The sequence below is a fragment of the Oryx dammah genome, unplaced genomic scaffold (genome assembly GCF_014754425.2).
Source record: "Oryx dammah isolate SB20612 unplaced genomic scaffold, SCBI_Odam_1.1 HiC_scaffold_25, whole genome shotgun sequence".
Taxonomy (NCBI): Eukaryota; Metazoa; Chordata; class Mammalia; order Artiodactyla; family Bovidae; genus Oryx; species Oryx dammah.
The window spans coordinates 28,542,919-28,687,097 of record NW_024070209.1 but is presented as its reverse complement, the minus strand read 5'-3'; the positions used below and the strand labels follow the sequence as shown (position 1 = coordinate 28,687,097).

At 41.8% G+C, this 144,179-nt stretch overlaps 1 protein-coding gene across 2 annotated transcripts; it reads right to left on the bottom strand.

Moving 5' to 3' along the window:
* Positions 1-69,344: 69,344 nt before the first annotated feature.
* Positions 69,345-142,621, bottom strand: SOCS5 (suppressor of cytokine signaling 5). Of its 2 annotated transcripts, none has more exons than XM_040224746.1 (2): positions 142,418-142,621; positions 69,345-73,562 (listed from the first exon to the last, which is right to left on the bottom strand). In XM_040224746.1, exon 2 carries the CDS (start codon positions 73,548-73,550, stop codon positions 71,940-71,942), a length of 1,611 nt encoding a protein of 536 aa, XP_040080680.1. In that variant the 5' UTR covers positions 73,551-73,562; positions 142,418-142,621; the 3' UTR covers positions 69,345-71,939. The 2 variants fall into 2 exon arrangements, with proteins under 2 accessions (XP_040080680.1, XP_040080679.1); XM_040224745.1 differs by lacking the exon at positions 142,418-142,621 and adding an exon at positions 142,082-142,360.
* Between the last annotated feature and the right edge of the window lie 1,558 nt (positions 142,622-144,179).

The window sequence follows — 144,179 nt, the reverse complement described above, 5'->3', positions numbered from 1 at the left end:
GTCCAGCACTGTGCAGCTCATCGGGCATCAGGGCCCCTCCCTCCCTGGTGGGACAGTCCCACCAGGCTGTCCTCTCTGCTCTGGTCCAAGCCCTCTCCTCCAAAGGAGGAGGTCAGGCTTAAAGGGGGAGGTTTGAGGACCCTGCCGCCCTAGGGGGGCTGGTCTGATGGATACAGTGTGGCTAGGCCTAGAGGCTGGGGGTGGGGCTGTGGCCTGGGAAACTCCCTTAGCCCCAGGGCCCACGGGACAACCCTGGGGCATCACCAGCACTTTACTCCTTTACCAGTCACTGCGTTGCTCTTGGGAGCCAGAAGAAATCAGGGGCTGGAAGGGGAGATGAAGAGGAAAAAGTCACACATTCGCGTCATCGGCTATGAGTTGTCGTCCCTTCCAGAGAGTGTGGTCTTCCTGGACCAGATGGCCGTGAGTCATGCCCGTTCCCAGAGCAGCTCCACGGCCAGACCCTTCCCTGACAGCACATCCCAGCAGACGAGGATTCTGTCTGACCCGGGTCAGGGGGTGAGGAGGGAGCTTTCCTAGAATCGCACTTCTAGTAACTTCTCCCAGAAACCACTGGGGAGCCCCAGACTATAGAAGTTTCATTCAGATCCCAAGACCAGGCTTGGCCAGAAGTGACCTGCAGGGCAGGGAGCAGCCTCTGTGTGTGGGGGGTGCGGGCGAGAGCCGGCAGTCAGGGAATGAGAGAGACCAGGCGGGGAAACCAACCCTGGAGCCAGAGCATGTGGAGGGAAGGCAAGTGACTGATCATGCCCAAGCACCAGGGGCAGGAGGAGGGCAGGGCCCACCTGCCCCACTCTGATGTCCAGAGTGCAGAGTGCAGAGCAAGGGCCTTGGTAGTGGCTCTGAGTTGTCATTATAGACAATGTAGAAACTGCTGGCAGTACCTCAGAAAAGAGCCCTTAAGAAAGGTGAAGATAACGGTGTTGTTCTCCGTAACTGAAAATGGCAATGAGAGGGAAAGAAAGTGAAGTCGCTCAGTTGTGTCCGACTTTTTGCAACCCCATGGACTGTAGCCTACGAGGTTCCTCCATCCATGGGATTTTGCAGGCAAGAGTACTGGTGTGGGTTGCCATTTCCTTCTCCAATGAGAGGGGCCTAACTGCATTTGAGATTGGACAGTCAGCCCTCTCAGTGCACAGAGAGGGTCAGCAACTTGCCCAAGGCCACACAGCCAGACACCTTTAGACACCCCGATCGCTGTTCTCCCAGCTCCTCACAGCGTCCCATGTCTAACTTGCCTGTGTCTTTTAGGTCTTTTATCTCCGTGGAGCACACAACAACCCTGAGATATAGGTAGGATTATTCCCAGTTTACCATGAGGGAAACTGAGGCCCAGTGGGTAACTTGCCCAGGGTCCCAAGGCTCATTCAGGGACCAGAACTAAGAGCACCTTGGACTCTTGGCACAGGGCTCTTTCCCCCTCTGCTGTGAGAAGACAGTTTATATTCCAAGGCGGTATCGGGGGGCAGCCTGTGTCCCACTGACCACTCATCTTCCCTTCCAAGCTTCTACTTCAAGCAAGCCCTTCCTGTTTTGGTAGAGAAAGCAAGCCCACGCCCCACATCCCAGGCTAAGTCATTTCTTTGATGGAGCCTTGTTTCCCGGGGGCTACTCTTTTTAATCCACCCATCTTCCTCACCCTCTGTCCCGCCCACCCCAGTGCCTCGGTGTGGGTGAGTGTGTCAGCCACTAATCCAGGCAGGAGGCTTGGGGGCAGCCGTAGCACAGTGACACACCCTCTGATGTGGGACGAGGATATTTTAAATCTGAGTTATCCTTCAGAGTCAGGAACATGTGGTTTCCAGAACCAGGAGGACACTGGTTTCCCAAAGAGGGGAGGGGAAGCAAGGAAAAAGTGTTGAAAGGGTGGGGGAGGTGGGTGGGGCGGAGACAAGACCTACTGAGGGCTGGCCTGGGAAGAATGCTGCCTGCAGATGAGAGGGTCAGTCCTCCTTGATCCTGGAAGCCTCTCCTTCTTGTCCTCTGGGGCCCCTTGCTCCCAGCACACTTCCTGCAGCCTCAGCAACATGTTTCTATTTTTTCCCCATCTCCCTGGTGCAGCTTATTCCACCGCACCAGCGTGAGCCTGTGTGCCAAATGCCTCCCCTCGCTCTGGTGAAGAGAGTGTGTGAGGGAGGGAGGAGTGGCCACATTTGCCTTGGCCCCTGTGCCCCTGGGCAGGGGGGAGGCTGGGGGAAAGGATGGCAGGGCCCCGAACTCATCAACCAACTGTGAACATGCCAGTCTGGGTTTGATCCAGCATGCGTGCCAGCCATTCCCTGCACGTGGCCAGCTGGGCCAGGTCCCTGGCACAGGGTGCAACCCCCGCACCCTGCCTGGAGAAGCAGGGTGCCCAGAGGAGGGGCCACAGGGTGGCTCGTGAGCAGCTAGAGAGTGACAGCATGGCTGGCCACCCTCTCCTGTGACACAGGCTCTAGTTTTCATGGAAAAGACAGAAGGAGATGCCTTCTGTTCGGAGGTATGGGAAGATGAAGAGGGCTCTGCCTTTGGGGGGTTCCAGACCAGGCTGGAGACTGAAGGAAAGTCAGTGGCTTTGAGGGAAAGATTTCCGTGCCAACGACTCTCTTCCCAGGAAGATGTCTGACTGGCCAGCTAGCCACCATTCCGTATAGAGTTACCTAGTGGGTGAACCATGTGAGGAAAGGCCAGACCCCCACCCGGCTCCAGCCTTTCTGGTTGCCTCTGGCTGGGGCCCCAACCCCTAGTCTTATCCAGTGCAGCAGGGCAGGGAGGTAGTTTTGTTGAGCATATGGCATGAACCATAACACCTTTATGCAGAAAGAACTATCTGGGGGTCACTTTCTTCCAAGGGAGAAATACACTCTGGGAGAGGCAGGTCACAACAATCCTGGGGATAAAGGTCAGTGGGAAAGCACAGAAGTAAGCCGTGATGACAGTCCAAAGTGACACATCTGTTGCTGGACAGGATGTTCGTTCTGGCGCTTGTGAGGGCCTCTCTCAGTGCTGGGGTCAGGGAAGTCCTTTGGCGAACAAGGACACCTAAGGTGATGCCTGCAGAAAGGTGGTTAAAAGATGTGGTGGCTATTGGGAAGAGCCTTCCAGGTTGTGGGGACAGCAAGGGCCAAGTCTTTGAGGCAAGAGTAATGATGGTGCTTTCTAGAGAAGACTCCTCAAGCAGGTGGTAAAGAGGGAGGGGGCCACAGAGATAAGCAGAAGGCACTCGCAAAAGGCCTGCATGTTTTGTATTTTTATACCTGTCTTCAGTCAGAATTTTCCTCAGCCTCCAACTCCAGCAGGAAGCCCAGTGGGAAATAGTCACTTCCTGCCCTTAGATAGGAGAAAACAAAACCCCAGCAATTTCTGCTTCACCCCCAATGTCAAAGTTGACTCCTGCAGTTGGAGGGGTATACAGGATACATGACTTTCTCTTTTACAAATAGTGCTTATTGCTTTTCCATTTTTAAAGGTATATGTATTCAACACAGAAAACTAAAAAGAAGAAAACAAAGTCACGTATAATCCCCTCATCTGGAGCTTATTGACATCAACCTTTTGCATTTTTCCTTCTGTCTTCTTTTTTGTTGTTACATAGTTGAGTTAAAACTATATATACAATTTTATTACCTGTCTTGTTCCCTTAACATAAGTATGTTCCCATGTTGTTAAAAAAGGCTTCATTTTTAACCTCCCTGGTAATTTTGTGTGTGAATGACTTCCTTAATTTACTGTATGTTTGAGCTTTTTATTTTGTAATTTTCTTGCTTCTAATTGTGGCCTTTTCTTTCATGCCTAAAGAAATTCCTTTAGCATGTGTTGTAAAGCTGGTTTGGTGGTACTGAATTCTTTCAGCTTTTGCTTGTCTGTAAAGTTTATGATTTCTCCATGAAATCAGAACAAGAGACTTGATGGGTAGAGTAGTCTTGGTCTTAGGTTTTTTCCCCTTTTCATCCCTTTAAATATATCAGGCCACTCCCTTCTGGTCTGCAGAGTTTCTGCTGAAAAAAATCAGCTAATGACCTTATGGAGATTCCCTTGTATGTTATTTATTGCTTTTCCCTTGCTGCTTTTGATATTCTCTCTTTATCTTTAGTTTCTGTCATTTTGATCACAGTGTGTGTTGATATGTTCCTCGTTAGCTTTATTCTGTACGGGACTCTCTGCACTTCCTGTTTCCTTTCCCAGGTTAGGAAAGTTTTCAACCATTAGGTCTTCAAATATGTTCTCATGCTCTTTCTGTCTGCTCTCCTCCTTCTGGGACCCCTATAAGGTGAACATCAGTGTGCTTGATGTTGTCCCAAAGGTCTCTTGAACTGTCCTCATTTCTTTTCATTCTTTTTCTGTTCGGTGGCAGTGATTTCCATTATTCTGTCTTTCAGCTCACTGATCCATTCTTCTATATCATTTAATCTACCATTGATTCCTCCTAGAGGCGGCTGTGGGCTCAGGAACTTTTATGTTTTTTGTTTTAATATTGGATTTGGGCTTCCCTGGTGGCTCAGACGGTAAAGAATCTGCCTGCAATACGGGAGACCTTGGTTTGATCCCTGGGTCAGGAAGATTCCCTGGAGAAGGGAATGATTACCCATTCCAGTATTCTTGCCTGGAGAATTCCATGGGACAGAGGAGTCCAGTGGGCTACAGCCCATGGTGCTGCAAAGAGTCAGACACGACTGAGAGACTAACACTGTTTTCACTATTATAGTTGATTTATACACTTCGCAGGTGGCTCAGTGGTAAGGGATCCACCTGCCAATGCCGGAGACGCGGGAGACTGGGGTTCGATCCCTGGGTCTGGAAGATCCCCAGGAGGAGGAAACGGCAGCCCACTCCAGTATTCTTGCCTGGAGAATCCCATGGACAGAGGAGCCTGGTGGGCTGCAGTCCACGGGGTCACAAAGAGTCAGGCTCGACAGAGCACGCACCCATATTTGATTTACAATACTGTGTCAGTTTCAGGTATACGGCAAAATGATTCAGTTATACATACACTTCTGTCCATTCTTTTTCAGATTCTTCCCCAAACTCCTAATTTATCCCTCTTCCCCAAACCCTTTGGTAAGTATAAGTTTCTTTTCTATGTCTATGAGTGTGTATTGTAAATAAATTCATTTGTATCATTTTTAGGTTCTACATATAAGTGATATCATATGATATTTGTCTGTCTCTGACTGAATTACTTCACTTAGTGTAAGTCTTTAGGCAGCCTGGTGCTGATGGGTGGGGCTGTGTGCCCACCAGTTAGTTGTTTGGCCTGAGGTCCCCATCACTGGCACTGCAGGCGGCTGGCGGGGGCAGGTCCGGGCATTAACGAGGAGAGAGGAGCCTCCGCAATGGCGCCTGCCAGCATTGGCTTCACGCGGTAGAAGCAGCTTCCCGGGACGCACTGCTGCCGTCGCCACCTCTCCAGGAGACTCTCCAAGACCAGGAGGTAGGTCTGGCCCAAGCACCTATCAAATGACTGCTTTTGTCCTGGGACGTGTGGCATTTGGTGTGCATTTCCCCCAGACACCTGGGCTCCTGAAATCAAGCTCTGCCAGCCTTCAAAGCCTAATGCCCTGGGGGCTCGTCTTCCCCGTGCTGGGGAGCCCCATGGGTTCAGAACTGTAATTCCTGTGGGGAACCGCTGCAAAAGTGGGGAATGTCCTGTCCTGGGACCTTCAGGAGTCCTTAGGAGAGACCACCAAGTGAGGGTCCTTGGCTTCGCACATGAAAGAAGTCAAGAGAGAGCCAGAGACAAGCAAAAGCAAGTTTATTTAGAAGGATGCCTGCTGCATAGGCAGAATTGGGACTGGCTCAGAAAGTGAGGGGCCCCAGAGCACGGGTCCTTCTGTTTTAGGGACTGTGTAACTTCATATGCTAAAAGAGCGGGAGGAATATTCTTGTTCTTTCAGGGAAAGGTGGAGATTTCCCAGGACTTGGGCCACTGCTCACTTTTTGACCATTTATGGTTCCTCTCGGAACTGTTGTGGCATAAAGGGGAGTGATTTTAGTATTACAATAAAGGTATGATGAGCTAAAAGTCAGTGACCCAACTATTCTCAAAGCCACCTTGGTTTCAGCTGGTTCCAGCCAGTCTTTATTGAATCCCAACACTGGACCTCCTCTTCATTTATCTGGCACCTGTGTCCTGCTGCCTCCCCTCCTGTCTCATTCCCCCCGCAGAGATTTTACTCCCATATTCTTATGGGAAGTGGAAGGGCAATGGGCCGTCGTCTGTACCCATTTCAGGGCTGAGCAGGGCGGTTGACTCTGCCTGTCAGGGAGTAAAACCCTCTGGATACCTAGCCTAGGGAGTCCCAGGGGCAGGACAGCTCCTCGTTTCGAGTTGGAGCGTGATATGTGCTGGAATCCTTGCAGAGCCATCATTTTGACATGAAACTGCTGTTAACCTGGAAGACATCAAATTCACCAGGGGGTTAAAGAGGCAGGGGGAAGAGGAGGAGTAGGAACATGACCATGACTGGGCCCAGGAGGGGCAGGAACCACATAAAGCTAGGGAGGCACTCTCAGTGTGGACCTGATGGTGCTAGGGTCTGACCCCTGGTTGTAGCCGTGTAACTGTGATGTTTGTTCATAAATCTTTTTGATGTCCATCTCCATCTGGGGTGAATTATTGACATAGGTATAGGAGGTTTTGTTTATGACTGCCCACACACCACCCTGGCCAGCCAGCAAGTAATCCAACCAATCTATTGTCTATAACCACACTGGCCAGTGAGTTTAAAGAAGGCGAAAGTCTATTTCGGGCATTTCTGGTGGTCAGGCTAGGCTCTCTAAAGTGTTGGTTATATTTCCTAGGGTTACCTCACAATAGGTAAAGCCTCTCCATGGAGCTGCCAATCCCCTCTGCCAGTCCTCTTCCTGCCAGTATTAATCCAGCGACCCTCCTGGGCTGGTACTATCACTATGTACGGTGACTGTGAATGGGACCGACTGTCTTAGTGTGCCGGCTCCCTTGTGCCTTACATTATTGATAAAAGGATAAGCAGTTACACAGGGGCAAATTTCCTCTGGGAGGCCCTTGTCTTTGGGCCCTCGTTCTGGGGAGTGCCACATATGCAGGCATATCCTGAAGGTGCAGTAAGAGATCTGGGAACAGAAGACTTTAATAAGCAAGCAGCCATCCAGATCAGAAGGGACAGGTCATGAACTCAATCAGGGGACAAGGGCCCAATAGTATATTGAAAAGAGTTAAGTCTGGGAGTATTCCACACCCTTTGGCTTGGATGAGATGGTGGGTACAAAAGGGCTTTACCCACCCCTTCCATAAAGTCCAACAATTTTTTGTCCAATCCATCCCTGTCCTGTAGGCACCTTGGGCCTGGGCTTCACTGTGAGCACACAGAAAGGAGGCATTCATGAGAATGCAGCTTGGGTCTGGGTTCCAAAACATTGTGGTCATCTTACCATCCGGCAACCAGGCATTGTTCCAAAGAGGCTCACCGCAGCCTAGAAAGCCATAAGTGTAGTGACATCAGAAGCATGACTGGTTTTCTGGATGACAAAAGTAGCCGTGATTAATGGAAAAGTTATGTCATATTTTTTAAAAGAGTTAAATGTGGCAAGATATCAGGCCTGATGGAAATATCACCCATTGAGCTCATATTGGTATATGTGTGTGTGTGTGAGGGGGGAGGGTTGTTTCCATGTGTTTGAACTGGTAAAGCTCTTCTATAAAATTTTTTTTGGTGGGTAGTACAATGTTATATTAGTTTCAGTGTACAGCAAAGTGATTCAGTTCTATGTATACATATATTCATTCTTTTTCTGATTCTTTACCCATCTCAGTTATCAAAGAATAATGAATTCCCTATGCTATATAGTAGGTCCTTGTTTGTTTTCTGTTTTATATATAGCAATGAGTATATGCTATTATCAAGCTCCTAATTTATCCCTCCCCGGTCCTGACGTTCCCCCTTTGGCACCCACAGATTTGTTTTTGAAATCTGTGAGTCTGTGGTAAAGCTCTTGTGGTATGTACCTATTTGTATCTGTAATGACGATTGTAAGCCAGGGTTTTCATGGCAGACCCAACAATTAACTAGTTTTTCTCTCCGGTGACTATTTTAGATATGTTTAATAAAGCATTTTTTTCTCACTCCTCCTGGGTGAGGCCATTGTCAGAAGCTCTACTAGGAGTATTACGGCTTTTGACATGGTATTACTATGTTTTTTCTTTCAGACCCAGCAAAGAAGATGTTTATTAGGGTGAGGGGATTCTGAAAAGTGGCAGAATAAGAGCATGATGGTCAGAAATGCCAGGTTGCCTAGACCAAGCCACCTTGGCCACATGAAGCCACTTACTGGTTCTCTTGAATAGGTATCGTCTTCCACAGGCACACAGCAGTAGAGCTCCTCTGGTTGCTATTGGGACTTACACAGATTTTATTCTAGACAGACGTACCCAACTAGTGACTCTCATAGCTTGACCGCAGTTGGATTGCTTAGTTACCATTGACACAGTCCCTTCCATTGTGGCTGTAGCTGGTCCTCAGGGGGCCCTTCCTTCCAAATTTTTAGTAGTCCTACTGGATGGCGACCTCGACCTTTTTGTTTCGTAGGGGTGGGAGGAGCACTTTGTTTCTGTACTCTTGGAGGGCCCTTTGAGCTTGGCTCAAGCTGAGCAATATGGGCATCCAATTTGGGGGCTTCCTCATCAAACAAGAGATCTGAAGTAAAAAAGGGCCTCCCATCGGTCATGTCTAACAGGCTAAGTTTCAAAATTTCCTCTGGGCCCATCCTAGTCCATAGGACTATAGGGAGGAGAGATACCCAGGTTTCTAAAGCCTTTTGACATAGTTTAGCGAGTGTTCTTTTTAGAACGTGACTTGCTGTTGCAACCTTGCCACCTCCAGGAAGAGCAGAGGCAGTAGTAGTTAACACCCAGAACTGAGGCAGCTTGTTGGGTCACCTTGGCAGTGAAGGGATGTCCGTCATCACTCTGCAGAATTTTTGGTAACCTGAATTTTGAAATTATCTCTTTAAACAGAAATTTGGATACTTTTATTGCCTTTTCAGCTCTAGCAGGGAAAGCTTCTAACTATCCTATAAAGGTGTCTATGAATACCAGTAGGTATTCCCATTTGGGAATACCATTCTCGTTCCCATTTGAAGGCATCAGGGTCAAGTCTGTTCACCAGCCTTCCCTTGGATAGGTTCCTTGATGTTGAATGGGCTGAGTTACAGGTGGAGGTATGGGGTGGCTTTCTAGGTTATTTTGGCACAAAGCTTGCAAGCCCATGACATTTTTAACAGTTTGGGACAGTCCCTCACCCAGGAACACAGTTCAAATAGGAAGTCCCACCCTAAGTGGGAGAATTCTTGGACGTGCTTATTTTCCATTGCTCAGCCCCAGGAATGAGAAGCTTGTTATCTTTTGTCAGCCACCCTGAGGGGTTTCTTTCCAGTCCCCTATATTTAGCCCCCTCAGTTTCTTCAGGTGTATAAGATGGCATCTCTGCGAAGGCTGGACTGTCAGTTCTGAGAGCTGCAGTTTGTAGGACCGGGTGTTCTTGGCTGCAGCCTTAGCGGCCTTGTTGGCCAGGGCATTTCTCCTTCGAAGGAGGTGTGGCCCCTTTGGGGATGCCTGCCATGCATGACTGCAACCTCCTCTGGAGGCAGACCTCTTTTAGGAGTTCTAGAATTTGTGCCTGGTGTTTAATAGAGACACATATTCTTTGGCTGTCAGCAGTCCCCTTTCTTTCCATATGGCAGCATGGGTGTGTAGCACTAGGAAACCATACTTGAAATCAGTATTTATATTGATTCTTAATCCTGTTCCTAGTTGGAGTGCTCTGGTCAAGGTAATTGACTCAGCCGTTTGAGCAGAAATGTAAGAGGGTAGAGCTCAAAAATTGTCTGCAGGCTGACTATGACATACCTAGCCAGCCTTTCTAACCCTTTTATGTATGAAACTGCTTCCATCAGTAAACCATTTGGCACAGGGACTGGTCAGGGGCTCACTATTGAGATCAGGCCTACTGAGTAAACTTGTTCAATAGTCTCCATGCAGGAGTGAACAAGGAATACTTGGGGTGGGGCTCTGGCATTAGAGTTGCTGGGTTCAGGACTTGGCGAACCTTAAGTGTTTGATGCCTGTGGGACTAAGTGGGAGGGCTTGCTTTATGTGTTTATTTATGAAGTAAAGTTGTTTTACAATGTTGTGTTAGTTTCTGGTATATAGCAAAGTGATTTGGCTATACATATATATTCTTTTTCATTTTCTTTTCCATTATGTAGTTCCTTGTGCTATTCAGTAGAACCCTGTTGTTCTCCTATTTTATATATCACAGTTTGCATCTGCTAATCCCAAACTTCTGGTTTATTCCCACCCCTACCACCCCGCCCCCACCCCCAGCCCCTGCCTTTCCCCTTAGGTAACTGTGAGTGAGTCTATTGTGAATCTGTTTCTGTTTTATAACTAAGTTCATTTGTATCATATTTTAGATTCCACATATAAGCCATATTATATGATATTTATCTTTCTCTGACTTACTTAGTATGACAATTTCTAGGTCCATCCATGTTGTTGCAAATGGCATTATTTCATCCTTTGGTATGACCAAGTATTATTCCATTACACACACACACACACACACACACACACACATCTTCTTTATCTATTCATCTGTCAATGGACATTTAGGTTGCTTCCATGTCTTAACTATTGTAAATAGTGCTGCTATGAACATTGGGATGCATGTATGCTTTCAAAATAGAGTATTCCAGGAGTGGAACTGCTGGATCATACAGCAACACTACGCTTAGTTTTTTAAAGGAACCATCATACTGTTTTCGTAGTGATTGCACCAACTTACATTTCCACCAACAGTGCAGAAGAGTTCTCTTCCCTCCACACCCTCTCCAGCATTGATTACTGTAGACTTTTTAATGATGGTTATTCTGATTCATGTGAGGTGATAACCTCATTGTAGTTTTGATTTGCAAGAGGACTTGGTATGTAGCCCCTGTGTTGGGTTTCCCAAACTTAGTAAAAACCCTTTACCCTCTCTATGAGAGACAGGAGTAGGGGGTTCACTGGTGGCTCAGATGGTAGAGAGTCTACCTGCAATGCGGGAGATCTGAGTTCAATCCCTGGGTTGGGAGGATTCCCTGGAGAAGGAAATGGCAACCCACTCTAGTATTCTTACCTTTAAAGAACCCATAAATGAAAGAGCCTGGTGGGCTACAGTCCATAGAGTTGCCAAGAGCTAGACATGACTGAGTGACTTCACTTGGTATTTAAGCAGTTGCCACCGGTGCCTTTTTGCTTCTAGGACTCCTGTGCCTGGTGAGGGGTTAGGACTTCAGTGATTGTTCCAGGGAGAATTTACTGACTGACTTCTACTAGCAGAGCAGCAGCAGTCACTGCTCTAAGACACCCTAGCCATCCAGTGGCCATCTGATCAAGCTGTTTTGAGAAATAAGCTACTGGTCTAGGGAGGTCCCCCAGTTTTTGGGTGAGGACACCAGTCTCTCATAGAGTAAGTTTGGGAAATCCAACACAGGGGCTAGGAATACCTGTTGGCAGTTTTCATCCCAGTTGAGGGGGTTTGTGGTCACCTCCTTTTAGAGCGTCATAGAGAGGCTTTGCTATAAGCCCGAATCCAGGTATCCAGATCCTGCAAAATCCCGCCATCCACACAGAGGCCCTCAGTTGCCTCTTTGTCTGGGTCCAGGGGTCGGGGAGAGTTGAGTGGTTATAATGGCTTCCTTTTGGTCCTTGGTTACAGTCTCCTTTTCCCAGTGCAAAGTGAAAGTGTTAGTTGCTCAGATGTGTCTGACTTTTTGCAACCCTATGGACTGTAGCCCACCAGGCTCCTCTGTCCATGGGATTCTCCAGGCAAGAATACTTGAGTGGGGAGCCATTTCCTTCTCCAGGGAATTTTCCTGATATAGGGATTGAACCTGGGTCTCCTGCATTGCAGGCAGATTCTTTACTGTCTGAGCCACGAAGGAAGCCCAGAGTTGAGCACATATCCTGGGTACTTAACTTGTTGGGAGGAATCTGAGCCTTGTGAGGAGATGCTCAATACTTTTGTTCCCCTAGGAAGCTAAGGATCTGAATGATGATTTTATCTGTCTTCCTTAGTAGGGTTAGAAATTAGGAGGTCATCCACATACTGTAGCAGAGACCCATTTTACCAGTTGTAATTCTCTTAATTTGTTTGCTAATATATTTCCAAACAGGAGGGAAACCCTGAAACCCTGGGGCAGGTGAAGTGTTATGAGGGTCTGCACCTGTCCACTCAAAAAGAGATACTGGGAGTCTGGCTGCAGGGGAGTGCAAAAGAGGCATCCTTTAGGTTGAGCACTGTAAACCTCTGCATTTTCTGGAACCAGGGTCAGCATGGCATGTGAATTAGGGACTACAGAGTGAACTAGGACCACCGCCTCATTCCTGCCCTCAGGTCTTGAACAAACCCGTATTTTCCACTTTGCTTTTTTATGGGCAGAACAGGGTATTACACAGAGATCGGCAGGGTCATAACAGCCCATGTTTTTAAAACTTGGTTTATTAAAGGCTGGATACCTCATTGGCCCTTGGGCTTCAAGGGGTACTGGTTATCCACCAGTGATCAGCATTGGTCTTAATGAAATCTGAGCTAAGGGCAGATTGCTGGGTTTGCCAGGAACCTCCGTATCCTAGACAGAGGGGTTTATTTGAGAAATGTGGGGTGGAGAGGAGACCTCCTCTGATTTGTGACTGAGGCACGCTCCCATGGTCACGGGAATTGTTGCCTTCTCTGAGAGGGTCTCTGAATTGAACTACTGTCTGGAATTTAGTGAGCAAATCCCTTCTCAGCAAGGGGGCGGGACACTCAGGCAGGAGAGTAACTGTGTGCGAAGGTAAAACTTCCTGGCAAGCAGCTGGGGGTCGGGGATGAATTGCTTGGTCTCGGGCCATCCCTCCATCCCCATTACTTTCAGGATGGGGAGGACAAGGGTCCAGGGAGATCAGTCAGCACAGAGTAGGTGGGCCCCATATCTAGTGGAAAAAAAAAGTAGCTTTTCTACCTGCCACATCAAGGGTCACCTGAGGCTCCTTCAGGGAAATGACCTGGTGTCCTTTGGGAGCCAAGGGGGTCCTGGGCCCCCTAACTCTTCAGTCCTCTTGGTCATCATCGGCTTGGGGAGCCCCAAGTCCCTATCCAGACTGGGGCCCTCTTGCTTCTAGGAGTCCTCTAGTTTACATACCAGGCAGGATTTGGGTGGACATTTCCCATACAGACAGCATTTGAGCTTCCAGGGGCCCTTCTGGCTGTGTTTAGAACAGGTTCCTTCTCGGTGGGAGAGTGGCTCTGATCCAGATTTTTCAGATCCTGCCCCTACTGTTGGCTTTTACAAGGGGTTGGGTATAACCCTGGTGGTGCAGTGGCTAGGGCTGCCACCAATAATTGCGCCTTTTGTGGTTTTCCCTGAATCTTTTCCGCTTCCTCAACCCTCTCTCTATTGTTAAATGCTCCAGAGGCCAAGTCCATGAGCTGATTCATGGAGGTCTGGGGTCCCCTAGCTGCTTTCTGTAATTTTCTTCTAATGTCTGGGGCAGCTTGAGTGATAAAATGAGTGTTAACTAGGACTTGCCCTTTGTGAGTGTCAGGATTAATACCGGTATACTTTCTAAAGGCTGGCCCTGTAAGAGGGCCGGATCCTCATCTTTCCCATGTTACTTCTCTGATTTCATCATAATTAACAGGCTTAACAACACAACTTTTCATCCCTTCTATGAGGCGAGTCGCCATGTGATTCTTGCGTGTAAGCCCTCTGCCTCTTTGCTGGTAGCCCCAGTGGAGGTCTTGGTCAAGGACTGCATTCTCTCTTGTAAGGTAGACTGTATGTCCTTGACTGGGGGCTGCCAGTTTACTGGCATGTGCCCAGGCTGCAGCAAGGATCCAGATTTTCTCTTCAAAGGTGTGAAGCAAGTAGAAAGGAGGTCCCCCAGGTAAGTTCTCAAGACATTGTCAGCTTGGTGAATTCTTCCACGAACTGACTGGGGTCCTCAGAAAAATGTCCAAATTTCTCTTCGCAAGTAGTTAGGTCAACCATAGGAAAAGGGATGTGGACTCACTGTTCCTCCATCACCCGCCGGGCACTTTCCGTAAGGGACAGAATTTGGTAGAAGGAGGCTGGTAGGCAGCCCGGCTTTGTGTAGTATTGGCACCGGTACCGGAGGATACAGGACAGGACTGGAGGAATAAGACAGTGGGATTTCCAGCAGATCAGATGGGGCGCTAGGGGTAGATGATCCGAAAGACTGTCTTTCCTCAGAATTAGGGGGGCATAGGAGTTCCAGTGGCTTCCATAGGAGCCACTACTTACCTGGTGGCTCAGACGGTAAAGCGTCTGCCTACAATGCGGGAGACCTGGGTTTGATCCCTGGGTTGGGAAGATCCTCTGGAGAAGGCAGTGGCAACCCACTCCAGTACTCTTGCCTGGAAAATCCTATGGACGGAGGATCCTGGTAGGCTACACTTCATGAGGTCTCAAAGAGTCGGGCACGACTGAGTGACTTCACTTTCAGGAGTTCCTAGTTTTGGACATTGAGGAGGGGGCCCTGTAAAGGACCATGGGAAACAGTGGGCCCCTGTGGGAGAAGAAGTCACTTTGGAGGGTATGAGCCAGGCACACCCATCAGGAGTCTTTTAGATCTGGATCTTGAGACAGGGTCATGAACATCTGAGCATACGGGACTCCCCTTATTCTCCTTCCTTTTACAAAACACATCCAGCTGCAAGATGGCATTGTAGTTCAGTAATCCATTTTCTGGCCAGATCTCTTGATCCCCTATCTGGGGCCATGTACTGCACCCCACTCCAGTACTCTTGCCTGGAAAATCCCATGGATGGGGGAGCCTGGTGGGCTGCAGTCCATGGGGTCCCTGAGAGTCGGACATGACTGAGCGACTTCACTTTCACTTTCCTGCACTGGAGAAGGAAATGGCAACCCATTCCAGTGTTCTTGCCTGGAGAATCCCAGGGATGGGGGAGCCTGGTGGGCTGCTATCTATGGGGTTGCACAGAGTCGGACACGACTGAAGCGACTTAGCAGTAGCAGTGTTCAAAATAAGATTAACTTATTTTTTCTTAAGCCATCCTGTCTGAATCTGCCACAGTTAGCTAACATGCGTCCTAACAGAGAGTTTTTCGTAGTGCTTATAATCACTCCCATTTTGGGTTAGGATGTCATGAGAGAGGGGTCTGAATTACAGGGATTCTGTAGGAAATGGGCCACTGCCCACTCTTTGGCATTTTATGGTCCATTTCAGAACCATCATGGCATTAGGGGCAGTGACTTTTAATATGACCATAAAGGTATGATGGGCTAAAGTCAATGACTGAACTATTCTCGAAGCCAGCTTGGTTTCAGCTGGTTCCAGTCAGTCTTGATTATCTTCCAAACAGCCACACCCCCTCTTCATTTATCTAGCCGTGTTCTGCCCCTTCCCCTCCTGTCTCAGAATCTCTGTAATATAATTATTGTCTAGTTTGTGGGTCACCCATCTGGGGTGAAGGGTGTGTATGGGATTTGATTATATCTCAAGTCCACCCCTTCTGCCCATCTCATTGCAGCTCCTTCCTTATGTCTTTAGCTGTAGATCTTTTCTGATAGGTACCGGTCTTTTCCACTGATGACTGTTCTGCAGCTTAGTTGAGATTTTGGTGTGCTTGTGAGAGGATGTGAGTGAGTGCAGTGTCTTTCTACTCCACCATCTTGGCCCCAAGAGACTTCACTTTTGAGTTCTGTATCAGATGGGCTCTCTTGGGTTGCCTCCAGGTCTGAGCATCAGTGAGTATAGTAATGCCAGACTGGCCCATCATCAGAATCACTTTGTTACCACTCAGGCTTTGAGCATCAGAATCTAGGGTGTGGAGCTGGAGAAGGTGCATTTTTAAGAACCCCTTTCAGGATCAGCATTTGGGAGGGGCTGTTTTGAAACCCTCTGGGCTGCCATGTAGCACTTACACAGCTCCTTCTAGGAACTCACAGAGTTGAGATGTCTCCTGTTAAATCGGACGAAACATTTTCTACCTTGTAAAATCAGTGGGCAAACAGATTACGGGCGCTCAGGGTCTGGCATAGTTTATGTGCTCAAAAAATAGTAGCTGCTGTTCATCTAGTTCCCAGGGGAAGCCTTTGCTTTATATCCAGATAGGCAGACACTCTGCTCCTATACTCACCCCTGGGAAGGGCTTGCTGCCTTGGCACCCAGTTCTCCACACATTTCTTGGCATAAATATAGAATTCATGTTCATCCTTTCAGAAACATGTCTATTGTATGGCAGACACTACATTTTAAAAAGTCAAAATACATTTCCAGGAGACAGAATATGTATAATCAGGACTGTCCCCAAAAACAGAGGCTATAGGACTATAGATGAGAACCATAGATAATGATTTCTAAACACATGGATTGTGCATGCATGCTAAATCGCTTCAGTCATGTCTGACTCTTTGCAACGCCATGGACTGTAGCCCACAGACTCCTCTGTCAATGGGATTCTCCAGGCAAGAATACTGGAGGGGTATTGCCATGGGGTTGCCATGCCCTCTGAGGTGTTCTTAGAACCCCTTCGCCACCCAGTCAAGGAGGTGGTAAGTTTGTCACTGGTTGCTCTTAAGTCCAGAAACAGAATAAACACAAATTTTTAGAGCCATTTGATAATGCCACAGTATTCAAATGTGTGATCATCTTTTTTTCTAGTATTTCAAGTTTGTTGTGTCTTACAAAAGCACTGGTCTGTGACTGATTAGATAGTTTCAAAATTAGTCCTTTACAGAAAGCTTCAGAAGCTATGGTCTAAAGACTGATAGATGCCACCTTACTTAATCCTCACGGTCTTGGGTTCCTTTCTCTTTCCCTTGTCCCCCTCTCCCAGGAAGCCAGCACCCCCATGTTTGCCTGCTAAGGTTCAGCCAGAGGAGGGCAGCTCAATCCCTCAGTCTCCTCTCTCGCTCCAACCACAAGGCAGGAGCCAACATTCCCCAGGAAGACCCCAGGGAGAGTCTAGGGGCTCCTGATCTGCCCTCAGTATGGGGGTGTGAGACCCTCAGGGCAGATTAACCTGGGGACTGCCATGTTCCTGAGGCCTCAAAGGAGGGAAATTCCTGAGACAACCTCTGCCTTTCATTTGAAATCACGGGTCCATGTCATAGAGCTTTCACTTGCACCCGACCCCAGGACTCTGTGCTGCAGCAGTCAGCTGTCACGTTGTATACTGCTAAACATTGAGCCTGTGCTAGCTGCTCTGGGGTGCACCAGATGAAGGTATTTTTGGTAAGCATGTACTCTGATTAACTCATTCAATTTTCACTATGACCTTATGAGATAGGTCCTATTTTTACCTTCATTGCACAAGAGACTGTCAAGGAGGTTAAGGGACAGGCTTAAAATCATGCAGCTAATAAGTGTGAGGCCTGGAGGCCTTCCCTGCACCCGCCCCTAAGCTGCTGCTCTATGCCGGGTCCTGAGCTCTTAACACATGTGAGGCTGTGCACATGCCACTGAGGGGCTTGCAGTCTAGTTGGGTCTGTGAGACCCTTGAGAATCCTAGAAGGGTCACCCAGACCTGACTTATGGAACCTGGAGGAGAGAAGGAGGCTGGGATGGAGGGGTGGGGGGAGGGGTGGATGGGGAGAGGGGAAAACTTTCAGGGAGAGAGGCAGCTGGCTCCCCTGGGTGCTCGCTCACATCCTGTGTCCCTGCCCCTGCCTCCCCAGACATGATCTCACTCCTCAGCCTCATCCCTGGGGCTTCAGAGGAGAGGCTATCATTTCCTCCCACACACCAGAACTTGGGGCCTGAAAGACCCCTCTCCCCTGTCAGGGCAGCTTAGGCTCCCACAGTGACAAGGATGGCTGGCTGTCACCACCCCATGCTCCCCAGCCCCTCACACAACAACCCCCCACCCCCACCCCCCAACACACACTTCTCACATTATCTCAGCACTTTTTGTGCTTTTTCTTTCTTTGGGAAGGATACGCATTAGGAATCCCAGAGGGAAGAACCCTGCTGGAAATCTTCCCATCTTCCCACTCCCCTGGTTTCCTCTCTCCCATCTCTGATGTTCTCTGCTCTGCAAGTGGGGCAGAGTACACCAGGCAACTGGCATCAGAAACTCCAAGCCATATCTGGCTGCCTGAATCTCTCAGGGGCCAGTTATTTAAACTGGGTGTGATCATGAAGATTAAATGAGAAACAGCCATGGACATTGTTCACCAGCTCTCAGCAGCTCTACCTAGTTTAGCCTCCCTGCCACACTCGGCTTTTTCCAGTAAAACTTGGCTCAAGCCCACTTCCTCCCAGAAGACCTCCTTGACTACACCAGTCTGGACCGAGTCCTCAGCCCAAAGGGGTCGTCATCTGCACTAGGTGATTTGTTGTGTTTCTGTAGCCCCAGAGTGCCTTATGAACACCAAGTGTCACTCTTCTGACCACGTATTGGGATCACCATGCTGTCCTCATAGCACCAGACCTAAAGCAAGATCATGTTTGCCAAGAGGGTCAGATGTCAGGGATCTCTTAGCCACACAGGGAGATGGACTGGGAGAGATTTTTTAAATTCCCATTATACTGATGGGGACGGTGATGCTGAGAAAGCCCATGAGACCTGGCCAAGGTAACAGGACTGGGTAGTCAATTGCCAAGTCTGGGTTCAAATCCAGGTTCCCACATTCTCATCACTCCCTGGGGGGTGGGGGCACATTTGCTCAGGGCCCAAATAAAACCAACAATGGACCAAAAGTGTGTACCCTTGGGGCTTCTATGACCTCTTAAGTGGGCTCCTGCCTTTCTTTGCTACCCCTGCTCCCTCCCCCTGGCATCTCCAACCCCTCCCAGAAGCGCCCCTAAGCCCTGGCAGACAGCCAGTCCAGGCCTGGGCTGGCAGAGATAGTCCCAACAGAAGGGTATGGCGCACATGGCTGCAGGGGCCCCGGTGGCTGGAACAGGCCCTAGCCACTGCATGCGTCCAGATCTGGGTCTGGGTGCAGATCCAGAAGGAGACAGGCAGAGTTTGTTCTTGGCAGGACAGAGAGTCCCAGTTCTGAAGGTTCCCAGGGGCCTGGAGAGGGTTTTAAATAGCCAGGGACAGGCCAATTGTGAGGCCTGCTTTAAATTGATTGAATCATCTTTAATTGTTGGTTGGTGCTGAAATGAAGAATGAGGTATGGCTTTAAATAGGAACCATAAGTGTTTCAGTCACACCCTTAGTGGGAACTGCAAGCTCAGATCTGCTCTCCTATTCAGAGCCGGGAGGCAGTAGAGACGGTGGCCCGCAGCTCTCAGAAGGTGAGGTCTCACTGATTCTATCAAATGAATCTGTCAACCCATCCATCCATCCATCCCTTTGCCGAGCTTACTTATTCCCATCTGCGCCTTCGTGGCTGTGCCCAGACCCATCCTCCTGGAGTTGACAGATGAAAAGGAGCCCAGAATACTGCATTCAGGGCTGTGTGTTCTTGGAAAGCCATCTGAGTTCCCTGGGCCTCCATTGCCACATCTGTAAACCAAAATGAAGCTTGCCCTGCCTGCCTCCTTCAACGAGCTCTGAAAGCTATCATCCGGGCCATCATTGCTGGTGCATCAGCACCTCCCCTACCTGGCCCTGGGCCAAGCTGGGGTGTGTGGGGTGTGGGGAGCATGTGTCCTCTAGGGCCCAAGGGCTCTCCCCTGGCCACAGGTCACAGTCCACTCAGTGGTGTGTCCTCGGTGTTCTCTGGGCCTGGGCTGGAGTCCCCATCCATCCCTTTCACCTGGGGCCTGCCTGGCGGGCTCACCTGGTTGCACCTTGAACCTCCAGATTTCCCTAACTCCCACCGGGAGCCACGTGGAGCAGTCAGAGAGCCTGAGAAGGCCCACAGAGACAGGGTTCTGACGGTCAGTCTCCTTGGGAGGGTGCAGACACTACCCCCCACCCCCAGCCAGTCCTGGGACAGAATCAGAGACCATCTGGGGCTTTCCCCATCTCTGAAGAACAGATACGGCCAAGGGCAGGTTCCTGGATTTCCCTTTTTGCTTGAGGTTAGATTTAGGACTTTGAAGGGGCTGAGAGAGAAAGTGACAGGGAGGCAGATTTTAGCTCACCTGGGAAACCTTTGAAATGAGGCTTTCTCAGGGAACACCAGAGGAGCTCAGACCAAGCCTGGATGAAGCTTCCACGGAGAGCATTGCAGAAGGCCGCCTCTCAGGCTGGGACAGATGGGGCTGGTATCAGTGCTGGAAGACCACATCCTGGTCCATCTCTGACCTACTGTCTCCACAATCTTATGTCAGCTGCTTCATCTCCCTGAGCCACGGGCTCCACTTTTGTGAAAATGTGGAAATAAGGTTTTTCTGAAAAAGTAGTATGAGGATTCTGAAATATGAACATGCAAAAAAGTACTCTTGGCTTGGCCCAGGATCATGAGTGGATAAATGCTGGTTGAGTGTGAATAGAAGCCAGGTGGGGGCTTGTACCAGGTGATCCCCTGCAACTCTGAGGGTCCATGACTTTAATCAGCCTCGGTAGCCAAAGGCCCAGGTGAGGACACTGCCAGACCAAGTGTCCACAGGGTTTATAGGGGCTGGGATAAGAGTGGGTAGTTAAATGTTGCACCATGCCTTCAGCGTGACTTCTTTTTGGAGAGGGAGCCCGGAAGGGATGGATAAATCTTAGGATCTATAGGAAGTTGAAAGAAAGCTCTTATCTCATTTCCTTCTCCAAGCTGCATGGGATGGCTACTTGCAGAGTAATGGGAACTGAGGGGGTCTGGGCCACATTCTCTGGGTCCTCTTCCCACATAGCCATCCAGAGTGGGAGAGTTGGGCTCTCTTTGTGGTGCCAAAATAAACTTGCGTTGTTTCCAGCAATACAAGAGGCCTTGAGTGAAGCTGCTTTTGCCAAACCCTATAAGGAAGCGGGGTGGGGGAATTGGGGGTGAGGGGAGGGGAGCCTGGTATGAGAGATTCCCCTCCACCCCTCATCCTCCATCTCCAGCTTTCTCCCGACTTCCAGAGAAGTCTGCGTAGGCAAGCCCAAAAGCAGGTCCCAGAGGGCACTGTGGAAATCTGGGCTTTTAGGGGAAAAAAGAAGGGACAGGAATTCCCATTTGAGTGTCTTCTTTGTGCTCGGTACTTTGCTTACAGTCATCTAGTGGGCTGGGAGTGCACACAGACCTTGGTGCAAGTGCTGATCCTATCACTTGCTAACTCTGTGGTCTGGGCAAGTATTACTGCCTTCTCTGTGCTTGTTTCCTCATAGGAGCTAACAATAATACACTTCAGAGGGTTGTATCAAAGGTTAACTCAGGTAATGTAGTAAAATGCTCAGCCTAGCATACAGCACAAAAATTACCCTCAATGCATATTAGTTGTCATTACTATCCAATAGTTGCTGTTAATAATAACTTTTATTATTATTATTTTCAGCTCAATACCCAGAGGTAGGTATTGTTACATACTTATTACAGGTATGGGAACTTCAGCTCTGGAGGGTTGAGGCACTTTTTCAGGGTCTGACAGTTAATGAGTAGCAGGCTTAGGATTCAGACTCGGTTCTGACTGGCTCCAAGGCTCATACTTTTACCTGCATCTGAGATGGGGCCCTGGCTGGGTTTCTTGATGCAGATGCCAAGCTGCTCCGAGAATGAGGATTTGCAAAGTGGTAAAGTCAGAGCCTCTTGGGCAACAACTTTATGGCCCCACTGTCCCCGAGACTTCAGGGACTCAGTCACTGTCCAGCTGGGCCTGGCTGAACACTAAAGCCCATGGGTCCCCTTGCCAGGACTCAGGGCCCCTTTATCTCTGCAGCATCCATCCGGAGTAAGTGGCTGCAGCTCAGGCCCTGCTCTGAGCAACATCTACACAATCAGACCCCAGGCCTCCCATTCCTACACGGAGAGCTTGTTGAAGCCGAGCCAAAGCCTCTTGGGATGTAAATTCTAGTTGTCACTTCCTAGCTGGGTGACTTAGGGCTTGTTACTTGTTCTCTCTGAGCCTCACTTTTCTCCTAATACTGGAGTGATATTCCCTAGCTTTCTATGTCTCTATGAGTGTTATAAGAGATAATGAATCTGACAGTCAGTGTTTGTGTTTTGAGACAAGTGGTCCAGGGGACCATGGGATGGTGGGGCTCCAGGCGGGGACCTACTTTTCATCTTTAGATATGGACTCTCTGCAGGTCATCCTTAATGAAAAATGAATAACTCATGTGTTCATTTCATTAAATGCTACCCCCACAAAAAGTGTGGACTTATGCAATCCTCCGGACTGTCAACTGGAAGATATCTCAGAATTCCTTGTAAATCAAAAGGTTTCATTCTGCTGCCAAGAGAGTCAGCTTCCTTTGCTTTGAGTCAGGCAGGGGAGCGGGGGTGCTGCTGCTGGGCTGGGATTAGAGTTGGGAGACCCGCCTGCTAGTCTGGACTCTGCCAATTATTGATGCGGGACAGGATGGAAGCAGACCGCTTCTGGTCCCTGAGGCCTCAGTTTCCTCCTCTGCAGAATGGGTGGTGTGCGTGTGTTGGGACCACCCTACTAGATGACCATCCTTCTCCTCCTCCAGTTTTAAAATTCTGGAATTTGATCTTTCTTTCTCTCTACTTCTCTGTACTCTCTCCGACCTCCTCCTTACCCTCCTCCTCCCCCTCATCCCATGATCTCTGTCTCTCCTGTCAATCAGGCCAAATCAGCCCAGGGCAGAGACTGTGGAGAAAAAACATCTCTGCGTTCCTGGCAGATGACAATTTTCTAATGCCCCTTATTGCAAAAGCAGCCCTTCTTTAGGGTGAAGAGAAGGGCAGCCAAGATCTGTGTTTCTATTATGGGGTCTAGAAAGGAGGGGCATTTGCTCATAGCGCTGGGGATGGAGACATTTAGAAGTAACAAATGGCCCTTTCTCTGGCTGTGGGTTGGGAAGGGGTCCCAGGCAAGCCCAAGGGGGGCTTTGTGGTCACTTGGCGGAGCAGGTTCCAGGCCACCCAGAGGAGTCCAGGGACTGTGTGGGTGGATGGAAAGTGCTTGGGGTGAAGGACCCGAAGGGAATTCAGTCTCCTAAAAACCACAGGCAGAGCTGTCTCTTGGGGAGCGAAGGGAAGGATAGTTAAAATGTTTGGGTTTCTTTATATTGGGTCCAGCTGACTGATGATGGGAGATATAAATAGGGGACTGGGAAGAGCACAGGGGTGGGGAAGGAAAGGGGGAGTTAAAGAGAGGGGCAAGGACAAGGACGGGGAGAGGCAGAGGGACAAGGAGAATCAAGGGAGGGAAAGCGGAGGAGAGAGAGAGAGGAAGAGAGATGGACAGGAGGGGCGGGAGGAGGCAAGCAGGCAGCAAGAAGGGGAAGAGGAAGGGGAGGCGTGGGGAAGGAACCTGTCTCCCTGCACACTGTCCTCTTGAGTGCGGCCTCCAAGACTGAGGTGCACCGAGGATCCAGTCTGCACGTGGGAACTTTCCAACAACCTCCTTCCTGGGTCGTCCCTGAGCCCCTTGCTCTGTGGTCCTCCCGACAAAGGTGGGTTTCAACCCTTCTTGTTGCACAACTCAGGGAGTGCTATTTACTTAAATATGAAGTGAGTAGTTGCCCTGCAGCTGTGCGAGGAAGTAGCGGGCCCTATGTGGCTGGCAAGTCCTAGCAGCATAATTAGACGGGACATCACTGAATATTCAAAGCACAGCGTGTGTTGTCCCAGCTACTAAATCATTAAGTATGGTTTATACTATACTCCATTTATACTATACTGTACTAGCACTTGTACACGTATAAAGCCACTCTATTCATCATGTTTGGCTGTAAAACTCTTCGCTAGTTCTCAAAATAAAATCCCCTATTCAGTAAAGACCTGCAGCCAGTAAGCTCTCTGTCCATCCATCTATCTGTCCAACCAGACATTCCTCTGGAGTGTATCCTTTCAATTATTCAAGGATCTACAGTGTGTTAGGCACTAGGCTTCACTGGGTCAACCATGGAAAATTCTCAGTCCTTGCCCTCAAGGGGCTTACCCTTCATTGGGAAAAGACACATAACTAATCTAGTATAATGTATCATTATAAGTGGGGGAATAAAAGTATCACCAGTTGTTATCTGGGAGAAACAAAACAAGACAAACCAACGGTGCCAGGGCAACTGTTATAGTTAATCTGCAATGAGGGCCCCTGGCATCTAGCGGCAGGTGCCCTGCTCTCTATGCCACTCAAGCGTAGAAGACTTGTTCGGCTAGGGTGCCCTGAGTTCAGAACTGGCATCCACATTTTTCTTATTCCCTTTTTAAAAAATGCATAAAATTATTTATAGTTTAAAGAACTGTAAAGCAAATATCTTTGTAACCACTCATGAGGGCAAGAAACAGACTAGAACATCTCCAGTACCTGTGAAGTACCCCTTCCACCTCCTCCTCTTTCAATCACATCTCCTTCCCTCCTCCCCAGAGGGGTAACACAATCCTGACCTTTCAGTTCATGACCACCTTGCTTACTTTTATGGTTTTACCATCTGTGTATGCACCCTAAAAATACTAGGGATTTCGATGGCCATGTTGGAATGATCCATAAAGACCCCACAAAGGACTTACTCTCCCTCCTTACAACACATTTCCCCATAACTTTTTTCAGCATCACTTCTAATAGTTCTTTCCCACTGCTTTACTCTATCTAGGGTAAACTGTAGGAAATTGCCATTTTGCCTCACAAAAATGGTTAAATACCAGCAATTTCACATACAGTCATCCCTTGGTATTGACAGGGGATTGGTTCTAGGACCTCCACAGATACCAAAATCCTAAGATGCTCTCTTATATAAAATAGTGCAGTATTTGCAAATAACCTATGCAATCCTTCTATATATTTTAAATCATCTCTAGATTGTGTATAATACCTAATACAATGTAAATGCTATGTAAATAGTTGTAAATACAAGGTAAGCACTATAAGTAGTTGCTGAAGGATGGCCAATTCAAGTTTTGCTTTTTAGAATTTTCTGGAATTTTTTCCCCTGAATAGTTTTAATACCCAATTGGTTGAATCCACTGATGTACAACATACAAGTACATAAGGCAAACTGTAGTTTAAGCTAGTAGTTGAGTCTATTTTTAGGCTTGGTAAATAAGTAACATACTGTATGCATTTTTTTTTTTAAATTGAGATATAAATGACCCTGTGTAGGCTGCCATGCCTTTCTCCTCTTGGACCCATGAATATAATAAATCCTTTCATTTCATATGCCTCTCTGAGTGTAATTTCTATGACCCTGTTGGAGTGATCCTTAAAGGCCCTACAAAGGAATTAATCCCCACTTAGAATGCATTTCTCCATAACTCTTTTTTCAGCATCATTTTTTAATAGTTTGTTCTTTCCAGTGCTCTGTAATGCTACCTCTATCATATATCAAGCATCCCTATATGTGTGGTCTGTTCATGGGTTCTTTATTCTGCTTCACTGATCTATTTCTCTATGTCTGTGCCAATATCACACTGTCTTAATTACTACGGCTTTGTATTTAGTCATAATACCTGGTAGGACAATCCCTTCACCTTGTTTTTCTTCTCATTGTTGCACTTTCAAATGAGTTTTATAATAAACTTGCCAGATTCTACATGTACATATGTATTGGGATTTTAATTGAGATGTATCAAATCTATATATAAACTTGTGAAAATGACTTCTTCATAATACCAACTCATCCATCTATGAATGCAGAATACCTCTGCATTTCTTAGCACATCCTTTAAAATATCTCTTGCTGCTGCTGCTAAGTCGCTTCAGTCATGTCCAACTCTGTGCGACCCCATTGACGCCAGCCCATCTGGTTCCCCCGTCCCTGGGATTCTCCAAGCAAGAACACTGGAGTGGGTTGCCATTTCCTTCTCCAATGCATGAAACTGAAAAGTGAAAGTGAAGTCGCTTAGTCATGTCCAATTCTTTGTGAACCCCTGGACTGCAGCCTACCAGGCTCCTCCGTCCATGGGATTTTCCAGGCAAGAGTACTGGAGTGGGGTGCCATTGCCTTTTCCAGAAATATCTCTTAATAAAGCTTAATTGAAGCCCAGCACAAACTCTCAAACTATTTCTGGCCCAAATTTTGAATCACAATGAATCTTAAAAAAAAAAAAAAACACACAACCTATCATTGTTTTCTTACATTCTCCCTGATCTCCTTCAAGGTGGGAGAGGAGGACAGTGACTTTCTTCCCCCATCTAAACATTGCTTGAAACACCTAGGTGGACAGTGCTGTGCTATCTTCTTTGGGGTGTCTAACCTGTATTCAGCTGTTAGGAACACCAGGTATAGCATAACTGAACTCACCTAATGATCCCCCTTTCATACAGAAATACCTAATATTCCAGTCTACTTTTGTTGAAGCGTTGTTTAGTCACTCAGTTGCGTCCAACTCTTTGGGACCCTTTGGACAGTAGCCCACTAGGCTCCTCTGCCTATGAGACTTCCCAGACAAGAATACTGGAGTGGGTTGCCATTTCCTCCTTTAGGGGATCTTCCCAACCCAGGGATCCAACCTGTGTCTCCTGCATTGCAGGCAGGTTTTTTAGCCACTGCACCATCAGGGAAGCCCGTGTAGCAACAGGTATTGGAAGAAGTTTTGCAAAGTAAGCAGTGAAGTTCCCACTCCTGTCCTCTGTGGAGGAGAAGGGCTAGATGTTGAATCAGTTGCTTATGACCAGTGATTTAACTGATCATGTCTAAGTGATGAAACCTCTATTAAAAACTCAAAAGGCCAGGGTTCAGAGAGCTTCTGCTTGAGTGAGCACATGCACATGGGGGACAGGTGGTGCATCTGGAAAGGGCATGGAAGCTCTGTGTCCTTTCCCCAGACCTTACCCTACACATCTCTTCCACCCAGCTGTTCCCAAGTTATATTCTTTTATAATAAACCTGTGATCCGGTAGGTTCAAGAAAGCATTAAAAATGGTGTTCATCATGTTCAATATTCTTCGTAAAAGGACCCACAGAATACATTTTTGGGGGGATTTAATACACCATAGTTGGTTTCTCCTGTTGAACTAACACGTTTCTGCAACAGGGTTGACACTCCGAAATTATTTTTCGATGAATTTTCACATCCTATAAATCTTGTTCTGGGGTTACTTGCCCACTGAAGCAATGTTTGGTGTAGGAGGTAAGAGAAAGATAGAATACTAGCTCAGTATATTCCAATTAGATTTTTGTCTGAGTCATAGCAAAATTCTTGGATGGAATGCAGTCATTGTTCAAAGAAAAAGTTTTCTGAATTCCTTCATCTCTCATTTAACACATCAAGAATTAGGCCTGCCTGACTAGTTTTTAGAAAATGAAGAGAGGAAATCTTGTTTCTCCTCTTTTGATAGACTGTGGGAAGGAGGGTGGGGAGATAACAGTTCAGGCCCCAGGGTTTTCTCTGCCACTTTGCTCATTGCCTCTTCCAATGTCCCTACAATATGTCAGGGTACAACCTGTTGGAGTTTTTAAGGCGTCCAGAAGAGTATGAAGGAGACAGCGAGTGTCTGGGCTAGTATTCTATCTGCATCCAGGAGTGTGGGGGCCATGACAAGTCCAGAGGTACCCACACGATGCCGTGAATGTGTGGCAGGAGTGGTTGGTAGGGAAGCCTGAGGCAGCACACAAGGAGATACTGGGAGAGCCAGCAGGATGGTGGAGGACAGGCCTGGCCACAGGTCCAAGTGGTCGCTTCGGCAGCTGGTGGGGACCACAGGCTTCGCTGATGCATCCAGGCACAGCACCCTGTAAAGCAAGATGCAGCCCATCCCACCTCAGTGGTCCATCAGCGCAGGTAGCAGGCTGGTCCATACCCTGGCAGCAGAGGGCAGTGAGGATCCAGGCGTGCTCCAGGGACCTTCTCCCGGGATGCCACAATGATCTCGCCAGAACCGTTTGCCACACTGGATTCAGGAGGCAGACAAAACAGTCTCCCAAAGGTCGAGATTCCGTGGAGTCATCCATTACTTAGACAATTTTAGTTACTGAATCAGACTGGAAATTTATCAAATTGGACAACTTTTAGCCATCCCCCTAGCCAAGGAGGGGTTGGCTCCCTGGTGGAACTGATAAGAAAGGGTTGACTAGTTACAAAGGAAATAAAAAACTACGATCACATTGTAAAGTAAGTACATGTACCCCACCACACATCCTTTTTATGAAACTGAAAATTATTTATCTCATCATACTCTCTCTTTAGTTTCAGAGTTGACTTGCACATGATACTCAATAACAACAAATACTCTTACATACAGTTTTGGAGTTAGACATGCTGAGGTTTGGGGCTGCAGGATGACTTTTGGGGCACTTTTCCATTTGTGAGTCCCCTCCTCCATTAAAAATAGTAAAAATTATATTTTATGATTGTATAGAAAGTACAGAGGTATAAAGAAGAATATATTAAGATTGTATATTAAAACATTTTCTTCAGCCTAAATTTTTCTTCTGACTCTGATTTTAAAAGAATGTTTTAAACATTTTCACAGGCTCCTAAATATCCCAAGCCCACTGTGCTTGCACCTGCGTTGGGTCTGGGCCTGCCTCTTTGCTCTTGCCTTTCTGATCTGTAAAATGGGGTTGCTGGATTAAACGATGATGGCCCTCAAGAAGTTGACGCATGGTGATCGTCAAGTTGGTTTCTTTTCTTCATTTCCATGGATTTGATTTTCTATTTTACTGATCATGCCGCATATGTGGTTTTCATTTTGAGTCACCTTCAAATTCTCTTGGGAAGTAGGTGGAGTATAACTTATAAATAAAAATTCCTTTTCACTGCCTCAGCACTTAGCACAATGCCTGGCTTTATAGTCTCGATCCTTATTTGTTGACTGTGCCGGTAAACAGCTCGCTCCCTTCCCAGCCTCCACCCACCACCCCATCCCACCCCAGGCCTGACAGACACTAAAATCATCCTTCCTTCCTTCCCCCTCGAAATTCTTCTTTCCTTAGTAGCCTGTACTCGGTGGGCTGTTAAGAGTGAGGAAGCCACCCACTAAACGGCTGACCTTTGAACTGGGTCATCTTCCCATGGCCGCTCAGGGTAGCCCACACCCTCGCTCCATCACTGAGGAAGCTGTGGCTCAGAGGATGTCAGGAATTTGCTCAAAAAATAACAGGAGAGGATGTGAACCCAAGCCTATCTGACCGTGACTTGGTGTGATGTGTTACGCCGTCATGATTTGCCGTTTCCAGACAGCTACTTGGAAAAGTAACTAGAATGTCTTACCAGTGCTGAGGGAGAGGTTTTAGACGGTTTGATGCTGCTCAAGTCATGCCCTGTAGGGAAGCACCTAAGCGGCTTTAGGTGTGTGCTCACTTTCGTCATCGTCACCTGGGCCGCTCATCACGTTGACAGTTTGCACTGAAACCCCCTTCCTAAATATTAGAGAGGGGTGAGGCCATAAGTAAGAGGGGATGGTCATGAGTCACCAAGACTGAGATGGGGGTTTTAAATGGTGTAGAGGGTACAGACTGAACACCATTCCTTGCTAGCCAGACATCGGAGTGCTTACTATCTGCTGAGCGTGGGGACATTAAGATGATATCAGAGCATCAGTGAGTGAGTGTGTGAGGCCCTGAGAGCAAACAGCACCTGGCATAAACATCGGCTCTCACAGAACCAAGCACGTGGCACACTGGGCGCCTCCTGCACTGCGTGCTGGGGAGATGGGCATGAATAAAACACACTCCCACTGATTCCAGAGAAGACAAAGCAAAGATTGCCCTGTGATGGGATAAAAATCTGCAAGTAAAAACCAAGACGCATGTGCAAATTTATTTATGTCCTATTACACAAGCTCCTCCATTCTCCACCCCCACCCCACCCCCTCAATCTGTCACAGTCAGGGATCTGGGGCTCCGAGCATTAGAATGAATTAAACAGATGCCAGGCAAGTTGGGAGTGGAAGGAGGAGAAAAGGAGAAGGTGGAAGAATGAGCTGGAGGGAGATTTTAAAAGGACAGTGGATATGGGAGGTCATTTCATGGACCCCATGGAGAAGGGACTGTAGATCAGACAAGGACTTAGAAATTTCCACTGGAACACTCATGTTATCCATAATAGTGACAAGGCTCATTATTTGTTGAGTGTGTCTGGTATCAGGCAGTGTTCTAAGCCTGTTACACATATTAGCACATTTTCCCTCCAATCACCCTGTGAGATGGCTTTTCTCGCAAACACTGTATTATTGTACTAATGAGAAACCGAGTGCTCAGGGAGAGGCAAGGACTTGACCAGGGGCACTAGCAGCGGAGCCTGCACAGTCCTGCAGCCTGTGTACAGGTGCCAGTGACTGAGGGACAGTGCAGTCAGGGAGGCTGTGCGGCACGGCCGCGGCTTCCCTGGGGTTTGGAGCACACACTGTGGGGCAGGGCTGCGGGGTCCGCATCCTGCTTACTGTGACCACAGACCAGTTCCGTGCCCTCTCTGCATCTCAGGCTCCTCTTCTGTTAAATGCAGATGACAATGATGGGGGTGATGCTGGCGCATCTCTTAGGGTGTTGTAAGGATTTAAAGCGATTCTGCATGTAAAGCTTTCAGCACAGTGGCCAGCCCAACAAGTGCTTAATGATGGCAGGTGACCCTGAGACGAGATGAGGGTTTGCTTCCTAGGATAGCTCCCTGCCAGTCCCTCAAGGGACACCCTGTGGACCCAGTGCTGACTCAGCATCAGCATCCAACCTTCATTGCTAACACACCCAGGGGCTAGAGGATGTGGGGAGGAGGCCTGCCCATGACCCTCAGTGGCGGCTGCAGGAAGGAGTCTGACCCCAAACTGATGGCTCTGCAGGGAAATGAAGGTGGCTGCACCTGAGCCCTTTGGACACTAGGCCTGTGACTGGCCCTGGGAATACTGGAGGACAAGGACTGGTCTCCACCTCCTAGTGGGCCACAGTCTAGCTAGGGGCCCATGACTCTCCTCCGTGAACCAGTTAGAGGGCCAGGTGGGGTCTTTTAAAGGGCCCCACAGTCCTGGCTGTCAGAGAGCAGGTGTGGGCAGAGCAGATGTGAAGAGGCCCAAGGACTGCAAGAGGCAGCATGTGTGTGTGTGAGTGTGTGTGAGTGAGACGCTGACTCAGACACCCCAAGGGCTAGTGTCGAGTCTTTCCTCCCCACCTCTGGTTGGATGGTGCCTTTGCCTAGACTTGCAGGATTTCTCTCTCCTTGCCCCCCTTTTGGTGAGGGGGCCTCCATCTAGTCAAGGCTATGGTTTTTCCAGTGGTCATGTATGGATGTGAGAGTTGGACTGTGAAGAAGGCTGAGCGCCGAAGAATTGATGCTTTTGAACTGTGGTGTTGGAGAAGACTCCTGAGAGTCCCCTGGACTGCAGGGAGATCCAACCAGTCCATTCTGAAGGAGATCAGCCCTGGGTGTTCTTTGGAGGGAATGATGCTGAAGCTGAAGCTCCAGTACTTTGGCCACCTCATGCGAAGAGCTGACTCATTGGAAAAGACTCTGATGCTGGGAGGGATTGGGGGCAGGAGGAGAAGGGGACGACCGAGGATGAGATGGCTGGATGGCATCACTGACTCGATGGACGTGAGTCTGAGTGAACTCCGGGAGTTGGTGATGGACAGGGAGGCCTGGCGTGCTGCGATTCACGGGGTTGCAAAGAGTCAGACACAACTGAGCGACTGAACTGAAGTGAACTGAACTCTGTGGCCACAGGTGAGGCCCAGCCAAGGCCAAGGTCCTCTCCAGAGCTGCTCTGGGCTGGGCTGAATGGGCAGGGCTCATTCTGTGGGATGCCAATAAACACTCCACTAAGAGAGAAGACCTTTCGGGATGTGTTGGTGTAGATGTTCTGTCCCACCTGTCAGAGAGGGAGGCCCGGCAACCATCTGCTAGAGTCTTTACTCCCACCCCTCCTCTTTCATTTTTAACCATAGATTTTCACAGTTTGCATTACTTATTTAAATCTGTTATTTAAAAAGACACGTGTGTTGCCAAGTAAGGCAATGGCAGCTTTTGCCCATTGAAGCCCGTTCTTTGCATTCTCTGTAGCTGGCCCAGGCCCTACAGGAGACCTTCCTGTGGCAGCTGGGTTTCCTTGACCAGGCTGGATGTAGGACTGTGTCCACCTTGGGCTTCCCACTCTGGCTGGATTTGGGATTCAGGATTTAGGACATAATGCTCGGGGAGTGAGGAGAGGCAGGTGCAGAGCCAGATTTCAGCCTCGGGGCTTTGTGGTCAATTCTCTTTGTCACCTACTATGAAATCCCCCCCGCTCCCCAAGAAGGGGATCCCGATTTCTTGATTTCTACTATGGGGGATGCTGATCCCCACCATAACCTGAAGAGCCTAAGCTACTCTATCTTGTAAAAGAGCTCCATTTTGCAAAGGTACCGGGCAAACAGACTTAGACTTTGGATATTGCCTAAACTTGCCAATCAGCCCTTAGGTTAAACCTCCTGACTTTAAGTTCAAGAATTTGTGATTTACCTTGGAAGTAATGAGTTACATTTGTGATTTACCTTGGAAGTAATGATTTACCGTGGGAAAAAAAAAAAAAAACAATTAGAACCCGTGGCCAGCCCGGGAAACGGGAACCAATCAGAACCCAACACCTAACCCTTCCACAGAAGGTAACCAATTAGACGTCTCCCAACCCGGAAACTCCCGTTTTTCAAATTTTTCAGCGTGAGAATACCCTATATAAGCAATGTAACCCAGAGCTCGGAGCTGCTGCGTCGGTAACGGTGGGAGCCCCAGCTCTAGCTTGGTAATAAAAAACTTTTGCTTTTGCATCGGATATCGGCTCCCTGGTGGTCATTGGGAGATTTCGCGACTTGGGCATAACAAACCCATGGATGATGCTGCAGGTTTAAGTGCAGCACCCTTCAAGTCACGCTTTACAGCCCGGCCATTGATTCAGCTATTCAGCACCTACTGTGTGCCAGCAACAACTCGGGATGAGAGACAAAGCTCCCAGCCTCACAGAACTGACACGTTAGAGGGGAGACACAGGAAAGACAAGGACCACTTGTGTTACGAACGATGAGGGCGCCATGGGCCAAGGAGGCCCCCGGGGTGGGGAGTGACATGGAAGCAGGGACTTGGAGGGTGAGGGCTATTAACAACAGTCCATGCAGAGGGAGAGTTGTGCAGAGGCACAGAGGTGAGAGTTTTACACATTTGAGTAGCAGGAGAGTAATCTGACCTGGCTGCCCTTGGAACTCTTAAGGAAGGACCAGGTGAAGGAGGAAACAGACAGAACAGGCCCTGTCTTGAAAGCAGGACTCCATCTTGGGCCCGACTGTGGACTTTGAGCTATATGCCCAGTACCTATGGAAATGACACACCAACTGGAAAACCAGGCCCCAGAAGGAAGAGCCCTAGGGCTCATACCTAGACTCTCCAGTTGCCTAAAAGAATACCCTAATTATCTGTGTAACAGAATAGAATCATACATTCTATTATGCTTATTGGGGTATGACCACAGGCCTATTGATAATTGTCCACTGTTAAATACCTAGGCGTAAGGCACAGGAATCACAAGTTAACTTTGATTGTATCTTTCTTTTCCTTTGTTCAGACTAGTTTCTTGGACTTTGGGGAGGTGGGTTTGGCGTACACTTAGGGTATATAAGGTTTTCACAAAAACTGGTCAGGGTCCTTGGCTAAGAGGAGACTCTGCCTTGGGCCCGCTGGTGTAATAAACTGTACTCCACTACCTGCACTGTCCTTCTGAGTGAGTCTGTTTCCCAGAACATGAGGCTACGACACAGGCGGTCTGCTTCTGCCCATCTGTGCTGAGCAACCTGGAGGGCCTGGCCTCCCTGCTCACCCAGGGACGCCAGGCCCTGCCTGTGGCTTCACCAGCTGGAGTCCCAGAAGCGCTCTGACACTTCCTCCCCCGGCACTCCCACCCCACCCTGGCCTACCCCACCAGGGTGGCAGAGCTCCCCAGCTCAGCCACCTACCTTCCCCGCATCTGTGCTGAGCTCCCTGGCAGCCTTGCCACCCTGCTTTTCTCCACTGGAGCCACGAGGCACCACTCACAGCTCCCGTCCCTGCCTTCAGATTTCACTTCTGTCTGGTTCCTGCCTCTCCACGCTCCTTCCTGGAGACATCTGATGATTCCCAGAGGTCTCTTCAAGGTACTCCAGTCTGCCCTCCAGACATTTTCCTCCCCCATTCCTAAATCCCATTGTTAGTATTTGAGTCTCTCTCCCCAGCTTCCCAGGGGCAAGGTTTGAGGCACCTTTGTGTTTGTATTCCTAGTATCTGAAGCAGAGTAATCACTAAGGATGTTTTGAATGAATCCGTCATGAACCCCTGAGAATAATAATCTCCTTCATTTATTCAGCATTACCAAACTGCTTTCAAAACTGCCCCATTTTCTGCTCTCAATACTTTATACAAGTGGGTGGTGACCCACTGAACAGGTAAGGACGTGGAGAAATGTTACATGACTTATTCTCCATCACACATAAATTGGTGGCAGGGCTGCGACATTTGCTTGATGCCATTAGCCCCGCTCCCGCCATCCTCACCAGCCTCAGAGGACTCACAGCTAGAGCCCTAGAAACCCCAAGTTCCTCAGTAATAATCCTTAAGGTATGAGTTGGAGTGTATACACCTGTTATGACCCAAGCTTTTAATTTTTTTTTTATTTTTTAATTTTTTGGCTGCACTGGGTCTTCACTGCTACTCAAGGGCTTTCTCTGTGGCGAGTGGGGGCTTCTCTTCATTACGGCATGTAGGCGCTCACTGCAGTGGCTTCTCTCGTTGCAGAGCATGAGCTCTAGCTGCACGGGCTTCAGGAGTTGAGTTGTGGCACATGGGCCTAATGGCCCTGAGGCATGTGGGGTCTTCCAAGACCAGGGATTAAACCCATGTCCTCTGTATTGGCAGGTGGATTCCTAACCATTAGACCACCGAGAGAAGTCCTCGGAGAAGGCCATGGCACCCCACTCCAGTATTCTTGCCTGGAGAATCCCATGGACAGAGGAGCCTGGTAGGCTGCAGTCCATGGGGTTTCGAAGAGTCGGACACGACTGAGCGACTTCACTTTCACTTTTCCGTTTCATGCACTGGAGGAGGAAATGGCAACCCACTCCAGTGTTCTTGCCTGGAGAATCCCAGGGATGGGGCCGCCTGTTGGGCTGCTGTCCATGGGGTTGCACAGAGTCGGACACGACTGAAGTGACTTAGCAGCAGCAGCAGCAGCAGCAGCAGACAGGTCCTAGAATTGCATTTTAAGATCTGAGGTAATACAGCCTTTCAGTCATTCATTCAGGAAGCATTTATTCTATTCCAAGTTCTGTATTCTAGGAGACACCAAAGAATTACGTGTCTCGCCTCTACGGCAGTCAGTTATTCAGGGGAAAGGACCCAGAGAAAACAAATGGAGAATGGGGACCAGGATATGGTAAAAGGCAGCCAGATAAGTGCGGAAGTCTGGAAGGCCCTTGGGGAAGAATGCATGAAATCATTCCCCTGGGGGAAGAGTGGGAGTGAGGAGCAGGGAAGAGCAGGGGCGGTGGAAGTGGAGGCAGCCCAGGAGCTTTGCTAGGGCACCTTCAGGACACTCGCTTCTGGGGACTGGAGATGGTCTCCCTGAGGGTCTTGTCCATAGGTCAAGCATTTCTCTTCAGTTGCCAGAGACAATTTTAGGAAAACAAACTCAATCTCTGCCTAGAACGGATGCCTCGGCCCAAGGGATTCTAAGAGAGCAGGATCTGTCTTTCCAACTCCACTTAGCTCAGCTCAGCCCAGTATAACCTGCTCTTCTCACACTACCTACCTGTCCTAGGTCAGCCCTCCCTATCTTCAGCTGACTGAGCTAGTGAAGTAGTTGAGAAACAAGCAGAATTTTTCTCTCTCTTCTCTGCACCACTCACAACTCACAACATCCCTTCCCCTTTACTTCACTGACCCCCATCCCAGTCCCTCCCAACAGGAACCAAAGGCCCAGCTCCTTTAGTGAACTAGCCCTGGGGGTGGTTGGCGGTCCCCAGCACTGGTGGGAGAGCCTCTGGAGGACACAGCTCAGCCTAGAATGTGACTCCTCTTCTCCCCTCACAAACAACCCACAGTGAAATGGGCAGGAGGACAGAAGGGGTCATTGTAGGTACATGCGCCCACCAGACCGGGCCATTGGGGCTGTGCTGGCATGCCAGCGAGGCTGTCAAGTGCCCTAGGCTGGCTTTAAAGGTGCCAGGAGGTTCTACAAAGACCCAGTGCATAAGTCTCATGAGAGAGCAGGTCTAGCAGGCCCGTTCTCTATTACCTCTTTCAGACTCAGGCCTCAGGGCTGGCTGGGTTGCCAGGCAGGGATCTACTTCTTTCATTGTATCCTTGGGTAGCACTAATACATCTCAGCAGCTCTGTAATTTCAAAGACCCGTGGGTCTCTGTGGGGCAGATCACACACAGAGCATCTCTGACTGAGCCCACTGGCCTCAGCACAGTTTCCTTGAGCTATTCATGGCCCGTAGAGGCCATTAAGTAAAAGCTCATATGGACCCATATGGGTTACCATAGGAGCCAGTCACTGATGAAAACATCTATATATTCCAACAGATTTCCTGGGGAAAGTTCCCCATCTCTTTTCATAACTTCTTTCTTTGTTCAGCTTGAACTCGAATCTAATCTACTACAACACAAGCCTGTTCTTTTGGTTTAATCTTTAGAGACAGCCCATTGAGTGAGAAAATCCATACACTGCCGTTATACTGGGAGGGAGAGTGGGGAAAAAAGAGACAAGAGAGGAAATTCCTACAGCCATTTCAAAAAACCAACAAGCAGAATTGTGGTAGATATAACAATAACCATGATCACTGTCATTTAGTGAGCAATCTCTCTGTATTAGGTACCCTTTATGGAGTTAACGGACATCTCCTTTAACCATTTCTACCTTAAAAATAAGACAGCCAGTTATTTTTACTAGCAAAATTGGTTTATTTGGGAATAGCAGAAGAATTGCAATACAGGACATGCACACTATGGCAAACCATGCGCAAGTCTGGAGAAAAAAGGAAGGAGTGTAACTTTTTAGAGATAAAGGAGGAAGTTGAGGGGGGCTTCTTTGAATGAAAGTCCATCCAAGGAAAGTGAGCGGTCAGGATGGTGACAGTTTCTCGTTGGCTGAGTTATCGGACTTTTTCATTGGCTGGGCTGTTACTGGGTGAAGAGAAAATCTTACTTCCTTCTAATGGAGTGGTAAGGTAAGCTTCTTCCTGCCCAGAATTGTAAAATAAAATGCAGCTGGTGGTTTGCATGTGAAAGATCCCGCTTCAGGACTTCTCAAGTCCATTTGAAATGAGGGTTTCCTGTTTTAATTTTCACAGTCATCATGTGTAGACCTCATTATCTGTTCTACAAATGAGGAAACTGGAGCCCAGAGATGAAGTTGCTTGATGTCACAGTAATTGAGGGCAAAGTGCATATCTAAATAGAGGCTTATAATTTCAGCCTTATAACATTCATCTGTTTAAAAAACACATGTGAAGTATCTGCTACATGCCAAGCACATAATTGGCATTAAGAACATGGACAGATACAAACATATAGACAAATACCTCTGTCTCATTTCAGAGACATTCACAAAATCACAGCTGCAGTAGAGACATAAGTGATTACGCACAGATGGGTAGCAGAGACCCGCAGACACTGAGCGACATGCTCTTGGTCACTCGGGAAATCTAAAGGCAGAACCAGGTGTCCTGTCTCTTGACTTCTCCTTGCTACTCCTCCCATCTTTGGAAGTAAACCTTTACTAGATGGTCAAAAGAACTTCTTGTTTTCTGGATTCCTTGCCCTAGAAGTCCTCCTCACTGCTTTGGAGGGGTTTTCCTAGCCGAAGACGACTAGATTGGAGAAGGAAATGGCAATCCACTCCAGTATTCTTGTCTGCAGAATCCCATGGACAGAGGAGCCCAGTGGGCTACAGTCCATGTGGTCGCAGTCGGATACGACTGAGTGACTAACATCACCACCACCAGCAAGACCACTAGATTCAAGTCCCAGGGATGCTGGTGTGTCAGCCCCTGGTGTGCAGAGCTGTCCATGTGCCTGCTGCTTACAGAGGGCTATGCTTCTTGTCCTAGACCTTCCTTTTTTGGAAGGATGTAAATGCATGGCATTAATTTTTCTAATGCATGGTATTTACGAGTTTTTCCCCCTTGGGGCTGCACCATGTTCAGAAATGTGAACATGGCAAGAAGGATGGATACATTTTTAGATCAGTAAGTGCAACCAGATGTGTGGATGGGACTAAAGAAACACAATAAGCTTTTGTGAGGGATGCAGAGCTCTTAGACACAGCCTGGGGAAATGAGTTCATGACACAGGCTGGGGAAATGAGTTCATAGCTGGCACAAAAATTCACAAGTCTAGGTGTTCTCTGAATGACTACCAGCTTCATGTACCCCATGAAAGACTGGAACCCTGTGCTACATTCATGAATCCAGCCCTCATGACAGCAGGTAATAGCCAGGGGCTTGACACAAGTCTCTGTTTTACTCCATCACATCCATGAAACTGATAAGGAAACTGGGACTCAGTCTGGCTAAGTAACTTGGCCACAGTTATATAGAAGGAAGCAGGCAGGGCTGAGATTTCCACCAGGATGGTTGGTCTCCAGAGTCCTTTTTCCTTCAGAACACCACAGTGTCACCTGGGAGCAATTTCTTTCCCCAGGGAGCTGGCTGGCCAGGGGCAAGAGGTCTTTGGTGCTCCAGGATGCTTGGGAGGCTCTGTCCCAAGTGATTCTCGATGAGAACACCTCGTGGCACTGTTGGCGCAGGCGGTGATGATGTTGCAGGAGGAAAAAGTATTATGGTACTCATTCCTGAGGAATTCAAAATCAAAGGCGAGGCAAGACACAGAAGCACCCTTGCACTGTGAAAGACGCGTGTCAATGTACAATAATGCTTAATTCTGGGGAGGCAAAAGGTGAATGCTTAGACCTGAACTGTGACCTAAAGTAACCTGGAAAATGTTCAGGGTGGAGGGATTCAAACTGTGCCTTGAAGGATGGGAGGACTTTGGAGAGGCAGAGGGGTGTGAGAAGCGAAGGAGGCTGAAGTGTGTAAACTGGATAAAAAGAGCAGGAGCACAGAGAGAAATTAAAGAGGTGAGGTTGGGGAGATGAAAAACAGTATTTATTAATCACCTATTGTGTGCCATGAACGGTGCAGGGTCTTGTATATAGTCTCATTGATTTAAATCAACTATATTTGGTTTTAATTTACATATAAAAAATGCATACATTTAAAAAGTACAGAGCACAGTTCCAATCACCTGTGCAATAATATCAAGCAGTCTGGTGTCCATGGAATTGGACTTCCAGAAAGATGGAAAAGAGGAGTAAACAGAAAAAGTATTTGAAGAAATTATTGCCAAAAAATTTCCCCAAATTTGTTGAGAACTATAAATCTACAGATAGAAATGTCTTACACCATGACACAATATGATCAAGTTTCTGAAAAATAGTGACAAAAGGACATCTTTAAAGCATCCAGAGAAAAAGACACATTTTGTACAGAGGAACAAAGATAAAACTTGTCACAGACTTATTATAAGAAACAATGCAACCCAGAAGACAGTGGAATGCATCTTAAAGTGTTGAAAAATAAAAGTCAACCCAGAATTTTAAATCTAGCGAAGATGTAATTTAAAAATGAAGGTGAAATGATGACTTTTTCAGACAGACAAAAGATGCAAGCATTTGTTGCCAATAAGCCTGAACTTAAAAAATATTAAAGTTCTTCAGGCAGTAGGAAAATAATGCCAGATGGAAAGTTGGATCAACACAAAGGCCTGGAGAGATTGGGAAATGGTAAATAATGTGGGTAAAAATAAGAGACCTTTTTTACCCTTACTAAAAAAATTTAAAAGACTAATGACTTAAAGCAAAAGAATGTATTGTGGTGTTAATAGCATATACAGCAGTAAAATATATGACAACATAAGCACAAAGTACAGGAGGGGAGCACAGGAGCATACTGTCGAAAAGTTTTATATGGGAAGTAGTATAATGTTTGAAGATACCCTGTGATACATTAATTATGCATATTTTAAATCCCAGAGCAACTATTGAAAAAATAAGGTGATATAGTTAGCAAACCAATAGTGGAGGTAAATGGAATACTAAAAAATGCAAAATTAATGCAAAACAAGACTAAAAGATTAAAAAGAGAACAGAATAAAAGGAGCAAGTAGAAAATAAGCAGCAAGATAGTATAGAAACCTGACTCTATCAATAATTACATTAAGTGTAAATGATCTAAACACTTTTTCTGGTTTCAGAGAGAGACCCCCCCCCCCACCTTGAGCTGGCTCAGGGAAGAGGAATTTAGTGCAAGGATCTGTGAGGAAGGGATGGTGACCCCTGGAAAAGAAGCCTTGACCCAGCTGGCTCCCACGGAGCAGGAACTGAGATGGGAAAGCCGTCCCAAGCTAAGGCCACGCTCCCCGTCTTTCCAGGAACCCAGGGCCTCTAGTTGCTGCTGTTGTCTGCTCCAATCTCTCGTCTCTGCCCCTGGCTCCTTTATGCCCTCATCTGGTGTGTGACCATCTCGGCGATCACCTCCTTCTCTCCCCTTTCTGCACCACAACCATCTGCTTTGGTTTCCATTTCCAAAATGTCAGCAGCCTCTCTGATTCCCCTACTTAAAGCCTGAAGAAGGCATCTTAGCGGATCTTTTTTTTTTTAACCAAGCCACAAGTCAGTGGCCTTGGGAATGGTGACCTGAGGTCAAAGGCCCCCCTGGTCTAGGCAGCTGTACCTGAGATGGGCAGAAGGGCAGGTTCTCATAGGTTGGGGGTGAAGGGTGAAACTAGATTGGCCTCCCAGCTTACAACGTTTTCCTTAGTGGAAATGCAAGAGACAAAAGCTATTCTTTTGACCATTCAGGGTTGCCCTTCTCATAGTATTCTCCAAAGAGAAGAAAAATGTCATCTCTAAACTCTAGATTAATCCCATGTCAATTGGGATGTTAGAAAATTCACAGAGAAAAAAATTTCTGTGTGTTAATATGATGAAAGCAATCATAATAAAGTGTGGTCAGTTAGCTAGACTCGGATCTTGAAGGTTTGAAAAGGACCTGAGAGAACAAGACCGGGAGCTGACTGTGGCTCAGATCATGAGCTCCTTATTGCCAAATTCAGACTTAAATTGAAGAAAGTAGGGAAAACCACTAGACCATTCAGATATGACCTGAATCAAATCCCTTACAATTGTACAGTGGAAGTGACAAGTAGAATCAAGGGACTAGATCTGATAGACGGAGTGCCTGAAGAACTATGGATGGAGGTTCATGACATTGTACAGGAGGCAGTGATCAAGACCATCCCCAAGAAAAAGAAATGCAAAAAGGCAAAATGGTTGTCTGAGGAGGACTTACAAATAGCTGAGAAAAGAAGGGAAGCTAAAGGCAAAGGAGAAAAGGAAAGATATATCCATTTGAATGCGGAGTTCCAAAGAATAGCAAGGAGAGATAAGAAAGCCTTTCTCAGTGATCAATGCAAAGAAATAGAAGCAAACAATAAATGGGAAAGACTAGAGATCTCTTCAAGAAAATTAGAGATAATAAGGGAACATTTCGTGCAAAAATGGGCACAATAAAGGACAGAAATGGTATGGACCTAACAGAAGCAGAAGATATTAAGAGGCGGCAAGAATACACAGAAGACCTATACAAGACCTATACAAAGATCTTCATAACTCAGATAACCATGATGGTGTGATCACTCACCTAGAGCCAGACATCCTGGAATGCATAGTCAAGTGGGCCTTAGGAAGCATCACAATGAACAAACCTGGAGGAGGTGATGGAATTCCAGTTGAGCTATTTCAAATCCTGAAAGATGATGCTGTGAAAGTGCTGCACTCAATATGCCAGCAAATTTGGAAAACTCAGCAGTGGCCACAGGACTGGAAAAGATCAGTTTTCATTCCAATCCCAAAGAAGGGCAATGCCAAAGAATGTTCAGACTACTGCACAATTGTACTCATCTCACAGGCTGGCAAAGTAATGCTCAAAATTCTCCAAGCCAGGCTTCAACAGTACGTGAACTGTGAACTTCCAGATGTTCAAGCTGGACTTAGAAAAGGCAGAGGAACCAAAGATCCAATTGCCAACATCTGCTGGATTATCAAAAAAGCAAGAGAGTTCCAGAAAAGCATCTATTTCTGCTTTATTGACTATGCCAAAGCCTTTGACTGTGTGGATCACAACAAACTGGAAAATTCTGAAAGAGATGGGAATACAGACCACCTGACCTGCCTCCTGAGAAATCTGTATGCAGGTCAAGAAGCAACAGAACTAGACATGGAACAACAGACTGGTTCCAAACTGGGAAAGGAGTGTGTCAAGGCTGTATATTGTCACCCTGCTTATTTAACTTATATGCAGAGTATATCATGAGAAACGCTAGGATGGAGGAAGCACAAGCTGGAATCAAGATTGCCGGGGGAAATATCAATAATCTCAGATATGCAGATGACACCACCCTTATGGCAGAAAGTGAAAAAGAACTAGAGAGCCTCTTGATGAAAGTGAAAGAGGAGAGTGAAAAAGGTGGCTTAAAGCTCAGCATTCAGAAAACTAAGGTTATGGCATCCACTGGTCCCATCACTTCATGGGAAATAGATGGGGAAACAATGGAAACAGTGACAGATTTTATTTTCTTGCGCTCCAAAATCACATGGTGACTGCAGCCATGAAATTAAAAGACACTTGCTCCTTGGAAGGAAAGATATATCCAACCTAGACATCATATTAAAAAGCAGAGACATTACTTTGTCAACAAAGGTCCGTCTAGTCAAAGCTGTGGTTTTTCCAGTAGTCACCTATGGATGTGAGAGTTGGACTATAAAGAAAGCTGAGCACTGAAGAATTGATGTTTTTGAACTGTGGTGTTGGAGAAGACTCTTGAGAGTCCTTTGGACTGCAAGGAGATCCAACCAGTCCATCCTAAAGGAAATCAGTCCTGAGTGTTCATTGGAAGGAGTGATGCTGAAGCTGAAACTCCAATACCTTGGCCATCTGATGTGAAGAACTGACTCACTGGAAAAGACCCTGATGCTGGGAAACATTGAAGGTGGGAGGAGAAGGGGATGACAGAGGATGAGATGGTTGGATGGCATCACTGACTCGATGGACATGAGTTTGAGCAAGCTCTGAGAGTTGGTGAAGGAAAGGGAAACTTGGCGTGTTGCAGTCCACGGGGTCACAAAGAGTCAGACACAACTGAGCGACTGAACTGAACTGAGAGAACAGTAGTTCTCATGTCATCTGTGCCCTGATGGAAAATTAGGCTTAATGGTGTAACATCCATTATTCTTTTTATTCTTTAATATTCTTTTATTAAAGATCTCCCTTTTTGTCTGATTCCAGCAAAGGAGTTTCATAGTTTCCTTTGTTAAATCCTCACTTTTCTAGGAAGAAATTGAGAAGGTTACAGGAAAATATTGATCAAGACAGACTGTAATTCCCTGAAGGTTTCAGCAGAAAGGATATCGATCAATTCCCACCCCTGGCCCTCAGTCCCCAAAGCAGGAGACCTCAGGCCACCTCTGGGGTTCTTAGTTCTCCTATCCAGGAGGCAGGCCCCACGCCACGTGGCCAGACCTGGAAGGATTTGGAGTCAGCAGGGATGGAGCAGGGTCCCTGCTTCTGGCTCCACTGCCAGTCCTGCCAGGAAGGCTTGGAGCTGCTCCTTGACCTGGGACTACCCCTGGGAGGAGCACAGAATTCTGCCAGAGTTTTACATGGCCACAGTGCAGCCTATCTCACCGAGGTCAGGAGGGCAGGAAGCCCAGCCCTGTTCACAGAGCCTCTGATAGACTGACCCTGCTTTATTATTATTACTTTCATCATATTAACACAAAGAATAACAAGTGTTTTCAATATCCTAAACACATACTTGGAAGCTGCAATGCGCCATAAAAATACAAAACCTACAAAGAGTTGGCTACTTGTCTGTGCTCTGGGAGGCTCAGATGGACTTGAGACTGGTCACCCTTGATCTTGAGCTGGCCACTGAGTCACCAGGTTGCCCACCCTTGGCAAGGACTGACAGTGGTCAGGTGCTAGCGTTCTAGACAAAGGTTGCCATCTGCAGAACCGCTTGCAAGAACTAGGACTTGGAAAGCTTGGTAAAGAGAACTTTCTGTTAGAAAGTCTAGCCAGTTTGCAGTGGGAGCCTGAAAGGACAGATGTTATATAAGCAGGGTGGCCAGCACTGTCCAGACCTCTGATGTCTGCATTCAGGCACTGGTTCTCCATTCCCAGGGGGACTGCCCTGCCCACGATTGTCATAGTGCTGACTGGGCCCAGTGGAGAGGCCACACTCACAGGGTCCTGCTGAGCTCCCCACTCTGTCTTGCAGGAGTGAAGCCAGGCTCTAGGAGCTCCCTCCCACTTTGGTAGGTGTTGCCACTTACAGCTGGGTCACACTGGGCACATTAGCCAGCATCTCAGAAATGGAAATTCTAGCCTCTGCCTTTCTGACCTCAAAGGGCTACTGATAAATCAGTGTAAAATGAAAGAGCTATGTAAATGGCCAGGCGCTGAAAAATGTGATGATGGCACTTGGTGAAATGACATTTAACTTAGAGGACATATTTTACTACCCACAAAAGTCTAGTCTCCTCTAAGGAGTAAGGACAATGGAAATTCCAGAGGAGAAAAATGTAAAACAAGAAATACTGGGCCAATAGCAAACCAGAAAAAGGCATTTCCAATTCCAGCCCTTAAAAGCCTTGACTGAGTCAAGGGTGACTGTGGCCTCCCTGGCATCTTCTTGGAGGCCTGTGGGTTCAGTCCGCTTTGCTGGAAGATTCAGGTTCTCATTCCCGATTTCCTTCCTGCCACCCCTAGACTCCCATTGCCCATCTCCCCACCCCACCACATTACATCCCACATACCCTCCAGAGTTGGCTCATGCCAGACCCCTTACCTGAAATGCCATCTGCTGACCTCACAGTCCCTCCCCATCCTTCCTCGAGCCACCTGAAGGGGTCTCCCAGCTCCTCTGGGCAGAGGGGTCCAGCACTTTTGGATGAGATTGCTGTCTGTCCCAGTGTGGGTGCCCCCCCAAAGCAGACTCTAGACAAGGATTTAGGTACAAGTTGTTTATTTGGCCTGGAGAATTCCATGGACTGTATAGGCCATGGGGTCGCAAATAGTCTGACAGGACCAAGCAACTTGTTTATTTGGAGATGAGTCCCAGAAATATGGAAAAGGCCAGAAGGAAAGAGACAGGGAAGGGAGGAGACCACTCAGGGTTACGTCAGTGAGTTCTGGGCCTTGAGCTTGGGCAACTGAGAGGCAATCCTGCTGAGGATCTGCTGAAGTTCAGTGTACAATTCACCTTGAGTCACCCTATTGAGGGCGAGGAGGCTGGAGCAGAGAGGAAGCTAGGGTATCTCCGCCCACTCTGGTTCTCTGTATTTTGAGTGGGTGCCCCTAAAAAAGCATTAACTCCCTCAAACTTTCAGTCTGACCTGTTCACAGGCAAAGAGTGCTCAGGGTTGCAGACAAAACCCTTGGGCAGAGTCTCAGGTGTCTGAGGCAAGAAGTCATCTGCATATACTGTTCTCTGAGCCTGCAAGGAACTTCCCCGTGGGCTGGGGGTCACAGACAGTGCAACCTTGAGTGACCAAGGCGCAGAGGTGGGCTCTCGCTGCCTGTGCTGACATCGTCGCTGTTGACTTGAAAGCTGGCCCTGCCCCCAGAGCCAACCCTGGGCAGCTACCCCCACCTCTAAGCCTCACACTCCTCTTCAGTTGTAATGGAGGTACTTGTAGTCCCCTCAAGAATGTTGTAGAGTCTAGGAGGGAATGGATGGGGATACTGGAGGGGATTTTAGAAACATGAGTTGTCATGGAGAATAAGCAAGTCCCCAACACCTGAAATAAACAGCAAGGTGTCTGCCACTCTCCAGGCTGTACTCTTCCCCCAGCTCTAAACTCCGCTGCCCAAACCAGACAAATATTTTGAAATGGCATTGTTGTGTGGTTTTGGAGATAAATGACACATGCTGAAATGTATATTGTTCATTTACCACAAGCTGCAGTTACTATTACACTCTTGATCAATCATTATGGAAGTTTTAGTAATAATAATAACTGGCATGGCAATACTAGCATATTCCTGCTGATTATCCCACCAACATCTTGCCTGGCCGATTCCAAATGTTTTCCTGGCCTCCAGCTCATCTTGTTCCTTCTCTTTGCCCTCTTTCCTACCAGCACATCCTGTACCCTCCCAATAGGAGGCTTTCCTAAGATGTAGTTTCACCTCAACATTTACTTGCTGGTAAATCAAGAGAGCTTTCTTCATTCTTCTCTTACTGTACTAGATACCAAATGAGCTGCCTTCCTGCCTACTTTGTAGAAACTGCCTCCCATCAACTCATTTGGTAAAAGCAATTGGTCCTGGTAGCTCTTTTATGCACTTATGCATGGTTATGGCTGTTTCAAGGGTAGACAAATTCGGGGTGGCAGAAGATGAGATGGTTAGATGGACATGAGTTTGAGCAAACTCTGGGAGACAGTGAAGGACAGGGAAGCCTGGAGTGCTGTAGTCCAAGGGTTCGCAGAGTCAGACATGACTTAGCAATGGAACAGCTTAGAATATGGACTGAGCACGAGAGAAGTCAGACTGTTTCTAGGTGGCTGGATGTGTAACCCCACTCGAGAGCTGGAGAGGAGTCTGAGGCCCATGTTTTCCACCCTGCTCCCTGTTCTAAATTGGGGCACTAGGCCACCAAGGCAGAACTTGCGGAGGGGCTGGAAGAGATGTGCTCCGCCAGCACAGTCTCCTCCTCATTTTTACTCTCTGCCCCCAGCAGTCTTGTAGGTTTCAGTTTTCCTTGAACATTTTTTGTTAGATCTATTCCTAAGTATTTGATGTTTCTCATCCTACTAAAAATGGTGTTTAGTTTTCACAGAATGTTGTGGATTGTTTGGAAACCTGGAAGTCTTGTCTCTGACTTTTGGGCTACTGGAGGGGTTTGGGCCAAAAAAGAGGAAGCAGGTTCTAATGCTGCCTAATCACTTCTGCTTCATTCCTTTCTGATGATTCGAATTTCATGCCGGTATCATTTACCTTGTTATGAAAAACTTCTATTAGCATTTCTATGTGCAGGTCTGCTGGTGTCAAATTCTCTTAGTTTTATCTGAAAATTTCCTTATTTGACTTTCATTCTTGGAGGATATTTTTGCTAGATATAGAATTCAGGGCTGATAGATTTCCTTTCCTTTCAGCACTTCAGGAATATTGTTCGACTCTCTCTTGGACTTCATAATTTCTGATAAGAAGTCAGCCATTTATTGAACTGTTCTTTGAACGTAGTATGTTATTCTTTTCTTGCTACCTCAGCAATGTTTACTCTTTGTATTCGGCTTTGAATATCTTGACTATAAAATGTGCCTTAGCACAGCCTGCTTGATGTTCTTTGAATACTTTGAATCTATAGATTCAAGTTTTCAACAGATTCATGAGATTTCCAGTGATTATTTCTTCAAATATTTTTTCTGCCTTATTTTCTTTCTTTTCCCCTTCAACTACATATATTTTTGACTGATATCTAAAAGGTGTCTGAGGCTTTTGTTTTTTTCAGTTGTTAAACTCTATTCTTCATATTGGATTGTTTCTACTGATCTATCTTCAAGTTCACTTACTTTTTTCTCGTTTTCTCCATTCTGTTAAATTCATCCAGTATATTTTGTAAAACTTCAGCCATTATACAGTTTTTATATATCATACACATATAATTTTTAAGAATATCTTAAAATTTTTATTTGCTGAAATTTTCTGTCTTCATTGTGAACATTTTCTTTTACTTCATGGAGGATAGTTATGATAGCTGCTTTAAAATCGGTCTGCTAATTCCATATTTCATTCATCTCAGGCTTTTTCCTCAGTGGATATTCTTTTCTCTTGAAAATAGGTTCCATTTTCTTGGATCTTTTTATGTTGAGTAATTTTGCACTGTATCCTGGGCATTATGGATTTTAATTTATGATGGCAAGGAGGTCCGCCAGCCCATTCTGAAGGAGATCAGCCCTGGGATTTCTTTGGAAGGAATGATGCTAAAGCGGAAACTCCAGTACTTTGGCCACCTCATGCGAAGAGTTGACTCATTGGAAAAGACATTCTGAGGGATTGGGGGCAGGAGGAGAAGGGGACGACAGAGGATGAGATGGCTGGATGGCATCATGGACTCGATGGACGTGAGTTTGAGTGAACTCTGGGAGTTGATGATGGACAGGGAGGCCTGGCATGCTGCGATTCATAGGGTTGCAAAGAGTCAGACATGACTGAGAGACTGAACTGAACTGAGGATTATGTTATTTTACCCTGATAAACATTCTTTCTTTTCTTTAAAAATTGTTTTCTTTCTTCTTTCTCTTTTCTTTTTGAAGCAGGCAATCATCTTTGTCGAACTCAAACTGCAACACATCCTTTTTTGGCCACTACCTCCAAATCAGATTGTCTGCCCTCAGCAGAGTGCTTTCAGTTTGTTCTGTGTCTGTGTGATTCAGAGCCAATAGCGATGTGAGCAGACAGAGCTGGGGGACCTCTTCTCCAGCTCTCCCCCTTCTGGAGCCCCTTCTAGCAGCTGTGGTTCCCCCATATTTAGTCTTCTGGTTCCCCAGAAAGACAGCAGGCGTTCCATCAGCTCTCCCACTGTCCCGTGCGCCACAATGACTGCCCGGCTGTAGTCTAAAATGGCAGCTCACTCCGTACAACTCCCCTCCTCCAAGCATGGACCCCTCACCAGAATCTGCCTGCTTTCGTTCACTCTCCAGTGCCTGCTGCTGCTGCTGCTAAGTCACTTCAGTCGTGTCCGACTCTGTGCGACCCCAGAGATGGCAGCCCACCAGGCTCCCCCGTCCCTGGGATTCTCCAGGCAAGAACACTGGAGTACTAGTGTGTAAAAAAAAAAAAAAAAAAAGAACACTGGAGTAGGTTGCCATTTCCTTCTCCAATGCATGAAAGTGAAAAGTGAAAGTGAAGTCGCTCAGTCGTGTCCGACTCTTAGAGACCCCATGGACTGCAGCCCACCAGCCTCCTCCGTCCATGGGATTTTCCAGGCAAGAGTACTGGAGTGGGGTGCCATTGCCTTCTCTGCTCCAGTGCCTGCAGATAGCTGTTTTAGTTTAGTTATCACCTGCATTCTGTTGAGAGTTTATAGTTATTATAGAAGCTCGTATCCTAGCTGAAACTCAGGACAGAGAGCAGCACAGGGTCTTAGGAAACACAGATACTAAGTACAGGGGAGGAGAGGAGGCAGGGTCTACACCTGAGCACATATGTTCCTTCCAGAGGTGTGTAAGGCTCTCTCTTCTGCTTCAGCAGGCAATTTTACCATGATGTTTTAAGTAACAGTCTTGTGTGGTATAAATTTAACAATTTCACAGTTTGGCAGCAAATATGTTTGTGCTGGATGAGCTTCTCAGACACATTTTCCCACACCTCCTTTTTTCTTAGTCTAGTCAAAGGCCCCTCTTGGAACTTCCCTGTAGCCCTCCTTGACAAGAGTCAAATATTAATCATACCCATGAAACATGCAGATGAGGGAGACCCTACCAACTTCAGCTTCACACAAGCATTCAACCCCAGTTCCCAGGGTTTGCTAACATATTTCACTTTAGTTTACTAAACTAATACCTCCAGAGGCCAGACCATACGACATCCTGGAGAAGAGCTGAATTTCCTTTTTAAGCCTCCAGGAGCCATATTTAGCCAGGTGTATGAGCAGGTGGTCCCCTGCCTCAGTCCACTGAGGCTGTTTTAACAAAGTGCCAGAGACCAGATAGCTTATAAACAGCTGAAATGCATTGCTTGTTGTTCTGGAGGCTGGATGTCTGAGACCAGGGTGCCAGTGTAGCCAGGTAAGGGTCCCTTCTGGCTTGCAGGCTTATAGCTGTATCCTCACTAGCACTCAACTCCAATTTCCAGGGTTCACTAACACATCTTACTTTAGTTAACTAAACTAATACTGATATCCTCAGAAGGTGCTAGGGCTCTCTCTGGTCTCTCTTTTATAAGGGCATGAATCTCATTCATGAGGATTCCACTGTCATCACTTACACACCGCCTAAAGGCCCCACCTCCTAATACCATCATCTTGTGGGTTAGATCTCAGCATAGGAACCTGAAGGGGACACAAGCATTTAGACCACGGTAACCCCCATAGGCCATGACTTGAGGCCATTGACAGGCCTGCTTCTCCCTCCACTGTATCCCTTCCTGCTAGCCTGCAATTGAATTACCAATGAGTTAGAAAAGAGAGGCATAGCGTTGCCTATCAATGAGGGCCTCCAGTCATTAATTTAGTGACATTTTAGTCCCTGTTTATTAGATGCTGGGCATTGTGGTTAGCGTATGGTTTGTCTGTGAGTCACTCTTTAGACTTCTCCCGTTTGTTGGAGATGCTTTGGCCAGAAGGAAAGAAAATAGGCAAATAACACAAGACCAAAACAATTCTTTCAACAGAGCTGGGCGGGGGATTCAGTGGCAGGAAGCCATTAATTCAACTTTCTTTGTGAAACAGTGCCTGAGGCCCAGTGTGTATCAGGCCCTGTGATGGCGCTGGTGACGCAAGGGTGAACTGGATTCTGCTTTTGCTCCTCAGGCATCACGTTCAAGTGAGGTGTCTGGTGTGAAAAATAAACGGTTTCGATGCAAAAAGCCTGGTTGTAGTGAAGTTATAAACAGAGTAGATGGGTATCCAGGAAGAGTCAGAGGAAATAACAGAGGGAGGCATGGGGCAGGGCTTTGCCAGGCAGATGAGGGTGGCAGGACAGAGGGCAGGGCCAAGTGAGGAGAAAGAGGAACGTGTGCAGAGAGGCAGAGTTGAGAGTGAGCAGTGTGTTCATGGACTGTGAGGATTCCAGAGCCACTAGAGAGAGTGCATGGGTAGGAGGGGGGCTCCAAGGCAGTTAGAAAGGTGGCCACTGGTCAGACCACAGAGGGCGTGTATGCCAGCCTATGGGATCTGGCTTGTATCTTATGGCCCTGGGGAGTCAGTGGAGCAGCAACTGTAGAAGTGATACTGGGGAGCTGTGGTGAGAGGAGCAGGCTGGCAGGAGTCACCAGGCAGGGCAGAGAAGAGACTGAGAAGAAAGATGCTTCTGCTGGGCTTCCAGTCCAGCCCAGGGCTGCCCTCCCACCTGGGCTTCATGAAAGAAAGGCTTATTTCTCATGACAAATTTTAGGGCTGCCACAAATGCTTGTTGTTGCTTTATATAAAAAGTCTTGCCTAAAATAAAAATTTAAAATCATAGTTTAATCTGCTTCTCAGGACTCCAAATAACTTACGTGACAACACAGCACAGAACCTGGGGCCTGGGATGTTAGGAAAAGAACCACCTTAGGGGTCCTCTAGCCCATCACCTTCGGTGGGAGGTTTTTCAGAAAGGGCATGACTTTGTTTGAGTTTCCTGGAAACAGATTGATTGCAATCAGACCTTGGTCCTCTGCCCTGCACACGAGGCTGAAGGACCTCAGAGTGTGCTACTAAATAGAGGTGTCAAGACTAAGGCTTACACCCCACACTGCTTAGAAAGTGACTTTCAACCTTCCACATGTCATATTTTTGAAGTTACAACTGGAATATTTTTCCTTCTTACTAAGAATTACTCTCAGTTGTTGACTGTGCTTGCGCTCAGCCATGTCTGACTCTTTTGTGACCCCGTGGACTGTAGCTCACCGGGCTCCTCTGTCCATTGGATTTTCCAGGCAAGAATACTGGAGTGGGTTGCCATTTCCTTCTCCAGGGGATCTTCCCAACCCAAGAGTAAACAGATAAAATGCCCCACTGTTCTGAACAAATTATGTATATTTAGTATCTTAATATCTCCAAAATGGGCCAAAATTACACAGGGATTAGTGGGAAAATAAATAATTTTGCCATTATAAAAATTTTTTGGCAACAAACATTTTCATTAGAGGGAAATAATGGCTATATTTAGAATAAATAAGCCAACAGGTTGAAAACACAATTTGCTGATAATTTGTGGGTAGTATACTGTATGAATTTAAAAATAATTTAAAGTAATTTAAAAATATATGTATACATAGACATATGTATATATACATAAACATGTACATGTGTAGGTTTGATCCTTGGGTCAGGAAAATCCCTTGGAGGAGGAAATAGCAATCCATTCTAGTATTCTTGCTGGAAAATCTCATGGACAGAGGAGCCAGGCAGGCTACAGTCCATGAGGCCACAAAAAGTCAGACACGACTGAGCGACAGAGCACACATACACACATATACATAAACATATGCATATATATATGTGTATGTACTGATCAGCAAGAGAATGTCACAGGTTAGATTTTCCAGAATCAGGTACCGAGGCAGAATTTGGAGTGCAAGAATTCTCACAAGGGATCACACCTGTGAGAAGAAGGATAAAGAAGGATGGATCAGAAGGAGTTGATTTGCATTAAGCCCTCAGCCAATGTAACAGGGAGCTTTGGAGGGAATACCGTCTGCAGAGTTGTCTAGAATGGCTATGCTTTTACATCCCTGCCCCTGTCTGTTAATGGATATTAACTGTCCTGGGAAGGGTATGATCTTGAGCATGGTAGCTTTTTTGCAGAGAAGTGGCTTTTTGCGCCTGAGGCCGACCCTAAAGGAACTGACAGCTGGAAGTTGAGTGCCAACACTTCCTATAGATGGATAGCTGGTTCTTTCTAGGATGGAGATCTAAGCGGTACATCTGTTCCACAACAGACAATGGTGCCCTGATAATCTGCGTCATTAAAAAAATTTTTGTTCTTAGTCTTTATTGAATTTGTTACGATAGTGTTTCCATTCTGTGTTTTGGCGTTTTGGCTTTTTGGCCCCGAGGTGTGTAGGACCTTAGCTCCCCAACCAGGACTGAACCTGTACTGCCTGCACTGGAAGTCTTAATCACTGGACCACCAGGGAAGTCTCACTCTGTCATTCTGACAACCCCTTTTGGCTGTGACTCACTCTAGAGTTGCCTCCCCCATGTCTTGGTTTACTTAATATTCTCCTTGCTCAACTAAAGGCAATTGGAGGGTAGGAGGGCGAAGAAGAAAGAGCTATTCCAGCCCTTTCTCTTCACCCCTCCAGCTCTGGATGTGGCTGTGTATAAATATTTACAGTCCCGATTACCTCCAACCCCTCAGGACTGGCTCCAGTTTCCAGCTTCTGTGTGTGTGTGTGTGTGTGTATGTGTGTGTGTGTGTTAGTCACTCAGTCATGTCCAACTCTTTGCAACACCATGGACTGTAGCCCACCAGGTTCTTCTGTCCATGGAATTGTCCAGGCAAGAATACTGGAGCAGGTTGCCATTCCTTTCTCCAGGGGATCTTCCTGACCCAGGGATTGAACCCAGGTCTCCTGCACTTTACTGTCTGAGCCACCAGAGAAGCCCCAGCTTCAGTACCTTTGTCTAAACCATGGATTCCTTGGAGTAGCTCCTCTATCCATCAGCTTCTCTTTGAAATCCCTAAATCTCTATTGTTATTACTTATAACCTACATCTGAGGCAACATTTAACCATACAGCCTTTGTTTCATGCAGTAAGCCTTTGCAGAAATTAATAATTGAGGAGTAGGAATGTGCACTTGTTTTATTCCCTAGAGTGCCTAGTTAGTATTGAGTGCATGCTAGGTACTCATGTATTTTGTATTGAATTGGAGGAAATTTCTTTTAGAAGGAATGTTCCAAATGTAAAGTGATTACGTTTTAACTGTATACAAATGGTTTTAGCTGTTGCAATTCCTTATTTGAAAGAAAATTAATGATTATGAAGGAGTCTGGAGAAATAGCATGTGGGAATTTAAATTCATTAATTTATCAAATAGCAAAAAGTTATTTCTAGCTTCTTTACCAGAACTGACTAGGCTTCCAGAGTCATACTGCAAAGGTGGAAGGAGTTGCTGGATCCAAGTTTGGATCCATGTTCTTGGACTGTTAACCTTGGGAGCCACTGATTATTTCATTTGAGGCATCAGTAAATCCTTCACCTAATTTTAGGATTTTAAAGGTGTTTTTCAAATCTCATGGTTTATTCTATACAACTGTGTCAAAATTTGCATTGATGGTGCAAAAGCCATGGTGGGCAAAAATGGTGCCCTTGCATGAATCCAGGCGTTGATACCAAACTGTACTAGAAATGATTGTGTTCTGTACTGCTATTCACTGGCAAAACAAAAAGAGCCAGCTCCACCTAAGAAAGTCCTTGATAAAGCAGTAGAAAGGATGTTTTATTCAATTTCAACTCTTAAGTACACATCTTTTTAATATTATGCGTGCCAACAGAGGAAGTGAAAAAAAAAAAACATTCTGTTGCCTCTCGAAGTAAATGGTTGTTTCCATGAAAAGCACTTGTGTGACTGAGTTTCAAGTTGAACTAGCCACTTCTTAATGAAACACCATTTTTATTTGAAAGAATGGCTGACAAACTGTGGTGACTCAGATTTCTATCTGGCTGACATTTTCTTGAAAGTGTTACTTCAAGGTAAATAATTGAAACAATTTGTTGCTAATGATAAAATTTGTTTTCAATCAACATTCTGAATATCAAATATTATAAGTTTCCTAGTTATTTATCAATGAGATTAGGGGTGCTGTTATCAAATGTGATAATATTGTATATTAAAATGCATAAATATTTGGAAGAACTGCATAATTCAGTGAACTAAGATTTTCCAAATGACCAATGCATGATGCTGCAAAACTCATTCAAAGTGGAAGACAGACCATTAGTTCACTGATACAGTTGCAGACTCTGCTTTGTAACCCGCCTTTAAGAAACTATCATCTGCTGAGTTTTACTCTAGTATTATTGAGGAATATCCACAATTATTTGAAAAGGCTGTTAAAATACTCCTATTCCAACTACATATCTATGTAAGGCCAGAGTTTCTTCAAATTCTTTAACCAAAGCAACATATTGCAATAAATTGAGTGGAGATAAGAATATTCAGCTCTCTTCTATTAAGCTGGATATTTAGGAGACTTTCAAAATTAAAACAATTTGGCTCTTCTCACCAATTTTCCAAGATATGTTATTTTTCAAGAAAATGTTATGTATTTAATGTATAATGAATTTTTTAAAAGAAACAAACATTTTATGTTTCAATTTGTAAAATGGTAACTATTGATAGATAAATCAGTAAACAAAACTTTTGGGTGGGTCATCAATAATTTTATAGAGTGTAATAAAGTCTTGAGAGCAAAAGTTTGAGAACTGCTGCCGTAAACTGATGGGAACTTAGGATTTCAGCGAAATGGGCTCAAATGATGTGAGGGAGCTGACTGTGGCTCAGATCATGAACTCCTTATTGCCAAATTCAGACTTAAACTGAAGAAAGTAGGGAAAACCACTAGACCATTCAGGTATGACCTAAATCAAATCCCTTATGATTATACAGTGGAAGTGAGAAATAGAGTGCCTGATGAACTATGGACAGAGGTTCGTGACATTGTACAGGAGACAGGGATCAAGACCATCCCCATGGAAAAGAAATGCAAAAAAGCAAAATGGCTGTCTGGGGAGGGCTTACATATAGCTGTGAAAAGAAGAGAAGCGAAAAGCAAAGGAGAAAAGGAAAGATATAAGCATCTGAATGCAGAGTTCCAAAGAACAGCAAGGAAAGATAAGAAAGCCTTCCTCAGCAATCAATGCAAAGAAATAGAGGAGAACAACAGAATGGGAAAGACTAGATTGCCGGGAGAAATATCAATAACCTCAGATATGCAGATGACACCACCCTTATGGCAGAAAGTGAAGAGGAACTAAAAAGCCTCTTGATGAAAGTAAAAGAGGTGAGTGAAAAAGTTGGCTTAAAGCTCAACATTCAGAAAACTAAGATCATGGCAGCTGGTCCTATCACTTCATGGGAAATAGATGGGGAAACAGTGGAAACAGTGTCAGACTTTTATTTTGGGGGGCTCCAAAATCACTGCAGATGGTGATTGCAGTTGTGAAATTAAAAGACACTTACTCCTTGGAAGGAAAGTTATGACCAAGCTAGACAGCATATTCAAAAGCAGAGACATTACTTTGCCAACAAAGGTCCGTCTAGTCAAGGCTATGGTTTTTCCAGTGGTCGTGTATGGATGTGAGAGTTGAACTGTGAAGAAAGCTGAGCGCCGAAGAATTGATGCTTTTGAACTGTGATGTTGGAGAAGACTCTTGAGAGTCCCTTGGACTGCAAGGAGATCCAAACAGTCCATTCTAAAGGAGATCAGTCCTGGGTGTTCATTGGAAGGACTGATACTAAAGCTGAAACTCCAATACTTTGGCCACCTCATGCGAAGAGTTGACTCATTGGAAAAGACTGATGTTGGGAAGGATTGGGGGCAGGAGGAAGACGGGACGACAGAGGATGAGATGGCTGGATGGCATCACCGACTCAATGAATGTGAGTTTGAGTGAACTCGGGAGTTGGTGATGGACAGGGAGGCCTGGTGTGCTGCAATTCATGGGGTCTCAAAGAGTTGGACACGACTGAGCGACTGAACTGAACTGAACGCATCAGTTAAGAGGAAGGAAGCGGTTCTGATTTCAGAAAGAGACAACAGAACAGAGACACAAGTAAGTCCAAACAACTGCCATTCCCAAATGTCTGGTGGAGACTGGAGCTGAGCTTCTGTGACGGTGGGGGCCTATCATTTCTTGAAGGAGTCACTTATTGGACACAGAGACTTCTGGTAAGCATGGAGATATTCTTTTTCCAAGATGTGAGGTTGAGAGATCCAGGCAATTATTATTTTTAAACACTTAAATTTAACCAAAACTTACAAATTAAAATATATCTTTGACTCATTCAGTGTTATTCTTTCATTCAATAATAGAATAAAAATAATCATAGGATCAAACAATATAAAGTTTTTAAACTGAAAGTATTAGAATCACTCAAAGAGATTGGAACTATTCTCTCCTGAAAAATGTTTCTGGTTTGATTATGTATTATTAGCTTTCCTGAACTCAACTGACATAAGGCAGAATTTAGAATCAACAGACTTAAGGTAGAATTTAGCTTGAATTTAAGGATATGGTCAAAGTGGTTTGTTTCACCTGTCTTCACCTGGACTTTCCTTCCCAAGCTGACAGACACAGAGAAACAAATGCCTCTGCAGTGAAGCCTACACACAGTGTCACAGCAGCCAGGGCCCAAGGACAGGACACACAGTAGAAGTCAAAACCCATTAAAATCAAAACAGTGCTTTCTTTGGCTTGGTCTGCATAATGGCTTTCAGACATTCCTTAAAGTGTCATGGAGTTTTCAAAATATGCCGTTAGAAACTGCTCCAGCGTAGGTCCCAAGATTCTAAACGTTTCGCCTTAGAGAATGAAAGCACCACTGTGATAGCCATGCAGTGTAAACAGACACGTTCAGGAGGGGCAGCTCTATGGCCTGTATCTATGTCCCCGCCTTGTCTCTCTTTCAGGAAATACTTGATGTTAATTAGGTGGGAGCGCTTTCTGCCTTTTACTGATGCATTGCAGGGCCTCTGAGACTCACTTCTCAACAGATGGTAGGCACTGCCACCTCAAAGCAAAACTGGCTTCTAAACCTCCAGCCGTTCTAGAATCAAAAGATGTGAGTTTACAGTTTCAAAGAGTTACCTCACCTGAGTTACTCTTTATGGTTTCAAAGAGTTACCTAAGCAGCAGAAAGATGCAATAAAGCCTAAAAAGGTGAAGTCTCAATTTCAAAATTAAGAGACTTTTAACTATAAGACAGTAAACTAATTAAGTCATTAGGTTAGAATAAAGTACAATGACTTGTTAATGTTTTGACATGTTAAAACTAGCATTTACACAATGCTAGCTTGCTTTTTAATTCCTTCATGTTTTATGTTTTATAAATGCATCCACAACAGATATTAAACTACTTAATTTTGGGGAATCCACTCTTTGAACAAATATCCACTGAGCACCTGCCATGAGCCACGAGGAGAGCTGGGTTATAGGGATCTAGCTAGGAACTTGGTGGTGTGGTCTCTACGTCCACAAACCCACAGGAATACACAGCAATGACTCTGTGTAAGGGTTTCCCTGGTAGCTCAGCTGGTAAGGAATCCGCCTGCAATGCAGAAGACCCCAGTTTGATTCCTGGGTCTGGAAGATCCCCTGGAGAAGGGGTAGGCTACCCACTCCAGTATTCCTGGGCCTCCCCGATGGCTTAGTGGGTAAAGAATCAGCCTGCAGTGCGGGAGACCTGGGTTCAATCCCTGGGCTGGCAAGATCCCCTGGCGGAGGGCACGGCAACCCACTCCAGTATTCTTGCCTGGAGAATCCCCATGGACAGAGGAGCCTGGTGGGCTACAGTCCATGAGGTCAGAAAGAGTTGGACATGACTGAGCGTCTAAGCACAGCACCGTGTGTCAAGTGGGGAGGCGAGAAACTAGGTGAGAAGGGACAGGGAGATTTCCCCGGAAGCCTCAGTCAGGAAAGCAGCCACACTGGTTTTCAAAGTCTCAGGCAACAATTGACAACAGTATGGATTTCTCACAGGACGATACCAAGATAATCTATATTGGTGGTATACGATGGCTACAACAGGTTTTAAGGCATCCTGTAGCCATGCCTATGCTGTGTGTTTGTGTATGTTTCCTAAGCCTAACAGTCACAGCCAGGTTAGAAAATAAAATGGTGTATTCGGAGAAAAATAATTCCTGAAACTTTTCTAAGTGTACTGCCACATTTCTACTGGGATATAAAAACATGAACCAGATGTTTAATAACTATACATCTATCAATCCCAAAGATAAATTCTTTTGCTTTATGGAAAACTAAAACATTTTATGAGCACTGAAATAAAAATTTGAATAGAATTACGGTTCTCTTTATCCTATCTGCTCCCCAGTAATTTTCTGAGATTTAGAAATAACGTTTCAACATTTTGATTATGTCCATCAGCAAAACTCCACATTAAGCCAACAGTATATAAGAGAACTACTGGTTGAATTTACATTTTAGTCAAGCCTTTAACAGAGAAAAAGAAAGACTGGTTTTGATCAGAAGCTCCAGATTCCAGTTCTGCACATCTGCTAATGTAATCAACGATGGATGGAAGGATAAGAAAACAGTATTTACCAAAAACTTACTATGTGCCAGGCACTGTGCTGTATGTTTCTCAAGGATTAGTAAATGTATTTCCACACCCCAATGGGGGTAGAGATGAGCCTGAAATGAGGAAACTGAGCCTGAGAGGCAGCTTACCAGCTAGTAGGCAGCTGAACTGAAGCACAACCCAGGCAGTCTGACAACAGCTACACAGCTAAACTAAACTTGAGTTCTTCCAAAGAAAAACATTCTATAAAGGACTTATTTCTTAATCGTTTTAGGTACATCTCTGTCTTTATATTAAGTCACATATTACAAATTTTTTTCAACTGCCAGAGTTCTGAAAATTAATGGTTAGTGCTTTTCCTATCATTTCTTATCTGAGATAATTTCCAAAATGTGATTCTGTGAAATGGGCAGATAATTCCTTTACAATGAGAAGAAGCAAAAGCCAAGAGAAACTGTAATTTGACTGAGGTGACAGGAGTGGTCATCTCTGAACCTGAACCCAAGTCTTCTAACTCCACCACATCCCACCTCTCTGGTTGGTGGTTTAGTCATGTCCGATTCCTACGACCCCATGGACTGCAGCCTGCCAGGCTCCTCTATCTCTGGGATTCTCCAGGCAAGAATACTGGAGGGGGTAGCCATTTCCTTCTCGAGGGGATCTTCCCGACCCAGGCATCGACCCGGGTCTCCTGCATTGCAGGCAGATTCTTTACCGACTGAGCTGTGAGGGAAGCCCAATCACATCAGACCTCTCTAAGATCTCATAAACTGTCGTACAGTTTTTCTTCAAGGACACCGTTGTCTAGTTTTTAAAAAGATGACTTTCAATGCCATAAAACTTAGGGTGTGTGGTTTCACAGACAGAGTTACCTCCAACCATGTAAGACAACTGCCTTAGTTTTCCTAGTGTTCATTTGCTCTGTGTATTACCCGTGGGTTTTCCATTCTCCACGGGAGGGTCATCATATTAGTTACCTCATCTTTTTTTGGGTATTTTTAAAATTGAAAGTCTTAGTTGATTTACAATGTATGATTTCCGTAGTTGATTTACAATGTTTCAGGTATATTTTAATAAAGTGTTTAGTTAAACATCTGTAACTATTCTTTTTCAGATTCCATTATGGGTTATTAGAAGATACTGAATATAGTTCCCTGTGGTATACAGTAGATCTTTCTTGTTTATTTATTTTATATTTAGTAGTATCTGTTGATCCCAAGCTCCTAAATTATCCCTTCTCTTGCTTTTGGCAGCCGTAAGTTTGTATTCTATGTCTGAGTCTATCTCTGTTTTGTAAGTAGGTTCATTTGTATCATTATTTTTAATTCTGCACATAAGTGATATCATATAATATTTGTCTTTATCCATCTGACTTACTTAGTATGATAACCTCTAGGTCCATCCATGTGCTGCAAATGGCATTATTTCATTCTTGCTATGGCTGAGTAATATTCCATTACACACACACACCCCATATATTCTTTGTCCATTCATCTGTTGATGGACATTTAGGTTGCTTCCATGTCTTGGATATTATAAATAGTGGTGCTGTGAACAGTGGGATGCATCCATCTTTTCAATAAGAACAGCTTTGTCTTTTCTAGATATATGCCCAGACTGGATCATATGGTAACTCTACTTTTAGTTTTTTTTTTTTAAAGGAACCTCTACACTATTCACGGAGAAGGCAATGGCAACCCACTCCAGTACTCTTGCCTGGAGAATCTCAGGGACGATGGAGCCTGGTGGGCTGCCATCTATGGGGTCGCACGGAGTCAGACACGACAGAAGAGACTTAGCAGCAGTAGCAGCAGCTATACTATTCAATGGCTATATTGAATAGCCATTCAGTGGCTATATCAATTTACATTTCCACCAACGGGAGCAAGAGGATTCCCTTTTCTCCACATTCTTTCTGACATTTATTATTTGTAGATTTTTTGATGATAGCCATTCTGATCAATATGAGGTGATACACTTCATTAGAGTTTTGATTTGCATTTCTCTAATAATTAGCAACGTTGAGCATCTTTCCATGTGTTTTCTGGCCATTTTTATGTCTTTAGAGAAATGCGTATTTGATCTTCTGTGCATTTTTTTTTGATTGGGCCGTTTGCTTTTTTTGATATTGAGCTGCAAGTGCTGTTTGTATATTTTGGAGATCAATCTCATGTTGGTCTTATCATTTGCAAATATTTTCTCCCGTTCTGTGAGCTGTCTTTTTGCTTTGTTTATGGTTTCCTTTGCTGTGCAAAAGTTTTTAATTATGTGCAATTTATTTATTTTTGTTATTTTCATTACTCTAGGAGGTGTATCCAAAATTGCTGTGATCCATGTTGAAAAATGTTTTGCCTATGTTTTCCTCTATAAGTTTTATAATATCCAGTCTTACATTTAGGTAGTCTGTTTTATTTTTGGTTATGGTGTTAGAGAATGCTCCAACTTTATTCTTTTATATGTAGCTGTCCAGGCTTCCCAGCACTACTCACAGAGGCTGTCTTTTCTTCACTGTATCTTTGTGCTTCCTTTGTTGTACACTGGGTGACTGTAAGTGTGAGTGTCATTTCTGGACTTGCTATCCTGTGCCATCGATCTGTATTTCTGCTTTGTGTGTGCCAATACCACACTGTTTTGATTACTGCATCTTTGTAGTTTAGTCTGAGGTCAGGGAGAATGATTTCTCCATCTGTTTTTCTTTCTCAAGATTGTTGTGGCTATGTTTTCACACAAATTTAGAAGATTTTTGTTCTGGTTCTGTGAAAAATGTCATTGCTAATTTGGTAGGTATGATTGCCCTGGGTAGTATAGTGACTTTGACAGTATTGATTCTTCCAACCCAGAACACAGTGTGTCCTTTCACCTGTTTGCGTTATCTTTGATTTCTCTCATCAGCATCTTACAGGTTTCAGAGTACAGGTGCTTTGTTTCCTGTGCCTTGCTCTCTGCCTTTACCAGTGAGCTTTCCCATTCATAATTTACCAGTGAGCTCTCCCATTCATAATTTTCCTGTTTCCAGTCGTGGCCTTCTCTTTTCCATCTGGAGGAGTTCCTGCAGCATTTCTTGTAAAGCTGGTTTGGTGGTGCTGAATTCCCTTTTGCTTGTCTATAAACATCTGATTTCTCCATCGAATCTGACCAAGAGACTTGCTGGGAAGAGTATTCTTGGTTGTAGGTTTTTCCCTTTCATCACCCTAAATACATGATGCCACTCCCTTCTGGCCTAGAGTTTCAGTTGAAGATCAGCTGATAACCTCATGGGGATTCCCTTGTATCTTTTCTCTTGTTGCTTCTTTAAGATTCTCTTTAATTTCTGTCCATTTAATATGTCTCAGCATGTTCCTCCTTGGATTTATCCTGTATGGGACTCTCCACACTTCCTGGACTTGAGTGTTTCCTTTCCCATATTAGGGAAATTTTCAGCTATCATCTCTTCAAATATTTTCTTGGGTCCTTTTTCTCTTTTCCTTCTTAGAACCCTAGAATGCAAATGTTGGTACATTTAATGTTTTCCATAGGTCTTAGATTGTCCTCATTTCTTTCCATTTTTTAAAAATTCTCTTCTGCAGCAGTGATTTCTACCAATCTGTCTTCAAGCTCACTTATTTTTCTGCCTCATTTATTCTGCTCTTGATTCCTTCTATTTTTCATTTCAGATATTGTATTATTCAGCTCTGACAATGATGCTGACTTCATAAAGTTCAGTAGTTTTCCTTCCTCTGCAATTTTTTTGGAATAGTTTCAGAAGGATAGGCATTTAACTCTTCTCTAAATGGTAGAATTCACCTGCAAAGCCATCTGGTCCTGGACTTTTGTTTGTTGGGAGTTTTTAAATTATTGATTCAATTTCAGTAATGGTAACTGGTCTGTTCATATTTTCTGTTTCTTCCTGGTTCAGTCTTGGGGAGATTGTAACCTTTCTAAGAATTTGTCTATGACTTCCAGGTTGTCCATTTTATTGGTGTATAGTTATTTGTAGGTAGTCTCTTATAATTCTTTGTATTTCTGTGACAGCAGTTGTACTTTTTTCATTTTCACTTCTGATTTTACGGATTTGGGCCCTCTCCTTTTTTTCTTGATGAATCTGGCTAAAGACTTATCAGTTTTATCTGTTCAGTGAACTAGCTTTTGGGTTCATTGGGTTTTGTTTTTTGTCTCTGGGTGTGACCTCCTTTAAATGACATAATCAGGTGACATTTAAGCTTAAGAGATAAAGAATGAAAAGAACCTATCTTGCTATGTGGAAGACAGTGAAGGTGAGAATTTCAGGAGGGAGCAACCAGTGCAAAAGTCCTGAGGTTGGAAAGATGTTGGAGTGTTGATGCCACGGTAAGAAGCCAGCATGACAACAGAGGAGGGAGCAAGGGGGCAGCAGTGCTGGAAACAGTCGGAGAAACAGAAGACTCCCTAGATGATAAACTGGAGGAGGATTAAGGGGTTCTTAAAAGCTGCTTGCTCCTTGGAAGGAAAGCTATCACCAACTGAGACAGCATATTCAAAAGCAGAGACATTACTTTGCCGACTAAGGTCCGTCTAGTCAAGGCTATGGTTTTTCCAGTGGTCATGTATGGATGTGAGAGTTGGACTGTGAAGAAGGCTGAGAGCCAAAGAATTGATGCTTTTGAACTGTGGTGCTGGAGAAGACTCTTGAGAGTCCCTTGGACTGCAAGGAGATCCAACCAGTCCATTCTGAAGGAGATCAGCCCTGGGTGTTCTTTGGAGGGAATGATGCTGAAGCTGAAGCTCCAGTACTTTGGCCACCTCATGTGAAGAGTTGACTCATTGGAAAAGACTCTGATGCTGGGAAGGTTTGGGGGCAGGAGGAGAAGGGGACGACCGAGGGAGGATGAGATGGCTGGATGGCATCACTGACTCGATGGACGTGAGTCTGAGTGAACTCCGGGAGTTGGTGATAGACAGGGAGGCCTGGCGTGCTGTGATTCATGGGGTCACAAAGAGTCGGACACGACTGAGTGAACTGAACTGAGGGGCCTGCTGCCTGGATAATCCCATGGGCTGAGGAGCCTGGTGGGCTGCAGTCCATGGGGTCGCTGAGGGTCGGACATGACTGAGCAACTTCACTTTCACTTTTCTTCACTTTCACTTTCATGCATTGGAGAAGGACACAGCAACCCACTCCAGTGTTCTTGCCTGGAGAATCCCAGGGACGGGGGAGCCTGGTGGGCTGCGGTCTGTGGGGTCGCACAGAGTCAGACACGACTGAAGTGACTTAGCAGCAGCAGCAGCAGGGGCCTATTACCTCAACACTTTTATGAATGGTTTAGAATCTATTTTTATCAGTTGTTGAAAATCTATTGTCCCCTGGACATGAAAATAAGGGAGAAAGTACTGAAACTTGGTTCACAAAATTAGGATCCAGAAAATTAAGGTATCACTGATAAGCGCTTAGGTTCTGGCCTCAACCCAGGTTTGACACCTAGCTCCAACATTCACTCTCTCTGTGACTCTGGACAAGTACTTAACCCCTCTAAGTCAAATATCAAGACAAGCAGAGGATTAGACACAGCAGCTCAAGTAAATCTTATGTATTACACAATAATTCATCTGCTGCGTCAGGTTATATATGACTTGTTTCTTGGGCCAGGAGGCTGTTCTGATGGCTTCCCCTCTAGGATTATTTTAGGTACATCACCCAGCCTCTGACAGAATTCATAGATTAAATGTAGAGCCTTAACATTTATTTTGTTCATGTCACCAATATACTGCCTCTCAGGTTACCTACTTGAAGGATGGAAATTTAGTATAGCCAAATTTTAGAAATTAATTTTAGTTTCTAATCCTATTACTCAGATAGAAATTGCTAAAAGATATTTTTAAATAGTTTGCAAATTTTATCATTCAGTCTTGTAACTACTACTATATACTGAAATTTTTCTCTATTCCTATATAATGTCATTAAAATTTAACACTTCCTCTATTACACTCAAGGACATCTTAAAATATTTATAAAATTAGATAAATTATTCCAGTTCAATTTTAAAAATATATTCAAGTGTTTATAAAAAACTATAAAGTAATTCATCTTTAACAGAAGCCAATAAAAAGTAGGATTAAGTGCATAATTGTATGTATTTTAAGACAGATGAGAACATAGACTGTTCAGTGTAATGCTAAGTTGTAGTGTCTAAAAAATACCCTAACTCTCGGGTTCTAGTTAAAAATAAAATACTTTCTTAGAGAAAAAAAGTATCAGAAAGTAAGTACTATACATTTATAAATATAACCCTGAGTACTAAAATAAGAACTTGATGCCGTCTTCACTTACTAAAATTAAAAATGAGAAAAATTCCATCAATTAGAATAGCTTTTGGGGGGTTTAAATTCAGTAACTCCCTCTTAAATCTTATTTTGAAACCTGTTCTCAGCATTTTTGTCAGGTTGAAAAAAATTTTTGATGTTTAGATTTTACATAATTTTCCTATTCTCTATATAAAGCTGAGTGATGACCTTTCCCCTATATATTACTTCTTTGCATTAAAAATGTGCCTTTCAAAAATACACTATCCATATTTTATTTTAAAACAGGATACATATTCATATTAAATGGGAGATACTAGCTTGGCTTTCCTATAATTTGCTTACATTTGGAGAAATTATGACATACCTATCAATCTTCTAGGCAAGCAAAAATGGTGGGGTTCATCTGCCCCTTTGCCAGTTTCTTTCAGATGTGCTCCTCAGCTTACTTCCATTGGTATAAGGGACCCAGGCAAATTTCACAGGGCATCCTTTCTCCAGTCTCTCTAGGTTATAATCCATTTTATGGCTGCTGGCATAATCTCTTAATCTTTGCTATGAACCTAGATAAATTCAGACTCTTCAGTCTAGTATATTCAAAAGTTACACTCAACAGATTCTTCTACCTCACCCTGCTTTCATCAGTTGCTACTTACCACTACACTGTCACACCTAACTTCTCCACTATCTGCTAATCAATTTCTTAGACATTCTTGTGATGAAATAAACCTAAGACACCAAATCACCCTGCCTCCATGTGGGTCACTTTTCTATTTTTCCTTATCAAGCATGCAACGTTTCTGCTAAATTACTTCTTCATTAGTCTATTTTCATCACTCCATATTTATATACTTGCCTCTGTCCCCATTAGTTTAAAAGTTTTATGAGATGAAGATTCTCATCTTCTACTGACATTTTATTTCAAGAAACCATCAGTGACCGGGGCTTGAATTCAATTCATACCATTGAATGACCTGTCTCAAAAATCTGAAGAAAGTTAGGTCCACACTGAATCAGGTAGAGAGTAAAATTTGGACCATATCTGAGTATGCCCTAAAAATGATTCAAGGTCCACAGCTCTCTTCCTCTCTTGGTATGTTACCATCTATCTTTATCCATATTTCAAAAACTTTCATCTTTTGTTAGAAATGCATGGATAATATTGGAAGAGAAAAATAATAACTGTTAATAGCAGTTACCTCTACAAAATGGGAGTTGGGAGGGTCAAGGTCAGGGTTGACGATGGTAGAGGAAATGGTAATACAGATTTTGCTGTGGTCCTGATTATTTTTAAAAGTTTTTAGACTACACTGTGCAGCATGTGGGATCTTAGTTCCCCAACCAGGGATTAAACCTGTGCCCACCCTGCACTGGGAACATGGAGTCTTAACCATTGAACTGCCAGGGAGGTCCCATCTGAGGTACCAACTCTTTATAATCTTAGTATTTTCTAAGTATTCCATAATGAACTTGCTTTTTCATATGAACATTTGCACTAAAAAAAGACATATTAACTTGACATGGAAAACATGACAACTAATTTGACATGGATGAAATTTTAAAACTGGATACAAGGCTTATGATTCCAGTATTTGAAAAGTTTTTGAAGCACAAGTCCTCTATTGAAAGTAGATGGCTTAAAAAACAAAAGTTAATGATACAGAATCTTGAATTGACAAATTAAGGTAAGTACTGCCATCATTACTTCTCCCAAAGAAACTCTTGCTTCCCTGGTGGGTCTGCTCTGGTGGCTCAGATGGTAAAGAATCAGCCTGTAATGCAGGAGACCTGGGTTCGATCCCTGGGTTGCGAAGATCCCCTGGAGAAGGGGAAGGCTACCCACTCCAGTAATCTTGCCTTGAGAATTCCATGGACAGATGAGCCTGATGGGCAATAGTCCATAGGGTCTCAAGAGTCGGCCATGACTGAGCAACTAACACTTTCACTTTTTCCAAAGAAACACTTAACCCCTGCAGAATCCCTAGCTCTTGCCATCCTGTCCTGTAGTTTTAAGTATTATTCATATAGCCATGCCCCATATTTTCTTTTCCCCCTTAACTCTACATTCAGACATCCCAATGTCTCCACTGAGATAACTAATAGTAATTCATACATCCCGATGTCTCCCCTAAGATAATTAATAGTAATTTCAAAATTCAACATACCCAAGGTCAAGATTTGACTTATACTCTCCAATTTGCTCCTCCAATGTTATTCTAAAATCATAGCATCACCATCCTTTGCTCAAAATCAGTCATCTTTGATTTCTTCTTTCTTCACATCTAACCTATCACCAAATCCTGCTATCTTTTTCCAGCAAAAGACTCCTCCCTATGACTACCACTCCAATCTAGGCTCTCACTCTCTCTCACCTAGATGACTACAACTTTGCCCCACTGCAGCTTGTTCTCCATCTGTTAAAGGAATATAAGGCAGAACATGTCACCTTATTACCATCAGACTCAGAATAAAATTTAGATTCCTTAGTTTGGACCCACAGCCCTAAGTGGTCAGGCCCCTGTCAATCTCTGCAACCTTATCACCTATCATTTCCCACCATACTCACCGGGCTTGGCTTACTAGCATTCTTTTTCAGTATAAAAGCTCATTCCTGCTTTCAGATCTTTAGTTTTATTGTTCATCAAAATACTTTTCTTTGATATTGTTTTCTTCTCATCACTCAAGGTCACCATTCCCCAATGACCCTATAACTTTGTCTGATAATCCAGTGTGTACCCATCACTAAAATGGTGATGGGCGCACATAGGTCTTCAATGAGTATTTGTTGAATGAATAGCTGAAATGAGTCTTAATAGTTAATCAAACTTCCTGGGTATGGAAAGTTGTTCCAACTGATCCTTACTTTGTAAGGACAATTCATCTACACCCTGCCCTCCCCGCCCCAAACCACCAACCACCTCCCACAAAAACTCCATCCCAAACCTCCTTAGAAATATACCACAATGTGAAAGTCTATGTTCTGTATTTGGCTGTTGCAAAAATATGAAACAACACATGAGCCTAGATATGCAGTTTTTATGCACCAAGCAGTATTGCTTCCTTTGGAAATAATATTTCTCACCTTTAAGTCAGCCTTTATTGTGCTTGTTTATCTAATTTCATCTAGGTTACACTATATGTGTTGTGGTATGGAATATGAAGGAACTCATATGATCTGCCCTGTGTTAACTCTTAACACACTCCCAGAGATGAACATAGGCTCTGCATCTTTCCAAGGAGAGTTCTGACTCATCCAGACTCTTTGTCACTACCAAAAAGCAAGTTTATAGCTTTCTTTGTTATAAAAATAAGGGATCTAAGGCCAATCTCAGTAAAACTTACCAAACTAATATTTAGTGATATGGAGCAAGAGAAAACTTAGGATGAAAATGAACAGCAACAAGGTCAAAATGTCAAATTAAAATGTTCATAAACTCTGAATTTTGTCAAAATGAGTCTTAGAATTCAAGTATCAATTTTTATGGCTCAAGCCACTATAAATCTTATATAAATCTTCTCATGGACCATAAGAACACACATCAGTTTGTGAAGTGTGATTATTTGGGCTCAACTTTTGTTTAAGAAATAAATTTAATTATGACTCTTAATAACTATATTTAAACCAAGCTGTTTCTTCAAAGAATCTTTACTATGTTTAGCCAGTAAAGAAAATTCTAATGAATGCTTTCTCTTTACAAGGTATTACAAATAAGATTATGGTTATAAGTCTAAACTTCAGGTGCAGATAATCAAATCTGAATGGTACAAGGATAGAGTGTGTGTATATATATATATACATATACATATATACATACACACATATATATATAAAGCCTTTAAATTATTTTGAATCAGATGTCAATATTAATGTTGAAAGTAATATTAACATCATAAACACATATGTATGTATGTGTATATGTATATAGAGAATATGAATGAATGGATAATGAACTTAATGAGAATGTATATGAACCAGAGCAATCTTTCTTTGGGTTAATTATAATTACTTCTATATGAAGTCTCTAAACTTCTAAAGAATTTCCTAGTTTGTATTAAAATGCACTTGAAAAAAACCATGAAAACATAAATTTAGTTGACAGACTACAGGGGGATTCAGAGAAAGACACAGTGAATATAGACTTAGGTGCAGTTTCATGCTGGTGATTTTTCTTTTTTTAAAATGTAAGCCACTAATTTTTTTAAGAAAAAAATTTAAACCAAAAGTTGCATATGAATATTACACACAAACTGAAACATAAGTGACTTTTAGCACAGTGTATACATGCTTACATAAACTCAAATATTTACACATTTAAAACAATTTCCATTTAACATAAGACATTTCTGAAATACATAAAAGCATTAATACTTTCTATAAAACTACAATTAAAACATCAATTTCCTACAAGCATATAAAACATCAAGTGCTTTCTTGGAGTTTCAAGTTACCTCTTTAAAACAAGATCTTGCTTGCATATATAGTCTTTCTCCAATAATCAGTATGAACTCTTTATTTCCCCAAGAGGTTTATTTTTCAGGTACATTATAAGTTCAAGAAAACGGACCCAACAATTATGCAATGTAATTATGTCATAACAACTTAATTGCACATAATGCTTTAAAGTAGGTTTGGATGACGTTCTCAAACACTTTGGTATTTGTTCTTCAGGGACTTCTATTAGAAATGACAGGAATTATAAGTCCCTTCAATCCCCATTTTGCTTTAAAATGGACAAGTCTTTGGTTAAAGTTTCTACATTTTGGGCATTTATTATTAATTAAAATGGTCCCCAAACCAATAAATGGTGCTATGTTATTAATTCACAAGACTTCATTTAACTTGCCTCTGATGCAGGAGGCTACAGATATTCATTTACTATAACATGTCATTGATAGTTTCAATCTTTCACTTATAAGCAGAGAAATCAATAGGTTTAGTCAGTATTTCTCTGTTCATTTTCTGTTATAACCTAAACTATACAGTAATTTTCAGAGATACTGTTCCACAGTATATGTGAGTATGATTGGAAAGATGTACAGAATTAAATTTAGAATTAGCTTACTTGGAATAAGTCAATATTAGACTGTTCAGTAATTCTGCATCAACTATAGTAGGTTGCCAGGTAATGCTTATTTAAAAACCCCAAACCATTCCATTTACAAGAGAAATTGTTGCAAATGTATAAAACAGCAGATATACAAGGAGAACACCAAACATACTTTATTAGCACAAAAAAGCAGCCGTAACAAGGCACAGCAAGCAGAAACATACATTAGCAGTCAAAGGGTTAGTGTTGCATACAAATATAGCTTTTCTTTTTTGTGGCCTTGGCAATAGCCATTGGGATGTAAAATAACTTTCTGTAGCAGCAGGTAAGGAAACTAGGGAGCACTCACCAGTGGTACAGAGCACGTTAACAGAAAGACACAAGAACGTATTTGACTACTTTAGTGCAAAATGTCTAAGACGGACTGTAAATTCAGTTCAATACTAAGAAGCAAACACTAGAACTTGGTATTACGTCCAAAATAGCTCACTCAAGTAGTATTGCATACTATTCTAAGTGACAAAAAGGTGCTAAGTAAAGTTATTTACAGATACAATGGTTGTACAGTACCTTTTAAATCAGCAATTTAGGTTTCAGATTTTCCATTAAAAATTAAGTGCACTGAAATTCTATAACTTGTACTTAAGCAATTCAGCTATGAGAGTTTACAACAAAGAGATAAACACTGCCATCCAAATTATGAGTTACAGTTTAACAATAATTTCAACGACCAGCAACCACTGTAGTTAGTTTCATCTGACTTGTCTAGGTATCTTCTCGTCTCACTTTCTTCATGGTTCACAAACTCATCATGGGCATAGAAAAAGATCCAACTTTAATGATCCAGCAAATCGACTGCACATGTCAACTTAAAAAAAATCACACGCAGGCCTACCTTGCAGCAGCTATTTCCAATGCGTTTTAAGTTAAAGCACTCATTAAAAAATGAATACCTAAGACCTTAAATAAATTCTACTACCAACTTTTTATAAGTCTGAAATTTTAAGAACTACTACTTAGAAAACCTGGTTTACTTAACAGTACCTTTTGCAGAAGAGAAAAGGAGACTGACTATAAACTATATCAACACTTACGTGAACTGCACTATGCCCTTGTGGCCAGAAAATTGCTTTTTTTTTTTCCCCCCTAAAAGGAAGGCAGTCTTTATTTTTTTGGACTTCCAAACTTGACTTACAGTAACTATAAACATCACTACTTTTGGAAGGTTATAGAAAAATCTTAGAAAAAATAATAATTTCAAACATTAGTCATACTGTTCAATACTCATTCAATATTAATAATTTGTTCTTCAGTAAGAAATAGAATTCTTCATAGCAAATGCCCCAGAGTTGCTTCACTCAGTTATTACTACAGCCGTTAAAAACCAAACTGTCAGCTAAATCGGCAGAGTGTTTTTGCAGTCTTACTGAATACCTGTAGCTCTATCCCCTGTTGTCTCAATAGGCACCACATTTACTGAGTAAAAGTAACAGCAGATTGCGCCTGACAGACACTAACACTAAGCTTACATACTGTACTGGGAAAACCTAACACTGATATGTGTGCTTGCTATAGGTATACTGCCCAATGCACGTAAAAGCAGATCTAGTTAATGCCCTTTGGGGACAGGAGGGTTTACTTTGCTTTGACTGGTTCTCGTTCTAGCCAGCGAACTCTAACTTTCTGTTTATAATGATACTCTTTTAAAAAATCCTGTAACATCGATGGTAAAGGGAGCCCATCAATTCCATCATACGTTGTGCATCTGCAGATGACTGCACGGCAGATGTACTGCAGGCTAAAAGGGAAAGTCCTGTTGAGTGATATTGTAAGCAACGGTTCAAAAAACATGCAAGAGCTGGGGTCTTTGTAATGTTCCAGAAGTCCTGTTACAGTGGAGGAGTGAAACACACATGGGTCATGGGCATCAAAACTAAAGTTGTGATTCCACTGTTCAATTCGGGCATGCAGGGACCTGTTGTAGCGACGGAAGCTCACAGAGAAGAGGTAGTCCTCTTGTGCAGAGTCCCTGAGCAAAAATGTACCTTCAGGTTTCCCTTCCAGAAGGGCTTCTGCTTCGTAGCGGTCCATCACTCCCCAGTAACAGGGATTACCTGTGATCTGGAGTAAGTCCGGCACGAGGCAGTGTATGTAATCAATCTGCGTGTGGACTTTCCAGGCTCCCTGTCTGCTAACGTGGGCATGGCTGTCTCCAGATACCTGACGTTGCTTCTGCCTCCGTGACTGCAAACACAGCGTGGTTGTGTCCTCTTCTGAGTCACAATTAGCTTGTGGAATTGCAGAACTGTCCCCATTTACTTCAGTCATTCCAGGAGCTAACTTTGGTCCCAGTTTATATAACGGGTTAACCTGTGCAGTGGCTTCGAATGTATGTATTTGTGCGTTGGGAGGGGGGTCTACCCCTTCTTCAATACTAAGCCGCCTTCTCTCTCGAAGCCGATCTTCTTCATCTTCTGTAGAAACCAAGGATGGATCAAATGTATCAAAAAATGTTGAATGTGGGCTCACAGGGGCCGTATGCTGCTTAATCAAATGCCATTTTTGGGCCAAATCTGAGCCAGCAGGAAAAGGGCATTTCTCAAGCATTAATTCAGAAAGATGTATCTTTCTTTTATTAGAAAATAGGGGCTTTGACTGCTTGCTGTAAGTTCTCATGGGAAAACACCAGCCCACAGTATCCTGCAACCTCTGTCTCAGAGAACGACTTCCTACAGTCCTGCTGGACACGCTGTCCATGTCGTGCACAGAGCTGACGCCGTACCGCCGCTCTCGCCTTTGAAGTCCACTTCGAGTTCTACCAAACTTTTTATCCGTATCCAGGGAACTCTGTGTCTTTGTAGAACAGGAATGTTTCTTCTTCCCACCCCAAGGAGCATGTCGAGAGTAGGAATCTCTTCTTGCGAGTCTTGTTCCTGGGGTGACACATGAGTCATTATCCTTTTCAATGCTTATTTCAACAATCTGAGGAATTTCAGCGGCACAGTTTTGGTTTCTCCTTGAAGAATTCTTTGAAGGGCTTAACCCTAGTTGTAAGGCAACGTTTTCTCTTAAGGGACTGCTTTGCTGCTGAGGAGCTGAGTCTCCTAAACTGATGTTCTTCTCTTTGACAGACAAACATCTGTTGGAGTTCATATCCACATTTTCACTACGGTTTCCTCCCTCGTGACTGAAGAGATTCTGACATCTGTACTTGAAGTTATTCCACATTTTCCCCACTTTATCCATTGATTATAAGACCTAAAGACAAAAAAATAGAAGAAAATAAGTTAATCAAAGGAGTGTGTGAAAACAAAAAAGGCAGTAAGTATCCACCCCTCTTTTTCTCATGGGAAACATCAGTGGTTCTGGTCAGAAATTTACATTACATCACCCCATTATTGTGATAAGGGTTATGAGACCCTACTGTGGCACCATTATTCAAGCAAGTCCTTGCTTTCTACTTCCCTTCAAATAGAATACAGAACTCAGAGGAAAGGAAACAAACCCTTTTAATTAAACTCTGGTGGCTTTTTCATATGTGTTGTTGGTAATCACTAAGTTGTGTCCAACACTTTGCAACCCTATGGACTGCAGGCCACCAGGCTCCTCTGTCCATGGGATTTCCCAGGAAAGAATACTGGAATGGGTTGCCATTTCCTTTTCCAGGGATCTTCCTGATCCATGGGATCTCCAGGAATCAAACATATATCTCCTGCATTACAGGTGGATTCTTTGCCACTGAGTCATCAGGCCATTATTGGTTTCTGTCTCCTCACTTTGAATAATTTAGGTACTGCCTCAAGTATTATAAAGGGAAAATATGTTTTGCATTGTTGAAACACATCTTCATTCAACTTCTTAAAAGTGATAATCAGGACCACATTTGTGTAATACATCAAAATTAATTAAAAAAACCTTTAAGCAGTCATCTAATTTCACTTACCAACTAACTCTACTCCACTCACTAGCAATCTAAGCCTTACAGTTCAATCACTTGTAAAAATTCCTAATCTGCCCTCCTCACCCTATGACATAATTTTTTTCTGTGATTTTGAAGTAGTTTGAGTGTAACAGAAAACAGGAAAAAAGAAAGATAATACAGTGTTTAAATAGAAGGTAAGAGTCTCGATTCTTAATCCTGGAAAAACTTGAAAGTAACAGAGTAATAGAAAAAAAAGTTAGGATACTATAGTAATTAAAAACCAAAAACTGTGCAGTTTGGGTTTTTTATTCTTGCTCCTTAAAAAAAAATCTAAAGCAGTTCATGGCATTTTACAATTATTGTATGACTATGACTTATATGACTGTCTCATTTAGTAACCTAAAAATCAACATTAGATGAAATAGAAAAGCCTAAACTTAAACTTCAACCAGTTTTATCACAATATGACAGCAGAATCTTTTTCTTCTTCTATTTTGACATTTAATATTTATGGCACATTTTCCCCTGAATTTTTCGTTCATGTTTATTTACTATCTCATTGTGTACTATTCTGCATAGTTCAGAATCAGTATTGGAAAACTGAGTTTTAACAGTGCTAAGAGTCATTAGAGCTGATCTTTCCATAACTGACTAAATCTCTTTGTCAGAAATACTTCCATTTTCAAGAAGCTGACTAGGAGCAAGAGAAATAAACTTTCTTAAGAAGAATTATGTATCTTCCCTTTAGTTTCCTACAGAAAAGGTCTTGAACTAACAGTGCTCTTGGAATAATGACAATGCCAACATAGATAATTAATGTCTCTGAAATCATAAAATGTATGGTGAGAGTCCTCTTTATTAAAAGCATACTGTTAAGTACATAGAAATTTGCATGATAGGTGGTATATGTTCCAATAAAATGTTAGATGGGACTGTTAAATCTATCAAACTCTGTCAGAACATTTTGCTTCCTCCTCCTTGCAAAGAAAATCTTTTGTAAGCATTTTTTGAGTCTTACACCATTTGCACGTTTTGTTTTTATCACTTATTCTTTATATATTAAGATTTCACTTTTGACCCTACTATTTTTAGGACTAATTCCCGCTCCATTTTTGTTGTCTCTAGAATTTGTAGATGTACTCTTCCAATATCCTAGCCCCTTTTAGCCTGGCTTCCGTCTCATTTCTTAAAGTTGCTTTTTATTTTTACCTAATTCATACATTCACAGTTTCAAAGGTCAAACACTACTAAAAGGCTTATATCAAAAAGGAGTACTGCCTGATACACTCCATTCTTGATTGCCACTCCCAGGGGTCAAGGAGAGTTACTTTGAATTTTGTTAAGCTGTTTCTGCTGCTATTTTCCTCACTGTTTCTAGATAATGTGTTCATATCAATTGATAACATTCTAGGATGGAAATAATTCACCCTCACAATTTTGAGGGCCTTATTCTACTATTCTAATGGCTTCAGTTTGGCTGTTGAAAAGTCTAATGTTATACCAGTTCCCAGTCTTCTGCATGTGACCTGTTTTTATTTTGTGAAACATTGCAGCTTCTTTATCCACACTTTATCCATAGTGTGGGACCTTTTTCACACTCATTGTGCCAGGCCCTTTCAATTTCTTTTTACTCCATCATCTTCCCTCCCTCCCTCCTTAAAGTTCATTAGACACTACACCACTTAGATTCATCTTCTGATTATCATATATCTCCTTTTTAATACTGTCTTTTCATTTTCTACTGGTAGATTTCTTTGACATCACTATCCAACAGTTCTAGTGGGGTTACAGTTCTTTGTATTACAGTTTTAATTTTCAAGACAAATTTTCTTGTTCTCTGAATGTTCTTTTTAATAGCATCCTGTTCCAGCTTCCTGGATATAATACCTCATTTCTCTAAGGATACAAAGTTTTAAAACGTTGTTTTCCTTTTTTCTTCTTTTAACATTTTAAATATTTGTATCTGTTTCTTCTAAGTATATAGTTTTTTCTCCTTGGATCTTTAGGCCTTTGTTTTTGACTTCAGAGGCTTTCTCTAAGTGTCTTGATGAGGCATTAGCACCGACACACAGATCAGAAGCTCTGTTCGCTGGGAGGGTGGGGAGGAGGGGGCAGATGGGGGACAGCGGGGTGGTGCTTGCTGACTGGTTGGCTTTATTACAAGGTGATGAGACAATGAGCTGGTTTTTTATTAGGGAATCCTCAAAAGCTACTATCTGTAAGCTTTGTCTCCTGGCTGTTCATCCCGGAAAGAAAGGCTCCAGTCTCCTGTGTGGGGCATACACACCTGACTGCCATGCTCTGAGTACAGGGAAGGCAAGTTGTGAGGTCTTAACTTCAATATTCTCACTTTCACTTAGTCTCTGTTTTTTAAAAGTGGCGCTTATTTCCAAAAGATATCCCAGCTTCAGTTACGACTAAATTTCTTAGACTCCTCCCAGCTCTGACCTCTAGTTTTATCCAAGGTAAAAGAACAGTCACTTCCAGGCTGCTCAGGGTGAAAGACTCACGGCAGACTGACACAGACTGCTCACTGTTCTGTTTTCAGCTCCATACTCTACCCTTACCACCAGAGGTAACTGGTTCCTCAAGTTTTTGAGCCAGCAGCATAAACTGGGTGCAGAAGCACTGAAGGGGCCTCTTAAATTATCTCTAGTGAAAGCAGTTTCTTTTTAATTTCATAGACTGATTCTTTTGTAAAATATAATAAAATTGCTTTAAAAATGAAATGTAAAAAAGACATGAAATATAAGTGCCAAGTTTCTTACTAATTGAACAGATATAAAGTAACTGTTAAATTACTATAAACTATTTTAAATGCTTGTTTTTAATTTCTACACTTAATCTGTCAAACACTGGTAACAAACTCTAGGCTGACACCAGTTCATGGTCCATACTTTGCACAGCTCTGGTGTGGAACTGTGCTGTCTGGCACATGTGGTTACTGAGTCCCTGAAATGTGGTTAGTGCCACATATTGAAATAACAAGTTTGGATATAACTGGTAAAATATTGTAGTAGAATTCATTTCATCTGCTTATTTTTTAAATGTGGCCACTAGAAAATTTTTAATTACATATATGGTTCAAATTATATTTCTACTGGACAGCACTGATCTAGAGCAGGGGTCAGCAGGCTATAGCCCAAGGAGGAAATCTGGCCTGTGGCCTGCTTCTGTATAGACTCAAGCTAAGAATGGTTTCTACATTTTTAAAGGGATTAAAAAAAAAACAAAACAGAAAGCCCAGAAAGAACATTCAACAAGATCACATGTAGCCTACAAAGTCTAAAGTATTTTCTATCTGGCTTTTTACAGAAAAAGTTTGTTGACCTTGGTCTAGTATATGTCAGATAATAAGCCATACCACCGCAGAAACTACAAGAGTAATATTAAAAAAGTACAGAAATCTCTCATCTCCATGTTTATAAGATACGTTTTGTAGCTATCTTAAGATACTTCTTTGATAAGCAAATTATAACTAAAAAAATAACCATTCATTTTAGAAAGTGACCAACCTTAAAACCACTGATTCTCATATACAGCTCTTTGTAAGCTGTATGAACAAGCTGCATAACAGGCCAGGTGGCAGCAGGCAGTTTCTAACACTAAACCTCTGGTTCAGTTTCACAGACAGGGCATGAAATTTAGTGATCTCTCTGTTCCTAATGTGGAAGGCTGCTGCTAGATTCCATTGTGACAAAATATCCTAACTTAAAAGACTAGTATGCTTCCATACTCCTTGGGGACAGAAAATGGATTTTTTCTTGATGTGGGGAATGCTATGTGGTAGCTGTAATAGTGGGAAGAAAATCCCAATAGTGATTCACAGAAGAGTCCATATAAGAATCAGAAAGACATATCAACTATCTTAATATTTACAATGTCAATTTTGAGGCTCTTTTGTTTTTCTGGTTAAATTTTTGGAAATACAACTGAAACCATTTAAGAACTAAATTACAACTCTATTACTTTATGATTTCATATAAAGTTACACAGGGCTTTTTTATGAAAAAGTGTTAAATTTCGATTGTATTGATTCTAGATTGAAATCATCCATTAACAATCTTTCACATTTCTGTACCGGCAGAGTTATCTTTAAACCTATCCAAAGCAAAATTCTAAAAAGTCATTCCTTCCCTGAAGGACAATCATAATTTAAATTCATTCTATAATACTGTAGTAAGTTAAAGAGCTTTTGTTGAAAAGTGATAATTAACAGGATAAGCTATAAATCAGAATTATGAAAAATGAGAGGTCAAATTCCATTACTAAAAAATTTATATATATTAACAAAGTAAAGACTGTATGTAGTCAATGGCTCTCTTAATGCCAAGTAGTATCTATTACAAAATTTCCACAAAACAAAGTCACTGAACTCCACAGAAGTTCATTCCAGTGGAACTGAATCCATACTTCATCAGAAATAAATTCAACAAATTTTAAGACTACATGGCATGCCAAAGTGGGCAGAGAGGAAACATGTGACCCAATGAAACCGCTCCTGAACTGTTTAATCTATCTAGACTACTAATCATAATGCCTTTTCAGTAGAAACCTCTTTAGTTACAGTACAAAGACTGGGACACAAGGACTGACTGAAGTGTTTCTGTGCCAAAGTCGAGTACAAGATGCAGTTTAGGAGATTCCATTTTTGATTGATATTTTGGCGACATTTCAACAACTTAAAAAAAAAGTACAGTGTTTAATATTAAAGACTGATCCAGAAATCCAGGGATGCATGGCTGTCATAGCTTTAGTCCCTTTAAAGAATCTGAGAACCACTGGGGTATTTTAGAAAATTATTTTTAAATATTTTTAACATACTTTATAGTCTGTGACATCATCTACATTATCCAACTGTATGCCTACATATCTTTTACACTGTTATTTAATATTATATTCAACCATATAAAACTGCTGTTTTGTGGGTAATAAGTGGTCATATAATTCAGTTACAGTATTATACTGTACATAGTATATTAATATAGTAGAGCATGTACATGTGGAATCCTCTGACTTAGTATACTCAGACTTCTTCCCACCAGCTGAGTTTTACTGAGTTCTAGATCTGTTCATGTCATTTATACTTATTATTGTAATTAGGTGATTTAATTGTTAATTAACCTAACAAAATATGGGGGAATGTGAACACTGAGTTGAATAACTTTTGATATACTCAATAAAAGGGAGATACTTCTGTTGCTGAATTAGGTACAGGCAAGAAAATAGTTTCAAAAATTAGAAAAAATGCTACAAAAATATACAAGGATTCTAAGATCAGAATGCATCAGAAAAGTCTAAATTCTTATGCTACTTAAAAAACCCAAACTATAAATCTTAAATGATATATTAATATTATGAGTATAGTTTCTAAAAGATAAAGAATATGGAACTGGCAACTAATGGACCTATTCTCAAAGAAAAGGCCTTTGTCCCTTAATAAAAAGCCTGACAAATGAACACAGAGTCATGTTCTGAGAGTAAAATACTTAAGGCATGCACCCCTTTTAATGATTTCTTGCTTTAATAGACTTTGTAGACTACTGGTCCCTGACTGAATCAAAGGAAAGATCTTCCTTAATAACCAGTTAATCAATTTTATAGTCATGCCAGGTGGGAGTGGTACAAAGGCCTAATGATAACAGGGAGTCATGAGCTAGACTCAGGGATGGTAAGGAAGACTTCTCTCTGAGGAGGTGATATTTCAGAATCCTGTCAGGAAGGATGCGTGAGAATGAACAGTGTTCCACACTGTTGTAGAATCCTAGGACAGTGTTCCACAGGCAGAGGAAGCAGCATTTGCAAAGGCCGTGGAGCAGGAAGGAGCATGGCGTGAACAATGGCTGAAGCTAACAGAGACTAGCAAGTGAAGGGAATGAGGGCCAAGAAGCAGCTGAAGAGGCAGGGCGGTGATCCACAGAAAGAGAACAGGAAAGGATGCTGATGCTGCACAAAGACCACCTCAAAGGTGCAGGTAGGGACTCTACTAGGCTGGTAACAGTGGAGACACAGATTTGAAACGATCAGAAGGCAAAACTACAGGATTAATGATTGCCTTGACGTGGTGAAAGAGGAAGAGAAAGGTGTCAAAAACGAGTTTCTGGCTTGGGTAAATGGGTGGAAAGAAATGCTATTTCAGAAATAGAAAACACAGTCAATACAGCAGTTTTGGCACGTGGGAGGTTGAAGAGAGTTAATAAACTCAGTTTAGGAAACACTGCAGTTGAGGCTGTCACTGAGACATCCTAGTGAAACCTCATCAGTCCACGAGTGTATATCCATATGATGGATTACTAGACAAGCAGGAGTGATAACCCACTTGCATCTATACTATGAAACTCAAAGACAATGCTTAGAGAAAGATATGATACATAAGATATATACATTATGAATCAATTTATCTGTTAAAGTCCAAAATATGTTGTTGAGATAGGCATACATATCTAGTAAGAATATAAAAAGCAGGTAAATGGTTACGTTTGTGGCGAGGGATACAGAGTTAGTAAGAAGCACTTAGGGCGTTTCTAAAGCACTATTAATTTTCTATTTCTTTGGTTGGGTAATGGCTACAATGGTTTTATTTATTAAATATTTTTTAGACTTCACTTACAATTTTACAGTCTTTCCTGTACACAATACACTGCACAATAAAAGTTTTAAAATTATACAGCCACAGTTTGACCACAATGGGAATTAATAAACACTATTTTAAAAGCCACTAGGAAAATAAAAGCCTCTCATAACTCTTTGGTAGATTCAAAACTGAAAATTACAGATGATTTAGACAATAGCATATTAACATTTGGGAGATTTTTTTTCTATATGCAATTTGGTGATTTATCAAAATGGTCCATTAAAGGATGGAACTGATATTAAAATGTGACAAAGCCAGCACTCAGAAGAAAACCACTAGCTTGTTCCATTTTAAGTGCAACGTGTGAAACAACACTGACCAAAGGAACCCAGAGCAAAAGGTGTATCCACAGGCCTACTGTGAGTGAGTGGTGTCTCTATTCTATGCCTACCTACTATGAAAGTCATGATTCTTTCTGTAGGCTTGTATACCACTCAGAAATGTTCTGATATTATTATAACTAATGGATCTATCAATATATGACTAAATTTCACTTCTTTTCTAGAATACTACTTTCAAATATAAGATCAATTAAGAATATGTTTGGATATACATTACCATACGTAAAAAGATGACCAGTGCAAGTTCAATGCATGAAGCAGGGCACCCAAAGCTGGTGCTCTGGGACAACCTAGAGGGATGGGTGAGGAAGGAGGTGGTAGCGGGGATGGGGATGGGGCGGGGGGACGGACACATGTACACCTATGGCCAATTCATGCTGATGTATGGCAAAACCCAGTAATTGTCCTCCAATTAAACAAATTAAAAAAATATACATTTGGAACCACATGCTTAATTTCAAGAGATGAAGCTTAGTAATTTCTTGTATTTCTTTCTGCATATTAAGGTAAATACAATAGCACATCTTAAAAAAAAAGAAAAAATGGACATTAAATCAAATTAAGAGTCACAGTGTTATATAGACTGCCTTAATAAATCCCCCAAAAGACAATTTAAGAGGTATTTCTTTTTCTGATTAAAAAAAAAAAAGTATCTAAAATTTGCATGTTTCTTAAATTTTACTCACACAATTCTAATTTCCAGTGTCATACAGGAGGGTGCTCCAAACCATCAAAACCCCAGATTCTTAAACACAGAGTACTTGTAGTGATTCTGCCTGCACTTTGCTTAGGGCAACATAGTGAAAAGGGTATAGGCATGAGATAGTCAACTGAGGGGGTGAGTGGGGGAGGAGGTTGAGTAAGAACAGTCCTTCACATTTCTGAACCTCAATGTCCCTCTTGGTAAAATGAGGATAACAATATCTAACTCATGGGTGGAAGTGAGGATTAGAAACCATATCTGTAAAGCCTTTGGTTCACGGGAGACACTCAAAAGACAGTGGCTGTTACCAGTACTATCTAGCATGAACCTTTGGCTTTCCTTTCTTCTTAAAAATAATTCTCCCTTTCAGTTCTTCTAGGTCATGCCACAAATGTCAGTGTTTTCCTATGTACAAAATCTACCAGACTGAAAGTTTTATCATTAATCATTTAAGACTCTATATTATTTCCTAAGAAATATTACAGGGATTTCAGTATTCCTTAGCAGTTGAAGCCATAACTCATCTACAACCTAAACTAAGCATAGCTAATCTGTACAGTACTAGGCAAGGCCCAGGAACATAGTCCTCATTCATTTTTTTTTGGCGACTCAAAATTTCTTTTTAGTTTATAACACTGCCATCATTTAAATTCTACCATATATATACTGCACGTTAGGGAGGCATAAAATCCTAGTAAGTTATGCTACATTTTCTATGGAGAAAGTATCTTATGTAATATACTAACAAACATACTATTCATTGAAATGTTTCTTATCTGGCCAGCATTATTGGCAGACTGTGGTAGAACACAAAGAACATGTGCTTTCACTTCAGAAAGCCTTAAAAGCAAATTCAAGCACTCACCAGCTGTGAAATCTGTCTCAGTCTTTCCATCTAAAAATAGAAAGAACTACCCCTCTCTTACAAGGGTTTTTAAGAGGATAACATGACATAAAGGTAAGTAGAGCTGAGTATATATAACAAGGGCTCAGAAAGGGTAGCTTCTGTTATACAATCTACAGGGCAGCAGAAAGTACGTGCTGGTGATAGCAGCAAAAAGCAAAACTGTTTACTAAGCATCAAAGCAGGATGCGACTAGTTGCTGTTTAGTTGCTAAGTCATGTCTGACTCTTTTGCGACCTCATGGACTGTAACCCGCCAGGCTCCTTCTGTCCATGAGATTTCCCAGGCAAGGATACTGGAGTGGGTTGTCATTTCCTTCTCCAGGGCATCTTCCCGACCCAGGGATTAAACCCGAGTCTCCTGCAATGGCAGGCAGGTATTTACCACTAAGTCACCACGGAAGTCCAATTTAGTACCTTCTCAGAAATGCCTGTAACATTTCCTAGAGCACAGGGCCAACCCCCTATTCCCAACACACATACACACAAGTCTCCCTTAATACCAAAAAGTAAACTAGAAACAAATATCTACAAAGGAAAACAGCTCTCGGTTGAGGAACTTAGTGCATCAAGCTACTACACTGGTTAGCCTTCATTGCTGCTTGGGGCCTGTTTAACAATGAGCTCACTGAGGTCCTGCTAATAATTTACAAAGAATATTTAGTTACCAACGGTAAGTGAGCAATTGTAATCTGGAGCATTCCTTCTCTAGGAAGGATATCCATTTTGTAACTCCAGTAGTTCAGTGTCACAAGAAATACAAAGATTCCAAGGACTAAAATAAAATGATTTTTTAAATAACACTTTCCTTCTATTATCACTATTATATAAACTAAAGGATACTACTTCCTTCTAAGCCAAATTACAGGCCTGAAGATAATCCATGGTCTTCATATAGTTTGATAGCTTGTAATGATGAGTAAAAAGAGAGGAAGAAGCCCCATAATCAGGATAACTTCTCCGGTTTTTTATCTAGATCCTTAAATTGGCCGAAGTAAAAGAAATTTTAAACATCTTGAAATGAGTTTATTCTTCAGAAAGATATTTGGGAGCAATACTGGGAGAAGTAAAGACAAATAGGATACCTTTTAACCATTTACGAAAACTAATTTCAAGAGAAGCACTCTGACTAAAATTATAGACTAGAAACTCCAAGTAATATACCTCACTTTTACGTATTGCCACGTTACAAACAATTTTATTTTTTTTAAATAGGACAATCAAAAAACCTTTAGTTTGCTAACAATTGAAATAAAACCTCACCTATCAAAGATTAAAAACAAGTAATCTGAAAAGATGATAAAAATATATATTCATTTTAATGTTTACTGATACTACATGCAGAAGTGCACAGCAGTTTGGAAACTACAAATGAAAAAAGGGTGGCAGCGGCAGAGAGGTTTAAAGGGAAGTGCTGTGAGGAAGTAAGCTGGCCAGAGCAAGAGACTAAAGAACCTTAGAAAGCGTAACAGCCTGGGGTCAGAAACTACAGGCACACATACTGTAAGACAGTTAAAAGGAGGAGCAAACAGATGTAAAACATGAGGAATTTTAAGCCAACAAATTAAAAAGGGTTTTAGAAAGGCTAGATTTTTAGAAAAACATACAATTTCAAAACTGACTCAAGAAAAAAAAAAAAACCAAGCCCATAATTCTAAAAGATTTTGAATCTGTAATGAAAAATCTTTGCATAAAGAAAGCACCAACCCAGGCAAGTGTTCCAGGCAGAGGTCAATCTAACAACTATGATTTCTAAATCACTGGTGGCCCGAGCAAGAGATTAGGGTTAAAAGAGAAGTGAAAGCACCATAATAAAGCAAGAAAAAGAAATGTTAATTGATTGGGCAGGAAGAAATAAAACTGCCCATTTTCAGATGACATGATTCTCCACATAGAAAAACCTAACGAATCCTACAGCCATGAAATTAAAAGATGCTTACTCCTTGGAAGGAAAGTTATGACCAACCTAGATAGCATATTCAAAAGCAGAGACATTACTTTGCCAGCAAAGGTCTGTCTAGTCAAGGCTATGGTTTTTCCAGTGGTCGTGTATGGATGTGAGAGTTGGACTGTGAAGAAAGCTGAGCACCGAAGAATTGATGCTTTTGAACTGTGGTGTTGGAGAAGACTCTTAAGAGTCCCTTGGACTGCAAGGAGATCCAACCAGTCCATTCTAAAGGAGATCAGTCCTGGGTGTTCACTGGAAGGACTGATGCTGAAGCTGAAACTCCAATACTTTGGCCACCTCATGCAAAGAGTTGATTCATTGGAAAAGACTCTGATGCTGGGAGGGATTGGGGGCAGGAGGAAAAGGACGACAGAGGATGAGATGGTTGGATGGCATCACCGACTCGATGGACATGAGTTTGAGTGAACTCCGGGAGTTGGTGATGGACAGGGAGGCCTGGCGTGCTGCGATTCATGGGGTTGCTAACAGTCGGACACGACTGAACTGAACTGAACTGGACGAATCCTAAAAAAAAAAGGAAAAGAAAACCCAGCAGGGTTGCAGGATACAAGATCTACATGTTAAAACAAATAAGTGGAAACAGAAGAGATGCAACAATGAACATGACCTTAAAGGGCTGGTAGGTCATTTCTTCACTCTTTAGGCAAAGCCCTAAATTTTGTATGCTTTGGAAGTATGAGATTCAAACTGCAAGGCAAGAAATATAGACATCCTACTTACCACTGCCTTTATACTTCCGCTAGGGAAGGGTGAGCTGGAAAATGTGGTCTGCAGTCCACCCGAGAGCCCCATAGGTCATGCCTCCCCGCTGTTTTCCACTGCCCTCTCCCAGGTTCAATCTTCATCATCATTTGCATACACTACTTGAAACAGCTACATAAGTAAGGCATCTTCCTTCACTCTCACTCCCCTCTAGAACACCTGCCTTAAGACTGATCCCAGGATTTCAAGCAGCGAAGCAAAGTCAAGGGACTCTATGTCTGGCTCTTCCTCTACATTTTAAGATCTCAGCACAAAAGGAGCAACAAATCAACAGTTATCAGTATTATAACTTAGGAACAGAAAGATACAGCTGAAACCATATCACGTGGAGAAATAAGGTAACCAGATGGTTGTTGTAGGGATAGAAAGAGTCTTTCTCCAGGAAGAATTCTGAGTGGTCACTTTTTAATCCTTAGGAAGACAAAAACAAAGAAACTCTTAGAAAAAAATTAGTATTTCAAATAGTTAAAAATGTAAATAAACAACCAGAAGAAGGTTGTAAGGAGTCTTTCATGGGAGATGTTAAAAAGGATAAGCAACCCTCTGTCTCCAGCCAGCCCAGGGACTCCTCTCTCTAAAAGCAACTACATTAACTAACCTCAACCATCTGTGATTTTTTAAAATATCAGAACTTAAAATATAAGTATGGCATTCCACAAATGGAGTCACGTTATTTAAGATCTACCAGTAGCAAGCACATCAGATACAATTCTGAGTCCTAATCATACTACGGTGCAATTAAGGTATAATCCCCGAAGGTCCAACATACTGAGCTATTCTAACAGTCTTGTACTCTATGTAACTAGTCAGGTTTCAGTCAGGTGCTGATTTAATGTTCAGTTTAGACATTAAAGGTTCAGGGTCAGCTGAAAAGCAACAACAAAAACCCTCATAATAGCAATACTATCCTGTCACAAACTTTCTCCTTCCTGTCTTCCCTTACAAAAACCTTCCCAGCACAGTTTAAGAGATATTTACTTGCCCTACATACAGCTAAAATATGAGGGTTATTTTTACAGATAAAGTAAGTTTAAATTGTGTCAAAGATAAACTAAGCAATTTGAAGTACAGTTAATTCTCAATATTCTTTGATAATAAAGAAAGCAGTACTTTATTAAAAAAATTAGATATTCTGTCAGATCTGAAATGAATTAAGATTTACTATTTACTTAAACTGTTCACATTTTAACTGTCTGAAGTAAAAATAGCAAGTAAAAATAGTTTGCTATTGCTTGCATGTAATTTTGGAAACCTACTTATATGAGATAATTCTTGACCTTGTCAAATAATTAATTGGCTAATTTTCACAATGAAATGTCACACTTTCCAGTTAAACACTTGCATCTAATGTGTATGAACCATTCCATAATTGCCATTTCTAACTGGAATCACAAATACACACAAATCAAAATCTAATTTCTAAAAATCTCAATTATTATGCTGAAAGAGTTAGAGAAATATCTAACCAACCACAGACATTTTCTAAACTCTCCCCCTTATCAAGTAACTTAACCAGAAAGACACCTATGTGGTTTGTGTTATTGACTCTTGCAGATATAGTATTTTACCAGAATTAAAACTTAATATTATGCCCTTAACTTTTACTAAGAGTTTATAAAATAAATGGCCTTCTATCATTCCATGTCCTATAAAAATGGTATCAAAGACATCATTCCTCATATAAAGATCCACACAAAAAATTCCTCTGACTTTACTGCCAAGATTTCTCTCTTAAGAACACTGCTCTGCTTCCTTCAAGCAGACAATGAGAACAAGTAACTCATGTTCCTCCTCTTTTCACTGTTACCAACAGGAAACCTGAATGGAAGGCCCACTCCCTTGCCTAAGTATGTCAATCATCACCATACTAAATGTCCAAGTGTAGATTTATTGTTAAATCATTTTTTTCCCTTAAGGAGATGGGAGTAAAAATAAAGCTAACAGATTTTCTTAAACTAGAAAACTCTATAATTCTGAATCTAAAATTTTGTAATCTTTCCAACATAAAAGGAATGGATGAGCATTTCAATGGACTGTAAAAACAGACTCACCATAAATAAAAAAATAAACATAAGAGACTGTCTAACCTATCAAAGAAGAGATGGGAAAGTCTATTTAAACAAAATGCTGAAGAAAGAAACCAAAAGGAAATTATCAAAATACTTAATGGCTGAATATTTTACACTTTTACATGTCAAAAAATGCCATAAACAAAATTAAAGGACAAATGGTATGCTACATAAGAAACTTTCAACATATGACAAAGTATTAATACATTTATAAGAAAAAGATAAAGCACAACACCACAAATAGAAAACAGCAAAGGGTATGTCCAGAAAAAAAAAAAAATCACAAAATCAGATAACACTTGACCAATAAATGTATGAAAAAGGTCATTCTTAGAATTCACTAGACATCCAAAGCAAAGTCTAATATAAGATTTTTTACTTATCAACTCAGCAAAGTTTGTTTTCTTTATTTTACATTTTAATGGTACTATCTACACATGGTATTGAGAAGTTTGTATTCTTACAAACCTGAGGACATAAACCCACGTGGCATTTCAAGAAGGAAATTTTATGTTATCAAAACTTTAAAATAGATGGGTATACTTTTTGACAAGACTTCACAATTAGAAATATATTCCAAGAAAATAATCAGATAAAGACACAAAGGTTTATATACAAAGAGATATTCATCATAGCCTAAGTAATATTAGCAAAAATTGGGGGAAAACTGTATTGTTAACAGAGGACTAGTTAAATAAATTGTGGTGCTTTCATTGACTGGAATAATAGACATTAAAGCCATGTTTCTGGAGCATTTAGTGTTTTGGAAATGTTCATGATATAAAATAAATATGGTAATAACATATCATTAGTATGTAAACTAACCTCAACACATAAATACAAACATTTTAATAAAAAGATTATGGATAGGAAATACCACTGTAGTTATTTTGGGTGGTTTTCAATTATTATAATTTCATTTTTTCCTTTCTTTTCTGTATTCTTGTTTTCTTTTCTGTCTTTTCCAAGATATTACTTTCAAATGTAATGTATTAATTACCTAGCTGGAAAAGTGCTATTTCAAAAGGCAGTAGATCTTGAAAAACACCAATCTGATTTCATATTATAAAATCCAAATTATGCGTAAAATGCAGAAGAAATAAAGTATTTTTAAAAGCTTCTTAAAGAAAAGGTGGGGGAACAGTGAGTTAGAAAAGATACAAAGAAATGGGGGTTGAAGGGGCTGATAAACACAATCAGTAGAGAAAGGAATAACAAATACAGAGCTCTCCATTAAAGCCAACCTGATTCTCAAACAGTATTTGGGATCAGCAGTAAATAACACCTGACTGGGAAGTAGGAAATACCCCTTGCCAAAGAGTACCGATAATAAGTAATAGGCATTCTTTTGTGTATGGTAATATTATTTATAGGATAACCAACAGAAATAGATTATGTGATGCAATACAACCTCAACACTTCTAGTACAGCTGAGCTTAGAAGATGAGTTTCCAACATGTAATAAAAAGAAGATAAAAAGCAGTGGTAGGAATGGTGGGAATTCTATTGTTATAAAAATATTAATAAAAAAAGTAGCACTCTGATATGAATTCAACCCTATCACCTTAGTATCTTCAGTGAAACTCCAGTCATCTCTATACTAGTAGACTATTTCTCCAATTATATTACCTTTATCATTACTATAACATATTGTATCTTAAGGCAATTTCTAATTATAAGAGAAACACTTTATTGCCAAGGTTTTTTTCTACTTAACTCCATATGGTTATAAATGTTTTGCTATATACACAAAGAGCCATTCTGAGACAGAAAGCCTATAAACATTTGGCATAGCAGCTTCAACTAAATGTTCCACTAAAGGAAAACATGAAACATTCAATTATACACTAGTAGATTACTTCAATGTTATAAATCAAACAAATTGAATAGTTAATTCAGTAGCTTATAAAATTTAAGAATATAATGCTCCTTGGCAAGGCATTATTGTGCCACAGTATTTATTCTAAGATGTTTTCCTTTGTGAAAGAATCTAAGTTTTTGTCCCTGTTCTTCATCCTTCTATGTAAGGCATAGATTCTGCTTTCTGTATGGGAGAAGAAATCCAGTGTCCTGGATGTGATTTATGAATTACATCTATTTAACTAGTCTCATCAGTTGAAATGAAGCTAATTGGGGGTGAAAAAAAAACCTTATTTAAGGGGTGGGAGGTGGAAGGGAGGTTCAAGAGGGAGAGGACATATGTATACCTATGGCTGGTTCATGTTGATATAAGGCAGAAACCATCACAATATTGTAAAGCAATTATCCTCCAATTAAAAATAAATAAATTTAAAACACTTATTTAAGAGTGTCTCAGGTATGTAGAAATTAGGAGAAAATGTGCTCTCGCTGTTACTGTTATAACCAGTGATCCTATTTTCCAGGACCAGTTCTCACCTCCTTGAGTACAGCTGGATTTGTACCACACATTCCACCCACTTTTCAGTCCACTATGAGCCTAAAAAAAAAAAATCTGTCTCATTTGGCTATTCTCCTTCGCAACTCAAATTCACCATATCTCAAGTTAATTCAAGAACTTTCCCCAAAATAGGATATCAGTCACATTTCTATGGAATTTCTCGGAAAAATTTTTATTTTGCTCTTCTTCCACATGACACAATTATACTTATTGTTATTTAGTTCAATAGATTCCGCTTCCCCCCCAATGGCTCTCAAATTTACCTTTTTTCCTGCACTTTCACTGCCAGTAACCCTGTCCAAATTTCAATTGCCACTTTCCTAGATTTCTGCAACACCTTAGTCTCTCTTCTTTTCCTGCCAGACTCATTTCCTTTCTGGAACATTCAACAGTCTCACACACACCTCGTACCTCACTTTCACTCACTGCCATCCATATTCAGGCTCCATTTTATTCGAACTTATTTCTTACTCTAAAACACCTCCACTATTTTGTCCTTTACTACTCACTTCGATTTTTAATGTCTATATCAATTTCTGATTTCCCTAAAAGAATTCAGAGCTAACACCCCAATGTGTTCTTTTCTCCTCAGATCCTTTCGGGCATGTCAATTTTATCTCTGTAACTGTACTAAAAGATTTAAATGACAAGGAAACCTAGGGGCAGGATGGAAACTTACATTCAGACTTTCAGGGAAAAAGACAAAATGTTAAAACAGAGCCAAAGTTCTCTATTCTATTCTGGTGCTTTGGTCTTGGTTCACAAAACTGAATAAATCAACAGCTGGTCTGTGGTTGGCTGGAGAAGTATGACTCACCATTTTGCCAAACTGACCAAACAGTCAGCTGCAATAGGAAGGTATCTGTGAGATTCTGTTTAAACCACTGGACATGTACTTTGATATTTATGTAACTTTGAAAGTTTAATCAGAATTTTAGTAAAATAATTTAATTGCTAACTTGGACGTTGTATCTCATGGGATAGAGGTCGATATCCAGAATTTTCTAGGCATCAGACATGCTGTAGTTCTGGTGAGGGATGGTGTGATGACTCCACAATGCGCATGTACTTACTGCCAGAGAACAACAGTCTTAAAAATGGTTACAACAGGAACTCTTGGGTAAATTTTACTGCAATTTTTAAAATGGCATAATACAGAGAATACTCCTTTTATTTTTCATTGTTCCTGACACTAGTCATTTTTATTTATTTTCTTTGTCAGAAACATAGGAATTCTATTACTCATGGCACATCAAGAAGCATATTATATATGAAATGGACAAAGTTCTACTGTATAGCAGAGAAATATATTCAGTATGCTGATAAGCCGTAACAGAAAAGTATATAAAAATGTATATATATATATCTATGTGTAACTGAGTCATTTTGCTGTTCAGCAGAAATTAACACAACATTGTAAATCAACTATACTTCAGTAAAAATTTTTTAGATGAAGCATGATTCCTGTTTATATACAACATTTTAAATAATTCTGTGTTCTAATTTTGAGGCATTCCTGAAAAGAAGCCATGCCCTCTACTATTGGCAGTGTCCACTTCCCTCTATAAAATGGCGAAAAAAGAAAAAAAAAAAAACCACTTAGGTCTAAGAAATCAGTGTCTATATAAGCAGTTTCCCTTGTTGACATGGATATTTAAGTATCATTGCCTGCTTTTGTCTCTGATAATTTTGCTATAATTTTCCTGAATGCCTTTAGAAGTCCACAAACTGGTGGAGAAGATACATGAATTCTAATACAACCTAAATGCTAATATGAGTGCTGCCCAGAACACAAAGCACAATGCAACCACCTCTAGCTGGGCAACTGTGGCACACTGCGAGCTGTATTCCATACATGTTCTCCCTTTCTTCCATGATAATACGACTAGCTGGTACAGAGCCACCAAGAATACAGGCTGTATTTCCAGATCTTCCCTGGGGCCAGTGAGATGCAAGCAGATACGTCATTTGGCAGCTTTAGGGAAATTTTATGAGACAGCTCACGAATATCCTTGGTCCCTTTTTGTGTTCCTTTCCTCTGTACATGACAGTACATAAAATAGATGACCTCCATTTTGGATGGTGAGGACAAGGGTTAAATCTGAGAGATTCTGCCACCCTGAGGGAGACATCACTTCTTGAATGACATCATGAAGCAGAGCTGTCATTTCAGCCCTATGCTGCATATTCCACTGTTACAGAAGAGAAATAAATCCTTTCTTTAGACCGTTGTTATTTTGTAGCTTCTGTTGCTTGCCACTGTACCTAATCCTAACCAACACAGGGAGTCAAGGAAGACTTCACAGAAAAGGTGATATTGAGCTAGGTTTTGAAAAATGAACAGCTGCCTGCTGACTGAGTGGAGAAAGGTATTTAAGGCAGAGACAGAGGACAGGATCTGGCCTCCCAAAGGAGAGGTGTGTTCAGGTGGCTGAAGGACAGGGTAGGTGGCGTGAAATAAAAAGAAAACGCAACCTGAAAAGCTGGAAACAAAGACTCTAAACATGATATGCTTAAAAAGGGCGCTTTTCTTCTGTACTCGGTTGTACTGAATGACTATGACTTCACTGAAGATTCTCTACGTATTCTGGAAGAGCCAAATGGCTCAGTGAGAAAACAAAGCATTATTTCTATTAGAAGAAGGACACTTTGTTATTTCGGTAAATCCTGAGGACTAGAAGAAGTACTATTTGGCACCAAGATTACGAGTTCTGAGAGTGTGAAGGGAAAACACGGACAGTACAAAAAAAGGGGCGCACATATAACACAGCAACATCTGGGTGAGGCAGAGATTAGAATCTGCCTTTTAAAAGCAGGCGGAGGCCCGTGAACTGCAGTATAAATATGGCCATCTGATTGTAACACACTTTATTTTTATTGTATACCTATACCCATGGGTTCTTTTCAAAGTGGCTCTCAGAGACTACATATAAGTAATAACTGAACAGCATCTAGTCCACAGTAAGAACTTGGTATCTGATGGTCAAACTCCTTTCAGTATCAAAGAAGAGTTATAAAAATGAGAAGGGAGCAAAAACAAACAAACAAAATAGCATTAAGGTTATTACGAGTTTTAACTTGTATTCATGCAAGTAGTATTATTTTCTGCAATAATCATATATTATTTTTGAAAAATTTTAGTTTTATAATTAAGGAAACAAGCAACCACCAATGCCTCATCAAAAAAATAAAATAAAAAAGCAGCAGCAACTATCTAAAGTATTACAGATAGAACACTGAGAGAGTATACAGGCTCCATGAATCCATAATCTAATAATTATAGTCTCCGAAGTCTCAAAGATCCCAAAATTCTTTTAAGAAGTCTCTCAACGTTTCCATTATTTTTGCCTCTAGTTCTCCCTAAACTTAAATATAGCATTTTAGCCTCCTAATAAGTGTTTATTACTTGCTGACCAGACCCTAAATACTGTATGGAATACTGGAATTTATTAACTGGAAAACTGCAGGACTTTTTTTTTTTAATATATATTTTATCCTAATATTCTTGTTTTCAATTAGTTTTAGAGTATCTTTGGTATCTTCAACCAGATTGTGAGGTTTATCAGTATCGTCCTCTGGTAACTGGCATCAAAATATGCTATGGAATCCTGTGAGGAAAGATACACTTTCTTAAGGGGTGGGCTAGATGGCTTTCTTTATTTAGACTTGTAACTAAAATTGTTTGTATCTAACTTTTGCTGGGAAGACTCTAGATATATCTAGTTATATCTTAACCCCTGAATTTCATCTGATAATTACTTATCCTTTACAATAGTTATCCTTTATTATAAAATAATTTGGGCAAAAACAGGAATTCCAATGGGCAAAGAGAATTTTGGCCCATGTAATTATTTCTCAATGAATGCATGACGATACAACTTCTGCAGGAGTGATTAGCCACATCATTTTTAAACAGTATATAAATAAAGCTAACAGTGAAACTAGCTACTGTGGAAGCTGGTTATATTAATAAATTCACTGGACTCCTCACCATACAGAAGACTAACTTTCAAGGTCCTAGCCCTTAAAACCAAGAAACAGGGTTACAGTAGTAATGACTTCTAGGAACACAGAAAGGACACAGTTGCTAGTAAGCATCTACAGCTTTGGTAATACTCTCAAAGGGGTCAAGGCTATCAAAGAGCCATACTAGTTCCTCCCTATCCCACGAGATTCCCAGATTCCAGCTGAGTCTCCTTCAGTCTATCTGCCATTCTGTCACAGTGAGTGCTACATAAACCAGTGATAGAAAAATACAATTCACAGTTGAAAATTTTCCAGTGTTCTCTACCCGCTAAGGGATAAAATGTAAATTCTTTAAAGTGGTATTCAGGGCCATTGAGAATTTGGCCCCTGCCTAACTATTTCGTTTTATTAACTATGTTTCCTTTCTTTCCTTCTCTCCTTCCTTCCAAGTTCTAACCTTCTTTAAAGCTGAACTACACAGGAGTTTCTCAAGCATGCCAGGCTAACATCTGCCTGTCTTCTCAGGTGCTGCTGTTCACCCTGCCTGGAACACCCTCCTTCCACCTCTATCATACCTGGCGAAACACTCCTCAGTTCAACGGTCTTCTCTGTCGAGTCTTCCAGGACTCCTCCAGGTGGACCAAAGAGCTCCACTTCCAGAGGTGCGGTGGTAACCAGGTCTCAGAAGGGGAAAAAAGCCCTGTTACACTCAGTTCTGCGCTAACATTTGTTTAGAAAACTTAAATTTGTTTCACTGCCCTTGTTTCACTACGGAACAACAAGAGCACCGCGGGAATCCCATTTGCTTATGCGTGATTAAGCACTAGATGAATGCAGAAAACTGCACGCAGCTGCACTGAGCCCTGTACATACCCACATCTCCAACGTCTCCCAGCTACTTCAGCCCACCTCCTGCCGGGAGCCTCACCCATCCACATCAGGTGTTAACTCTGCCTCAGGTATCAGACACCTTCCCTCCACCATTCCACAGCTCATAAGAGGCAATCTCCCCCACACCTACTTCACAAGCAAACGGTGCTTTTCAAGTTAAAGCACCCTATTTATAATAATGTTTATTTTTTCTTAACCATTTCCATTTTAATATGCAAAACTGTTTAACTGTTTTAATTAGGTTTCTTTTTTTTTTTTTTAAACAAAGAAATGTGTGGCTGAGGAAGTTTTCGAGCAGTGTGTTCCAATCCCATTTTCCCTACACTTAGTGATTTTTAGGAATGCATTTGTCCTCTTATAGCAGAACCGACTATATACATAACATTTCTGATTTCTGTGGTGTACACACCACCACAGTTCAGTCCAGTTCAGTCCAGTCGCTCAGTCATTTCCGACTCTTAGCCACCCCATGAATTGCAGCACAACAGGCCTCCCTGTCCATCACCAACTCCCGGAGTTTACTCAGACTCACATCCATCGAGTCGGTGATGCCATCCAGCCATCTCATCCTCTGTCATCCCCTTCTCCTCCTGCCCCCAGTCCCTCCCAGCATCAGAGTCTTTTCCAATGAGTCAACTCTTCCCATGAGGTGCCCAAAGTATTGGAGTTTCAGCTTCAGCATCAGTCCTTCCAATGAATATTCAGGACTGATTTCCTTTAGAATGGGCTGGTTGGATCTCCTTGCAGTCCAAGGGACTCTCAAGAGTCTTCTCCAACACCACAGTTCAAAAGCATCAATTCTTTGGTGCTCAGCTTTCTTCACAGTCCAACTCTCACATCCATACATGACCACAGGAAAAACCATAGCCTTGACTAGATGGACCTTTGCTGGCAAAGTAATGTCTGTTTTTCAATATGCTATCTAGGTTGGTCATAACTTTCCTTCCAAAGAGTAAGTGTCTTTTAATTTCATGGCTGCAGTCACCATCTGCAGTGATTTTGGAGCCCCCGAAAATAAAGTCTGACACTGTTTCCACTGTTTCCCCATCTATTTTCCATGAAGTGATGGGACCAGATGCCATGATCTTCATTTTCTTAATGCTGAGCTTTAAGCTAACCTTTTCACTCTCCTCTTTCACTTTCATCAAGAGGCTTTTTAGTTCCTCTTCACTTTCTGCCGTAAGGGTGGTGTCATCTGCATATCTGAGGTTATTGATATTTCTCCCAGCAATCTTGATTCCAGCTTGTGCTTCCTCCAGCCCAGCGTTTCTCATGATGTACTCTGCATAGAAGTTAAATAAGCAGGGTGACAATATACAGCCTTGACATACTCCTTTTCCTATTTGGAACCAGTCTGTTGTTCCATGTCCAGTTCTAACTGTTGCTTCCTGACCTGCATACAGATTTTTAAAGAGGCAGGTTAAGTGGTCTGGTATTCCCATCTCTTTTAGAATTTTCCACAGAATTTCTAAAATTCCAATTTTAGAATTTTATTGTGATCCACACAGTCAAAGGCTTTGGCATAGTCAATAAAGCAGAAACAGATGTTTCTCTGGAACTCTCTTGCCTTTTCCATGATCCAGCCAATGTTGGCAATTTGATGTCTGGTTCCTCTGCCTTTTTCTAAAACCAGCTTGAACATCAGGGAGTTCACGGTTCACATATTGCTGAAGCCTGGCTTGGAGAATTTTGAGCATTACTTTACCAGTGTGTGAGATGAGTGCAATTGTGAGGTAGTTTGAGCATTCTTTGGCATTGCCTTTCTTTGGGATTGGAATGAAAACTGACCTTTTCCAGTCCTGTGGCCACTGCTGAGTTTTCCAAATTTGCTGGCATATTGAATGCAGCACTTTCCCAGCATCATCTTTCAGGATTTGAAATAGCTCAACCGGAATTCCATCACCTCCACTAGCTTTGTTCGTAGTGATGCTTTCTAAGGGCCACTTGACTTCACATTCCAGGATGTCTGGCTCTAGGTGAGTGATCACACCATGGTGATTATCTTGGTCGTGAAGATCTTTTTTGTATAGTTCTTCTGTGTATTCTTGCCACCTCTTCTCTTCTGCTTCTGTTAGGTCCATACCATTTCTGTCCTTTATCGAGCCCATCTTTGCATAAAGTACTAACAGCTCAGTCCACAGGTCCAGCCTGTCCCCACACACCACACTCACAGTACTCTACATATCTTTGTCAGAGTAACTATTTTTTTTGGAATAGCAACTGTTTCTCTGTAAGCTTCTTGAGGGCAGGGCCCTTTTACCTTACAAGAGCACTCAGTGATTATTATGTGTCTTGCTAATGCAGACACCATGGGGTAACAGACTTAAAAATCTAATGTAAATAGTAACTATAAGACCTACTTCTACAATAGAGAATTTATATCTACTCTACCCCAATCCCCAGCTATTTTGCCAGTAAGAGGGATTATCACAAAAGAAAATGTTCCATAACTAACATACTAATCTAATCAACTAATCCACATACCTCAAAAGCTTAGGTGGATTGTAGGCTAATTTTAAAAATTCTGATGATGTGGTCTAATAAGATTTTTTTCTGATTGGTAAATTTATATAAAATGTTTCCCCATATCGATGGCAATGGGTTTGCAGAAATGGACACGACTGAGCAACACAGACAGCCAACAGGCATATAAAAAGATGCTCAACACTGCTAATTATTAGAGAAATACAAATCAAAACTACTACAAGTTATCACCTCACACTGATCAGACAGGCCATCGTTAAAAAGTCTACAAATAATAAATGCTGGAGAAGGTGTGAGAAAAATGAACCCTCTTACACTTGTTATTGTTTAGATCACTAAGTTGTGGCTGACTCTTTGGAACCCCCTAGACTGCAGCACATCAGGCTTCCCTGTCCTTACTATCTCCCAAAGTTTGCTTAAACTCATGTCCATTGAGTCAGTGACACTATCCAACAATTTCACCCCCTGTAGCCCCCTTCTCCTCCTGCCCTCAATCTCTGCACCAGGGTCTTTTCCAACGAGTTGGCTCTTCCCATCACGTGGCCAAAGTACTAGAGCTTCAGCATCAACATCAGTCCTTCCAACGAATAGTCAGGGTTGATTTCCTTTAGGATTTACTGGTTGGATCTCTGTGCAGTCCAAGGGACTCTCCAGTCTCCTGCAGCACCACAGTTCAAAAGCATCCATTCTTTGGCGCTCAGTCTTTATGGTCCAACGGCACTAAGTCTTCCATGTCACATCTGTACATGAACAACCATAGCTTTGACTAGACAGACCTTTGTCAGCAAAGTGATGTCTCTGCTTTTTAATATGCTGTCTAGGTTTGTTATAGCTTTTCTTCCAAGGAGCAAGCGTCTTCTAATTTCATGGCTACACTCACCATCCACAGTGATTTTGCAGCCCAAGAAAATGAAATCTGTCACTGTTTCCACTTTTTCCCCTTTTATTTGCCGTGAAGTGATGGGAATGGATGCCATGATCTTAGTTTTTTGAATGTTGAAGTTTTAAGCCAGTTTTTCACTAACCTCTTTCACTTTCATTAACAGGCTTTTTAGTTCTCTTTGCCTTCTGAAATTAGGGTGGTATCATCTGCCTATCTCAGGTTGTTGATATTTCTCCCCGCAATCTTGATTCCAGCTTGTGATGTATCCAGCCCAGCATTTCACACGATGTACTCTGTATGTAAGTTAAATAAGCAGAGTGACAACAGATAGCCTTGACGTACTCCTTTCCCAATTTGGAACCAGTCTGTTGTTTCACGTAAGACTCTGACTGTTGCTGCTTGACTCCCGGGAGACAGATAAGACGGTCTGGTACTCCCATCTCTTTAAAGAGTTTTCCAGTTTGTTGCGACACACACAGTCAAAGGCTTTAGTGTAGTCAATGAAACAGAAGTTTTTCTGGAATTCTCTTGCTTTCTCTATGATCCAAGGAATGTTGGCAATTTGATCTCTGTTCCTCTGCCTTTTAAACTCAGCTTCTACATCTGGAAGTTCTTAGTTCACCTGGCTTGAAGAATTTTGAGTACTCCCTTGTGGCTCAGCTGGTAAAGAATCCGCCTGTAATGTGGGAGACCTGGGTCGATCCCTGGGTTGGGAAGAACTCCTGGAGAAGGGAAAGGCTACCCACTCCAGTATTCTGGTCTGGAGAATTCCATGGACTACAGTCCATGCGGTCTCAAAGAGTTGGAGAGGACTAAGTGACTAAGGTCCGCCTAGTCAAGGCTATGGTTTTTCCTGTGGTCATGTATGGATGTGAGTTGGACTGTGAAGAAGGCTGAGCGCCGAAGAATTGATGCGTTTGAATTGTGGTGTTGGAGAAGACTCTTGAGAGTCCCTTGGACTGCAAGGAGATCCAACCAGTCCATTCTGAAGGAGATCAACCCTGGGATTTCTTTGGAAGGAATGATGCTAAAGCTGAAGCTCCAGTACTTTGGACACCTCATGAGAAGAGTTGACTCATTGGAAAAGACTCTGATGCTGGGAGAGATTGAGGGCAGGAGGAGAAGGGGACGACCCAGGATGAGATGGCTGGATGGCATCACGGACTCGATGGACGTGAGCCTGAGTGAACTCCGGGAGATGGTGATGGATAGGGAGGCCTGGCGTGCTGCGATTCATGGGGTTGCAAAGAGTCGGACACGACTGAGCAACTGAACTGACTGACTGACTGAAGCGACTTTCAGTTTCACTCACTTTGGTAGCACGTGAAATGAGCACAATTGTATGGTAGTTTGAACATTTTTTGGTATTGCCCTTCTTTGGGACTAGAATGAAAAGGGACATTTTCCAGTCCTGTGGCCACTGCTGAGTTTTCCAAATTTGCTGACATATAGAGTGCAACATTTTAACAGCATGATCTTTTAGGATTTTAAATAGCTCAGCTGGAATTCCATCACTTTCACTAGCTTTGTTTCTAGTAATGCTTCCTAAAGCCCTCTTTACTTCATACTCTAAGATGTCTGGCACTAGGTGAGGGACCGACCACATGGTTAGGCCAGTCATTAACATCTTTTTTGTATACTTCTTCTCTGTATTTTTGCCACTTCTTAATTTTTCTGCTTCTGTTATAGATCCTTACCATTTCTGTCCTTTATCATGCCCATCCTTGAATGAAATGTCCCCTTGCTATCTCTAATTTTCTTGAAGAGATCTCTAGTCTTTCCCATTTTGTTTTGCTCTATTTTTTTGCATTGTTCACTTAGAAGGCATTCTTATCTCTCCTTGTTATTCTCTGGAACTCTACAATTCAGTTGGGTGTATATTTCCCTTTCTCCCTTGCTTTTCACTTTTCTTTTCTCAGCTATTTGAAAAGCCTCCTCAGACAACCACTTCCCCTTCTCACATTTCTTTTTCTTTGGGATGGTTTTGGTCAGCACGTCCTATACAATGTTATGAACCTCTGTCCATAGTTCTCCAATTGGTCTGCCAGATCTAAGTCCTCCACTGTATAATCATAAGGGATTTGATTGAGGTCATACCTAAATGGTCTAGTGGTTTCCCCTACTTTCTCCAATTTAAGTCTGAATTTTGCAATAAGGAGCTCATGATCTGAGCCATAGTTAACTCCAGGTCTTGTTGTTTGCTGACTGTATAGAGCTTCTCTATCTTTGGCTGCAGAGAATATAATCAATCTGATTTTGGTACAGACCATCTGGTGATGTTCTTGGGTTGTTGGGAGAGAGTGTTTGCTATGACCAGTGTGTTCTTTGGACAAAACTCTGTTAGCCTTTGCTCTGCTTCATTTTGTACTCCAAGGCCAAACTTGCCTGTTACTTCAGATATCCCCTGACTTCCTACTTTTGCATTCCAGTCCCCTATGATGAAAAGGACATCTTTTTTTTGGTGTTAATTCTAGAACGTCTTGTAGGTCTTCATAGAACCATTCAACTTTAGCTTCTTTGGCATTAGTGCCTGGGGCATGGACTTGAATTACTGTGACATTGAATAACCATGGCAATGATTCTCACCTCTTACACTAGTTGGTGAGAATGTAAATTGGTGCAGTCACTATGGAAAACAGTATAGCGGTTCCTTAAAAAACTAAAAACAGAGGTGCCATATGATCCAGCAGGAGGGGCATATGTCAGGAGAAAACTACAACTGGAAAAGATACATGCACCCCTGTGTTCATCACAGCACTATTCAGAGTAGCCAAGAGATGGAAGCATCCTAAATGTCCATCAACAGACGACTGGATGAAGAAGGTGTGGCATATAGATACAATGGAATATTAGTCATAAAAAAGAATGAAATACTGCCATTTGCAGCAACATGGATGGCCCTAGAAATCATCATACTACGTGAAGTCAGGTAAAGAAAGACAAATACCATATGATACTGCTTATACGTGGAATCTAAATTATGATATAAAGGAACTTATTTACAAAACAGAAACAAACTTACATACGTGGAAAAGAACTTATGGTTACCAAAGGGGAAAGAAGGTGGGGGAGGAATAAATCAGGAGTTTGGGATTAGCAGATACAAACTACTACACAGAAAATAGATAAACAACAAGGCCCTACTATAAGCACAGGGAACTATATACATTCAATATCTTGTAATAAACCATAATAGAAAAGAATGTGAAAAGTAATAATGTGTGTGTGTATGTATGTATGTATATATAAAAAACTGATCACTCTGCTGTATACCAGAAACACAACATTTTAAATCAACTACATACTTCAATTAAAAAATGTAAAATGTTTTATAAGGACATGCAAATTAAACTTAGGTGTACACTTAATCTTTTGTGAGAAAAATAAAATTACACAAAATAGGACTATCTGCAAATTTGGGCCATTTTATCTAACCCAATCTTAGTCTAAACCTGTATAACAAGTTACGCTGAAATCTAGGGAAATAAGTGTTAATATCCTAAACTTTAAAATACAGATCATGGACTTCCCTGGTGGCTCAGATGGCAAAGAATCTGCCTGCAAAGTGGAAGACCCAGGTTTAATCCTTGGGTTGGGAAGATCCCCTGGAGAAGGGAATGGCAACCCACTCCAGTATTCTCGCCCGGAGAATTCCATGGACAGAGGAGCCTGAGGACAGTCCATGGGGTCACAAAGAGCTGGATACGATTGAGAGACTAACCCTTTCACTTTCTCATATAATATAGTAACTATCAGAGACTAAGTGACTTACTGACCAAAAAATCACCTCTAACTGGCATCTTGGCATACACACATATTTAAATTTTTTAAGTCATAGTATTAATATTTTAACTACTGTAAACTTGAATAATAAAGTGTAATTTTAAAGCTGTATGTTATTTACATCAGTAAGAAAATTAGTTCTCATTCAGCATACTACCATATGTCTCAAACAATGGTGAAAAGCTACTTCTGTTTCTTAGAGTTCAGAAAAGAAACTAAAACATATTTAGTATTGTGAAGTCCTATAGCATAGAGAAATGGTCCTCAACTTGAGCATCCATCAGGTTAACAGAGGCTCATCAAAACCAATTACTGGGCCCCCTTCCTACAATTCAGATTTAGTCGACCTGAGGTGAGGCTAGATCATTTCTATCAAGTTCTCAAGTGGATCTGATGATGCTGGTCCTGGGAACACATCTAGGCTCCTCTGTTCAATTCCCAGCCTGTCACTTACTATCTTTGAACCTAGTTTAAGAGTTCACTCCTCAATTTCCTCATGTCCAGAGACAGACAGCTGTCAGAGAATTAAACAAATAATATATGTAAACTGCCAAGCACATGGTCCTCACTCAAATGATAAGGACATATATGGGTTGAATAAATAATAACCTACTTTAAAGTACACAATACAGGGTTCCAGTGGCAATTAAGATAAAGTAAAAACACACCACCCTGTCCCTTCTACTGAATATACCTATCAAATCTAAACAAAATGTCTGCAACAGTTATTTAAAGACTCTAAAAACTGAATGGTAGCAGGTAGCTTGGGCAAGACCAGAATTCAAAGTACCATGGAACCAGAGGTGGGTTTCTTTTTTTCCCCTCTTGTATCCTACCACTCTCCTAGACTGGGAAAAACCTGGAAGTGGGCAGTAATGCAGACTGTGTTTCACATGGCAGCCTTTAGTTCAAGGCTTGGGCAAGAAAAGGGAGGCAGTAACGGCAGGGGGCCACCGGTACTTTAAAGCATGAGCAAGAGAAATCTTCCTCTCTTAATCCCAGAAGCTATGGTTTCAACAGGGTGGGGCAAACCCCTCTCCTAACCCTTCCTCCCCTGCAACTTGGTCCCAGCATGTGGGCACAGTCACAGGAAGTAAGCATAGTAGACAGCGTTCACGGAGGTTCCAAGGAAGCAGAAAGGGTAGGGGAAATAGACTGAGTAGGAGAAATTCAGAAAAGCAACTCCATAGGTTGATTATGAACACCTGAGGTCACTCCAGAGCTGAACACAGCATTGAATTTATCCTAAATAACAAACCAAAAAGGTTGAGAATCGAACAAAGACACAAAGTCACCTATCTCAAACTGGCCAATGGGCAGGTACACACAGGACAGATCCAAACAGCAGAGCACTACAGGCTTTGAAAACCAAACTGATACTGAAATCTCATCCCACAGAAAGCTAGCTGCAACTCTCAGCCTAAACCAACAGGGTCCACTGCCTGCTAAAACACAAAAATGAACATTCTCCACTGAATTTAAGCAAGATCTAGAGTCTCATACGGAGAAGGCAATGGCACCCCACTCCAGTACTCTTGCCTGGAAAATCCCATGGATGGAGGAGCCTGGTGGGCTGCAATCCATGGGGTCGTGAAGCATCGGACACGACTGAGCGACTTCAGTTTCCCTTTTCACTTTCATGCATTGGAGATGGAAATGGCAACCCACTCCAGTGTTCTGGCCTGGAGAATCCCAGGGATGGGGGAGCCTAGTGGGCTGCCATCTATGGGGTCACACAGAGTCGGACACGACTGAAGCGACTTAGCAGCAGCAGCAGCAGCAGCAGAGTCTCATAATATTTCAGGATGCGATTCAAAATCACTTGGCATATGAAGAACCAGGAAAATCTCAACTTGCTTGGTACAATAAAGAGCCATCAACACTGAAATAACATAGTTGCTGGAATTATCTGACAAACTTTAAAGCAGCTGTTATAAAAATGCTCCAAGAAGGGCAAACACCTTTGAAATAAACAGGTCTCTAAATATTTCCAGTAGTCTCTTGTTCTTTGACAGGAGAAACACAAATGTTTTATTCCTGAGTTTAAATTCCATAGTTATAAGTGTAAATTTATCATCAAGTCTTTGGAACATCAATTTACAAAGTATGAAAAAAATTTAACATATTCATAACACTTACCATACTAATTCTAGTTCTTCAAAGCCATTTCACTGAATAGTTGGCTTTTGCTTTTTTTTTTTAAGAATTTATACTAGTGTAAAACAAAAAGTAATCTTCACAGTACACCTCAATAGGGAAAGATGTGAACTATTTTGTGGGTATTAAAAATAATGCCTACCTAGAATTCTACTTCTAAAAATTTACAGATATACAAGTGAGTATGTGTGTGCATGAAATGGCAACCCACTCCAGTACTCTTGCCTGGAAAATTCCATGGACAGAGGAGCCTGGTAGGCTACAGTCCATGGGGTCACAAAGAGAAGGACTCGAATGAGTAACTTCACATGTGTGTGCATGAATATACATATACAAACATGCATGTTGGTTTGCACAGAAAAAAAATTAAAAACAATTTATATGACCATTAATAGTAACATCCATACAATGAAATTTTTAAATTCCACATACTTCCACATATATCTATTTTACAACAGGCATATACTGTTACATAAATTAACTAACATAAAACTAAGTTATATTAAACTAACACTTTAAAAGATTAAAAGAAAACATCTCAGCAAAGAAACCAAACCAAATGTAAATTTTAGATTTAAAAAATAAAACAACTGAAATAATTCACTGGATGGGTTCAATAAGCAAAAGAGAGGTGACAAAAGAAAGTCAGTGAACTTGCAGACAGACTGATAGAAATCATCAGGTCTGGACAACAAGGAGGAAAAAAAACACAAACAAAGCCTCAAGGACCTCTGGGATACTAAAAAGTCTAACTTTGGTGTCACTGGCATTGTAAAAGGAGCTTGAAAGAGCTCAACTACTTCAGAAAAGTAGTTGAGAAAATAATGGCTGAAAACTTTCCAAACTTGGTAACAGACACAATGTACACACAGATTTGAGATGCACAAAGAACCCAACACAATAAACCCCTAAGAAATCTGTGCCCAGACACGTAACAGTAAAACTGATAAAAACTAAAAGAAAAAATCTCAAAGTAGACAGAATAAAAGTGATTAATTGCTTATGGGGAAGAACAATTTGAATGGATGTGAATTTCTCAACAGGAACCATTAAGTTCTGAAAGAAAAGGCATATTTTTAAAAGACTGAAAGGAAAAAACTGTCAATGCAGAATTTCTATATCCAGTGAAAATATCCTTCAGGTGAAGGGACAAGCCAAAAAAATTCACTACCAGCAATTCAGCTGTGAAAGAATTACTGAATGGCACAAGGGATATTATGCCAAGGGAAAAATGGAACATTAGTAATAAAAAAGAATTAATAACCATATGGGTAAATACAATAAACTATTTTTTCTCTTCTTGAATTCTTTAAAATGTTTAGTGGTTAAAAGTATAAGCTGTAGCATTGTTTGATGGAGTTTTCTAGGTATGCAGACATAATATATGAGAATACAACAAAAAAAGAGGCAAGATATATAGACAGTAATAAGGCTTCTACACCCCACTTAAGTGGGAAAACATTTATCCTAAGTAGACTATAAGAATTTAGATATATTATAATCCATAGAGCAAACACACATACCCAAACTAAAAATAGAACAAGATATAATAAAAAAATAATAAAATAAAATGAAACACTAAAAGCTGTTTTAGCTTCTGCCAAAAAGAAGGCAGAAAGGGGTTAAAAAAGAAAAATAAAATTAAAAGGAACAGAAAGCAAACAATAAAATGGTACACTAAATCCAAATATATAATTATATTAATTGTAAAGCACCTAAACACACCAATTAAAAGACAAAGACTATAAGATGGATTTTAAAAACAGGATCCACTTATATGCTACCTACAAGAAATTTATTTCAAAAACTTGTAAGTAGGTTACAAGTAAAAGGATAGGGAAAGATGTATTACAGAAATATTAATCATGAGAAGACTGGAATGGCTGTATTAATCTCAAATAAAGTAAACTTCAAAGCAAACTCCAAGGCATAAAAAGTGGCATTATAAAATGATAAAAGGGTCCATTCACCACGAACATTATAATACTCCTACATAAGCGTGCACAGAATAGAGCTTTAAATTACATAAAGTGAAATCTGACAAAACGGGAAGAAAAAATACAGAAATCTCTAACGATAGTTGGAGACCTTAACACTCTATCTCAGTGATCTATATGATGAATAGACTAAAAATCAGCAAGGATGTAGAATACCATCAACCAACTGCATCTCACTGTCATTTATAGAACACTCGATCCAATAGGAGCAGTGTACTTTCAAGTACACACAGAATATTCATCAAGGCAGACTTTATCCTAGGTCAGAAAATAAATCTTAACAAATTTAAAACAACTGAAGTAACACAAAATACGTTCTCTGACCATAATGAACTTAAGCTGGAAATCAGTAACAGAAAGATAACAGGAAAATCTCTAAAAACTGGAAAGTTAAATGGTGCACTTACAAATAATCCATAGGTCAGAGACAAAATCTCAAGGAAAGCCAGAAAATATTTTTACTTCAAATAAAATTAAAACACATCAGGATTTGTACAATGCAGTTAACAAAGCTCAGGGGACAATTTATAGCATTAAATGCTTATATTAGCAAAGAAGAAAATTCTCAAATCAATAATCTTACGTGTCTACCTTAGTTAGGGGAAAAAAAGAGCAAAATAAACCCAAATCAAATAGAAGGAAGGACACGCTTACAGCTAACATCATACTTAACAATGAAAGTATGTTGAATATAGGTCCCATTTGCAGACAACTTGATTGTGTACATAGAAATCTCAGAGAATCTACACAAAACCTCCTGGAATTAATAAGTAAAATTATAAAAAGTTACAAAATATATGGAAAACACACAAAAAAATCAATCACATATATATCAGCAATGAACAAGTAGAAACCAAAATTTTTAAATGCCATTACAATAGCTTCCCAAAATTTTAAATACGGAGGTATAAATCTAATAGAACAAGTACAAGATCTGTATGCCAAAAACTACACCACTATTTAAAAAATCAAAGATCTAAGTGGAAATTCATATTACATTCATGAATTGAAAGTGCAACATAGTATAGGTGTCAATTTTTCTCATTTAATCTGTAGATTTAACACAGTTCTGATCAAACTACCACCCTCTAGGACATTTTTTGTATATATAGACAAACTTACTCTAAAAACAATAGCAAAGGAGCTAAAAAAGCCAAACAATTCTTAGCTACAGTAGTAACGAGGGTATGGCATTGGGTTAAAGAACACACACACATACATCAATGGACTAGAGCTGAGAAACGGATCCATAAGAATACAGCCCATATGATTCTGGACAAAAGTGTTTGCAAAGGCAATTTCTTCTTCTTTTTTTTAACGTTTATTTATTTTTTTAATCAAAGGATAATTGCTTTACAGAATTTTGTTGTTTTCTGTAAAACATCAACATGAATCAGCCACAGGTGTCTCCTCACTCTTGAACCTCCCTCCCATCTCCCTCCCCATACCAGCCCTCTAGGTTGATACAGAGCCCCTGTTTGAGTTCCCTGAGACATACAGCAAAACATCTATTTTACACATGGTAATGTAAGTTTCCATGTTACTCTCTCCATACATTTCATCCTCTCCTTCCCTCTGCCCCCGTCCATAAGTCTGTTTTCTATGTTTCTCCACTGCTGCCTTGCAAATAAATTCATCAGTACCATCTTCCTATATTCTATGTATATGCATTAGTATATTAATCTTTCTCTTTCTTTTTTCACTCTGTAATAATAGGCTTGGGTCATCTACCTCATTAGAACTGACTCAAATGTGTTCCTTTTTATGGCTGAGATGAGTGGCGCTGGAGCAGCGAGCAGCTGAGAAGAGATACTCTTTGTCCAAGACAGTAGCGGAGGCTGCGCGGTGCTGGAGTGGTGAGTGGCCCAAAGGAGACACCCCACATTCAAGGTAAGGAGCAGTGGCTGCACTGTGCTGGAGCAGCTGTGAAGAGATACCCCATGTCCAAGATAAAAGAAACCCTAGTAAGATGGTAAGCGCTAAGAGAGGGCATCAGAGGGCAGACAGACTGAAACCACAGTCATAGACAACTAGGCTATCTGATCACACGGACCACAGCCTTGTCTGACTCAGTAAAACTAAGCCATACTGTGTAGGGCCACCCAAGATGGACGGGTCTTGGTGGAAAGTTCTGACAAAATGTGGCCCACTGGAGAAGGGAATGGCAAACCACTTCAGTATTCCTGCCTTGAGGACCTAATGAAGAGTATAAAAACACAAAAAGATAGGACACTGAAAGATGAACTCCCCAGGTCGGCAGGTGCCCAATATGCTACTAGAGATGAGTAGAGAAATAACTCCAGAAAGAATGAAGAGACAGAGCCAAAGCAAAAACAACACCCAGTTGGGGATGTGATTGATGATAGAAGAAAGATCCAATGCTGTAAAAAAAGCAAAATTGCATAGGAACCTGGAATGTTAGGTCCATGAATCAAGGCAAATTGGAAGTGGTCAAACAGGAGATGGCAAGAGTGAACCTCGACATTTTAGGAATCAGCAAACTAAAATGGACTGGAATGGGTGAATTTAACTCAGATGACCACTGTATTTACTACTATGGGCAAGAATCCCTTAGAAGAAATGGAGTAGCTATCACGGTCAACAAAAGAGTCCGAAATGCAGTACGTGGATGCAATCTCGAAAACGACAGAATGATCTCTGTTCATTTCCAAGGCGACCCATTCAATATCAGAGTAATCCAAGTCTATGCCCCGACCAGTAATGCTGAAGAAGCTGAAGTTGAACGGTTCTATGAAGACCTACAAGACCTTTTAGAACTAACATCCAAAAAAGATGTCCTTTTCATTATGGGGGACTGGAATGCAAAAGTAGGAAGTCAAGAAATACCTGGAGTAAAAGGCAAATTTGGCCTTGGAATACAGAATGAAGCAGGGCAAAGGCTAATAGAGTTTTGCCAACAGATTGCGCTGGTCATAGCAAACACCTTCTTCCAACAACACAAGAGAAGACTCTACACATGGACATCACCAGATGGCCAACACCGAAATCAGATTGATTATATTCTTTGCAGCCAAAGATGGAGAAGCTCTATACAGTCAAGCAAAAACAAGAGCAGGAGCTGACTGTGGCTCAGATCATGAACTCCTTATTGCTAAATTCAGACTTAAACTGAAGCAAGTAGGAGAAACCACTAGAGCATTCAGGTATGACCTGAATCAAACCCTTATTATTATGCAATGGAAGTGAGAAGTAGATTTAAGGGACTAGATCTGACAGAGACAGAGTGCCTGATGAACTATGCATGGAGGTTTGTGACATTGTACAGGAGACAGGGATCAAGAACATTCCCAAGAGAAAGAAATGCAAAAAAGCAAAATGGCTGTCTGAGGAGGCCTTACAAACAGCTGTGAAGAGAGAAGCAAAAAGCAAAGGAGAAAAGGAAAGATACACCCATTAGAATGCAGAGTTCCAAAGAACAGCAAGGAGAGATAAGAAAGCCTTCCTCAGTGATCAATGCAAAGAAACAGAGGAAAACAATAGAATGGGAAAGACTAGATATCTTTTCAAGAAAATTAGAGATACCAAGGGAACGTTTCATGCAAAGATGCGCACAATAAAGGACAAAAATGGTATGGACTTAACAGAAGCACAAGATATTAAGAAAAGGTGGCAAGAATACACAGAAGAACTGTACAAAAAAGATCTTCGTGACCCAGATAATCAGGAGGGAGTGATCACTCACCTAGAGCCAGACATCCTGGAATGTGAAGTCAAGTGGCCCTTAGAAAGTATCACTACGAACAAAGCTAGTGGAGGTGATGGAATTCCAGTTGAGCTATTTCAAATCCTGAAAGATGATGCTGTGAAAGTGCTGCACTTAATATGCCAGCAAATTTGGAAAACTCAGCAGTGGCCACAGGACTGGAAAAGGTCAGTTTTCACTCCAATCCCAAAGAAAGGCAATGCCAAAGAATGCTCAATCTACTGCACATTGCACTCATCTCACATGCTAGTAAAGTAATGCTCAAAATTCTCCAAGCCAGGCTTCAGCAATAAGTGAACCGTGAACTTCCTGATGTTCAAGCTGGTTTTAGAAAAGGCAGAGGAACCAGAGATCAAATTGCCAACATCTGCTGGATCATCAAAAAAGCAAGAGAGTTCCAGAAAAACATCTATTTCTGCTTTGTTGACTATGCCAAAGCCTTTGACTGTGTGGATCACAATAAACTGTGGAAAATTCTGAAAGAGATGGGAATACCAGACCACCTGACCTGCCTCTTGAGAAACCTATATGCAGGTCAGGAAGCAGCAGTTAGAACTGGACATGGAACAACAGACTGGTTCCAAATAGGAAAAGGAGGACGTCAAGGCTGTCTATTGTCACCCTGCTTATTTAACGTCTATGCAGAGTACATCATACGAAACGCTGGGCTGGAAGAAGCACAAGCTGGAATCAAGATTTTTGGGAGAAATATCAATAACCACAGATACACAGATGACACCACCCATAAGGCAGAAAGTGAAGAAGATCTAAAGAGCCTCTTGATGAAAGTGAAAGAGGAAAATGAAAAAGTTGGATTAAAGCTCAATATTCAGAAAACTAAGATCACGGCATCCGGTCCCATCACTTCATGACAAATAGATGGGGAAACAGTGTCTGACTTTATTTTTGGGGGATCCAAAATCACTGCAGATGGTGAGTGCAGCCATGAAATGAAAGGACGCTTACTCCTTGGAAGGAAAGTTATGACCAACCTAGACAGCATATTAAAAAGCAGACATTACCTTGGCAACAAAGGTCCATCTATTCAAGGCTATGGTTTTTCCAGTAGTCATGTATGGATGTGAGAGTTGGACTATGAAGAAAGCTGAGTGCGGAAGAATCAATGCTTTTGAATTGTGGTGTTGGACAAGACTCTTGAGAGTTCCTTGGACTGCAAGGAGATCCAACCAGTCCATCCTAAAGGAGATCAGTCCTGAGTGTTCACTGGAAGGACTGATGTTGAACCCGAAACTCCAATACTTTGGCCACCTGATGTGAAGAGCTGAGTCACGTGAAAAGACCCTGATGCTGGGAAAGATCGAAGGCAGGAGGAGAAGGGGACGACAGAGGATGAGATGATGGATGGCATCACCAATTCAATGGCGATGAGTTTGAGTAGACTCCAGGAGTTGGTGATGGGCAGGGAGGCCTGGCGTGCTGTGGTCCATGGGGTTGTGAAGAGTCGGATGTGACTGAGCTGAACTGAACTGAATATTCCATTGTGTATATGTACCATACTTCTTTATCCATTCATTTGTTGAGGGCCATCTAGGTTGCTTCCATGTTCTAGCTATTGTAAATAGTGCTGCAATGAACACTGGGGTGTGTATGAAGTTGCTCAGTCGTGTCCGACTCTTTGCGACCCCGTGGACTGTAGCTTGCCAGGCTCCTCTGTCCATGGGATTCTCCAAGCAAGAATATTGGAGTGGGTTGCCATTTCCTTCTCCAGGGGATCTTCCCAACCCAGGAATCAAACCCAGGTCTCCTGCATTGCAGGCAGACGATTTATCCTCTGAGCCATCAGGGAAGCCTAAATAGTGCTGCAATGAACACTGGGGTACACATGTCTTTTTCGATTTTGGTTTTCTCAGGGTATATGTCTAAGAATGGGATTGCTGGGTCATCTGGGGGCTTTATTCCTAGTTTTTTAAAGAATCTCCATACAGTCGTCCATAGTGGCTATATCAATTTACATCTCCACCAACAGTGCAAATGAAACAACTGACAAAGGATTAATTTCCAAAATATACAAGCAGCTCATACAACTCACTGCCAGAAAAACAAACAACCCAGTGAAAAAGTGGGAAAAACACCTAAGCAGACATTCCTCCAAAAAAGGAATGTCTCCCTTTTCTCCACACCCTCTCCAGCATTTGTTTGTAGACTTGTTGATGATGGCCATTCTGACCAGTGTGAGGTGATATCTCATTGTAGTAATGATTTGTATTTCTCTAATAATGAGCGATGTTGAACATTTTTTCATGTGTTTGTTCAGTTCAGTTCAGTTGCTCAGTCGTGTCCGACTCCTTGCAACCCCCTGAACCACAGCATGACAGGCCTCCCTGTCTGTCACCAATTACCGGAGTCCACCTAAACCCATGTCCATTGAGTCGGTGACGCCATCCAACCATCTCATCCTCTGTCGTCCCCTTCTCCTCCTGCCTTCAATCTTTCCCAGCTCAGGGTCTTTGCAAATGAGTCAGCTCTTCGCATCAGGTGGCCAAAGTATTGGAATTTCAGCTTCAGCATCAGTCCTTCCAATGAACACCCAGGACTGATCTCCTTTAGAATGGACTGGTTGGATCTCCTTGCAGTCCAAGGGACTCTTAAGAGTCTTCTCCAACACCACAGTTCAAAAGCATCAATTCTTCGGCACTCAGCTTTCTTCACAGTCCAACTCTCACATCCATACACGACCACTGGAAAAACCATAGCCTTGACTAGATGGACCTTTGTTGACAAAGCAGTGTCTCTGCTTTTCAATATGGCTGTCTAGGTTGGTCATAACTTTCCTTCCAAGGAGTAATTATCTTTTAATTTCATGGCTGCACTCACCATCTGCAGTGATTTTGGAGCCCCCAAAAATAAAGTGAGCCACTGTTTCCACTGTTTCCCCATCTATTTCCCATGAAGTGATGGGACCAGATGCCATGATCTTCGTTTTCTAAATGTTGAGCTTTAATTCAACTTTTTCATTTTCCTCTTTCACTTTCCTCAAGAGGCTCTTTAGTTCCTCTTCACTTTCTGCCTTATGGGTGGTGTCATCTGCATATCTGAGGTGATTTATATTCCTCCCGGCAATCTTGATTCCAGCTTGTGCTTCCTCATGTGTGGGTTACGTCATGTGTTCCTCATGTAAAAACAGCATGTGTTTGTTACCCATCTGTATGTCTTTTTTGGAGGAATGTCTGCTTAGGTGTTTTTCCCATTTTTTGACTGGGTTGTTTGTTTTTCTGGCAGTGAGTTATATGAGCTGCCCGTATATTTTGGAAATTAATCCTTTGTCAGTTGTTCCATTTGCTATTATTTTCCCCCCATTCTGTAAAGAAAAAGAAATAAAAGGAATCCATATTGGAAAAGAAGAAGTAAAGCTCTCTCTGTTTGCAGATGACATAATACTATACATGGAAAACCCTAAAGATACTATCAGAAAATTACTAGAGCTAATCAGTGAATTTAGCAAAGTCTCAGAATACAAAATCAATACACAGAAATCACTCGCATTCATATATACTAACAATGAAAAATCTGAAAGAGAAATTAAGGAATCAATCCCATTCACCATAGAAACAAAAAGAATAAAATATCTAGGAATAAACCTACCTAAGGAGACAAAAGAACTGTATATAGAAAATTATAAGACACTGATGAAAGAAAACAAACATGACATAAACAGATGGAGAGATATTCCATGTTCCTGGGGAAGAGGAATCAATATTTTGAAAATGACTATACTAACAAATGCAATCTACAGATTCAACGTGATCCCTATCAAATTACCAATGGCATTTTCCACAGAACTAGAACAGAAAATTTCACAATCCATATGGAAACACAAAAGACCCCGAATAGCCAAAGCGGTCTTGAGAAAAAAGAATGGAGCTGGAGGAATCAACCTTCCTGACTTCAGGTTGTACCTACAAAGCTACAGTCATCAAGACACTATGGTACTGGCACAAAAACAGAAACACAGACCAATGGAACAAGATAGAAAGCCAGAAATAAACTCACACACCTATGGGTACCTTATTTTGGACAAAGGAGGCAAGTATATACGATGGGGCAAAGAAAGCCTCTTCAATGAGTATGCTGGGAAATCTGGACAGCAACATGTAAAAGTATGAAATCAGAACAGTTTCTAACACCACACACAAAGATAAACTCAAAACGGATCAAAGACCTAAATGTAAGACCAGAAACCATAAAACTCATAGAGGAAAACAGGCAGAACACTCGACGTCAATCAAAGCAAGATCCTCTATGACCCACCTCCTAGAGTAATGGAAATAGAAACAAAAGTAAACAAGTGGGCGCTGCTGCTGCTGCTGCTGCTGCTGCTGCTAAGTCGCTTCAGTCGTGTCCGACTCTGTGCGACCCCATAGACGGCAGCCCACCAGGCTCCCCAGTTCCTGGGATTCTCCAGGCAAGAAGACTGGAGTGGTTGCCATTTCTTTCTCCAATGCATGAAAGTGAAAAGCGAGAGTGAAGTCGCTCAGTCGTGTGCGACCCTTAGCGCCCCATGGACTGTAGCCCACCAGGCTCCTCCATCCATGGGATTCTCCAGGCAAGAGTACTGGAGTGGGGTGCCATTGCCTTCTCCGTAAGTGGGCCCTAGTTAAACTTAGCTTTTGCATGGCAAAGGAAACTATAAGAAAAGGCAATTTAAGGACAGACTTTTCCAAAAACAGTGTTGTAACAACTGGACATCCATAGGTAAAAATATAACCTAAGCCTCATATTTTCTAGAAATTAAGTAAAACTGGATTACAGATCTTAATGTAAAATACAAAGATAAAAAACTTTTAGAATCTGCAGGATAAAACTGTTATGAGATGGAGTTAGACAAAGAATTTTTACACACAACACTAAAGGATGATCCATAAAAGAAAAAATTATAAATTAAGACTTCAATTTAAACCTTTTGCTTCATGAAAGACAAAGAAAATTAAAAGCAAGCTATAACTGGGAGAAAATATTTACAAATGGCATATTTGACAGAGGATTTCTATTCTAAACATGTAAAGAACTCTCAAAACTCAGTAGTGAAAAAACACAGAGACCAATTAAAAATTGGGTGAAAGACTTGAACAAAAAGTTCACCAAAGAGCCAGACGGAGGGCAACTGACCACACTAAAAGACGTATGATAATTTTAGCCATTAGGTAAATCCAAATTAAAGGCATAACAGTATTATAACAGCTAAAATTGTTTTTAAAGAGTGACAATGCCAAATGCTGGAGAAGATACATAGCAACTACAATTCACATACACTGTAAGCAGGAAGGCAAAATAGGACAGCAATTCTGAAAAAGTGTAGCAGCTACTATAAGGTTATTAATAAATATACACTTACTATATGACCCATTCCTTGTATCTATCTTAGAGAAATAGTATCTGTGCTCACACAAAAACCTGTACATAAATGTTTATAATAGCTCTATTCATAATCACTCCAAACTGGAAATAACCCAAATGTTTTTCAACAGATGAACAGATAATCAAACTTTAGTATAGTTTATCAGTGGAATACTACTGAGCAATAAAATGGAATGGATTACTGATACATGCAATTAGCTTGGATGAATTTCAAAAGCATTATTGTCAGTGAAAGAAACCAGTCTCAAAAGAGTACATACTGTATGATTCCATTTACATGACATTAGTGAATCATCAGGGTTAAGAGGGGATAGCCAGGGGTTTGGGGTGTGACACAAAGGGACAGCAGGAGAGAGTTCTGGGGGGATGGAAATGTTTAGTATCCTGACTGTGGTGGCAGGTACATGGATATATATACAAGTTAAAATTTATATAGCCATAAACCCTCATTTTCTTGGGCTCCAAAATCAATGTAGACAGCGACAGCCATGAAATTAAAAGACACTTGCTCCTTGGAAGAAGAGCTAAGACAAACCTAGACAGTGTATTAAAAAGCAGAGACATCCCTCTGCCAAAAAAGGTCCATAGAGTCAAAGGTATGGTTTTTCCAGTAGTTATGTATGGATGTGAGAGGGACCATAAAGAAGGCTGAGTGCTGAAGAATTGATTCTTTCGAACTGTGGTGCTGGAGAAGACTATGGAAAGTCCCCTGGACAGCAAAGAGATCAAACCAGTCAATCCTGAAGGAAATCAACATTGAATGTCATTGGAAGGACTGATGCTGAAGCTCCAATACTCTGGCCACCTGATGCGAAGAGCCAACTCACTGGAAAAGACCCTGATGCTGGGAAAGATTGAGGGCAGGAGGAGAAGGGGACAATAGAGGATGAGATGGTTTGATGGCATCACGGACTCAATGGACACAAGTCTGAGCAAACTCAGGGAGACGCTGAACAACAGGGAAGCCTGGTGTGTTTCAGTTCATGCGGTCGCAAAGAGTCAGACCTGACTTAGCAAAGAGTCAGACCTGACTGAACAATACCCTCCCCACCAAAAAAGTCTATTACACTGTAGGTTAATCAAGATTTTTTTTAAGCTTTTAAAAATATATAGTTTAAGTTATCTTAGAACTTTTCTAGTTAGTCACGAATTAAGGCTCAAAATAAAATGTTTTGAGCATGTGAAAACCAATGAAATGGGAGGACAAAGAGATAGTTGACAGGAGACTTAAATTTTTTTTAAATTGTACAACGATATGGTAGATATATAAAGATATAAATTCTAAACTCAGAAACTCAAATTCTATCCCTCAACTAACCACAGAGGCTGTTAATATAACTAAAGACAAATATTTAACATCACCATGTAAAAAGGATGATTTAAGACAAAACAAATAGAGCATATATTAAGTCAAAAGAAAGATTCTACATTTGTACTAGATACTTATTTGGTCCTTAAAATAAAAATGACTGTTTATTATTAGGGTGGCATGTCCCTTGTTTTTCCTAGTAGCAATTATAGATTTACAGTGGTTTATCCAAATTCTTCTCAACTGATTCTGTTTGATATTAAAAAAAAAAAACACTTTTAAGAATGCTGACATGATGAATAAAGAAAATGTGACATACATAAAAACAGAAAGTAGAATGGTGTTTGCCAGCAACTTAGCAGCAGCAGCAGTGGGGTAGGGAGGGGGCGGGCGGGTAGGAGAAACAGGGATATGTTGGCAAAAGGGTACAGACTTTCATTTATAAGATGAATAATTTCTGTATGGCATGGTGACTATGGTTAATATTACTGTATTCTATATTTGAAATCTGCAAAAAGGGTAGATCTTGAATGTTTTCGTTTCTCCCTGCAAAAAGGGTAGATCTTGAATGTTTTCGTTTCCCCCATTCCCCCTAACTATGTGAGGCAATGGAAATGTAAATTAGCTTGACTGCAATAAGCATTTCACAGTGTATATGTGTATCAAATTACCATGCTGTATTCTTTAAATATATAGCCACTCCAGTATTCATGGGCTTCCCTGGTGGCTCAGATGGTAAAGAATCCACCTGCAACATGGGAGACCTGGGTTCAATCCCTGGGTTGGAAAGATCCCCTGGAGGAGGGCAAGGCAACCCACTCCAGTATTCTTGCCTGGAGAATCCCAATGGACAAAGGAGCCTGGTGGACTACAGTCCATGGGTTGCAAAGAATTGGACACAACTGAGCTTCTAAGTGTGCATGCACACACATACACTTTTAACTATATATAAATTTTACTCATCAGTCATACCCCAATAAAGCTGGGAGGGAAGGAAAAAAAAAGACTGCTGACTAAGACCACATACTAAGACTGTCATAACTACCACTCTGTACCATCCTAAGGAGCCATGAAATAAATTTTTTTTTCTTCTCAAGAAATAAACCCAGAGCAAATCAATCTACTAAAACACAGAGGGTTGTAATTCAAGACAGCTATCCTTTGTAATGATATATATGTGATGGGTGCCATAAAATTAGACCTTAGGTTGTGATTGTAAAAAGCAAAAACACAGATGACCACAAGTCATTTATTCAAATAAGTGACCAACCTCTCCATTCGCAACTTTTCCTAGTTCTTAAAGCATTACAGTTATCTGTAAGAGCACTCAATTTCTTCCAAGTGATAACAGCACTTTTGTAACTCTTTTCAATCTTAACTCTTCCAAGGATATAAACTTTAAGTAACAAATACTGATCTTTCTCGAGTTGAAAGTACGTTAAAATGTAAATTTTGGTGCATTTAAAAAATTGATAACATATTTACCCACTGATCAACAATTTACTGAATGCTTAAAATATTCCAAGCCCTAAGGGTCACAGAAAAGAGATCAACGCCAGTCAGAAATGGCTGCTATCCAAAAGTCTACAAGCAATAAATACTGGAGAGGGTGTGGACAAAAAGGAACCCTCTTACACTGTTGGTGGGAATGCAAACTAGTACAGGTATGGAGAACAGTGTGGAGATTTCTTTAAAAACTGGAAATAGAACTGCCATACAACCCAGCAATCCCACTGCTGGGCATACACACCAAGGAAACCAGAAGTGAAAGAGACACATGTACCCCAGTGTTCATTGCAGCACTGTTTATAATAGCCAGGACATGGAAACAACCTAGATGTCCATCAGTAGATGAATGGATAAGAAAGCTGTGGTACATGTACACAATGGAGTATTACTCAGCCATTAAAAAGAATACATTTGAGTCAGTTCTAATGAGGTGGATGAAACTGGAGCCGATTATACAGAGTGAAGTAAGCCAGAAAGAAAAACACCAATACAGTATACTAATGCATATATATGGAATTTAGAAAGATGGTAACGATAACCCTGTATGTAAGACAGCAAAAGAGACACAGATGTATAGAACAGTCTTTTAGACTCTGTGGGAGAGGGCAAGGGTGGGATGATTTGGGAGAAAGGCATTGAAACATGTATATTATCATATATGAAACGAATCACCAGTCCAGGTTTGACGCATGATACAGGATGCTAGAGGCTGGTGCACTGGGATGACCCAGAGGGTTGGGATGGGGAGGGAGGTGGGAGGGGGGTTCAGGATGGGGAACACATGTACACCCATGGTGGATTCATTACAATGTATGGCAAAACCACTACAATATTGTAAAGTAATTAGCCTCCAATTAAAATAAATAAATAAAAAAGATCAAAATGGCACAGATCCTCAAGGATTTAGCTGAGGATATAATAACACCTGTGAGATAATAAAACACCAGGATTTTAAGTAAGAAAGTACTATGTATAACAATTAAAGAATAATATCTAAACAGATGTCAAAACACTCTTTAACAAGTCTTCTATATAAGTCAAATGGTAATTCAGAAGAGAAGAAAAAATTCATCTGATGTAGGGAGGACGGGGGTATGGCAAAAAGAAGAGTGTGCTGGAGTCCAGAGGCTTGTCTCAGCCCTGCCGTTAACACTCCGGGGTTAAGTCCCAGCTGTTCCACAGTGCCCAGGGAGTAGACACGGTACCGGACACAAAAAGCACATCTGTTCATTCACTGTGATTTTCTGGCTAAGCAAAAAGGAGGGGCAAGCAGGGGCTCCTTTTAGAAGGGAGCTGCTCAGGGTGTCTGCTGCTCAGGCAGACACCACAAGCTCCCTGCTTGCATTCAGTAATACCTTCTCACAACCACGTGAAAGAAAGGATACTGACCCCTAAAGGAAGGAGCTAGCTGCTCTCCTCGTCTCCTCCAGAGTACAAACTCATCAAGGGCTGCCCTGTCCTGGACCCAGCTGCACCAGCACCTCACAGTCCCCGAGACCCACTATGATGCATCAGCTTAGTCTTAGTTTCAGGTTGATTCTTGGGGTCTCAGTAAGCTCATCAGCTACTGCTGCTACTGCTAAGTCACTTCAGTCGTGTCCGACTCTGTGCAACCCCACAGACGGCAGCCCACCAGGCTCCACCATCCCTGGGATTCTCCAGGCAAGAACACTGGAGTGGTTTGCCATTTCCTTCTCCAATGCATGAAAGTAAAAAGTGAAAGTGAAGTCGCTCAGTCATGTCCGACTCTTCGTGACCCCATGGACTACAGCCTACCAGGCTCCTCCGTCCATGGGATTTTCCAGGCAAGAGTACTGGAGTGGGTTGCCATTGCCTTCTCCAAGCTCATCTGAAGGAAAGGAAATGGGATCAAGTCCAACATTATAATCTATGAATGTAATAATTAGAAATATTAACTAGAGAGTATGAATCTTACTATGTTGTCAGCAAAAGTAAAAACAGTTTACTAAATCCGTTACCTGGACTTGTTTGTTTTACAAGAAACACCAAGCTGTTCAGAAACGTCAAATTAAGAAGAAAACACTATTGAATTCGTTAAAAGAATGATTCTTACCTTAGTCTCAAAATATTAAAATGGGGGCTTCCCTGATGGCTCAGTGGTAAAGAATCCACCTGCTAATGCAGAAGACATGGGTTCAACCTCTGATCCAGGAAAATCCCACATGCTATGCAGCAACTAAGCCCTTGCATCACAACTATAGAGCTTGTGTTCTAAAGCCCAGGAGCCACAGCTATTGAGCCCATGTGCCTTCACCCACTGGAGCCCATGTGCCCTAGAGCCTGTGCTCCACAACAAGAGAAGAAACTGCAATGAGAAGTCCGCATACCACAACCGGCGAGTAGCCCCTGCTCTCTGCAACTAGAGAAAGCCCACGCAGCAACAAAGACTCAGTGTAGGCAAAAATGAGTAAATAAATTTTTTAAAAAATATGAAAATGGTTAGATCTCACAGTAGAACATAACTTATGCAAAGATTCATCACAGTTCTTCAATAAGTTGAATTAACTTTATCACTCAGAACAATATTCTTAGAAATCAAATAGTGTTAGTACCTCAACACCACCTAGCCTACAGTAGAGTTCCTATCAATGCCTGCAGGGAGCAAGACAAGATAAGAGTGCCTATCTTAACTCCCAGACCTCAAATCTAGAAGACAAATCATCTAAACAATTACTGAATGGCAACTCTCTAGAAGGCACTGCAGTACCTGGATTACCTTATTTCAGTTCAGCTCAGTTGCTCAGTCGTGTCCGACTCTTTGTGACCCCATGAATCGCAGCACACCAGGCCTCTCTGTCCATCACAAACTCCCGGAGTTCACTCAGACTCATGTCCATCGAGTCAGTGATGCCATCCAGCCATCTCATCCTCTGTCGTCCCATTTTCCTCCTGCCCCCAATCCCTCCCAGCAGTAGAGTCTTTTCCAGTGAGTCAACTCTTCGCATGAGGTGGCCAAAGTACTGGAGTTTCAGCTTTAGCATCAGTCCTTCCAAAGAAATCCCAGGGTTGATCTCCTTCAGAATGGACTGGTTGTATCTCCTTGCAGTCCAAGGCACTCTCAAGAGTCTTCTCCAACACCACAGTTCAAAACTATCAATTCTTCGGCGCTCAGCTTTCTTCACAGTCCAACTCTCACATCCATACATGACTGCTGGAAAAACCAAACCCTTGACTAGATGGACCTTTGTTGGCAAAGTGATGTCTCTGCTTTTTAATAGGCTGTCTAGGTTGATCATAACTTTCCTTCCAAGGAGTAAGCATCTTTTAATTTCATGGCTGCACTCACCATCTGTAGTGATTTTGGAGCTCCCCAAAATAAAGTCTGACACTGTTTCCACTCTTTCCCAATCTAGTTCCCATGAAGTGATGGGACCAGATACCATGATCTTCGTTTTCTGAATGTTGAGCTTTAAGCCAACTTTTTCACTCTCCTCTTTCACTTTCATCAAGAGGTTTTTTAGTTCTTCACTTTCTGCCATATGGGTGGTGTCATCTGCATATCTGAGGTTACTGAGATTTCTCCCAGCAATCTTGATTCCAGCTTGTGTTTCTTCCAGCCCAGCATTTCTTATGGTGTACTCTGCATGTAAGTTAAATAAGCAGGGTGACAATATACAGCCTTGACATACTCCTTTTCCTATTTGGAACCAGTCTGTTGTTCCATGTCCAGTTCTAACTGTTTGTTCCTGACCTGCATACAGATTTCTCTTCTTGCTATTCTTTGGAATTCTGCATTCAGATGCTTATATCTTTCCTTTTTTCCTTTGCTTTTCGCTTCTCTTCTTTTCACAGCTATTTGCAAGGCCTCCCCAGACAGCCACTTTGCTTTTTAGTTCTCACTAAAAGTCTGGGAAGTAGCTAGTTATTATCACAATTTTAATGATGAGACAACTGAGACTGCAGAGATTAAAAAATTTGCCCACAGCTATATAGTCTTTCACAAAGTCTAAAAATAAGGTAATCAAAGAAGAATGTACTGCCTTGAGCCTTCAGGAAAACACAGACTGATTCGCTGGACCCTAACTGTTCATATCTGAATGCAGAAGAGATAAGAAAGCCTTCCTCAGCGATCAATGCAAAGAAATAGAAGAAAACAACAGAATGGGAAAGACTAGAGATCTCTTTAAGAAAATTAGAGATACCAAGGGAATATTTCATGCAAAGATGGGCACAATAAAGGACAGAAATGGTATGGACCTAACAGAAACAGAAGATATTAAGAAGAGGTGGCAAGAATACACAGAAGAAGTGTATGAAAAAGATCTTCACGACCCAGATAATCACGATGGTGTGATCACTCACCTAGAGCCAGACATCCTGGAATGTGAAGTCAAGTGGCCCTTAGAAAGTATCACTACGAACAAAGCTAGTGGAGGTGATGGAATTCCAGTTGAGCTATTTCAAATTCTGTAAGAGGATGCTGTGAAAGTGCTGCACTCAATATACCAGCAAATTTGGAAAACTCAGCAGTGGCCACAGGACTGGAAAAGGTCAGTTTTCACTCCAATCCCAAAGAAAGGCAATGCCAAAGAATGCTCAAGTGAAAGTGAAAGTGAAGTCACACTCAGTTGTGTCCGACTCTTTGCGATGCCATGGACGGTAGCCCACCAGGCTCCTCTGTCCATGGGATTCTCCAGGCAAGAATACCGGAGTGGGTTGCCATTTCCTTCTCCAGGGGATCTTCCCAGGGATCAAACACAGGTCTCCTGCATTGCAGGCAGACGTTTTAATCTCACTACCACACAAGTGCAGTCATCTCAGACGCTAATAAAGTAATGCTCAAAATTCTCCAAGCCAGGCTTCAGCAATACGTGAACCATGAACTTCCTGATGTTCATGCTGATTTTAGAAAAGGCAGAGGAACCAGAGATCAAATTGCCAACATCCACTGGATCATGGAAAAAGCAAGAGAGTTCCAGAAAAACATCTATTTCTGCTTAACTGACTATGCCAAAGCCTTTGACTGTGTGGATCACAATAAACTGTGGAAAATTCTGAAAGAGATGGGAATACCAGACCACCTGACCTGCCTCTTGAGAAATCTGTATGCAGGTCAGGAACAAACAGTTAGAACTGGACATGGAACAACAGACTGGTTCCAAATAGGAAAAGGAGGACATCAAGGCTGTATATTGTCACCCTGCTTATTTAACTTACATGCAGAGTACATCATGAGAAATGCTGGGCTGGAAGAAGCACAAGCTGGAATCAAGATTGCTGGGAGAAATCTCAATAACCTCAGATATGCAGATGACACCACCCTTATGGCAGAAAGTAAAGAGGAACTAAAAAGCCTCTTGATCAAAGTTAAAGTGGAGAGTGAAAAAGTTGGCTTAAAGCTCAACATTCAGAAAACGAAGATCATGGCATCTGGTCCCATCACTTCATGGCAAACAGATGGGGAAACAGTGGAAACAGTGTCAGACTTTATTTTGGGGGGCTCCAAAATCACAGTAGATGGTGATTGCAGCCATGAAATTAAAAGACACTTACTCCTTGGAAGGAAAGTTATGACCAACCTAGATAGCATATTCAAAAGCAGAGACATTACTTTGCCAACAAAGGTCTGTCTAGACAAGGCTATGGTTTTTCCAGTGGTCATGTATAGATGTGAGAGTTGGACTGTGAAGAAAGCTGAGTGCCGAAGAATTGATGCTTTTGAACTGTGGAGTTGGAAAAGACTCTTGAGAGTGCCTTGGACTGCAAGGAGATCCATCCAGTCCATTCTAAAGGAGATCGGTCCTGGGTGTTCTTTGGAAGGACTGATGCTAAAGCTGCAACTCCAGTACTTTGGCCACCTCATGTGAAGAGTTGACTCACTGGAAAAGTCTCTGATGCTGGGAGGGATTGGGTGCAGGAGGAGAAGGGGACGACAGAGGATGAGATGGCTAGATGGCATCACCGACTCGATGGACGTGAGTCTGAGTGAACTCCGGGAGTTGGTGATGGACAGGGAGGCCTGGCGTGCTGCGATTCGTGGGGTCGCAAAGAGTCGGACGCGACTGAACTGAACTGAACTGTTCACATCCCATTTGCAGAGGCAGCCCTACAGTGAAGATGTGAGCTATCAAACTATTATGGCTTGATACTATTAAGAAATAATTTGCTTGTTTCCCATAGGAGTCTTCAGTAACTTCGCGTAGCATGAAATCAGTTCCCCTGACCAAAAGAAGTTTCTGAATCTGCAACTGCTAAGGAATAGACACCAGACTGGCCAAGTTAAGGTCATTCTCTGAGGTCTGATATAAATGGTACCTCCCTGGAAGACATGTCTAGTTCTTTATTCATTAACCACAACATTCCTTTGTTTCTTCTTTGGTATATTAACTTCCTCCACTGGATTTCTAGCATGTTCTATATATAGCAAAAAATGTGAAGCTGAGTCACTAGAGTGAGTTCCTAAAGAGCACCAGGTCCATACACTTTAAGATGCCAGGGACTGAGACAGCAAATGTAGTATTTTATTGAGAAAAGTAAAGACTATGACTTCTTTTTTATACCATAAGGGCATCCACATCTGCAAGGAGGTGCACAGTAACAGGTGGCTAGGAAAGCAAGACAAAAACTTTAAAAATGGGGTGGGGGGGCGGGGGGGAGAAAGGGATATTAATCTCTTCAAGTGTACAAAGCAGTGCTTGATAGAAATCCACAATTTTAAACTATGAAACATGGGAGACTGCCTTAAAATAGAAAAAGTTAGGATATATATCATACGTATAATGTAAGAATAAATAAATGTTCCACTAAATCTATACTGATAAAGCTCAAGTTAAAGTATCTGCAAAAGTGGAAGAGGCATGATTAAGATGAGAAAAACTACAATCACTTAAATCCTTCTGCCCTTGTCCTCCCATTCATTTTATCAGAATTTTAAAAATTAAGTTTTTTGTATGAGTGAACATAGCACATGCTTCTTGTAGAAAAATGTGAAAAATATTAAATAAGAGATAATTGTAAAATAACCTATAACTTAACTGCTTAAAGTTAGGATTTTTTATATTCGTTTAGATAAATATTTCCTTTATAAGAAACTCAAAATTATCATCTTAGTTCTTTCATTTACTTATTTTCAATATTTTCTTATACTTAAACATCTTAAGAGTTCATGATTTTTGTCACCTGCAATTTTTCCTTTTTAGTATATTAAACACAAATTTAAACGTAATTTACAATGGTTTTATGGTATTTGGTTATGTGGCTGTAGCATAATTTAATCATTTAAGAGGCTTCTAATTTTTAAACTTTATAAATAGCATGGAAATTAATACTGCACACACTCATATATACATATACATCTCATATTTCATTAGAATAAATTGCTAGAAATGGAATTGGGGGAAAAGGATATATATTTTTGCCAAACTGCCATTGTAATGGACTGAATGTTTGTGTCTCCCCAAAATTCATATATTGAAATCTAATACCCAATGTGATCATATTTGGAAGTGGAGCCTTTGGGAGGTAACTAGATCACAAGGATAGAACCCTCAAGAATGGGATTAGTGCCTTATAAGCAGCAGTCAAAGAGCTAGTTAGCTCTGTTTCTTCCATGTGAAGATACAGGAAGTCTGCAGTCTGCAACTCTGAAAAGGGCATCACCAGAACCCAGCCATGCTAGCATCCAATCCTGAACTTCAAGACTTCAAAACTGTAAGAAACAAATTCTGTTATTTATAATACCATAAGTTTATAGTATTTGTTACAGAAGCTTGGGCTAATATAGCCATTTAGAAACTTGTATCAATTTATGCTCCTAACAACAGCAAGTATTTGCCAACATTTGATTTTTTTTTTTTTTTTTTTAATATGAGAGACCTATTGAAGCATGCTGACTATGACCTAATGATTCTAACCTCTTGGGCTTTTTTCCCATAATCTTATTTCATAACCTTAGAGAAAAATCTTTTATGAAGTATCTCTTGTAGTAAATAAATATTCCAAAATCACTGCAGATGGTGATTGCAGCCATGAAATTAAAAGACACTTACTCCTTGGAAGAAAAGTTACGACCAACCTAGATAGCATATTCAAAAGCAGAGACATTACTTTGCCAACAAAGGTCCATCTAGTCAAGGCTATGGTTTTTCCAGTGGTCATGTATAGATGTGAGAGTTGGACTGTGAAGAAAGCTGAGCGCCGAAGAATTGATGCTTTTGAACTGTGGTGTTGGAGAAGACTGTTGAGAGTGCCTTGGACTGCAAGGAGATCCAACCAGTCCATTCTAAAGGAGATCGGTCCTGGGTGTTCTTTGGAAGGAATGATGCTAAAGCTGCAACTCCAGTACTTTGGCCACCTCATGTGAAGAGTTGACTCATTGGAAAAGTCTCTGATGCTGGGAGGGATTGGGGGCAGGAGGAGAAGGGAATGACAGAGGAGGAGATGGCTAGATGGCATCACTGACTCGATGGATGTAAGTCTGAGTGAACTCCGGGAGTTGGTGATGGACAGGGAGGCCTGGCATGCTGCAATTCATGGGGTCGCAAAGAGTCGGACACGACCGAGCGGCTGAACTGAGCCATTCTTCCACTGTTGATTTCTGCTTAATAAATTTACCCTTGTTAATTAAAATGCTTTTAATTAAAAATAGTATGAATTGCATAAATCTACCTTAAAAAATTATTTTTCCATGTGCATATTTGCAGTAAGAAATCTGAAATGGTTAAAGGTAACCATGGAAACCTCATTTTGGGATATTAAGCTTTCTTCCTTTCTTTTGAACTTTCTTCTTTATAGCTTTCAGTATGGCTTGAAAATTAAAATATGATGATATGCTGTACCAAAAGTTACAAAGGTTTTTAGGGAATTCCCTGGTAGTCCAGTGGTGAGAACTCTGCACTTTCACTGCTGAAGGCCTGAGTTTGATCCCTGGTGAGAGTACTAAGATTCCACAAGCCACACAACAAAAAAAGTTTTTAAAAAGAAGGAAAATTAAAATGAAATTTTACATTTCCATTTCCAGTTATGATGGAGTAACTGATACAGGGCTAGACCTCCTGCTGTGAAAAACCATCAAACTGGGCAATACATATTAAGTATTGTTTTCAGATGTTGGACAATAGGCAGCATCAGACTGTGATTCTTCAAAGGACGGAAACAAAGACTCATGAACACCCTGGTTTTCTGCATGTACCTGGGAAGGGAAACTTCCAAAGAACAGAGATCTCACTGAGCTGAAAAAATAGAACATGTTTGAGGCTACTGAAGTCACTGGAATTTAAAGAAAATACAAGAAAGAAGGGAGTTACGGTGAGAAAAGTTTCAAAAACCTGTAGTGAGATCTCCTAATTCTTTGCCAAGGCTAAGCTGAATATGCACAAGGCAAGACTCCATGAGGCCAAACAAAAAACTCTGGGGAAAGAACAGCTATGGAGCATGTGCTGAACAACTACCTGGAAGACATTCAAATTCCTGGCAGCTGGAGAGGGGGGACCTCAATGAATATTACATGCATTTGGTAGAGATCTCAGAAAGGCCATGCCTTGGTATTAGGGCTTAGCTAGTCCTAGAGTAAATATAATTGATGAAAACCAAAGATAAAGAGAAGATCTTTAAGGCAGCCAGAGGAGGGGGAAAAGACATATTACATCAAGTGAACAATATAGTAAGAATGACCACTAACTTATCAGAAACAAGAGAGTAATGAAATGATGGTTTTAAAATGCTACAACAACAAAAAAAAGCTGCCAACTTAAAATTCTACATCCAGCATAAATATCCTTCAAAAATGAAGGCAAAAGGGAGGAACAAAGTCCAGAATTGTCCTCCTGACACAAACAAGTGGACAACTAGACAAAACATAAATCAATTATTTTCAGATACTAGGTAACAGGCAGTATGGAAATATGACCTCTGAAAGAAGGGAAACAAATGAGGTCAACCCAAAGATTGCCCTAGTTTTCTGTGTGGAACAACAACAAAAGGAGGGGGAACCCAAACAGAGTCAACAGTCTCACCGAGTTCAGGTCACAGAGCTCAGAATTTATGGAGTCTGAGATGAGTAGGATTTGCAGGGCATATGATCATAAAGCTAGAAACTAAAGAGAAACCCTCAACAATGTACAGAAGAGGCCTCTGAGTTTCTGGCTAAACACCAATCTGCATATGTGTGTTATGTAAACCTATGAGACTCTCAGAGGAAAACTTCTAAGAAAAAAACAAATATTAGGGAGCTCTAACAATTCCCAGAGTTCACACAGGGCCAGGATCATTCCGTTTCCACCAGCCAGGATGAATAAACCTGGATGAACACATGAGGCAATCAAGTGAGACACAAGAAGGAACATGCCTCAGTAATGGGCCCAAACTAGCCCTAAACTAAAAGCTATTCTAGAACCGCCCAAAACCAAAACCCAAAAAACCCCGAAAACAAAATTCAAAAGATCAAGCTGATCCACAAAGTAACTGCCTGCCAGAATTAAACTTAATACTCAAAAAAGCAAAAAAGAAAAAAACAAATATTCAATACCATAATCCCATAAGAAATTACCAAATGTATGAAAAAATAAGAAATGGTCATCTATAATCAGGATCCAGGAGTGGCAGGGATAAAGAGAATTTTAATAAAAGGACTTCAAAATAGCTATTAGAAGAGTTCAAAGGCTTAAAGGAAAACACAGACATAATAAAAAGAAAAACCTTAACAGAAAAGTGGAAATTATTTTTAAAAGATCAATGGTAATTCTAGAATTATATTTTTAAAAAGTATATCTGACAGAAGAATTTAACTGGATGGGTATAACAGTATGTTAGACAAAGGAGAATTTTTAAAAATCTGTGTCCTTGAAGACTCGTTAACATAAACCTTTCACAATGAAAAAAAGAAAAAAAGATTGGAAGAAAAATGAAAAGAGCTTCAGTGATCCTGTGAATTAATATTAAGTGGTTAAATGAACATAGGTAGGACTGCAGTCTTAGAAGAAAAGAAATACTTGGGAACTTAAAAATCTGAAATTAGATGGCTAAAATTTTTACAAATATGGTGAAAACAATATACCCACAGATCTGGAAGTTCAATAAACTGCAAGAGTAAACATAAAACCACACCAAGGAACATCATAATAAAGTTGCTAAAAACCAGCGATAAAGAGAAAAATCATAAAGCCAGCCAAATGGAAAACACACACTACATATAGGGAAACAAACATAAAAATCACCACAGAATTCCTATCAGAAATTATGCAAATGAGAGGATAAGAAAATAACATCTTTAAGGTACTAAAAGAGGGGAAATTCCTAAAAGCCTAGAATCCTGTAAATATTAATATTAACAATAACTTCCCAAACTGAAGGCAAAATGAGAGAAAGCAAGAGGAGAGAGGGAAAGAGAGAATGTTGCACTAAAGGAAATGTAACAAAGGTTTTCAAACAAAAGGAATATGATGCTAGATACAAACGTGAATCCACAAAAAGAAGTGATTAACATGAGAGAACTATGAAAGACATTTTTCTCACCTATAATGGTCTAAAAGGTACAACTGCCGAAAAAAAGCAAAAAAAACCAGCAACAGGGTTAAAGCACACATATCAAAATGTATGACAAAAATGCACAAAAGATGGGAAGGAGAAGTTGGAAGTGTAATATTATGTATGATTCTTACTTATGAAGCGGCATGATATTATTTGATGGCAGCCCTTAAGTGCAAGGGCTACCACTAAAAAATTTAAGAAAAATGTTATAAACCAATAGAAAAAATAAAATGGAACCATAAAAAATAACCCATCCAAACAAAGACAAGGACATCAAGAAAAAAAGAATGAACAGTAAACAAATAGTAACATGATACATTTTAATCCAACCTTATCAACAATTACATTCAGTGTAAACGGTCTAAGGTAGTTGTTAGCAATCTTTCTCTATGAAGAACCAGAAAATATTTTATGCTTTGGTCTCTGTCCCAACTACATAATCTTGCCACCTGCAGCACAACAGCAACTACAAGCAATGGGTAAATGAATGAGCATGATTATGTTCCAATAAAACTTTATTTACATAAACAGGTGGTAGAGTTTGATCTGACAGCCAAACTTTACCAACTCTTGGTCTAAACACACCAAACTAAGAGAGACATTATCAGACTGGATTTAAAAAGTTAGATGCAACTACACACTGTTTACAAGAAACCTACTTTGTCTATAATGATACAGATAGGTTAAAAGCTTTTAAAAGGATGGGAGAAAACATACCATGCAACAATGGTAAATATACCATTAATCAAAAGAACACAGAAACTTCACAAGGGAAATTACCAGGAATAAGAAAGGACATTTCAAGACATGGAGACCAACTCATTAACAAGGTTTAACAATCCTAAATATGTATGCCTGTAAGAGTGCTGTAACAATGCTTGAAACATGAAACAAAATCTGATAGAACTGAAAAGAAAAGCAGAGAAATCCAAAATTGTAGGTGAAAACCTCAGCTCTGCTCTCAGTAATTGATAGAACAGGCAAAAATTGGTAAAAATATAAGATTACAAAGACCAATCTAACCTAATTGACATTTAGAGAACATTCCACACAGCAATAGGAGAATACATATTCTTCTCAAATACACATTGAACATTCACCAAGATATACCATCTGTTGGGCCATAAAATAATAAAAAAGCCTAAGTTGCCTCGAATTATTAGGTTTGTTCTATAATCACAATGGCATTAAATGAAAACACAGTAACAAAATAGCTGAAAAATTTCAAATATTGTGAAATTATTTGACAAAACTCTTTGAAACAACCCATGGGTCAAAGAAAAATTATAAGAGAAATCAGGAACTATTTTGAATGTAATGGTAGTGAAAATTTATGGCTTTAAATGTTGATCATTTTTCAAAAATTAAAAATCGATGATTTAAGTTTTCACTTTAAAAGCTAGAAAATGTCGAGCAAATTAAAACCAAAGTATAGAGGAAGTAAGGAATTAGTAAAAGAAAAAAAAAAAAAAAACTTAAATCATGAAACACAAAACAGATAAATTACAGAGCAAATCAACAAAACCAAAAATTGATTATTGGAAAGGACTGATAACCCCTACCTAGAGTAATCAGGAGGGAAAAGAAAATAAATCCAATAACCAGGAATGAAAGAGGCAACACCAGTACATATCTTACATTAAAAGAAAATACGGTTTCATAAAATGTGTAATTTATTTTTCAAGCTGATAAATTCGACAAGTTAGATGAAGCAAATTCCTCAAAAGACACAAATTACCAAAACAGACACCAAAAGAAATAGAAAATCTGAAGAGTCTTAGACCTATCTTTTAAAAAATCAAATCCTTAATTAAGAACCTTTCTACAAAGAAAACTCCCAGGTCCAGATGGCTTCACTAGTGAGGTCTATCAAACACTTAAGGAAGAACATCAATTGTACCCAAACTCTTCCCTTAAAAAAAGGAAGAGGTAGGAGTATAAATTGGGAAACCCACGTTGGAAATTGTTCTGTTGGTTTCTCATGTTAAGCACACCTATCTCATACACCTAGCAATTCCACTTCTAGGTATTCACCCAAAAGTACGGAATACATGTGTCACCGAAGCCTGTACGGGTATGTTCAAAGCAGCTTTCCTCGTAGCAGTTGAAAACTGCAGCAACGCTTTCTTCCATAATAATAAACCACAGTATATCTATACAATGAAACACTAGTCAGCTAACTGAAAGGAATTAAACACTATTACATGTATCACACTGTTACATGTATCAGAATGAATCTATATTTCAAACAAGAGCTTTATATAATTTTTATGCCCAGGAAAGTTTGAGAACTACCGGTAAAGAAGTACATAATACAAAAACAAAAAGAAAATATAAGGAATTTGGATGGTATATAAATTAATCACTGCCACATACATCATAATTACATCATAACCTATATATAACAGCTGTCATCTTCCATAATTGCTTAATTGCTATTTAAATCATGTTATGATACCCGTCTGTTCACATTCAACTTTCTACTTATGTAAAGTACATAAAGTATGCTGCTGCTGCTGCTGCTAAGTCTCTTCAGTTGTGTCTGACTCTGTGCGACCCCATAGACGGCAGCCCACCAGCCTCCCTGTCCCTGGGATTCTTCAGGCAAGAACACTGGAGTAGGTTGCCATTTCCTTCCCCAATGTGTGAAAGTGAAAAGTGAAAGTGAAGTTGCTTAGTCGAGTCCGACTCTTCAGGACCCCATGGACTGCAGCCCACCAGGCTCCTCCATCCATGGGATTTTCCAGGCAAGAGTACTGGAGTGGGGTGCCACTGCCTTCTCCGACTTATGTACTTTAAGGAGTACTAACTCTAAATTTTATTTTTCAGTCATTTAACACTAATTTCTAATGAACTACATCCCAAACTGTGCATTTCAGATAAAGAATCCTGTTCGCCAGTTCCTCTGCTTTTCTTAAAGCTCTACCTTCTTGGTACATGCTGTTTTCCTTAGCTCTTTAATAGTGTTATTCTTACTTCTCGCTGCACAGCCTTGTCTTGCTACCTCCTTTAAAACTGAACCAAAAACTCATCTTTTCCACTAAGTACTAAGCCACCTCAGATTCTTTCCAAATTCCCTCGGCACTTGAAGACCTAGCTCCTAATAGATGTATTTATTTTACTAATTTGGACATCTCTTCTTAATGACTCACCAACTCCATCCCCTGGATTAGAGAGTAGAACCTTGGGGGAGAACTGAAAAGATTATAGTTCTCTTCAAGGCTCTTTCTCTTGTGCTGTTTTTACTTTTCCCTCTTAAGAGTGCCATTCCATTGCCAGAGCCTTGAGCTCCATAGGGCTGGAAAAGTAGGAAAGAGAGGTAAAGAGATGGTTAATTAGAGCTGCTCTGGGGGCTTCAGTATCTGTTCAGACAACCCCGCCAGCTCAAGGAAGCAAACAGGATTCCAAAAAGAGACTAAAGTGAAGAATAAGGAAGTGCATTTGTCTACCAATTCCCTGTTATGTTGGATGGCCAGACAGGATGTGGTACACTATTTCAAGGACACTAAAATATTTCTGGCTTGCCGGCAGTAAATATTTCTATATATTCTTTGTAAGGCTACGTGGTGGGTGTTTGACTAGAGGTGGGCAAAATTTCAAACAAATATTTTAAAATGTCTACATTCTTGAGCTTAGTGTTAACACTGGCAGTTACTTTTTGTTCTGCATGCATTATTATTTAGGAATTATGGTCATTACTTGTCTAATTTCAAAACTTTCAACTACCAACATTATACCTGTCAAATCATATCTATAAACCTGACCATGCTCCTGAGCTAGACCCATTATTTCCAACTGATCACTTATTACCTATCTAAAAAGCATAACTACTTATCTGAAAGCAAACTCAGCGTTTTCCTTCTCTCACTTGCACATGTTATTCTACCGCCAAGTCAGGAACCTTAGACTCATCTTCAACTTCCTTAAACTCCAAACACAAACCAAGTTTGGAGGAGTTAAAACTCCTGTGTATCACTGAAATCAGTGCTCTTGTTTCTATCCCTACTACAAATTCAGACCACCATAATCTCATTCTTGAATGACAATTATAGAGCCTTATGTGGCATCTTTGACTGTGATTTGCCTACCAGAGGCCAGAGAAAACATCTCATTCACTCATTCTACTGCATGTATTGTTGGTTGTTCAGTGGCTAAGTCGTGTCTGACTCTTGTGATTCCATAGACTGAACAGCCTGCCAGGCTCAGGAGTGGGTTGACATTTCCCTCTTCAGGGGATCTTCCCAACCCAGGATCAGGTTTGATCCTGCACTACAGGTGAGTTCTTTACCACTGAGCCACCAGGGCAACATTACTGGTGAATAAATGTCTCCATTACCTGCTCCTCTAGGCTGCTCTCTTTATTACACCTATAACTGTTTTTAAAAGACCAAACTATTTTTTTTACTACTTCCTCATCTATAAAAGAAAATAAAAACCCTAACTTGTAATATTGCATTTTGTTCCCATTCTACCTTGCTTCTAGTCTGATTCCCTAATTTTCTTTTGCACTCATTCTGACAGGTCAAACTTCACCCTTTTCCTTAAACACACTATGCCTTTTATTTTTAAGAATCTAGAATAAACAATAACTCAGTCCAGCTTATTTTATTTGTATGAGCACCCATATACAATTTAAAGCCATTAGCTAAACCTGTATAGAAGTGGAGAAACAGACAACACAGTCAACTCTCAATTAGCCTATTTTCACAGCCTTATTAACATGGTCAATGTAGACTACCTGCTGAGCTACTTCCTTATCATAAGTTACGGTTAAAAAGTCCTCGGTTACAGGTGTATTACGCTCCTTTTGATCAACTGGCACAAAGAGAACTACCGCCCAACCTTCTTCACATTCATTCACTTCTTTCTTTCATCTTGAACATCTTCCTTCGCCACTTCTGCCGTTTCTCTTGTACTTTTCTCTTCCTACTTAAAAGTTTTCACAGCATCTTCTTTGTCCATCCTTCTCAAGAGAATCAGTATTCCTCTATCACTCTTACTGATAGAACACTTAAAAATTTACAAAGTACTTTCACATTTACTTACTCATTTACTTGGTTCTTAGAACCTCATTTTTTGAGGGTGCCAAAATCAATGAATACAAAACACGTGTAACACTTTATACACGATAGATGTCATCCTTGTAAGTGAAATATAAAATATTTTCTTCCATTTTAACTCACATTTAAAGAAACTACAATTTCTCTCTTCACCTTTTCATCTCTTAAAACAGTTCAAGCCTTCTCCTACTTTCATAGCAAGAAAATTAATAACTGTTTCAATGTTATCTAAATGTTTTCACACCCCTCTTTCAGACCACTGGGAGAACCCAGGTCTCTGGACTCCTACTCTGCTGTCTCTTCCACCCCAAAACTGTTTTTTGTTAATGTTTCCTTTAGTAATGCCCATTAATAATCCAGCATGTTATAAAGTCAACAGGAGAAACATTTTATGGGCAGCCAGCACTAACAGTAAGACTATACAGTACACTAAAACATTTTTATTGTTGCTGTTTAGTTGCTAAGTCATGCCCAACTCTTTGCAACTTCACGGATTGTAGCTCACCAGGCTCCTCTGTCCATGGGATTTCCCAGGCAAGAACACTGGAGTTGGGTTGCCATTTCCTTCTCCAGGGGATCTTTCCGACCCAGGGACTGAACCCCTGTCTCCTACTTGGCAGGTAGATTCTTTACTACTGAGCTGCTTAGGAAACCCGAAACATCCCTAGTTTTTCTTAAAAATCAATAATTTAAGGAACCTCTTTAAGTCCTCTCAAAATATCTAGACACTTTCTCTTCTGGTAATGACATCCAAAGCTGCCACAGGAAAGGAGTAAACCACATTCCATAAACCCTAAATGACGACAAGTTTGAAGAGCTGCCCCCTAATATATCAAGAAATGTTTAGGGTTAACAATTAAAAAAAAACAGGACCTCAGTCCCAATTCTACCACATACTGGCCAACTTGGGAAAGTTACTTAACTTCTCTGAATCAAATTTCCTCTTTGGTAAAACTGAATGCCACCTACATTTCGAAATAGTTAAAACAGAATTAAATCAAAGCACGATGGCAAATCTCTTGGCTTGGAACATAATAGTAAAAATGGTAACCCCTTGTGTAATTATTTTCATGTACAACAACATTCTTGTTTTCAGAACCTGGCCCCACAACGCTTAACATGTTCCTCCTTGGACTTTGTGGCCAAGCAGTAACTATAATAAACGCCTTCAAGGAAGTTATCGCCATGACTTCTGGATCCCCTTCCTGGGTCACAGCTCAGGCTATAAATATAATTTGGACTATCTTCTCCTAAATGCATTATCTTGTTCTCTGCCACACAAAAACTCATCGAAGGATGTTCCGGTAGCTTCTTCTTGTTGGCTTGGCTTTTAACTGCTTGGAACGACACACGGAGTCAGCTGCAAATCTGGCAACTTTCAATGCCAGTATGTCTTTAAACCATTTATAAAAATGTTAAATAAAATTAGTCCCAGCACCAATCATCTGAAGAGTAATAAGGATGGCTTACTTCTCATGTTAATAACCAAGGTCAAAGACTAAATAAATAATTAGATAAATTAGCTCCCCTTTGACTACAGGCATACTTTAACTCTTACAGTACTTGGACTTCTCCCAACAGGTTATATTTAATGTTTACTAAGTTTATCCTTCAGCAGTTTTCCTGATACAAAGACACACCTAATACATAGAACCTAGGATCAATGCTAGGGCTAAACTCCTACCAAAGCCCAGTTTTCTTCAACATTCTCCATCCAACCTCTAATTCTTACTTTCTTCCTCTGACTACCTGCCGCATATGCAGGCCTGAAGTTCAGTTCCCAAATCATTTTCATTCCATCATTTTATCTTTCATGTTCCATTTTAAGTCTATGTATTTATATGTATAATTTAAATAAGCTTCTATCCTTTTCAATTGCTTGAAATACCACATATGAATACTTGATTCCCACCTCTAACTGAAGACTCTGGCTCAGAATAGAAAGACTGGATATTGTTCCTGTATGCATGCATGCATGCTTAGTCGCTCAGTCATGGTGAGCTCTTTGTGACTCCATGGACTGTAGTTCCACCAGGCTCCTCTGTCCACGGAATTCTCCAGGCTAGAATACTAGAATGGGCAGCCATTCCCTTCTCCAGGGGATCTTCCTGACCCAAAGATCAAACTCTACCTCCCCAGTCTCCTGCATTGCAGGAAGATTCTTTACCATCTGAGCCACAAGGGAAGCTCTGTAGTTTTCCAATAAAATAAGGAAGTTATTATTTGAAGACAATCCCAGAGCAGATAAACTCATTTCAAAACTAACTGTTTCAAAATTATTTTCATCACCGCTTCTTATTAGCTTTGATAAAGATATAGTAACTGAATGACATCTCACCAAAGGGAAGGTAAATTTAATTTTGATGTGAACCAGCATGTAAATAAAATGCTTATATACTATTAGTGAACTTGCAGACATACATTCTCCTATATGTTTTTAGCAATCCTGTCATTATGGTTTCCCTCAGCGCATTTCTCAGAATTTGTCACCTGCATGGAGAATTGCTGTTTAGCTGCTAAGTTATGTCCAGCTCTTTGCGACCCCATGGGCTGCAGACCACCAGGCTCCTCTGTCCATGGGATTTTTCAGGCAAGAATACTGGAGTGGGTTGCCATTTCCTTCTCCAGGGGACCTTCCTGACCCAGAAATCAAACCCATGTTTCCCGAACTGCAGGCGGATTCTTTACCACTGAGCCACCAGGGAAGACCGGGTGGAGAGTAAAGACAGGTAACTTTCACTACTCAGATGCAAACTTACCCAACACCAACAGTCTAACTCAGCCAATTACCCTTCAAGATTACTTCTGCTCTAACCAGATACAAAGCCCCTTCCCCCTTTAAAAGTAGGATAGCTGAATAACTCAGATGAAAAATTCATTAAGTTGAGCAAGGAAAATGATTTACATTTTCCCTGTCACTCTCTAACATCTACACTGAGGCTAAGAAAAGTAGTTTGCATGGTCTGTATCTACTCAGTCCATAGACCCATGAATTTTCAATATGACCTACTGGCAATTCACAACACCATAATTATTTTTAAATACACGAAGAAAATCAACTTAATGAAAAATTGAGTAATGGTTTGTTGTTTGTTTATTATAGCATGGTATTTACCATATCTTTTGAAACCATATTTAACTAAATATCTTTTTCACATAATTAGATTAGATGTGAAGAAAAGATCTGTATGTCTAAGTTCTATGAAATTCCTAAAATTATGTCATGAGGCCAAAAATGACCAACAAATTGTAGTAATTTCATAATCTTTATTATAACAATTTATCAAAAGAGGACTAGGGGTTGGTCACTCTCAAACAGTAAAATTCTGTACCAATGAAAGGAAAAAAAAAAAAATGACTCTGGAAACTTTTGGTGACTCCATGTAACTCTTAGCCCTGCTGGTCAGTGTTACTTCAGAGTAAAGGGATGACCCATGTGTTTATCATCTGAAATCTCACCAAAAGAATGCCTACCTGAGATCTAGAACAAAATAGTCAAAATCAAGTATTGGCATAATAAAAATGCTTTTGAGCTACAATTTATTTCTTATTTTAATCTCAAACGTGTAAAATAGGCTCAATTCAATGAAATTCTAAAAATAAGGGCAATTTTTAAATATTATGTGACATAACTTAAAAAATAGTTAAAATTAATGTAAAAAAAAAAAAAAGGTATTATCTCAATACCTCCTCCACACAGGAGTAAGCTCCTGTGTGGCTGCTTCCCTGGTGGCTCAGTGGTAAAGAACCCGCTAAAGAACCCCGCTGCCAATGCAGGAGGCGCGGCTTCGACCCCTGGGTGCGGAGATCCCTTGGAAAAGGAAATGGCAACCCACCCAAGTATTCTTGCCTGGGAAATCCCATGGGCAGAGGAGCCTGGCAGACTACTGTCCACAGGGTCTCAACGAGTCAGACACGACTTAGTGACTGAACAACAACAACAAACAGACAACAAGCTGCTATAACATCAACTGAAGAACCTGATGAGGACGAACTCCAAAAAGTCCAGGAGAAAAAATCCACCACTGTCACCACAAACACATTTGCTAAACCACATGTTCTTGAGACTAGTGAGATCTGGGCTACAGCAAATCAAAAAGAATTAAATGCTATAAAATTGGAGCTAAACAAATTTTATCACTAAAACCTAAGAGTTCAAGAATGAAGTCATCAAAATATTCACTTAATAAAAAACAATGTTCAATGGTTTTCTCATGGTTCCATTGGGAGAAGGGGGTTGCAAATAATAAAGACCTTACAGAGACCTGGTTTCCTCATCTAAGATTAACAAGGAGGCCTGCAGAACTCACTGTATTTTCAACAGAATATCTGCAAATCAATTGTTAACATTTTAATTCTAGAATAATGAAACTTCTACAACGGTCTCCCAGTGACATTCAGAACAGCCACACTCACTATAACTTGATAGATATATCTAATTCAAGTTCCAAGGTGAGCAGACTAATGACTAAAAATAAATAAATAAATAAATAAATAAATAAAGGAGGGCATCATTTGCTCTAAGTGTCCCTTAAAGCAGACTGTTATTTGATCATGCATTTATCTAGGAAATTTGTGTAGCCACAAAGTGACTTCATTAATAGCAAGTAAACAATTGGACATATAAGTGCTTGTATATACCTAATGAACATTACAAATGATATGTAATATTTGTTGTACCCTTACTCTGTACTTTTAATCCTCACAAATACCCCATGAGGGGGTATATTTACTAACCTCACTTTACATGTGAGGAAACTTAGGTACACAATGGTTAACATAATTTGCCAGGGATCATGATGTTATTATACAAATCTAGTCTTTACTACAACTATGATCAAAATCATGTTTTTATAATTATGCAATTCTACTACTGCTCTTTTTAAAGGTACTAAAATCCATTTTAACAAAACCCCCACACTTAAAATAATAATTTTTGTATAATTTAATTTTTAAAAATATCTGAGTCTACTGAACTGAAAAATTTTTAAGCAATTAAGTTTTAGCATAAAAATTATACAACACTAGCCTACTCTAAGAAGTTCACCTAATACTTCAATCTAGATGACAATGAGAGGGAAACATCAGCACTTGCACTTACAATGCTGCATATTGTTTTAAAATTTTCAATAAAAGCTCATCTTATTGTATATCATTTCATGTATCATAGTAGTCAACCCAAGTTTCCCCATCCTTCAAAGGGAACATCATCACCCATAATCCTAAAACCACTTATAGTGGGCACCAGAATGCTTTAGAAGTAAACAATGTGAACATGATAAAGTAGAAAAACCCTGCACTAGAGTCCAGAGACCTGCCCACCAATTGTGGCTCATCACTAGCTAGCATTTTAGACCCTTCCACTGGTCTGGGTATTAGACCCTTCCACTGGTCTGGGTCTTAGTCTCCTGATCTGCAAAATAATCATATCCAAATTCTACTCTTCCAGCTCTAAAAGAAATATGACTCATACACATAAATCTTTTTTCCAAGCTTCCTATTCTCACTCTGTTTAGTTATTACCATTACTTTGCAGGCATTATGCATTATTTTTCCTTATTTTTACAATGGGAGAATAGCCCATTCTAAACAAAGCTAAGAGGAGAAAGCCTTTTTGACCACTGGTTTGCCATAAATGAGTCCGAAGGTGAATAATGTAGATGGTATTATAACGTTAAAAGGTGTTAGGTTTCAATATTTTAGGCTACTGTTTTGTGTGCCAGTACATTCTCCCTAAGGACAAATAGTAAAATTCAAGGACAATAGGGAGAAAAAAATTTAATTTTCTATTATTTATTCAATAACTAAGAAGGTGCCAAGTGAATATAACTAACAACCTTTTGCAGAATGTTTTCTCTAACAGATGAATTATATTTTACATCAAAGTGAAAATATGATCTACAAAATTTTCTCTTATGCTTAAATACTCCCTTAAAAAAAAGCGTTTATTTTATAAATTGTGATGAATCAGTATGATATATGATTGTGAACAAATTAAAAATCTAGCTGTGAAATTCTTAGCTTCCTCTTCTAAGCGACATGAAGAACCTCCGTGGGCTGCCACAGAGGTGGATTCTGTGGACTAACCCTGGTATGAATTTTCTATGCTCTTAACTCATTTTCAAGAGTGTTATGCAAATACAAGATTATTAAACTAAGCTTCAGACAATAAAATTCCCAACTGTTAGAAAAATCAAGCTAATTTTCGTATTGCTTTCTAGAGCTGCTAGCCTACCAAACATCTTCCCAGTTCAACAAAGTTAAAATATTTTAAACTTCTATAAAATTTGTGGTTCAATTTTATATGACCTTGTAAAGAAACAATTTAAAACAAGGGAAAGAAAGCCTATGAATTACGTATTAATCTTATAGAATAAAAGCCATTAGCAAACTGTAATAATAGTACACATCAGTCTAAATATTAAACTGGAAGGAAGTAAACTACTGCTATGGATGGAGAAACCTGAAGGAGGGATCTTCAGCAGATGAAGAAGCTGCTACAAGAGGTGCAGTTTGTGAATTTCAAGGTGCAGTTTGAGAATTTCCAGAAAAAATAATAACCGGGAAAACACCATAGAACGCATACATACATTTTAGAAGGTAGCTGCCAAGGTCCACCTTTTGGTTGGAATGCCGAAAGAAAATGTCAAAAATCACCTCGTGACTCCAATCCTTCAGCCTTTCAAAGTTCAGAACCAAGCCAAGATGAGCGCTTAAACTGTTTCTGAGCATCCTGCTTTAAATACAACGCCCTCTCCAGAAAGTCACTTCGCCTCAGCTACTTGAATCCCCAAATCCCAGTACCAAAGAATCTTAGGACCCCAAGTAGTTGCAGAGGGTCTTCCAGCGCCCGCCTGAGCATCCCTTTCCACCTCGGGTTAAACTCCGGAGGTGCTCCAGCCACTTCCTCCATCCAAGTTTCCCAGTTCCCTCTCTCATCTCCCGGTGGACCTTCTCGTCGACCTTGAGGACCCCCCGGATTGGAGCCTCACAGCCCAGTATCTTGACGGATGCCCTCTTCCATGCAGCGCGCGCAAATGCCCCACAGTCTCTGGTGACCCCCGAGACTGGCCACGACCCTGATCATGAACGCCCTCCGACTAGCCTGGAGCGATCCCTCTCCCCTTAGGCGCCCCACATTCCTCCAACCAGAAAAATAATTCAACGAAATGCATCGAAAGCCTACCAAGCGCAAGCTCCCACTATGTGCCGCACGGTCTGCACCCGGCTCGCGGCCCGGGTCCGCCGTCCCCCGCCCGTCGTCCTCTTCCCGGCCGGAGGGCTGGCACTGCCTCCGCCCGGGATGTGGAGGCGCCGGCTGGAGACGGACTGCGCCCGGCGCGAGCACCTGGGGCCGGAGAGGCGACAGTTAACGGCGGCGCGGGGCCGGGGAGCGCTCACCAACCAGGTCGGCCGCGGGGACACTCACCGGTCGGGGCGCGCAGGGCGGCCTCATCCAGGGGCACCTGCGGCCAGGCAGGACGGGCCCGGACGGCGCAGTCACCGAGAGGGAGTCCGCCGGCCAGCCCGCCGGTCCCGTCCGGCTCTCAGGGACTGCCCGAGCGAGCGCAGTCTCGCTTCCTCCGGACGGAGCCCGGGGACCCCAGCTCCGCCGGATGCCCCCTCCAGGCCCCCACCCCTTTCCCGGGCCGCCTCCCCCTCTTCACCCTTTACCCCTCCCCCCACCCCCCAACCCCCACCGGAATGGAAAATACCTCCCGGGGCGGGGGGAGGCGGCGGCACGCCTCTCTGAAGGGCAGCCTACCGTGACCAATAGCAGGCGGGGCTCTGGAGGGGCGGGATTCCTAGCGGCCAATCCGAAGGCGTGTAGGTGAAGGCCGAAGGAGGGAGGCTGGGAGCTAGAGTTGAGCGGCCCGGGAGTCAGGGAGGTCCGGCCGCTCGGGTACGCTCTGTGCTCGGCTGCCATTTTGGAGTCAGGCCTCAGCGACGGCGGCCGGGTCCGGCCCGGGGGAAAGGGAGGAGCCAGTCAGATGGGAGATACGAGGTCACGTGGGCTTGAGGGGCGGAGTAAAGCGGACCCAAGGGGGAGGGGTCGGCGGCGGCGAGTCACTGGGTCTGAGCAGGGTCACGTGGTCCGAGAAGGGGCAGTGGTGGGCTTGAGGGCGGAAGGTCAGCCTTGAAGTGGTAGGAGGAGGAACGCTTTGTCCCTGGTTTCAACTCTGTTAGGGAAAAGGAAAGGAAAAATGTTGAATGGAGGCGTGAGTTCCTTGTCGGAAAATGTGAATGAGTCTCCCTAGATCCCTCCAGCAAGGACCCTATTACTAAATTCCAAGATCCACGGGAACCTAGGCACTTCGTTTAATTCAAGTAATGCCATCCCTATTGCCAGCTGTCACAAACATGGCTCAGATCGGATGGAGGGGTGTCTCCCACTTTTTGCTTGCAGTTTAGCTGGAAGGGCCCCCCGCCCTAGAAATGGTTAAAAGGATAAAAGCATAGCTGAGGCAGTCTGACTTCACCAGGACAGGCCGTCTGGACTTATAGAAGCCTTGTCATTCACAAACTTACTGGCCACTTTTGTGTTAGACATACCCATGGTCGTATTATAACACCTCCAAACAAAACAAACTATGGGACCCTGTCTGGCTCTCAGCCGTATTTCAATTCGTGCTTCCAGTACAGACTAAATTATGTTCCTTACTAATCCACTGAAAGTGCCCCTCTCAAGGCCGCCAGTGACGTCCGTATGATCGAGGTCAAGGGTTGCTTGTATAAAGTGATCTCTTTTGCAGTAGTTCCTAAGGTCTCCTCTCACTCCAGTTTCCCTGAGACTATAAACTCTCAGATTGTATTTTTTTCAGTTAACCTAATTCAGTTGTGTTGGCTTTTTAAAAGAGTCCCAGGATCTAATCCTTAGTTCTCTCCTTAGTAGGTACAGAGTCATTCTGCTGTACTCTAAGGTGGTCTAACCATTCTGATGACTGAGTGTACCTTTAATGAGGTTCCAATCTGCCTGTCTTAGTGCTTTTGGATATCTCCACTTAAATCTAATCTTGACACATCCAAATCGGAACTGAAATACCCTAAGAAGTCCACAAAACCTGCTCCTCCCTGTCTATTATCTTCTTTGATAACATCACCATTCAATCACTTCACCAAACCAGAACCTGGGAGCAATCCTCCAGGCTACTGCCTCCTTGCTGTAACACTTCTGTACCCCTTTGAGCTTTGTCCTGTTGGTTATCTTTTCTAATTGTGCTTTCCTCTCAATTTCAACAGCCATTGCCTCACCTGGGCCATTTATTCATTAGCCCAGTATTTACTAAGCATTTTACAATGTGCCAGCCACTGTTTGAGGTGCTTAGGATATAGTGGTGAACAAAACTGACAGAGTTCCTGAATAGGGTGAAATAAAGCATATATGAGTAAAGTAGCAAATTAATAATTCAGGGGGTGATATATACTATAAAGATCTCCCACCAAAAAACAGAGAAACATGCAAGAACCTCCCAAAGTTGTCGCCCAGCTCTTCACCTCAGTCTCCTCCTCCATCCTGCTCCCCCAGC

Excerpts from the sequence above, each read along its gene's own strand:
- SOCS5 (XM_040224746.1), bottom strand. The coding sequence starts at position 73,550 with ATGGATAAAGTGGGGAAAATGTGGAATAACTTCAAGTACAGATGTCAG.